At 31.8% G+C, this 129,347-nt stretch overlaps 11 protein-coding genes and 7 non-coding genes across 25 annotated transcripts; 10 read left to right on the top strand and 8 right to left on the bottom strand.

Moving 5' to 3' along the window:
• Window positions 1-13,994: 13,994 nt before the first annotated feature.
• TRNAE-CUC (transfer RNA glutamic acid (anticodon CUC)) lies at window positions 13,995-14,067 on the bottom strand. Its single transcript has one exon. It is a non-coding gene; the product is annotated as a tRNA-Glu (tRNA).
• A 12,941-nt stretch (window positions 14,068-27,008) lies between these two features.
• LOC105780196 (pentatricopeptide repeat-containing protein At5g08305) lies at window positions 27,009-28,672 on the top strand. The gene has a single exon (XM_012604387.2). The coding sequence runs from the start codon at window positions 27,073-27,075 to the stop codon at window positions 28,648-28,650; it is 1,578 nt and encodes a 525-aa protein (XP_012459841.1). The 5' UTR covers window positions 27,009-27,072; the 3' UTR covers window positions 28,651-28,672.
• Window positions 28,673-28,800: 128 nt separating this feature from the next.
• On the bottom strand, window positions 28,801-31,344 carry LOC105780198 (protein TRANSPARENT TESTA 16). Its single transcript, XM_012604389.2, has 8 exons — window positions 31,216-31,344; window positions 30,746-30,980; window positions 29,885-29,951; window positions 29,644-29,808; window positions 29,507-29,548; window positions 29,377-29,418; window positions 29,086-29,304; window positions 28,801-29,002 (listed from the first exon to the last, which is right to left on the bottom strand). Exons 2-7 carry the CDS (start codon window positions 30,931-30,933, stop codon window positions 29,107-29,109), a joined length of 702 nt encoding a protein of 233 aa, XP_012459843.1. The 5' UTR covers window positions 30,934-30,980; window positions 31,216-31,344; the 3' UTR covers window positions 28,801-29,002; window positions 29,086-29,106.
• Window positions 31,345-35,729: 4,385 nt separating this feature from the next.
• On the bottom strand, window positions 35,730-35,802 carry TRNAE-CUC (transfer RNA glutamic acid (anticodon CUC)). The gene has a single exon. It is a non-coding gene; the product is annotated as a tRNA-Glu (tRNA).
• A 2,863-nt stretch (window positions 35,803-38,665) lies between these two features.
• On the bottom strand, window positions 38,666-38,738 carry TRNAE-CUC (transfer RNA glutamic acid (anticodon CUC)). The gene has a single exon. It is a non-coding gene; the product is annotated as a tRNA-Glu (tRNA).
• Window positions 38,739-39,998: 1,260 nt separating this feature from the next.
• On the bottom strand, window positions 39,999-42,439 carry LOC105780197 (porphobilinogen deaminase, chloroplastic). Its single transcript, XM_012604388.2, has 5 exons — window positions 42,046-42,439; window positions 41,011-41,416; window positions 40,713-40,919; window positions 40,440-40,617; window positions 39,999-40,327 (listed from the first exon to the last, which is right to left on the bottom strand). Exons 1-5 carry the CDS (start codon window positions 42,255-42,257, stop codon window positions 40,215-40,217), a joined length of 1,116 nt encoding a protein of 371 aa, XP_012459842.1. The 5' UTR covers window positions 42,258-42,439; the 3' UTR covers window positions 39,999-40,214.
• Window positions 42,440-48,180: 5,741 nt separating this feature from the next.
• LOC105780213 (thioredoxin-like protein YLS8) lies at window positions 48,181-50,061 on the top strand. Its single transcript, XM_012604410.2, has 2 exons — window positions 48,181-48,415; window positions 49,580-50,061. The coding sequence occupies exons 1-2, from the start codon at window positions 48,296-48,298 to the stop codon at window positions 49,886-49,888; spliced, it is 429 nt and encodes a 142-aa protein (XP_012459864.1). The 5' UTR covers window positions 48,181-48,295; the 3' UTR covers window positions 49,889-50,061.
• A 116-nt stretch (window positions 50,062-50,177) lies between these two features.
• On the top strand, window positions 50,178-50,250 carry TRNAE-CUC (transfer RNA glutamic acid (anticodon CUC)). The gene has a single exon. It is a non-coding gene; the product is annotated as a tRNA-Glu (tRNA).
• A 2,426-nt stretch (window positions 50,251-52,676) lies between these two features.
• Window positions 52,677-58,396, bottom strand: LOC105780212 (receptor-like protein 47). Its single transcript, XM_012604409.2, has 3 exons — window positions 58,272-58,396; window positions 54,701-55,711; window positions 52,677-54,616 (listed from the first exon to the last, which is right to left on the bottom strand). The coding sequence occupies exons 2-3, from the start codon at window positions 55,059-55,061 to the stop codon at window positions 52,875-52,877; spliced, it is 2,103 nt and encodes a 700-aa protein (XP_012459863.1). The 5' UTR covers window positions 55,062-55,711; window positions 58,272-58,396; the 3' UTR covers window positions 52,677-52,874.
• On the top strand, window positions 57,278-60,449 carry LOC105780211 (receptor-like protein 56). 2 transcript variants are annotated; one of them, XM_052629299.1, is made up of 3 exons: window positions 57,278-58,183; window positions 58,262-58,588; window positions 58,663-60,449. In XM_052629299.1, exons 2-3 carry the CDS (start codon window positions 58,264-58,266, stop codon window positions 60,447-60,449), a joined length of 2,112 nt encoding a protein of 703 aa, XP_052485259.1. In that variant the 5' UTR covers window positions 57,278-58,183; window positions 58,262-58,263. The 2 variants fall into 2 exon arrangements, with proteins under 2 accessions (XP_052485259.1, XP_012459861.1); XM_012604407.2 differs by having other exon boundaries at window positions 57,278-58,588.
• TRNAE-CUC (transfer RNA glutamic acid (anticodon CUC)) lies at window positions 57,292-57,364 on the top strand. Its single transcript has one exon. It is a non-coding gene; the product is annotated as a tRNA-Glu (tRNA).
• Window positions 60,450-63,078: 2,629 nt separating the features above from the next.
• On the top strand, window positions 63,079-63,151 carry TRNAE-CUC (transfer RNA glutamic acid (anticodon CUC)). The gene has a single exon. It is a non-coding gene; the product is annotated as a tRNA-Glu (tRNA).
• A 1,948-nt stretch (window positions 63,152-65,099) lies between these two features.
• Window positions 65,100-65,172, top strand: TRNAE-CUC (transfer RNA glutamic acid (anticodon CUC)). The gene has a single exon. It is a non-coding gene; the product is annotated as a tRNA-Glu (tRNA).
• A 364-nt stretch (window positions 65,173-65,536) lies between these two features.
• Window positions 65,537-71,197, bottom strand: LOC105780346 (serine carboxypeptidase-like 34). Its single transcript, XM_012604622.2, has 10 exons — window positions 70,711-71,197; window positions 68,850-68,957; window positions 68,420-68,515; window positions 68,082-68,174; window positions 67,554-67,642; window positions 67,023-67,316; window positions 66,808-66,944; window positions 66,605-66,697; window positions 66,419-66,527; window positions 65,537-65,840 (listed from the first exon to the last, which is right to left on the bottom strand). Exons 1-10 carry the CDS (start codon window positions 70,991-70,993, stop codon window positions 65,691-65,693), a joined length of 1,452 nt encoding a protein of 483 aa, XP_012460076.1. The 5' UTR covers window positions 70,994-71,197; the 3' UTR covers window positions 65,537-65,690.
• An 8,666-nt stretch (window positions 71,198-79,863) lies between these two features.
• On the bottom strand, window positions 79,864-80,888 carry LOC105780347 (thioredoxin X, chloroplastic). The gene is made up of 2 exons (XM_012604624.2): window positions 80,473-80,888; window positions 79,864-80,329 (listed from the first exon to the last, which is right to left on the bottom strand). Exons 1-2 carry the CDS (start codon window positions 80,815-80,817, stop codon window positions 80,123-80,125), a joined length of 552 nt encoding a protein of 183 aa, XP_012460078.1. The 5' UTR covers window positions 80,818-80,888; the 3' UTR covers window positions 79,864-80,122.
• A 7,655-nt stretch (window positions 80,889-88,543) lies between these two features.
• LOC105779737 (E3 ubiquitin-protein ligase RING1) lies at window positions 88,544-92,111 on the top strand. 6 transcript variants are annotated; one of them, XR_008195045.1, is made up of 4 exons: window positions 88,545-89,635; window positions 90,980-91,106; window positions 91,266-91,319; window positions 91,858-92,111. XR_008195045.1 is itself a non-coding variant. In XM_052629298.1 (2 exons), exon 1 carries the CDS (start codon window positions 88,614-88,616, stop codon window positions 89,628-89,630), a length of 1,017 nt encoding a protein of 338 aa, XP_052485258.1. In that variant the 5' UTR covers window positions 88,545-88,613; the 3' UTR covers window positions 89,631-89,635; window positions 90,980-91,259. The 6 variants fall into 6 exon arrangements, 2 of the variants coding, with proteins under 2 accessions (XP_052485258.1, XP_012459093.1); XR_001129111.2 differs by having other exon boundaries at window positions 90,980-91,190; XR_008195046.1 differs by lacking the exon at window positions 90,980-91,106 and having other exon boundaries at window positions 88,544-89,635.
• A 3,626-nt stretch (window positions 92,112-95,737) lies between these two features.
• LOC105779740 (uncharacterized) lies at window positions 95,738-100,701 on the top strand. 2 transcript variants are annotated; one of them, XM_052629352.1, is made up of 5 exons: window positions 95,738-96,012; window positions 97,420-97,476; window positions 98,419-98,585; window positions 100,269-100,394; window positions 100,484-100,701. In XM_052629352.1, the coding sequence occupies exons 3-5, from the start codon at window positions 98,432-98,434 to the stop codon at window positions 100,567-100,569; spliced, it is 366 nt and encodes a 121-aa protein (XP_052485312.1). In that variant the 5' UTR covers window positions 95,738-96,012; window positions 97,420-97,476; window positions 98,419-98,431; the 3' UTR covers window positions 100,570-100,701. The 2 variants fall into 2 exon arrangements, with proteins under 2 accessions (XP_052485312.1, XP_012459098.1); XM_012603644.2 differs by having other exon boundaries at window positions 95,742-96,012; window positions 98,419-98,594.
• Window positions 100,702-118,857: 18,156 nt separating this feature from the next.
• On the top strand, window positions 118,858-120,788 carry LOC105779738 (uncharacterized). Its single transcript, XM_052629134.1, has 4 exons — window positions 118,858-119,394; window positions 120,381-120,495; window positions 120,593-120,643; window positions 120,761-120,788. The coding sequence occupies exons 1-4, from the start codon at window positions 119,334-119,336 to the stop codon at window positions 120,786-120,788; spliced, it is 255 nt and encodes an 84-aa protein (XP_052485094.1). The 5' UTR covers window positions 118,858-119,333.
• The last annotated feature ends 8,559 nt before the right edge of the window (window positions 120,789-129,347 follow it).

The raw sequence follows: 129,347 nt of genomic DNA, 5'->3' as shown, positions 1-129,347 counted from the left end.
TTCATTCGGACGTGATATACAAATAGATAAATGTTTGAACCTTAATGTATGATATAGTGAAAATGAGATATTTTAAAATGATTATATAGATAGAATGATAAATAATAAGTAAACGAAGAAATATTATAATAGTAATAACATAACTATAATAATAACATTGACATTAATAATCATATCATGGTGATAATAAATAAATGATGTAATTTAAGATAAATAAAAAAAGTGGAATATGCATGGTTTAAAAATAAAGAAACATGTCATGAAAATATCAAAATAAATAATAAAATAATAAAATAACGAGAAATAAAAATAAAAATAATATAATAATGATTAAAAATTTGTGCAAATAAAAGAATATAAACAATTTAATTTTTAAGTGTAAGAAAAAGTATTAAACAAATAAATGAATAAATAAATAAATAAATTTGTAGAAAGGTTGAAATTAAATAAATAGAGAGCTTAATTGAAATTTTAATGAAATTAAGGGTCTAAATTGTAAATAAATAAATAGACTAATAAGGACTAAAATGGAATTTAAACGAAATTACAAGCATAAATCATAATAAAACAAATAAATTAAATAAGAAAACATAAATAAGGACCCAAATAACATGCGCATAAAAGAGGAGGGACGAAAATGAACTAAAATCAAAATTACGTGGTAAAAATTAAAAAAGAGAAAACAGAAATAGGACTGCATTGAAATGTCATTAAAAAGCGGAAGGACCGAAAGCATAAATAGACCCCTCAGGTTAAAAAACGTGCGGATCCTACACAGTTCAGGTCCGATCGTCAGGCTCCGCTTCGAAATGACGTCTTTTTGGGGAGTTTGGAGCCACTTCAAAACGACATCGTTTTGCTTGGTCTATATAAGTTAAAAATCTAAAAAAAAAATCATTTCAGAAAGTTCTAAAAAAATTCTTTCTTTCTTTTTCCTCTCAAATGACTCCCTTATCTGGCCGTCGGACCACAATGGGCCACCGGTCATCTGTGACGGTGGTCGTTGCCTTTGGTGGCCAGAAAAGCCTCTTTTTATTTATTTTTATTTTTTTTTAAAAACTTTTGACCACTTTTGAGTCCCGATCTGAAGGCAAGGCCCAACTCGACGTCAAAGAAGGCCCTCAGCAACAAAGGAAGACGAAAAGACTCAGGTAAAAAAATTATTTCTATTTTTTAATATTATTTTTCCAAATAAAAAAATAAAAAGGGAGAAAACCACCTTTGAAATTTTCTTTAATATGTTTTTTATTGCTTTTCTTTTTGTATGTTTTTGTATTTTTTTCAAAATACATTGGGATTGTTATGGACTTTTATAGCCAATTTACAACATTATTTTTTCTATTTTTTCTCTATTGTTTGCTACTATTCTTGTGTGTTTTTTGCTGACTTTTGCAGGGGTGATTGACGGAGCAGTTGGTGGCAGGCATTAGGAGCAGCGGCGGCGTAAGCTAGGGTGCGGCGTCAGAAACCCTAGGGTTTCTGGCATTCTGAAATAGTTTGGACCACTAGGCCTCTAGGTTTTTTTGTTTGGGCTTGATGTAATTTAGGCTTTGTAATTGGCTTTGAAAAAATTTTTTATTTTTATTATTTCTGTTTGGGTTTGGGCCCGAGCTAAATTGGCTCATTACAACTACACCTCTTTGCTCGTTGACATGTAATGAGAATGGAGCAAAGACCTTAAAAAGGGTCAATTTTGCCTGGTCTTACCGAATCTCGACTTCTTTGGTGTTCCTCTTTTTCTTGTCACTTCATTCTAACCCACTACAACTTCAAAGGTATAGGATTTGTTGCTTCAATCTACTCCACTGTAACTTCAGGGAGATAAGATTTGTGACTTGATTTAATCCAACCCACTGCAACTTCAAAGGCATAGGATTTGTCGCTTTAATCTGCTCCACTGCAACTTCAGGGAGATTAGATTTGTAACTTCAATCTGCTCCATTATAACTTCAGGGAGATAAGATTTGTAACTTCAATCTGCTCTACTGCAACTTCAGAGAGATAAGATTTGTAGCTTTAATCTACTCTACTACAACTTCAGAGAGATATGATTTGCTATTTTCAATTTGCTCCACTGCAACTTTAGGGAGATAAGATTTGTGGCTTTAACCTGCTCTACTGCAACTTCAGAGAGATAAGATTCACTATCTTCAATCTACTCTACTGTAACTTCAAGGAGATAAGATTTGTGGCTTGAATCTGCTACACTTCAACTTCAGGGAGATAAGATTTGTCACGATAACTTCAAGTATGATCCCCTTTTAATGCTTAGGTTGACATTGCTCGTTGTTCATTAAGGTTCTATCACTGACGCACTACCCTGTCTTGTTGTTCAGCTAGTATCTTTGACAGAAAACCCGAGAAAATAATCTCAATTTAAATTGTTCGTTCCCAAACATTTCCAACTCTTAGATTTGGTTAGTTCTGACTAGTGATCATGTTTTAGGTCCTTGCACTATTTAGAAAACCTTTCAGAGCAATATGCAGAAATCCTTTTATTTGAATATTATTTGTCCATTAATCATTATTTCAATGAAAAATGCTTGAAAAAGATCGTAACAATAAACAAGATTGAAATTTATTGAGAGCAGAGCTCGAAATAAATAGATTAATCAAAGATAGCAAACGCTGCTAAAATACAAAATGAGTAAGATAAAAATAGGTGCCCCAAATATCGCAGCATAAGCTTCTCTGCACAAACTTCTTGAGGATCATTTTGAGCTTGATATGTGTCTATAAGATCTAGAGTACTTTGTTGGTGCCCCAAGATGTAACATTTTTCTTTTTGAGAAGACCCAAGCATTACACGTTCAATCTTTACTCCAAATTTGAGCTGCCATTTCTTGGGTTTTCAATTTAAAACCCCTTTGGTCTTAAGGTGCCCTTTGCGAGTTTTCGCCTTGGCCTCTCTTTTTTTGGGGTGAAATATTTCTTGACTGAATCGGAATTCACAAGATTAGGCAGTTTCTTGTCATCCATCATGGTTAAAATCAATGCTCCTCTAGAAAAGACCTTCTTTACCACATAAGGTCCTTTCCAATTTGGCATTCACTTTCCTCTGAAGTCCTTTTGTATAGGAAGGATCTTTTTCAATACCATGTCCCTCTTGTGGAATACTCTAGGGCAAACCTTCTTGTCATAAGCTCGCATCATTCGTTTTTGGTGCATCTGACCATGACGGATGGCTTTCAACATCTTCTTTTCAATCAAGTTCACCTGATCATATCAGGATTGGATCCATTCTGCTTCCTCTAACTTTAATTCTGACAAAAATCAGAGAGAAGGAATCTTAACTTTAATGGGTAAGATCGCCTCCATTCTATAAACCAATGAAAATGGTGTTGCCCTAGTAGAAGTCCTGACAAACGTTCGATAAGCATAGAGGGCAAATGGTAACTTCTCAAGCCAATATTTATAAGTTTCTGTCATTTTTCCCATAATCTTCTTAATGTTCTTATTGGTTGCCTCCACTGCACCATTCATTTTTGGGCAATATGGTGACGAGTTATGGTGTTTGATTTTTAATTGACTACAGACTTTCACTATCGTGCTGTTATTCAAATTTAATGCATTGTCAGATATAATTCTTTCTAGCATCCTATACTGACATATGATCTCTTTCTTCAAGAATTTACTGACTGTCAACTTCGTGATATTGGCGTAAGAAGTGGACTCTACCCACTTGGTGAAGTAATCAATGACTATGAAGATGAATCGATCCCCATTGGGAGCTTTTAACGAGACCAGCCCAATGACATCCATGCCTCACATAGAGGAAGATCATGAAGAAATCATAACATGAAGAGGTGAATCAGGCACATGAATTGTCTCCATAAATTTGGCACTTATGACATCTCTTGGCATAACTGATACAACCCCCTTCCATGGTGGACTAATAATACCCCAATCTCATGATTTTTCTGGCCATTGTAAAACCATTAGCATGTGTTTCGTAAACGCCCTCGTGGACTTCTTTCAAAATCTTCTTGGCCTCAACGGTGTCCACACATCTTAGTAGCACATGATCCTTTCTTCTTTTATACATGATCTCCCCATATAAGACATAGTCATTGGCAAGTCTCCTCAGCGTTCTTTTATCATTCTCGGTCGCTTGATCATGGTATTCACGATACTTTACGTATCGCAGTATATCATGGTACCAAGGGTGATCATCCTTTTTCTCTTCTTCGATGTTGTAACAATGAGTCAGAGCCTCATAAAATAGTTATCTGGATAAGTTTTACATCCTTTCGTTTGTTCATTTTGACCATGGAAGCTAATGTAGCTAGGGCATCAGCCATCTGATTTTTATCTCGTGAAAGGTAACAAAAGATGATGTCATCAAACACTTTAATTAACTCCAAGACTAGCCTTCTATACTCAATCAACTTTAGATTTCTTGTCTCTCATTCACCTTTGAGTTGATAGATCACTAGTACAGAATCTCTATATACCTCCAACACTTTAATCTTGCGTTCTATGGCTGCACGGATACCCATGATGCATGCTTCATATTCTGCTATATTGTTCGTGCAATCAAAATCCAATTGACTAGTGATGGGATAATAATCTCCATTTGGGGATACCAGGATTGCCCCGATTCTGTTACCCATAGCGTTTGAAGCTCCATCAAAATTTAGCTTCCAAGGATGTCTATCTTGAGCATCTTCTTTTGTGGTTGCAACATACATCAGATCTTCATTCAGAAAATCAAAGTTTAAAGGCTCGTAATCTTATAAGGCTCTACTGGCTAGAAAATCTGCTATTGCACTCTATTTTATTGTCTTCTGGTTCACATAAATTATATCAAATTCAGAAAGCAGAATTTTCCATCGAGCCATTCTTCCATTTAAAGCAGTTGACTCCATCATGTACTTTAGAGGGTACATTTTTTAGAGGAGTCAAGTTGTGTGGTACAACATGTACTGTCTCAGTCTTTGGATTGTTCAAATTAAGGCGCAGCACAACTTCTCAATTGATGAGTATCGTGTCTCACATTCAGTGAACTTCTTAGTAAGATAGTATATTGCTCTTTCTTTCCTTCCTGACTTATCATGTTAGTCAAACACGCATCCTATGAAATTCCCAAATACTGCCAAGTACAATATTAGTGCCTTATCCGGAATAGGTGCTGTCAGCACTGGGGCATTAGAAGGTACTGTTTGACTTTGTCGAAAGTCTTCTGGCACTCTTCATCCCACATGCCTGGATTGTGTTTCTTAAAGAGCCAAAATATGGGATCGCATTTCTCAATCAGTTGTGAAATAAACTGGGCGATGTAATTTAGTCTTTCTAGGAATTTCTAAACCATTTTTTGAGTGCGCGATGGAGGCAACTCTTGTATAGCCCCGACTTTATTCGAGTAGAAAAACTAATCCAATCCATAAAGATGTACCGGAAAATACAATATTTTTGTTACTCAACCAACCATCCGGAGAAGCAAATACAACAGGTACACTAATCAGTAAGATTGACGAAGTAGCAATTAATGCAAAAATAGCCAATTGGAAATCAATAGTCATGTTTCTAATCCTCCAAGCTACCAAAAAAATAACTATACCATTTGATCCTTCTATGATATTGACCAAAAAAATTAATAAAATGCAAGGTAGAGGGATTTTACCGATTTTGATCCCCTTTTTGCTGACTATAAATCTTAGCAACTTTCTCGACCTAGCCCCAAAGGTACATTTTGCTGGATTGAGCTTTAGTTGGAATTTTCTCAACCTCAAGAACAATTTCCTCATAACTTGTATATGCTCTTTTTCTGTTCGGGATTTTACAATCATATCACTGACATAAACCTCTATTTTTTTGTGCATCATATCATGAAACAGGGTTACCATGGCTCTTTGATACGCCGCTCCCGTATTTTTCAGTCCGAATGGCATCGCTTTATAGCAAAATGTTCCCCACACAGTTACGAATGTAGTCTTTTCCATATCTTCAGGATGCATATTAATCTGGTTGTATCCGGAGAAACCATCTATGAAGGAGAACAGTGAGTAATCTGTCGTGTTGTCTACCAAGGTATCGATGTAAGGCAACAGGAAATTATCCTTCGGGCCGGCTTTGTTTAAATCTCTATAGTCTACACACATTCATACTTTTCCATCTTTTTTAGGGACGAGAACTATATTAGCTACCCACTCCGAGTATTTAACCACTTGTAGGAAACCAGTGTCAAATTACTTATTGACCTCTTCTTTTATTTTTAACAAGATGTCGGGCCTCATCCTTCAAAGTTTCTGTTGAACCAGCTTGCATTCTTCTTTTATGAGAATCCGGTGTATCACGATATCAGTACTTAGACCAAGCATATTTTGATACGACCATGCGAAGACATATTTGAATTACTCAATGAGGTCTCGCTTTGTCTCTATGGTGATGCAAGCTTCGATCTTCACTTCTTTTTCTCTTGTTTGTCTCCTAAGCTCACAATTTCTACTGACTCTTTATGAGGTAGAATCTGTTTCTCCTCTTATTCTACCATCCTTAACAAATCAGCAGATATGTTACAATCTCGATCATCTTCAAAGTCCCAAAGTTCCTCTAGACACATGTCTTTCTTAAAAGGAGATTCTGAGTTAGTAGTAGCGTCACTCATATCATTGATATCTAGAGACCTGTTATAGGAACGAAGGAATACCCAAAGAAAAAATGAATTTAAGAATAATTATATTTATGGTATAAGTATGAATGAAATGAAAGAATAAAAGAATATTTGCCAAAATGAGACACAAAGATGTATTTTATCGAAATAAAAATCATGGACATGTGTTTTTTTCCCAAAAGGATTCTTATTGCTCCCAGGTTTAAAGCAATAAGCATGTTTTGAACATTACTCTAAATTAGTTCTAAAAATTACAGTGATCTCTTCCGCAGTCCAATTATTCAGAACACTTCCGGGGATATAAAGACAAATGTCTAACAAGTTTTCCCCAATTCCTTCTTTAGATATAGCATTGATGCTCAAATTTCCCAACATTCTTTCTGGGGTTTTGACCTCTTCAAAGAATTTCAACTCTTTGTTATCCATTAAAGTTTGCACCAAAGCTTTGAATTCAGCGCACTCTTGGATTTCATGACCTTCTTCAGCGTGGAACTCACAGTAGCTCATCACTTCTTTAGGTCTTTCCTTTAAATCTTGCATGATTGATCCCACATCCATCATGTTTTTTAAAACTTATTTTACTGGGGTTTTTACTTCCGGCACATCATTTTTGGTCATCTTTCCTCCACTCCCAAGTATCGCGTTTACCCTTGGGTCTGAATGACTGGGTAACAGATTTCCTGCCACATTAGGTCCCAGTGGATCGTCAAACCTTACGATCCCCATCTTGATAAACATTTCAATCAAATTTTTGAATGCGGTGCAGTTCTCAATTGAGTGTCTCGTTAATCTTGTGTGGTACTCATATTGAGCATTCGCATCATACCATTTTGGGAACGGAGGTTGCATGAAGTAGATAAAATTTACAAGATATGATCTATCTGTATCTCATGTATCAACTCCAAATATTACAAATAAAAAGCAAAAGTCTTTATTTCGAAATACTTTGATATATGAGATGAATCCAGTATTTAGATTTCTTGCTTATTTTGTTACTGAATTAAGTTGAGCGGTTTTACATTTACAGAAGCATAAAAAACAATTTTTGTGGAAAAAAATAATTTTTTATGTCATGACTCTTCCGTATACGTTCGTTTTGGTTTGAATGGGCATTCTGAAGAAACTTCAGTTTAGTTCTACTATAGAAAAAAGAGGATTTTTGGATTGAACTTTTTTCCTCCCGGCGAGAAAGCTTTTATTTTGCAATTCATTTCAAAAGACTTCAATCGGTACATGCAAAAAATAGGCCAATTCAGCAGCTTTTTGTTCAATTTCGTGCGGAGTCAAATTCTCATCAGTAAAAGTCAAGCTTTAAGTAAAATGGGGATACCACATGTGAATCAAACAAATTCTAATATAACTTCCTATATGTCATCGGGATGGGTGTAAACTGGAGTTTTTATGTGTTTGGTCTTGAGTTAAATTCTTGCCTCGAAAGGCCTTGATGGCTGGTTGTCACGGTCATTGGTTGGCCTATAGTGACTAGTTTGAATAACCCTTATACACACTCACGGTGTTCACTTCATTTTTCTTTTTTCTCGGGGCTGATCTTTTAGCGTTTTCCCCCGCATCTATTTTCCTACTCCTTACTGCATTTTTAATAATCTCTATGGATATTACTATATCTGAGAAGCTCTTGGTAACACTTTCTAACATATGGTTAATGAATGGGGATTTTAGAGTATTTGTAAAAAGCATTGCTGTCTCTTTCTCCAAAAGAGGCGGTAAGACTTACATTGCCACTTCTCTCCATCTCTGAGCATACTGCCTAAAACTTTCACTTTACTTCTTTCCTATGTTTTGCAGCGTAATTCTACCGGGTGTCATGTCGGCCACATGGCTGTATTGTTTCATGAAAGCCTGTGCCAAGTCTTTCAATGAGTTTATTTTCGACAGCTTAGCTGGTTATACTACTTGACGGCCGACCCGATCAAACTATCCTAAAAGTATTGAATTAACATTTGGTCATTATTGATGTATCCTGAAAGCACTAGATCAGGGACTAAGCTCAACTCATTAGCATCAACCTCGCAAAGGTAATCGACATTCTCCATAGCTCTGAATTTATCTGCCAACCACTTACACGGATCTTCTAGTTATTTTGACAGTTCTACCTTGGCTCTATCCATTTCGACCAAGTCATCCAAATCGGGAACAACTGGGTTGGTTAAATTATCTCCGGGGTTGGAGTATAAGCTTGTTGGGTAATTCATCGGTGCTAAAGTGTTGACTTGATATTGTTGAGGTCTTATGGTAACGGTTACCCTTTGTAAGTATGTATTTGGTTGGGCTTAGACATTCACTAGGGTTAAGCCTAGAGTATATATAGGGTTTTCATTATCATCCCTAAAGGTATTCGCAATACTTTTCCCTTTTTCAGTCCCTCCAGCTAGTAACTGGGTCAACTGGCTTATCATGCTTCGTTAGGATTCTTGTATTTGATTCCTCATGTCTTGTTGTACCTTAACTAATTGTTCCTGTAGCTGGGCTTGCAACTGATCTTGCATATCCTTCTGAATTTGTTTCAATCTTTCTAACCTTTGATTCATGGCTCTAGCTTTACCTCGGGTACTGTAAAGATATTCAGCTGGCAAATTCTTGTTATTTTCCAAGGTAATTGTCATAATTTTGATTAATTAGGGTCTTTTTATTAATCTTAATGAATGTGATGAAATGTAATACTGATGAATGAAAAATGAATGCAAAAAGAGGCATTGATTTTGATTCAATTCTATTAGAATAACTTTACTAGGAAACAAATCTCTTTACATAAAATGGATAAATTTTACATATACGACATTGCCCTAATACTCAAAGCCTTGACTTTTCTAAAAAGCTGAGCTAATTCCCGGTCCTGATCTGATTCTGATTCATTTTTTAAGCTTAACATGTTGGCTTGAACCGCTAAGGTTTGTAAATGGTCGACTACTTCCCGTACTTGAGTCACAGCTTCGCCCATGATGTGAGCTCTATCTTTAATCTGACCTTGAGAGCGTTGGAATTACTCTTTCTAATGTTCATTATTCGTTTCTAGAAGTTCAACTCGAAGTTCACAATTTTGCAGTGCAATCTCGAGCTCTACTATATTTCTGCTCAACCTTCAATCTTATTTAGGCTTGCTTTCAACTCAATTGCAGAGTTGCAACTACAATATTGACGCAGTGGCCTTTCTAATTCAGCTACCTGAGCTATTAATCCAACCTTTTCATTTTGACTTTCTAACAAATCCTTTTCTAGAGCATCTTCTCGAACTCGAGTATCTTGAAATTTCATTTCCCACTGATCAGCTTTAATCTTTTCTTCTTTGATCTCTTTCCACTATTGCTCCGATGTTTTATCCAACCCAACAGTCCTTATCGACAAGCGCAGCTTCTTATAATCTGTTTTTAGACTGTCCAAGTCTTTCTCAGCCTTGTTCTTTCCTTTTCTCATTTTCTCAGCTTCTAACTTCTAGATGTCGATGTCTGATCCTAGCTGTATCTTTTCCTCTTCCAACTGTTCTATTTCTTTTCTAGCTTTGAACTCCTATTTTCAAAGTCTTGCTTTATGATTTCTAACTCAGATGTGATCACTTGTAAGTGTTCTTCTATTGGCCGAGTGTTTTCTTCACTTGACATAGGGATATTGTCATTGACTCTTTTACCCCACCACCAATCATATTCGGGGGTCGCCATGGGATTTACGGTAAATCTTTTCATTTTATGAGTTTGATTCCAAGCGTTTGATATTTCACGAACCTTCTTCTAGTAATTATCACCCTTATACGCAAACTCGCACTGAGCCAACCCTTGCATTGCCAGTATGAACTGCCTCGATTTATACTCTCTCAATACAAGTAGAGGGGCGTACCCAATAGCTCCCCATATCCCGAGTAAAGGGACCTAGTTGAAATCTCCACATCAGTACAAAATCTCATCAGGGATCATCCAATGAGCCTTCCATTCAACGTCTTCGTCTTGGAGACTTTAGAAAATTGCCATCCATTTTTCCTCTGAAATGTCGTCTCACCTTGGCGTAGCCACGAATTCTTTCAACAGAGAATACTCGATAAGAGACATTTTCTACCTTTCAAAAGTGGCTATGAAACCAAGCTAACAAGAGTTGTGTACACCCGATCAATCTTCATTCACTCGCTCTCCGACATGCACTCAAAGATCCGAAAGTTTCGTCCAAAATTGTCAAGACGGACGTGACCTTTTTGTCAAGCTAGTCGAATAGATCTGAAACTGCATCATCTATGTGCCCTAGCGCTTTGGGGAAAATAATCAACCTGTAAATACTCAAAGCAACGAAATCGACCTTTTTTCTTCATATCTGGATGTGCCAAGATTAAATCCCGCAAACTTTTCCAATTAGTGCATTTACTATCTCTTTTTTGTTTAATCTGGGTCGCAACTCATTGCTCGCTCATCCCTGTGATGCTCATTAGCCTCTTTAAGAAAGTCGGGACATTAGCGGCTCTAGAATAAGCTTTGTCGACTTGAATCCTTAAGCAACAGAGTAGAGATGTATACTCTTCTACGGTGGGCACCAAGTCTACCTTCCCAAAAGTGAAGCAGGTATAGGAAGGGATTCCAATATTAGGCAAGTACTCAGAATAAGTGCTTATCCACTTTGATATCGAGTAAATGAGGTAAATCACCATAGTTAAAGTAGAATAACTACTTGGTTTTGTCATCCCATTGGTTCCATACCTCTTTTAACTATTGGAGATTATTTTGAGTCATACTGATGCGAGTGAAATCCCATAATTCTGACATATATCCCTCCATTAAGCTATCACCTTTCTCTTATTGTGTCTTCTCGGACCATATCCGGACAGCTGCATTGTCTTCCACTTTATCAAGAAATCTCTTTTCTAGGACAAGCTCTCTATTTAGCAACTAAACGTGAATCAACACATTTTCCATGATGAAAATGCAATAAAATCACAACCAAAACAAAACGAAACAAGTCAGTACATTTCATACAAATCTAGAATTCAAAGCAAGCAAGAAATAATAAATAGAGCACCTATTCGGGTGACCATTAAGGGTTTGGTGTGGTTCTATCTAGGGCAGGCTCTTAGGGCTCATTATATGCGGTTCGATTCTAAAGTAAGGGTACATGAACTGGTAGATCCCTCGATCCTTACCCAGTATAGGCTCAAACGGATTGAATTCAGTTTAGGGGAATACATTTCTTTATGGCTATACAGAGATGAAAATCTCACGTAGACATAGGTACAGATGTATCTCGAAAGCAATCCACTATCCTATACGGAGGTGAAGACATCACAAAGGAATAGTTTCTCACTCCCACTTAAGAAGGGCAAAATTGAACAGTTATGCAATGCAATATGCAGAAAACACGCAAAAAGAAATTTTCGAATCAATAAAACAAAATATATTAGATCGCTACACAACTCGAGATATCAAAACATAAATGATGAAATGCAACGAAGGGATTGTAAATTTAAACCAAATTATCAATTTTTGACAAAAAGACCAAAAGTAATCAACTCACGGCTTGACTCTCTTATTTGTCCCCAGTGGAGTCGCCAAGCTGTTGAAACCTCTTTTTTGAAATCAACTTTTTATTAAAAAACGAAAATGGGAGTCACCACCAATCTTTTTTATGAGGTGCGATCTGATCACCTTGTAATTTGAAACCCTAAGGTTTCTAGCATTTCGAAATAGTTTGTGCCACTGAGCCTCTAGGTTTTTTGGTTTGGGCTGGATGAAATTTGGGCTTTGTAATTGGGTTTGAAAATTTTTTATTTTTATTTTTATTATTTCTGTTTGGGTTTGGGCCCGAGCTAAATTGGCCCATTACATTTTGTACAAGTAAAAAGGTGAAAATATCATTATATTAATATTCAATCATTTGTTAAAAATGAGCTTTTAAGTAATTTCATTGATCAAGTTGATGCTACAAGTTAACTCGACATCAATTCATCAATCACATCATATAAGTACTAAACATTCTATTACATATGTAAGGTTTGAACTTAATAATAATAAGAGCACATATGTAATATATACAAAATTAAAATAAAAAAATTAGTATAATTTTTATTGCGTTGGTATCGAGTTAACTTTTGACATCAACTCAATCAATGACATTATCAATATAGAAATTGTATCACACACGTATTTAACATAACTTATTTAAAATATGTAAAGTTATTTTAGTAGTTTTTTTTTATTGAACTGGTGCCGGGTTGACTCGTAACACAAACCATTCACCCACTTAAATAATAGTATAGATTTATATCTAATTATTTTTATGTGATTTAATCTAAATTTAAAACATTACATGTAATAAATTTATTTCTTGTATTTGGTTTTGTTTTTTATAATTTAAATTGACTTTTTTTTTAAGTACAATAAACTAACTATTATAGAGAAACAAACAAGGTTGTATGGACCAGCTTTGAGTGTATCGGCGGTTTGCTGCTCGAGAGGCTAAACTGGGTGCTAAGGGGTAGAGTCGGTGATGTTTGCGCTCCAAGCAGATTGGCAATTGTTGTTGTAGGATGATGATGTTCTGTCGTATCGGTTCGAGCTTCCGGTGTACGTTGAATTGTCCTTGTCCACCATTTGGAAGCAGTTGCAGAGTTGACTATCCCAATTTGGATTTGCATTCCATGAAGTTTCCTCAATTTTTCATGAATGAAGATGAGTTCACTAAGTAGCTTGGAAGTGGAAGAATAGTGCATTGCTGCAAAGGAGTTGAGCCTTGAATGGTGTTTGATTGTTGCAAATGAAAGGATTGATTTATATTTAATTATATTTTTATTTATTTTTAAAATTGTATCACATGATAATGTTTAAATTTAATATTATCCTACCCATTTTCTTATTTCAATTCCAATTTGTAAGTTTTGAGAAATATTATTGATTCATTATGGTAATGGGCTTTTTTCTTTTTACAATTATCTAGATTTTTAATAATTAAGTGTTATTATTTTTCTTTTTATTTAATATTTAATCTATTAAAATTTATAATTATTTAGAATTGAAACTAATGAAAATAATTTAAACCATTATTAATGCATTAAATAATCTCTTTTTTTTTTTCAAATTAGATCTAATTGGGCATAATTACAAATGCTTATAATAAAATAAAAAAGCAATTACTACTATCATGGTTGGATCATAAAAGTTGTTTGAACCAAATTGAACTATGAAACCAAGTTCAAGTACCAGTTTAAATCAAAAAGCCAAACTCCAGTACCTGATTGGATCAAAAAAAACCTTAAACACCATTTTGAAATTTGAAACCAAGTTCAGGTACCAAAATGTATATTTACCCTTTCTTTTAAATGAAAAATGGTTCGTAAAACAGAGCAGATAAAGCCCAAAGGGCTCAAAAGTCAAAAACAGTCCAATAAGGGGACTTCCGTTGCCGGGACTTGAACCCGGGTCTCTCGGGTGAGAGCCGAGTATCCTAACCACCTAGACTACAACGGATTTTGAAATTTTTCTACATATTAAACATTGTGAAACTAGCCATTATATTTTCACCTCTTTTTCGAACAAATATTTTCGACATAGATCTTAAATGATGTATATTTAATTTATATTTTAAAACATTTCATTAAGCTTTTTCATAAGTTTCGCAAACTTCAAAATCAAGATTTTTGCAACATCCATTTTTACAATATTCATTTTTCTTTAAATTTTTCATTTTAAACTATACAACATAAGATTTGATATCTCATTTAGCAATGCGATTTGTGAATTGTTATTTGGCCTACTTGGATGCAAGAGTAACATTGCATTTTGACTTGATTTTTGCAAACTATTAAAAGAGGTTTGGTGTTTTTCCATAACTCACTAATTAAAAATGACTTTCGGAATATGATTTCTATGAAATAGATTATTTTTTAAAAAAACTTATATTTTTAGTGTTTGAATGATTTTATGTAAAATATTTTTGTTGTTTGACAAGTTCTCCTGAAATCATTTTCTAAAACTTGTTTTAGTTAAACAAACACAACATAAATATATATTTTTTACAAAATATTACAGCATCATTTTCTTTTGACAATCAAAATTTATTTTATAATAATATAATATTTTGTAATAATTAATATCATATATAAAATTAATAATAAATAATGCATAATTAAAACTTAATTTAAATTGCATATATTACATATATGAGAGTGGATAGTGACACATTAAAATTAGAAGAGATAAATGAAGCTAAGTATAATTTAAACAAATACTCATATCTATATAATTAAAATATTCTTATTTTATACTTTATTAAATATTTATAAATTGTAATATATGTTTATTATTTATATAAATATTTTGCAATCATATATTAAGAATATTATGTAAAACTATTACTGTTAAAATTATTTATTAAAATAAAATTGTAATGTTAAATAAATTATTAAAATATAAATTATATAAATTATTAATAAATTATCATTGTCGAAACCGTTTTTTTGAAAACAAAAATTTTAGTTATCGACTTTAAAAAAACAAAAATTGAGTCGCCATCGATCCTTTATTAAGGTGTGATCGCCCACCTTAAAAATAAATTTGGTCTCATGAAATTTGAGAAAGCGTGTTCGGAGTCGATTCGCATACGAGGAAGGATTAGCACCCTCATAACGCCCAAAATTGGTACCAAGTTGATTTTTGTTAATGTCTTGATGTCGAAAATTTGAAAAGATTTTAAAATAAGCTTGAATGATGAAATTTGCAAAAGGATAACCAATTGTTTAAGTCATGTAAAGAAATCGAGTCCCAATACGTTAGGTTACAATTCCTCATAATCCCCGAACGTGGAATATCATTTTTATTTTATGCGAAAATCTTCATTTCGAGAAAGTAACATGTCACACCCAATACGTTAGGGCACGACAAGTTAAGTTCCCAGAAATGATTTTTATGCTCATGCATCTTGAATAAAGAATAATCTCGGTCATTTAAGATTAACAAAGAAAATCGGAACCCAATACGTTAGGGCTCGATTTCCTCGAAAATCCCAAACTTCGAATATTGTTTTTATTCAAAAAAAAAATTGAATCAAGAGGAAAAAAATGATTTTGATGTTTCGACAAAACCAAAATATATTTCCCAAAAGGTTTGTTAAAAGTTAATGTATAATATGAAATAAAAACTTTAATTTAAAACATATATGAATATGTATTTACAAAATATACATACAAGAACAATATACAAGTAAATTTGAAAATATGTATACGCATATATTTAACGATATATACAAGGATACATATGGAAAGATGGAATGGAATATATCAATCAAAAACCAATAAAATGCATGTATATGTGTTTGAAAATCGTGAAAAAAATAAATAAATAATATAAAAGTATGCATATGTATATATATGTACAAAAATGGAAAATATATTTATAATAATTTTGAATGGTATATGTGTATATCTATATCTATATATATATATATATATATATATTATAAAATATGAAAATGTATAAATATTATAAAAATATAAATGTATATATATAAAAACTAAGAAAATGAAATAACAGCAAAATATATATAAAAATATGTATATGTATTAAAGAAACATTTAAAATATATATCTATTAGCATATATATGCATAAGTATAGTAATAATACTATATAATATAATAATAATACTACTACTACTACTACTACTACTACTACTAATAATAATAATAATAATAATACAAAAATAACAGAATGACTAATTTGAAACTCAAGCTAAATTTAAGGGCAAATTTGGAATAAATACAAATATAGGAACCCTACTGAACACGCACATAACAGAGGGGGATCAAATGGGATATTAACCCTTTTCCCAAAAACGTTGCGTTTCTATGGGGGATCGAAATGAAACGGAAATAAAACGCGTGGCCAAATTTAAAAGAAACAAAGAAATTGATTTAAACACACTTTTAAAAACTGAGGGACCAAACGCGCAAATGTACCATTCAGGCCCAAGACGCGCGGATTCTCCCCTGGGTCGGGTCACCGCACGGGTCAAGGGCCAGGGGGATCGAAACGTCGCCGTTTTAAGGCCACAGAGACCTCCCCAAGCGACGTCGTTTCGTTTACTTATAAAACACCAAAATTTCCTCCAAAATTCAATTTTTCTCCCTTTTTAAGGGATAGCAGAGAAACCCTCTGCTAGGGTTTTCAAAACCCCTCCCCTTTTGCGCCGTCGTTCGTCAGCCCTCGCACCGGAGCTCCGGCTACGACGGAGACCGATGATTCGGCACCTTCGGCGGAAAAAGGTAAGTTTCCTCTTTTTCTTTTTATTTTAAATGAAAAATAAATAGAAAAAAAAAAAAAACAGACAAAATAAAAAATAGATTCGATTCACCTTCAAAAAAACTTTGCAATCTCAGTATTTTCTCTCTATTTTCGTCTTTTTTTTACCTTCCCCTATTTACATATTTTCATGGCTTTAAATAGCAGAAATGGAAAAGATAAATGAAATGGAAAGATAACTCAACAAAATCAAAAAGGGATCTATTCTGCTTTTGTTGGCATGATTTTGCTATCTTGTTGATGCAGTATCGTTGGAGGAGAATACGCTGACGTGGGGCGCAACTCTCATGGAGGAGTGGCGCGTGGGCGGGTCGGCCCGAGACGTCTGTGTTGGAGGTTCTTGGTGGTCGCTATGCAATTAGGGCTTTGCTTAGGTTTTTTTTTTATTTAATGTATTGGGCTATCTGGGCTTGTATTTAATTTGGGTTTATTCTTTAATGGGCCAGGCACATTTGGGCTTGTACAGCTGCCCCTCTTTGCTCATTGTCGTGTAACGGGAATAGAGCAAAGACTAAATAGCCCAATTGTGCCCGGTCTTACTGAGCTTCAACTTCTTCAATGCTTTTCTTCTTTAAGTAGCTTCATTCCTTCCTACTGCATCTTCAGAGGTACAGGAATTAGCGTTTCAATCTACTCCACTGCAATGTCAGGGAGATAAGATTCGTATGCTGTAGCTTCTCAGTTTGTTATCTTTAATCCGCTCCATTGCAACTTCAGGGAGATAAGACTTGTAGTTTCAATTTGTTCTGCTACAACTTAAAGATAAATCTGATGCGATCTGCTCTACTGCAACTTCAGAGAGATGAGATCTACGATTTTAATCCACTCCATTGCAACTTCAAGGAGATAGGATTGGTATACTTCTGTTTGCTCCCTTGCAAATTCAGGGAGATAAGACTTGTATCTTCGATCTACTTCGCCACCAGTATGGGAAGACAAGATCTGCTTTCTTCGATCTACTTCACGCCAATACATGAAGACAAGATCTGCTTTTTCAATCGATTCCACTGCCGACCGGGGAGGTAGAATTACTGACTTCAATATACTCCACTGCAACTTCAGGGAGGTAAAATCCGCCATCTTTGATCTGCTCCACTACTGCTTAGGGAGGCAAAATCTGTAATCTTCAATCTATTTCACCGCCGGTATGGGAAAATAAAATATGTATATTCGATCCACTTCGCTACCAATATAGGAAGACAGGACCTACTATCTTTGATCTACTTCACGCCAGTACATGAAGACACGATCTGTTTTCTTTGACCTACTCCACCACCAGTATGGGGAGACAAGATCTGTTTCTTTGATCTACTTCACGCCAGTACATGAAGACACAATCTGTTTTCTTCGACCTACTCCACCACCAGTATGGGGAGACAAGATCTGTTTCTTTGATCTACTTCACGCCAATACATGAAGACAAGATCTGAAATCTACAATCTATTCCACTGCTGCCCAGGGAGATAGAAATACTGGCTTCAATGTACTCCACTGTAACCACGAGGAGGTAAAATCAGCCATCTTCGATCTACTTCGCTGTCTATATAGGAAGGCAAGATCTGCTATCTTTGATCTACTTCACGCCAGTACATGAAGACAAGATCTATTTTCTTCGATCTACTTCGCCACCAGTATGGGAAGACAAGATCTGGTATATTTGATCTACTTCACGCGAGTACATGAAGACAAGATCTGTTTCTTTTCAACCTGCTCCACTGCAACTCAAGGAGATAAGGCTTTATGATTCCACCGACCTGTTCTCTGTGTAACGTGACCTGTATGATTTATTTTATGAACCTAATTATGCCTAGGATGTCATGATCAAATGAATCAAATGCTCCTAGCTAGACATGTATGAATGACATTTGAATGAATGTAGAATGTCATGAAAATAATATTTTAACGCTTGAGTTATCATTACTCCAAGTTTATTAAGGTTCAATCGCAAATGCGCTATAGCGCCTCTTTGCTCGGCTGGCGTCTCCAAAGAAATATTTGACCAGATTGCCCCCCACTGTAAACCCCTAAGTTTGATCCCCTGGGACGCAAAATTTGAACCATCTTTTTCCCGTTGTAACTCAAGGGTAGAAAGATTTGACCTTTTTCAAACCTCTGCTATCACAATTCGAGGATATAGGATGTGAAACTTCTTGGTCTCTTACACCATTCCCAGGGTGCTGTACCAAATGCTCATGCACAAATGAAGAAATCTTCTCCAAGAACAACTTCCTCTTATTATTCGGTGATCATTGCTTGCTTGTTCATTGAAGCTTTGTCACCAACACGACATCTTGCCATTTGTTTGATAAGAAAATTCAAAGGGATAGTCTTAATTTAGACTCTTCTTTATCAGATTTCCAACCTAGTGCGTTCTAAACAATAGTCCTGTTTGAGGTTCCTATATTATTCAGAAACTTCTAGAGTAATATGCAAAACTTCCCTTGTGAAAGTTTTATTAGTCTATTAATTATTATTCTAATGCAACATGCTTGCAAGAGATCATATCAATGGGTATGAATAGAATTGATTTAGAGCATGGCTCTGAGATGAGTAGATTATCCAAGATAATAAAGATGGATAACAAAGAAAATGATTTAGGAATGCATATCTTGGCAATGAACGAAGTGTTCCAAGAATAACAAAAATGGTATAAGGATTAGGTGCCCCAGATATCGCAGCTTGAACTTCTCTGTACAGACTTTCTGAAGACCATTCTGAGTTTAACATGTGTTTAGGAGATCTGCAATACTTCGTCGATGCCCCAAGATGTCGCTTACCCTTTCTTATTGATTCAGGTATGCAAGACCACTGCATGCCCCCATTCTGATCAGTATTTGAGCTGCTCTGCCACTTTCAAAAGCCATTTTGGTCAACATTTGAGCTGCCCTTTTTTGGGTTTTCAACTCAAATCCCCTTTGGTCTAAGGCGCCCTTTGCGAGTTTTCACCTTAGCCTTTTTTTTTTTTTACTCAAGGCTCCCTTTGTAGGGTTTCACCCTGGTCTCTTTTTTTTTTGACTCAAAGCGCCCTTTGTAGGCTTTCACCTTGGTCCCACCTTTTTTAAGCAGAGTATTTCCTGACTGAATCTGAGTTTACAGGACTTTGTAAATTTTTATCATCCATCTCACTCAAGATCAAAGCTTCTCCAGAAAAGGCTTTCTTTTCAACATATGGACCCTTCTAATTTGGCCTCTATCTTCCTCTAAAATCCTTTTGTATAGGAAGGATCCTTTTCAACACTAGTTCCCTCTTGTGAAATTCTTTGGGACGAACCTTCGGGTCTTCCTCTTAGGATAAAATGTAGAGAAATGACAATTCGACTTCAATGAGTAAAGCTATGATAAGCCAAAGAGGAGGATATTGCCCCAGCAAAGAAAGTTTACTGTATCGTTCATAGCATCGATGTTGAACCTACTGCCCATTTGACATCATGCTGTTATTCAGATTACAAGCTAGTGCTTAACCCGAGCATATCTGAGTATGACCATGTGAAGACATCATTGAATTCTTGGGGTAGCTCTATAAGGTCCCGCATCGTCTTTGTGATCATGTCAATTCCAATCTTCACCAAGCTCACAATTTCTGATAATTCATTGTGATGTAGGATCTGTCTATCCCCTTATTCTATCACCCTCCTCAAGTCTGGAGATAAGCTACAATCTATGTCATTTTCAAAGTCATGAGATCCTTCTAAACACATGTCTCACTCAAAAGGAAATTTTGAGTCTGTAGCAGCGTCACTCATGACATTGATATCTGGGGACCCATAGTAGGTATCCAAGAATATACAAAAGAATGTATGAATAATATGAATGAATGAATGAATGGTTTGGTAGAAAAAATCCAAAAGAATGAAAAAAGATGATTGCGATAATGTATTTCATTAAAATAATAATGTTCAGACATGAGCCCATTTCACAAAGAAGTTCTTGTTGCTTCTAGGCTAAAAGCAACAAGTGTGTTCTGAACATTACTCTAACAGACTCTAAATAACATAGGGGTTTCCTCTACAGCCCCATTATTTTTAACACCTCCTAGGCGAATATCTGACCAGAAAGCCTTGCATTCCCTCCATTATCAATCATGATTGGGTAATGGATTTTCTGCACTTGATGAGTCACCGAACTTGACAACACCCATGTCGATGAGTCTTTCAACTTGCTTCTTGAAGGTAGTGCAATTCTCAATCGAGTGTCCCGTAATTCCCGCGTGGTATTCACATTGTGCGTTCGCATCATACCATTTAGGATATGGAGGTTGTAGAGGCTTCACTGGAAAAGGAGAAACAACACGTGCATCAAACAAATTCTGATACAGTTCCCTATATGACACCGGAATTGGCGTGAATTGGGGCCTCTCAGTGTTTTGCCCTGTACCAGCTTCCTGTCTCGATGAACCTTGTCGGTTAGCAGCCACCTTTCTTGGCTGACTCACAGTAACTGATTTAGAGTAACCCATGCTGTTCACCTCATCTTCTCTTCTCCTTGAGATTGATCTCTTGTTACTCTCTCCAGCATCGATCTTTCCATTTCTTATGGCATTTTCGATCATCTCGCCATTCATGATTATGTCGGAAAAGTTTTTTGTGGCACTCCCCAACATATGTAAAATGAATGGTGCCCTCAGTGTGTTAATGAACAGCATGGTTATTTCTTTTTCCAAGAGCGATGGCTGAACTTGGACTGCGACTTCCCTCCATCTCTGTGCGTACTGCCTAAAGCTTTCACTCGGCTTCTTCTCCATGTTTTGAAGGGTGATTCTATCATGAGCCATATCCGTCACATGACTATACTGTTTCATGAATGCTTGGGCCAAATCCCTCCATGAACCAATCGTGGTACGACTCAGTTGATTGTACCACTTAGATGCTGCCCCTGTGAGGCTATCCTGGAAACAATGAATCAGTAGCTGGTCATTGTTAACATATCCAGCCATTCTCCTGCAAAACATGGTGATATGTGCTTCTGGGCAACTTGCCCCATTGTACTTCTCGAATTCTGGCATCTTAAACTTATGGGGAGTACCAAATCCGGAACTAAACTCAGCTCTTTAGCGTCAATCCCACGATAGCCTTCAGTGACCTCAATCGCCTTAAATTTCTCCTCGAGCCACTTGCACATTTCCTCTAACTGTTTTGGTAACTCCTCCTTCATTCTTTCCTTCTCAACCACTTCATCAAAGTCAGGAATGGCAGAGTTAACAGGATTATTTTCAGGATTAAAACCCGGCCCAGTTTGGAGGTTCGAAATACCAGCTCGAAATTACTGAGGCATGATAGTGACAGTAGATTTGCGCGGGTATTCAGCTTGAGTTCGCTCATATGGAGGGGTGAAACCTGGAGGATAGAAAAGTTCATCATCATTTCCCTCATCGACATCCGCCATGGGGCCCTTTCCTTTGTCACTTCCCTTAGTTATCAGTCGGGTTAACTTTGCCACTATATCCTCTTGAGATTCCCGCATCTTCTCAGACATCTCTTGTTTCATTTTGTCTAACCGCTCCTGCATTTGTAGCTGAAGTCGGTATTGCATCTCTTTCTGGCACTGTTCGAGCTTCTCTAATCTCTATCCATATCTTGTCTTTGCTCGAGTGCCGTATCGGTGTCGGGTTGGTTGGTTGGTTTCCATGTTAACTGAGCAATAATTTTAATTAATTAGGCTCTTTCAATGGATTTTAATGCATATGATGCTATGTAATGCAAATGCATGAGATGAATGCAAAAAGAGACGTTGATTCTGATTCAATTCTATTTAGAAAACTTTTCTAGAAGACAAATTTCTTTACATAAAGCAGATATATATATACGGCTTTGCCCTCATACTCCAAGCGAGGATATCTTCTCCTTCTTCATCTGGATGCTAAGATAAATCTTGCGAATTCTTCAAAATGGATGTCTCTTCTATCTCCATTTTACTTGATCCGGGCCGTGCTTCGTTGCTCCTTTATCGTCGTGATGCTCGTTGGCTTCCCTTAAAAAAAATTCAGCGGCTCTCGAATAATCTTCATCAGCTTGAGTCTTCGGGCAACGGAGCAATGGTTATGTAGTCCTCCATTAAACTATCATCTTCCTCTTGTTGTGTTTTCTCGGAACATATTCGGGCAACCGTATTATTTTCCACTTTATCAAGAAACCCATTTCCTTATGACAAGCTCTCTATTAACAACCGAACGTGAATCAACACCTCTTTTATGATGAAAATGCAATGTAATCATGATGTCATGCAATCAAAACAAAATGCAACAAGTTAGTATCGGGTATAAACATTAAATCCAATATAAGCAAGAAATAATAAAAACTCCTAATCAGGTATCTCCTAAGGTTTAGAGTACTTCTACCTAAGTTAAGTTCCTAAAGCTCACTATATGAGGTTTAGTTTCTAGAGTAAGGGTACCCAAACCAGCAGATTCCTCGATCTTCACCCATTATAGGCTCATATAGATCGAGTTCTGTTCAGGGGGATACATTTCCCTATGGCTGCACGGAGATGAAAATCTCACGAAGACATAGGTACGGATGTATCCCGGAAGCGGTCCACTACCCTGCACGGAGGTGAAAACCTCACGAAAGACTAGTTTCTCGCTCCCACTTAAAGGGGTAAAACGGACCATGCAATATAAAAATGCAAATGTAAATGCAAAGTAGCCGACATTCCATGATAAAAGATCAATGAATGCGAAGGGAAATCATGATTTTTTTTTAAAACTTTTGATTTTCGACAAAAAGACAAAACATAATCAATTCATGGCTCGACTCTCTAGTGTCCCCAGTGGAATCGCCAAGCTGTCGAAACCGTTTTTTTGAAAACAAAAATTTTAGTTATCGACTTTAAAAAAACAAAAATTGGAGTCGCCACCGATCCTTTATTAAGGTGTGATCGGCCCACCTTAAAAATAAATTTGGTCTGCAAAATTTGAGAAAAGCAGTTCGGAGTCGATTCACATACGAGGAAGGATTAGCACCCTCATAACGCCCAAAATTGGTACCAAATTGATTTTTGTTAATGTCTTGATGTCGAAAATTTGAAAAGATTTTAAAATAAGCTTGAATGATGAAATTTGCAAAAGGATAACCAATTGTTCAAGTCATGTAAAGAAATCGAGTCCCAATACGTTGGGGTACAATTCCTCATAATCCCTGAACGTGGAATATCAATTTTATTTTATGCGAAAATCTTCATTTCGAGAAAGTAACATGCCACACCCAATACGTTAGGGCACGACAAGTTAAGTTCCCAGAAATGATTTTTATGCTCATGCATCTTGAATAATGAATATTCTCGGTCATTTAAGATTAACAAAGAAAATCAGAACCCAATACGTTAGGGCTCGATTTCCTCGAAAATCCCAAACTTCGAATATTGTTTTTATTCAAAAAAAATTTGAATCAAGAGGAAAAAAATGATTTTGATGTTTCGACAAAACCAAAATATATTTCCCAAAAGGTTTGTTAAAAGTTAATGTATAATATGAAATAAAAACTTTAATTTAAAACATATATGAATATGTATTTACAAAATATACATACAAGTACAATATACAAGTAAATTTGAAAATATGTATACGCATATATTTAACGTACATATACAAGGATACATATGGAAAGATGGAATGGAATATATCAATCAAAACCAATAAAAATGCATGTATATGTGTTTGAAAATCGTGAAAAAAATAAATAAATAATATAAAAGTATGCATATGTATATATATGTACAAAAACGGAAAATATATTTATAATAATTTTGAATGGTATATGTGTATATCTATATCTATATCTATATATATATATATATATATATATATATATATATATATATTATAAAATATGAAAATGTATAAATATTATAAAAATATAAATGTATATATATAAAAACTAAGAAAATGAAATAACAGCAAAATATATATAAAAATATGTATATGTATTAAAGAAACATTTAAAATATATATCTATTAGCATATATATGCATAAGTATAGTAATAATACTATAAAATATAATAATAATACTACTACTAATACTACTACTACTACTAATAATAATAATAATAATAATAATAATAATAATAATAATAATACAAAAATAATGAATGACTAATTTGAAACTCAAGCTAAATTTAAGAGCAAATTTGGAATAAATACAAATATAGGAACCCTACTGAACACGCACATAACAGAGGGGGATCAAATGGGATATTAACCCTTTTCCCAAAAACGTTGCGTTTCAATGGGGGATCGAAATGAAACGGAAATAAAACGCGTGGCCAAATTTAAAAGAAACAAAGAAATTGATTTAAACACACTTTTAAAAACTGAGGGACCAAACGCGCAAATGTACCATTCAGGCCCAAGGCGCGCGGATTCTCCCCTGGGTCGGGTCACCGCACGGGTCAAGGGCCAGGGGGATCGAAACGTCGCCGTTTTAAGGCCACAGAGACCTCCCCAAGCGACGTCGTTTCGTTTACTTATAAAACACCAAAATTTCCTCCAAAATTCAATTTTTCTCCCTTTTTAAGGGATAGCAGAGAAACCCTCTGCTAGGGTTTTCAAAACCCCTCCCCTTTTGCGCCGTCGTTCGTCAGCCCTCGCACCGGAGCTCCGGCTACGACGGAGACCGATGATTCGGCACCTTCGGCGGAAAAAGGTAAGTTTCCTCTTTTTCTTTTTATTTTAAATGAAAAATAAATAGAAAAAAACAAAAAAACAGACAAAATAAAAAATAGATTCGATTCACCTTCAAAAAAACTTTGCAATCTCAGTATTTTCTCTCTATTTTCGTCTTTTTTTTACCTTCCCCTATTTACATATTTTCATGGCTTTAAATAGCCGAAATGGAAAAGATAAATGAAATGGAAAAGATAACTCAACAAAATCAAAAAAGGATCTATTCTGTTTTGTTGGCATGATTTTTGCTATCTTGTTGATGCAGGTACAGTTGGAGGAGAATACGCGCGACGTGGAGGCGCAACTCTCGCGGAGGAGTGGCGCGCGTGGAGCGGGGTCGGCCCCGAGACGTGCGGCGCTGGAGGTTGCTGGTGGCTGCTATGCAGCTAGGGCTTTGCTTAGGTTTTTTTTTTATTTAATGTATTGGGCTATCTAGGCTTGTATTTAATTTGGGTTTATTCTTTAATGGGCCAGGCACATTTGGGCTTGTACAATCATATTATTAAATATAAATAATTATATAATTATTTTAATAATTTTAATTTTCATATTTTATATTACTTTTAAATATTTTAAAATTAAAATAAAAATTTATTAATAATATAATAATATAAAATTTATTTAGATAGCTTTTATATAATATAAAATTACTAATAAAAGAATATTTTTTGGAAAATGATTTAAGCTTTTAAAAGGGTAAGTCAATTTACGGAAAAGTACTTATTTTTCATTGCATTGTATGCCATTTCTATCGATCAAGTTGTTTTTCATGAATCAAACACATTTTTGTAAGTCATGTTCTATGATACAAATGTATTAAAAATGTGATTCTTTGGAACATGATTGCCAGAAAAGTTCTTTATAATTTTTGTCTATATTAAAAATGCTTAATATATCATTTGGTACTTGAGTTTAACATTTTTTCTAACATGGTACCTATGTTATTTTTTGGTACTTGTATTTGACAATAGTTATATATTTTGATACTCAAAGATGACCGTGTTGATCTTTTCTTGTATAATTCGAGTTTTAAGGTTGATTTGATGGAAATTAATTCATAATATTGTTAGGTCTGAATTTTTCATAATTTTGTTAATAGAATAAATTTAGTGTTTATTGTGAATTTGTTTAATTTTATGAATTTTCATCAAATCAACTCTAAAGCTCAAATTAAACACTAAAAGTTAACATCGATATCAAAATATATAACTTCATCAAATACAAGTATCACGCTCTAAAAAACACAAATACCATACTAAAAAAATCAAACTTAAATACCAAATTATATATTAAACATGATAAAAGGATTAATTGAAATTTAATTTATTAAATAAAATAATTTATGTACTTTTTATGAAATTGACTATTATCAAATATAAGTTTTAAAAGAATTGATAAGAATAATTTAATATTTTAAAAGAGTGAAAATATTTCTAATTAAATTTTTAATGGGAAGTATGAAAGAATTTGTAATGGTAGGAGGCTTTAGAGTTTCAAGTCCAACCTTCTTGTAAATGTGGAATGTTCCAAGCTCTTATCAATGTCCTTGTTAAATGCAAATCATTCTCCGAATTAAAGCAAATCCATGCACTTGTAATAACGTTTGGTCTCCGCCATGATTCCCCAATTTCATCAAAACTTCTCTCTCTCGCTGCTCTCTCCGGCGCCGGCAACATCGATTATGCCTACCGCCTATTCTCCACCCTACCCGCCCCTCGAGTCTTTGATTGGAACACCGTTATTCGAGGTTACTCCATCAGCAAAAATCCTAACAAATCATTTTCAGTTTTCATCAAAATGCTGAGAGCTGGGGTCTTCCCTGATTATTTAACATACCCTTTTCTCGCCAAGGCATCTGCTCGTCTTTTGAAGCCGGAACTTGGTGGTGCGATTCATGGCCACGCGTTGAAAAATGGGTTCCAGTTAGATAAGTTCATAAACAATTCTTTGATCCATATGTATTCTTCCTGCCATGACATAGTTTACGCCCGTCGGGTGTTTGATGAAATGCCGATGAAGAATATTGTTTCGTGGAACGCTATGTTGGATGGTTACGCCAAGTGTGGGGATATGGCTTCTGCGCGTCAAGTTTTCGATTTGATGCCTCAAAGGGACGTTGTTTCTTGGAGCTGTTTGATCGATGGGTATGTTAAGAACGGGGATCATAAGGAGGCCTTGGCAATCTTTGCAGAAATGCTAGTGTTGGGTCCCAAAGCTAATGAGGTAACTATGGTGAGTGTGTTGTGTGCTTGTGCACATTTGGGTGCGCTTGATCAAGGAAGGTCAATGCATTGTTATGTGATGGACAATGGGTTACAAATGACTTTGGTTTTGCGTACTTCTCTTGTTGATATGTATGCTAAATGTGGAGCAATAGAAGAAGCTTTATACGTCTTTCGTGGGGTTTCTAATGGTAAGGCCGATGTGTTGTTCTGGAATGCTATGATTGGAGGGCTTGCAATTCATGGTTTGGTTAATGAATCTCTTGAATTGTTTATTGAAATGCAAATAGCTGGGATTCTCCCTGATGAGATCACCTACCTGTGCTTGTTAAGTGCTTGTGCACATGGTGGATTAGTGAAGGAAGCTTGGTACTTCTTTGAGTGTCTTGGCAAACACGGTATGACTCCTAAGAGTGAACATTACGCTTGCATGGTGGACGTTCTAGCTCGAGCAGGGCAGGTAGCAGAAGCATACCAATTTCTATGTGAAATGCCCGTAGAGCCGAGCTCGTCATTGCTCGGTGCTCTGTTAAATGGGTGCTTAATATATGGAAAATCTGATCTTGCAGAAATAGTAGGAAGGAAACTAATCGAATTAGACCCAGATCACGATGGTAGATATATCGGCTTATCTAACATTTATGCGGCTGTCAAGCGATGGAAAGAAGCAAGAACAATGAGAGAGGCCATGGAAAGAAGGGGAGTGAAGAAGTCTGCTGGGTTCAGTTGTGTGGAAATCTCTGGAACTCTTTATAGTTTTATAGCTCACGATGAAACACATCCTAATTCAAAACAAATTTATGAAATACTAGAATTTATTGTAAGCCAAATGAAACTTGATGTTCATAAGGATATTCAAGAATATCCTTCTTTATGAAATGAATTGTGGTTGAGTGCAAGCTTTTAATGGTATTTTGTGTTAAGCTTCCGGTCCATTTGTCTCAGAAAGTTCAGTACAACTAATAAATATATATTTATCTTAGTAGCATATGTTCATTAAGAAAAACCCAAAAAGAAAAAAGAAAAATCAAGAAACACACAGAAAAAGGGTATTGATGTTGAGTTTGAATGTTTTAACTTCAGAAACATGAAAGCATATAGCACACTCCCCTAAACAAAAATAATATCAGAAATATGTTTTTAATAGATAATTTGAACACAAGATTTGATCCCAATAATGCTCACTCTCTGTCTATGTAATATACCATCTTCTTTTCTTCTCAGAAAATCTGTAGAAATGTAATCAAAAGACTGTCAAAAGTTTATATGTAAGGCGTGTATATGAAGATTAAATGATGATGAATGTAATTACCATAGCTGCAATGGCACAATACTAGACATTAGAATCTTGAAGGTTGGGCTGAGCAAGCTGGAGCTGATAGGATTGGAACTGTTGAGGAATGGTAGCAAGCTGAAGCACACTGCTTGGTTCTCCAAAGAAAGAGAATTGATCCACAACTTGCTGATGCTCCACTGGCTTAGCTTCCATTCCTCCCTGCTGATACTCGATCGCCGCTCGGTGTTCCTGCACCTGTGAGGAAAGGTAACGTTTTAGCACCCAAAACTCTCGTTCAATACAAGCTCAGTTGAACCATTTACTTACCCAGCGGTACATATTGCTGTTTTCTTCCTCTAGTATTCTCTCCTACACATTCAAAATCATAATTCAATTATCTTCTGGTTTTGATTTATATGTGTGGGAGGGAACTTAAAGAAATGTTTAAACTCATCACCTTTCTACGTAGGTTATCCAGTTGTTGTTGCAAGAGCTCATTCTGCAAAAACCCCACGGGGAAGACAATTGAAAAAAAACAAAGGAATTGACATATTTAGTTCAAAATGCATTAAGAAGATGATGATGAACATGTACCTTTCGCTCTCGGACCTTGATGACGGAGCGTTCGAGTTCGTGTTCAAGTTGATCGAGCTCTTCGAATGGTATAGAACTCATGTCTTCACCAGTGTAGCGTCGCATGCTTAGTTGAAGGCGACGAGTTTCTTTCCTCAACACTGCCAATTCATTGTACAAATGTTCCTATACATATATGAAAATATTCACTAAATACCTTCATGCTGAGGCAGATTGAAGAAGGAAATGCGAGTGATCTTACCCGATTGTCATGCTCAGGAATGCAAGTTCCAGTGACCTTCTGATACCTTTCTATGATTTGCTCCATTCTGTCACATAACATTTAGCCATTAAACAAAGAAAAAATGGAAAATTTTGTCATCTAAGACAGTCCTAGTAAGAAAATTTGCTTAGATGATTTTTAATTTTAATTAAAAAGGCTTTAGAAAGTGTTTGTTTCTCAGTAAAATTCCATTCTTATATTTTCCGAGAAAGATAAGCATGAAAAATTAAGTCGATTAAAAATCCGTAGTCCTATATCTATGATTGAAAGAGTGCAAAATTAAGATGCTTATAAACTCTCATATTTGGTCAAAGTTTATTTAATCTCTATTAAGGATATATATTGAAATTTTTTTTTTTAAAATGGACAAAAACACTAATAATGAAATGGAAGAAAATGAAACCCTTATGATTATAACAAAGAACACTTTTTTTTTTTACCCACCAATTTCCCTTAAATTTTACATTATTTAACATTCATTAATGTCTAAATCAAACAACACAACACCCTTGATCTGGCCAGCTCAAATCAATAGGGATATTCATGCACTTGAAAGCTTTTTGAATTCAAATTGATGATAACAAAGACTGTAACCAGTCAAATTAATGCAGAAGCTAAAGAGATCTGCAGATCATGAAATTAGAACTTAACAACCATAAAAAAACTTAACTCTAGCTTGAAAAAGTAGCCTTGAAATTGAAACCCTAGCTAGTTCATGTTCTTCATTTTTACAAAACATGATCTTGGTCAGTCAAAAAATCAAACTCCCATGCAGGCTTTCAACCAAGATAACCATGGATTCATGAAAATGAAAAGAGAAGAGTAAATAATGAAAAGGACCTGTAACCCTCAGTGCAATACTGGCACATCTTGCCGGTAGTGGAGAAGATGATGAGCCCAATCTGAGCGTCACAAAGCACGGACAACTCATGGGTCTTCTTCAATAACCCAGCTCGTCGCTTCGAAAACGTAACTTGCCTAGTCGTCTGGTTCTCAATCCTCTTGATCGGTATCTTTCCACGTCCCATAATTATCTCTTTTCTTTGCCTTTATAATCTCTACCTAGTTAAGGAAACTGGGAAACAAAAAAAAAAACATTAAGCCGCACACACAAAAAATGAAGCAGCTGAGCTTAATAAAGAAGTTTTCAAAAATGGGTTGCTATAATATAAGATAAAATGGAAAGTAAAAAGCTTCTGGAACTGAAAATAACAAGTTTTGTTTTTATGGTTTGTAGTTCATAAAAAGAGGAAGGGATTATTGGATAAAAAAAGAAGAAGATGATGATGATGAGTCTCTGAGTTTATTACCTATTTGCTTTGCTCTCGTAAATCTGCAGCTCTTTTGGTGAAGCTAGCGTGTATGAACAAGGAATTTATTCTCTATAAGCTTTGCTATAATTTTATTTTTATTTTTTCAGTTTTCTAAATGCCCCCAATCTTTTCTCATTAAACTACAAATTTGCACCTATATTTGATACAAATATATTAGACCTACTCTGATTTTATTTTTGCTTTTAGTATTTTTTTTGTATTTTTCAATAAAATTTGTGAACTCTAATCAATTTTGACGAAAATATTAACTGTATTAATGATTGGACTCAAATTTTAAATTGAAAAGTAAGGATTAACCTAAGGTTCAATATTAAATTATATAAAAATACAGGGACTAATACAACATTTTGATCAAAACATAGTAATTATAGTCATAAACTTTTTTTAAAATGTATGCAAAATATAATTACAAGGAAATGTTTATTGTAATAATATGAAATTTTAATTTTCTAAATAAGTTTAGTTTGTGAAGTGTGTAGCAAATTACCAAGGACCAAAAGACTCCCAATTAAAATTTTAGCGATGAAATATATTATTCTCCTATTTATAGGTTGGGGTTATGGGTAGTTTTAGAAATTATTTTAAAGATAAACTTTGTTTTAGAAAAATGTACGAGTTTAGTGATTAATATTCTCTTTGTATGTGAAAAACATTTCATGTAGATTAACATATAGATAACTTTCGTGACACGAAAGAGAGGCATATTTTATTCTGATAGGTTGAATGTGTATGTATTTTGAAATTATTTTAGCAATTAAAGGATGTTATTGCATTTTGTTGGAGTTTATTACTATTTATACTCGGCCTCCTTAATGTTTTATATTGAATCTAGCAAGTAATTGGGGTGTTCCAGTTACACTCAGTTCAATAGGACTCTCTAATTACAATAATTATTTAAACCCTAATTACAAAATAAAAATAATGGAGTAGGAGGAATGGCATTATGAGTAATTCAATACCAAAAAGCAACCCTTTATTGTGAAAATGTAAGAAAGAAAGACAAAAAGGGGGTGGTGTTGTGGTGTGAGTCTTAAACCACTCCTCTGATCTCATATCTGTCAAGCAACCTGAATTTTGGCATAAATAGAAATTCCTTTTACAATTGGTACAAAACTATGGCTTCCCAGAATTGGGAATTCAACAATGGAGGTGGAGGTCCCCCACCCAAAACCCTAAAACACACCCCCTATTGGGAAAAGACAAACTGTAACAATCCCATGATATATGCATAATTGACTAAAACAAACAGACTTGCTATGCAATACTTTCATATTAACTTTGAGTAAATTAGAGTTAAATTTGAAATGTAACTTTTTTTACCCTAAACCTTTATGCCAAAAGGGTAATTTCAATTGGACCAATATGTTACTTCATGCAATTGGATTTGTCTTTAGGTTAAGTTGGGTGAGCTATGGTCCAAAATCTTTGAATATCACCACCATCTTTGTTTTAAACACCTAATCTTCCTCTAATTTTGTTTATTAGTGTAAATGGATTGGATTCAAATCACTAATTAAACTTTTTTTTAAAAGAATTTAAATTCAATTTTTTATTTGGGGTTAAGATAAGATTAATATAAAATTTAGTGAGCCAAAGCTAAATATTTTGTATTAAAAAAGAAACTTAAGTTAAATTATTAACTTTTCGAAGGGCTGAAATTTGATAAAAATACCACGGATGTCCCTATATTAAGTGCCAGATTGCATTTTGCCTCCTCTACTTAAAAATGGGCAAATTAGTCCTTGTACATTAGATCAAAAAGTAAACTGGTCTTTTTTCTATTAAAATTTTCATTCATTTCTACTATTAAAAATTGGCATGCTTGATAGAATAACCAAACAATGAAACGTGATGGGCCATGTATACCTCATGCTAGCATACATGGACCATTTTTTATCAGTAGAAATGGATAAAAAATTTAATAGAATGACTAATTTACTCTTTAATCTAATGAATAGGGGCTAATTTGCCCATTTCTTTCAGTATAGGAGGTAAAATACAATCCAACTCCTAGTACAATAGCCTCCATAATACTTTTACCACTAAAATTTCGATTTTTATATTTAACCCAAGGTTAAACAAACTAATCCATTTTTTTTTTTAATTTTGGTAAGGGCTAAAGAGCAATTTATCCATTTAACCGAAGAGGTCAAAGTCTTGCCTGCCCCTAGCTACACCAATATTAGAATAGCTTGTAACTAAGTTCATACTCATCTCCCTCATCGTTTACATCTCTTACATACACAAAGTCATCATCTTTTGCTTTATCATTATATGCAAAAAATGAAAATATTTCATTAATTTGTTCCATTAATGTTTATGTTTATATGTAACCCTTCCTCACACACACACATATTACATAAAAGAGCTGTTCTTTTAACTGTGTTTCAGAATTCCGACAGTGTACTTCCAGTAGTGGATTAAATCAAATCCTGAGATTGCATATATATAGACATTTATATATATATGAAGTTAATTCCATTCATCAGTTGATGATAGAAGAGCAGTGATATTCATTTCTTATACTTAGAAAATTGAACAGAAAAAATGGGTTTTAATCATTTTAGAATTCTTATAGAGGAGGAGATAAGGGGTTTTGTAGTTTAATAGGAAATGGTCCAACCCTAATTATAGTAACAAGCCACAGACAGACAATGCATATTAGGTTTTCCAAAACAGGAAACCCAATGGCCTACATTGGTCCACCATTATTTTATTTTTTTCTCAATTGCTTGTCACTATCATCATATCCCACTTAGCTGATCATCCACCATTAAAACTGCCATAGAGCATCCAAATCGTATAATAAAACTCTTCTATTTTTTACTGTGGGAGACGGAGTTTTAGTGAAGAAATGAACGAAGATGAGAACATGGGGGGGACTTACCCAAAATGGAAACCGTCGAAGAAGCGGTTTAAGGTCCACTTTCCACCACTAATTTAGGGTTCTTATTCACATGGAGTTTGCCAGGCATCTATATTTTGCATCATCATTACCATTTAATAACCCCGTAAGGATAGCCTCCACAATGTTGATATATAGTATTATTTGGGGTAAAATTCCTATAAAGGCTCTTATATTAGGAGACAGATTGTATTTTGTTCTTTCTATTAAAAAATAGTTAAATTAGTCTTTGTACATTAAATCAAAGAGCAAACCGGTCCTTCTATTAAAAATTTTATCCATTTCCACTATTAAAAATTGGTCTCGGTATGTCAACATGAGGTACACATGGCACGCCATGTGTAGATGTCTATTTATTCTGTTAGTCAAGCTAATTTTTAACAATAGAAATTGATGAACTTTTTAACAGAAATGAACAATTTACTCTTAGATTTAACATACAAAAACTAAATTGTCCGTTTTTTAGTAAATGGGGCAAAATGCTATCTGACTTTTACTCCAAAGATCTCCATGGCACTTTTATCTATTATTGGGTGATAAGGGTTTGGTTCAGATTGATTTTGGATAAAATTTATAGTTACCCTATAATATTATAGTTTTTTCGAAATTCAACAGAATCAAATTCCATCAATTAAGTTAATTTTTTTTTTTAAGAGAACACATTTTGTTAATATAGAATTTTGAATTTTTCTTGACTAATTTATATATAAACATTTATTTTATATTACAAATTTTCAAAATTAATTATAAATTAAATAAAAATAAAAATAATTGTAATTCACAAACCAAGTAGAATATATTTAAACAATAACCAAACTAAAATTGAAACAAATTTAATAAAATCGAACCTGTTAAATCAATTTCCGATTTACTTGTTTAAACCATATATCATCATACTCACAAGTCCTTATTTTGGGATTTAATCATGTTAGATTAATTGCCATTCCAATCTTATTGAATCTGATATAGTATTTTAAAGCGTTTAATAATATCCAACGGACTCCCAAGCATTATCCAATACGACTGTACATCATGTTGAATTCAGTTAATTGAAAGATTTGATACAATCATCGTCGAGAGGAAAGATTGTATGAAACAGTGATATTATCACGTTCAAAATGAAAACGTTGATGTGACATACAGATGACGTGGCATCAGTGTTTACGATCCTTTCCCCATGACCGAATATACAATGTCGCAACAGGCAATATCATCATTATAAACCATGACATGCCAACAATGTTCATATCCATAAGGTTATCCCTAAAACATAAAATTTTATGAAGAAGATAATATAAGGTAGAAATTTCCAAAAGTCTGAAAGTCAAACTCTTTTGATTTATAATAGAAAAGAGATGGCATCCTTTTGTAACTTCTTAATCACTTTGGTCTTTCCTTATACACTCTTTTCCTTTATGGGGAAAGATAATATTTCCTTCTAATGGAAGGCATCAAAATATAGTAAATTTTAAATGAGAAGTGGCAGTAAACAAATGGGTACACACATCGACAAACAGAGCAGATAAAGCCCAAAGGGCTCAAAAAGTCAAAAACTGCCCAAAGTTTTAAATATATAGAAAACAATTTCCGTTGCCGGGACTTGAACCCGGGTCTCTCGGGTGAGAGCCGAGTATCCTAACCACCTAGACTACAACGGATTTTGCAAATGATTCTCGCATTTTACTTTTTAACTAATATTCAAAGATCTTACTATAATTTAATGTGTAATTTGATATATTAATTTTAATTTGATGCAACTATGCATATGGAACTTTGATTGTGGTTCATATACATACGTGAAATTTTAATTTTGATTCAATTGAATACAGTTAAAGGGATAAATACACCAAATTATTTTTATATTAAATATATATAACTATTCGTATTACACTATGTGTACTTAAAATGGTGCCATATCAATAACAATGTTAGTAAATTGTCAAAATTGAATTACATTAACATTTCCCGTATAAAATTACACAATCAAAATTTATATATAAAAATCCATGTGCGTTCAAATTTATCCCTAAATAAAATTGTACAAAACATTCCATTCAAACTAGGTTTTGTCACTAGTTACTAATAATATAAAAATTATTACAAAAATCAAATGTGATTCTGATTAAAATGACCAAATCGAGATAATAAAAATATAATGTCAAGAGTTCAAACATATATTTTAAAAATTTATTCCTACGTCTATACAATGTATAGAAAAGAATAAATAAAATTTAACTTATAACATATTATTGAAGGAAATAATAATATGGAAAAAAATCAAATTTATGTTAAGGAGCAAATAGTTAGAAAGCAATTTTCAAACTTCTATCCTCTATGAACAAAGAGCGTATCTTTTCATGTTTTCCTATGTTTTTCTTTCTTTCTTTCTTTCGTATTTTATTTTATTTAAATAAGCTTATATGTCTAAAAATATTAAAAATATTTTAAAATTTTAAATTAAGCCCTGTATTAAATTCATACTCAATTAAGTTTTATTGATAACTAAAATAATCAATTAAGCCCCTTGTTAACATTTTTGTCATTGACCATGTTGACAGTTGAAATAAATTGATTGACCAACCAAATAGTGGCACATGACAGCTTCTAGTTTAGTCTAATATTTTTTCTATAAAATATATTAAAAATCATAATAAAAACTTATATCAAATTATAAGAACTAGAAAATTTATCAAAAAATATTAAAATTATTAATATTAAAAATAGAATAAATCTAATAAATTCTAAAAATTTATAAAAATGTATTAAAATTCTATTAAAAAAAGTGTTAAAACTATTGACATTGATATAAACTTATAGAAATTATTAAAAAAATCATAAGAACTTAAACTGGACTGGATTAGTGTGTTGGACAAATTAGACCGAAATCGGTAAGGATATCAATGTGGGGAAAGACATTAGACTGGTTGACCTAGGAACTGGACTATTGAACCAATTTTTTTTTAATTTTTTATTTAATTAAACTGGACGAATCAAAAAAATTGGCAAATCGGTGGCTTGATTAGTTCAACGATCGATCCAATTCTAAAAAACCTTGGTTAGAATATTTCATTATGACATATGTTAATAGTTGAATAGTGAGATTCTGGTTTGATAAAATTATTAAAAAAATAAAAAATTAATTTAACTATCCGGTTCCCAAATCAACCGATCTAATGGCTTTCCTTGAATTGGTACCCTTGTGGCCTTGTCGATTTCGGGCTAACCAATCCAGTTCAAGTTTTTATGATTTATTTATAAATTTTATAAATTTATATTAATTTTAATTTTTTTTTACAATTTTTTATTATTTTTAAAAAATTCTAACACGTTTTTTAATTTAAATATTTTAAATAAGTTTTATTGTTTTTATAATTTATTATATTTTAAAATTTTATAGTATTATATTTTTTTATAATTTTGTTATAATGTTGTTATAGTTTTAATAAGTTTATATCATTGTTAATATTTTTAAGATTTAATACTTTTATTTTTAATAGACGGAAACCGTTAATGATGAGGCTTAATTGATTTTTTTAGTTAACAATGAGGGACTTAATTGGGTGTGAATTTAATATAGGGGCTTAGTTGTTTTTTTTTTTGCATTTTCTTAAGGGCTTTTTAACATATAAGTTATTTAAATAAGTTAAAAAAGTAAATTATTTATTATTTATTTTCAAAATTCAAAAAAATTTTAAAAAGGTAAACTACACTAGTAGTCACCCAATTATTAGTAAGTTTCTTTTTTGGTCACCCAATTACGAAAAGTTACAAAATGGTCACCAACCATTCAATTTATTTTTTTTAGTCACCAGCTGGTCTATGGTAACTTTTAAAGTTGGCATAGTAGCATCTTCTTCTTCTTCTTTTTACATTAAGGGTTAATTTTAAAAGAATGAGAAAAGATGGAAATCATTATCTTGGGCATTTCAGTATTTCCATTTTTATATAGTTTTAATCAAATTTAACTGATAAAATTGTTTTTTAGGTGAAAGGGTAACAAAGATAAGCAAAATTACAAAAAGGACCAAATTACACAATGTATAAATGTTGATGGTTAAAGTTGCTATTATGCCAATTTTAAATGCTCCCATTGTTAGCCACCCAGTGACCAAAAAAGACAAAATTGAATAGTTGGGTGACCATTTTATAACTTTTCATAATTAGATGAGCTAAATAAAATCTACTAAGAGTTGGGTGGTCATTTTGTAACATTTTATGTTAGGTGACAAAAAAAGAAAATCACTAATAATTGAGTGACTACTAATGTAGTTTACCCCCAAAAAAATGGCAACATCAACAAAGAGACCAAATAAAAGTAAAAAAAAAAAAGCGATCCAAAGTTAAAAATAAAAGAAATATACTAATAGTTGGGTACCATTTTGTAACATTTTATTTTAGGAGACCAAAAAAGAAATTCACTACTAATGCCATTTAACCGTAAAAATGGAAACATCAACAAATAGAGCAGATAAAATCCAAAGGGCTCCTAAAAGTCAAAAACGGTCCAAAAAAAAAAAGGACTTCCGTTGCCGGGACTTGAACCTGGGTCTCTCGGGTGAGAGCCGAGTATCCTAACCACCTAGACTACAACGGATTTCGTCAATTTTCGGGCAAATAATACTTTTGTACTAATATTTAAATAAAAAATGGTTTTCCACTAAAAATATCTCACTAGGTTCAGATTACTGATTCCGTTCCATGTAATATTAAATGAGACCAACCTAACGATACGTTAGGTTGTTGTATTATTTTTTATACATTATTTAGTATATAAGTTAACAATAAATTAATTTAATTTGTAGAATTTAGTCCAATAAAAGAAAAAGTCTTGCTTATTTCGAGGTATTATTTTTATAAAAGTTTTTACTCAATTTTTAGTTTTAAGCTTAAATTTATATTAATTATTCTTTATTTTATATTCAAATATTGTAAAACATATGTAATAAATATTTTTTTTCTTATGTTATTACACTGGTAACCAAATGAGATATCGGAGATGTCTATGGGCTGAGCGTAAGTATAATTTTATGCTAGCTCAAACCGCTTTAAAATATAAATCTAGAATTTTGTCTAAATTTTAGGTCTACTTATATTATTTTTATTTTTTGAAAATTATTTATATTATTTTAATAACTTTTTTCATTTGTCAAAATTGTATATATAACAACTTAATTTTTAATATTTATATTATAACATTATAGATTATTTAATATAATATGTATTACAAACTTGTTAAATTGACCAAACTGAGCTCAAGGATGTTTGAGTTCAAGCTCAAACTATGCTCTAAACTGACTTTTTTTTTTCATAAAGCCTTTCAAATCTAAGATGAGTTTTTGAATTTCAACAACAAGCCTAATCCTAGATCTAGTTGCATGTAATTAGAGCTGTCCAATTCTAAAATATTTTTCAAACCTGCTTAAAAAATTCATTTTACTATTTTTAGTTGCTATTTTATATATTTTATAATTAAATTGTAATTTTAAAAATATTTTTGAACAATTTCACTATAGGTTCTGATCACATTTATTCTTTTTGACACAATGCCTAGACTACCCATAGTCCCGCTCCACTCAACTTATAAACAAGAGGATAATGCGCTCCAGCGCACTCAAACTCACGTCTTCATGCATTGGCAACAATGTCCATACTAATCGAACCGACTTTTATATTTGTTGTTAAACTCAAGCAAAAGAAAATACAAAGGAAAGGAGGTAAATGCTCCTCTTGTTGAAACATATTATTGTATATAGCATTAATTTAAGTGTAATTGTTAATTAGAGCAAGTAATTATCAATAGAACATATGTTTTACATTGAAAATTATTTACTAATATTACTTAATTACTGAAACATTATTTTAATTATTAAATAATTTAATATAAGATTATAATAACTAACTTATAAATTATCCACCAGCAACACATGAACTAGTTTAATTAAAATTACAAGGCAATAAAAAAATCTAACATTCTAACACCACTCATCAAAAATACATATCTAGATCTGAATTTACCAACATTTCCTAGAATTACAACCAATAAAAAAAAGCTAGATTGTTGTTTAATTATTCAAGAATCAAAGAAGCCTGGACCTGCTCTAGATAGAAGTTCTTTGCCAGCATCCTTCCCCATCGAAACCATATCTTCGAAATGGTATGAGCCTTTTCTTGAAGTTTCAAGCACTGCAATATATACATATACATACATATATAGAAGAAATGACAAAGTTGTTCTTATAGAAGATATAAGATTAAAAGAGAAATCTGGGAAATGTTCCGAGTGAGATGGTCATACCGCGAGTTCCATCAGGAGAAGCTACCAATCCTTTAAATATGCAATTGCCATCCTCGTCTTTGGAAGCATATCCAGCTATAGGAGTTCGGCAAGACCCGTCAAGTGTCAACAGAAAGGCCCTCTCACATGAAACTGCCAATCGTGTTTCCTCGTGATTTAATGAAGCTAGGTAACTGGCCTGTGTACAAGATAACAATAGATGAGAAGAGATTCACAGAACCACCACTTGACTGATTTAAGGTTAGCCATGAAATAAGCAAAGACAATACATACCATTTTTTCATCATCGCTACGACAAGCAATTCCAATAGCACCCTGTGCAACAGCTGGTAGCATTTCATCAATTGAAAGAGTAGAAGTAACTTTTTCCGTCATGCTCAAGCGTCTAAGTCCCGCTAATGCCAACAAAGTTGCCTGGACGACCCCTTCATTAAGTTTTCTTAACCGTGTTTGTACATTGCCCCGGAAATTATCCTCCACCTAAAATAAAGAAGTAATTTTATATGTTTGAATCGGAAGAGAATCTTAAATAACTTAGCTGATTCCTCTAAGAATATGTGAAGTAACTTACCTTGAGTGATGGATATCTATGGAGTATTTGTGACTTTCTTCTAAGTGATGCAGTACCAACGACACTCCCCGCAGGAAGCTCAGCCAAAGAAGAAGCACTCAAGGAAATGAATGCATCACGAACATCCTCACGCTTTAGGTTGCAAGGAAGAATCGTCTTCTCTGGTAAATAAGTAGGAACGTCCTTCATTGAGTGGACGGCAATGTCGATATCACCATTTATCAAAGCCTCATCGATTTCTTTTGTGAACAAGCCCTTCCCACCAATGTCCGCAAGTGGTTGACTCAGGATTTTATCCCCGGTTGTCTTTATTACAACAATTTCTATAGCCCCTTCTTCAGCTAGCTCAGGATGGGAAGCCATGAGTTTGTTACGCGTCTCATGAGCTTGAGCAAGTGCTAACGGGCTGTCCTACACATCGAAAGTACATAAATAGCCAGAAGAAATTCAAGATATCCTTCAAAAACACAAGAAATGGAAGAACTATTCACCACACCACATCGAAAGACCCTTTCTTTGAATCTGATTTTTGTGCTATTCATCCAGTGACTCGATCCTAGACTCGGGACTATAACAGGATAAGTCGGTATCTGTTCGCACTCATTTGTGTTATGTCTAGGATTCGAATATGTGTAGCGCATCAAAGGATCACAAAGGGGATCTATAAGTACCCATAGAGGAACATAATTATGGATTATGCTTTCATTACACAGCCCAACAAGTTGAGTTTAGTCTATGAGAATTGCCAAATAAAAGAAAGCAAGTATTTTGAAAGAACAACTGAACCTAACAAATAATTCAATAACAAAAAAAGTCAATGACTGATGGAATTAACTGAACCGACTATTAAGGACTAAGTATGCAAAAAACCGAAATTCTATTAGAAATTCACAAAACTAGCTAATACCAGAGCTAGATTCTATAAAACAATTTAAACCCAGAGAAACCATCCAAGTGTTTTAACAAATCAGAGAGAAGATCACTTTCCAGCATTACAATTTAACAACTTACAGAGCAACAATTCAAAGAATGTACCTTCCTCTAGTGCCAATTCTGAGAAGTGCAACTTCAGTCTTGGCAAGAGAAGCTTTTATGGCACCAAAGCTCTGCTTTTTCTTTGAACCAGGAAGAGTGTGGGGCTTAAGATGTTGGAGGGGGAAGCCGAGAACAGAGACGGCGCCACCGCCGCCAGATTTGAGTACGCCGCCGCCGTGGGTTGTACATTGAGAATAAACTAGCGTCTCCATTGGAAGCTAGAGAACTCGATAGAGAAGAAGAGGAAGAAGAAAAGGGAGATTGAAATGGATTTGAAGAGATTGATGTTTGTTATTTGACTGTTAAGAAAGAAAGAGCTGGGTGAAAGCGGATACTGGATAGGATATTGGGATTACAATGGCTATGATCCCATACGGTTTGCTACCCTACAGTTCTTCCCCATTCTTTTGATTTTTCATTATTATCTGTCTCCCATCTTTATGCAAAGATTGGGTTAAATTCTGATATTAGTCCCTGTACTCTTGCGAAAATTGTTGATTTAGTTTCTGTACTTTAATTTCATCAAAGTTAATGTAGTTTTGAATTGGTCAATTTTAGTCTATGTATTTTCAAATTTTGAAAATTTAGTCCTAACCCAAATAGTAACAATTAAATCTATTTGGTTAATTTTAATTACTAGTCTTGTAATATGTGTATAATTGTAGATTTATTCCATATTCGCCAATTAAACCTATACTTTTTAATTTTGGAATTTTAATCTTAGACACAAATAACAATCACTAATCCATTAAATAGATTTTTAGTGAGTCATATGTAGAAATAACAAGCTAACATAATATTATACATATGATAATACGTTTGCCACATCAAATTTTGGACATAACTTAACTTAATGAATTTAATAGTTCTCATTTGGTGATGACTACAATTTTAAAATTTGAAATGTAACATCCCGTTTTTTTTAGTGGTGTCGGAAATAATGGTTTCGGGGCCACCAAATCTGACAAGTCAGTTCTTAAATATTATTATTTAATATTTACGAGTCAAATGTGATTTTTTTTAAAAAAAGTTTTTGTTTTGATAATTTATGTTATATAAGTGATTTATTAAGTTCAAATGGTTTTAGAAAATAAAGTATCGGGACCTTAATTTTATAAACTGAGCCGTAAATATTTTTATAAATATTTAAGGAGTGTCATTAATGTGGTATTAAAGTTTCATTAAGAAATTTTAACGATTCGATGGTTAATTAATTAAAAGAATCAAATTAAAAAATGCATTCACAGGACTCCGTTCCGTAAATTGGACTCGTAAATATTTTTGATAAATATTTACGAAGCTAGTTGTGTAGTTAATTAGGTTTCGATTAAGTGAATTTACTTGAATTAAAAGTAATTAGGTATAAGGACTAAATTGCATATAGGGTGAAAATTGAATTATAGATTAAAGAAAATTAAAGGGATTAATTATGCCATTGTTCTTTAATGAGTGCATAAGGTAAGATATTTATAAATTTAATATATATTATAATAAAATATGTTTTACTTAATTATTAAGTATATATATTATTATATTATAAAAATAAATAAATAAAGAATAAATAAATAAAATGAAAGAAAGATAGAAATGAAACAGAAAGAAAAGAAAGAAAGAAAAGAAAAGAAAGGAAGGAGAAAGTCACGGCCTTAAGGCTTCAATTGTTCAAAGTTTAATTGGTTAGTTAATTTAGTCCCTTTTTCTTTTAATTTTTATGTTTTTGGAATTCGATATTAAATACTACCGACCCATGTCAAAATTTTAGAAATTATTGAGTTTTTAAATGTTGTTAATGTTGAATAATTTTAGTATTAGGGATTAAATTGATAGATTTTAAGTTAGGAGTGAAAAGGATTGAATTGTAGAATAAATTGTAAATTTTGAGTAATAGGGACTAAATTGTGAAAATTTGAAATTTAGGGATTTAAGTGAAATTAGAGAGTTAAATCTAGTTTAAAGTGGAAATTGAATGAAAATATATAATTGATTGTGAAGAAATGAAATTAGTCTCGGTTTAGGGATTAAATTGAAATTTAGACAAATGTTGAGTAAAAATTAAAATATGCAATATGAAATTTTATTGTATTGTACTGTATTGTATTGATGAATTTTAATTGTTTTAATTCCGTAGCTAACATCGTACCGGAATCCTCGACGAAAAAGGGGAAAGATAAAGTCGACGAGGAATAGTTCGGAATTTCTGGTTTGTATTTCTATAATCCGAATTTAGTTGTTAATTGTTATAATTCAATTTAATGTATATGGTAAGTATTGATGTGAGAATTGTTGCGTTTTGCAATTGAAATGGATTGATTTAATATGTGATGAATTTATTGAATTTATATTGATTGAATTGGTATATATATATTGAATATATTGATTATTTGAATTGAAATGAATATTGGTTATATTTGAAAAGTGAATTGAAACCCTATTAATTGTATCGGGCTGGGTCGAATATAAATGGCATGCCATAGGATTGGAAGAGTTCAGGGATTTCTTCGACTTCGAGTCGATGAGACATTGGGTGTCAATTTACTATTTCGGATTAATTCAATGAGGTATTCGGTGCCAATTTACTTCAGTTTAACAGATGAGACACTAAGTGTCAAATTATTACTTTGAATTATACGATGAGGCACTGGGTGCCAAACTGGTGTGTTTGGTTAGATCTGTGTATCCGTCCGAGTCCGAGTCGTGTTAATAGGGGTAAATGAATAATAAAGTTTTATAATTGATATTGAAATGGCATGGTATGAGAAATGGAAGTGAAATAGTGAATTGAAAATAGAATGTGAAATATGTTGCAAATATATGGAATATATGAGTTATATACTCATGAAATGACTATGGAATGGATATTGCAATTGTATAATGAAATGTGAAATAAATTGTGAAAAGCTATTTATATAGCAAGTATGAGGATTGAGATATTTGTGAAACAAATGAAATATGATATGGTTGTTGTAATAATTAAATATTAATATGTGTTTATATTTTAATTGTATATTTTTAATTTCTTATCTTTAAATATTCGGATTATAGAAATATCACTGAGTTTATACTTAGCGTACGGTTTTGTTTCCCGTGCGTAGGTCAATTACTTAACTTTTGATCGCCAATTTAGCATCCAACAACGATCTCGAACTCAAATGTGGTGATGTCTATCCTTTGTGTCGACATGTACCTAGAGTGTCTAAATAATAGTTATTTGGTGGTTTGATTGTAAATGAAGTTATAAGTTTAATTTTGGTTGGTTTTATACATATAAATATGTGTTTGTTTTTGAAGCCATATTATGGCATGATAAATTGAACTAAATATAGATAGGTGCATGTTAATTTAATTCTATGTTTAAGTGCTCATGAACTAGGAAAAATTGATTTGGATTTGATATGTTTATCATTTGGATTAAAATGATGCTTTGGCGATATGAAATGTTTGAAATTTCTATCTGTTTGATTTGTAAACTCCGGTAATGCTCCGTAACCCGGTTCCGGCGATGTATATGGGTTGGGGGTGTTACATGAAAAGTATAGAGAATACAAATGATCAAATTAAAGTACAATGGTTAAATCCACCACATTCGTAAAGTACAAAGCTTTTGGATATAGTTGTTCATGGCCAAGTTGGTCCAAGTTCAATCGAATTTAAGCATGATATTAACACATTTTATATTTGGTCCATTCTAAAATATAAGTCTAAAAATTTATCCAAACCCATCCATATTTGTAAATAGTTAACTCAGGTTCATTTTAATATCGCTCATATTATTTTTTAATATAATGTTTAACATTTTTTCATTTATTAAAATTTTATACACCAACAACTTAATAGTTTTAAAGTTTAGATTATAGTATTATATATAGGTATTGAGTTTCAATACCATAAATGTATAAAATCTTTGAATATCATTAGATACATTAAATAATATGATTTTCAATATGATAATAATTAATAATGTTAAACTCAATTTTTATAATTAATAAAATTAAATGTGAGAGATTAACTTTAACATCAATACAGTTAAAAATAATATTTAAAATATTATTTAATATTGTAATCTTCGGGTCTAATATTTGATACCAATATTTAATATTTTAAAGGTTAAAATTAGAAAATTATCAATAATACAATATTTTACTTGATTTAAATTAATTTTATATAAAAATAAAGTTACTTGTGACTAATTTTTCAAAAATGTCTTAAAGGAAGTTTTTTTTTTACTTTATTTATAATATAATCAATAATATTTATGTTTTATTATGTTTCCTAAAATGTGAAACATGTTTTTTCCCTAAAATTCTAAATTTTTTAATTATATTATTATTTTTATGAAAATATCTATTAATATATTTGTTTAATATTCATGAATAAATTAATTTCAAGAAAATGTTTATGAATGAATTTATTTCATTTAAATGAATGAGTATAAAATACACATTTTGAACAATCAAACTTATGTTTTAAGCATTACCAAATAATGTTCAAAAACCATAAAACAATGTTCATTTTATTAAAATAAAGTTCAAAATTCAAAATTCAAAATTAATATGAAAAATAAAAATCGAACTAAATTGAATTGAATTATCATGGACAGTTCAAAAATTGAGCGAATCAAACTCAACTCACTCCCACTAAAATATATCAATATTAATATAAGTTAATGCTAAAACAAAATAATACATCCAATGATACAACACAACATCTCTTCATTCAAAACTCAATTGATCATACTAAATTGTCTCTTGCAATTCTTAAAATTTCTTATCCTAAAACAGTAAATAAATAATAAAAAGCTATATACATATAGGATTAAATAAACTAATAACATTTAATAAATAAATTAGTACACAAAATTATAATATATATTTATAAAAGCACGAGTTGAAAAAATATTAGAACCGATCACAATAATTTTTATATTTTATCATATTACTAAATTATTATTAAAAATATTTATAATATTCAATTTATAATTATTAATTAAAATATTTTTATGATAATTATATATATTAATAATAATTATAATTTACATTTATTACAATTTCAATCATTTAAAAAGATGTTCTTTTTATTTTTCACTTGATATTTTATTGCCACGTATTGATTATATTGGGAGGATCCTCTTACATAGGTGTAAAACTAAAATAGTTTTGCATCATTTCGTATATTTTTGTACAATTAATATTTTAATGATCCAACCGTTATATTTCATATTCTATTCAGATAGATCATGTATGTCAAATTTGATGTAAATAAAATGTTTCCAACTATTTATTTTATATAATTTTTTTGAATCGTTCAATAAGTATTAATATATACATTTTTTAGATCGATATGATAGAGATGTCGAATTAATTTGAAAATTTACGTGCATGATAAGTACAATTATACCGATAAATTTAATGGTTGGATTATTAAAATATTAATCGTGCAAAAATATACGGAACATTATAAAACTACTTTTGTTTTACATCCGTATAAGTGGATCCTCCTTGTATATATTATTTACAGTTATTATAGTCAATTTATTGACTGTTAAGAAAATAAAAATAAAAATTGAATGGTAAATGGTTTATTTTATAATATATTATTTTTATTATTTGTACAAATTCTTTAATAATAATTTTTTATTAGTATTATATTTAAATTATCAAAATAATTAATATTTTTAACCCGGTTTATAACTTATCATTTTAAATGATGATTACATGAAGGAAAGTTATATTTTACATTGAAAATAGTAGAAATATTTTAATTATGATTTAAAATTTTTAATATTATTAAAAGATTATTGATCTACAAAATATTAATTTGTTTGAATCTTTTATTATTTTTAAAAATTTAAATAACAAAGGAAAAAATTAATTACAATAAATTAAAAATACTTTATTTATTTAAAAAATACTTAAAAATTAAAAGTGTAAAACAAGATGGAACGAATGTGCTTTTAGAAACTAGTTAATAATTACGAATTTCGAATATGATTATAAAATAGACATGAACAATATTGAAGATAAAATAAAATTTTAACCCATGATAAAACGCTGCGTTTATGATAAGGATTTGGCGCCGGAGTAGCGTGGCGTTGCATGTGGCCAACGCATCGTCTATAAATTATAAGCCACTAACATTTCAGAGCGTTTCTTGTTCCAAATTAGGGTTTGATATCACAAATTTTGCGAGAGGAAAAGCATTTCATCATCAGCGAAAAAAAGGGAATTTTAGTCTTCAGGGGAACGATCGGACGATGTCGTACCTACTACCGCACCTGCACTCAGGATGGGCCGTAGATCAGGCCATCTTGGCAGAGGAAGAGCGTCTCGTCGTCATCCGATTCGGCCACGACTGGGACGAAACTTGCATGCAGGTATTCCCTTCATCTCTCTAAATCGCTACAATAGGAAAAAGGGTCTTCAGTAAATCCTATGTTCGCTATAAATTTGTTGGCTTTTTAATCAAATATGAAAAAGGGTATGATTGAAATTCAAGGACAGCATCGTGTTGGAAAGAAAAAAAATTGATTGTTTTTATCTCATAACTAAGCAACTAGTAATTAGTGGGTTGTTTATCTTCAGATTGCTTTAAATTTTCTTCTAGACCTGCCCTTGACCTTGTTTTCAATCCCTTGAGCTGCTAGCAAGCGTGCTTTTGGTTCAGGAAGGCTGCTTGATCTTGGTTCTTAATGTCTGCTGTTTCTGTTATGTTCATTAAGTTGAAAGAACTTCTAAAAGGGGGCGAAACAAGAGCCCGAGTTTTATTGTACGAGCTAGATGAACTTGTGTCTAGGTACCTAGTTAACAAATTTGTTTTAAGAATTCTTTTTAGTAGATGCCAGATATCTATTAGGTCGCTTTCCTGATAGTCCTGCCTGATTTTGATCCCTTATGAAACTTCTCCCAATTTGTAAATTTCAATGCTACATGAACCATTTTGTGAATAATTGTTGCTTGTCAAATTTAAAATATTTTGGCATGAAACAATATTTGGTATTCCTGTATGAACTGCTAAAACTGCCAATGTGAGGAAATGCTTAAGCTGAGAATCTTCTCCGAGTGAGCGAAAGGAAATATCGATTGAGCTTTTAATAATGACTTTCTATTTTATGAGTATATTAGCTTTCTCCTTGTTTGGTCTATTAGCCCTCTGGTCAAGTCCTTGAATGCTGAACTTGGTACCTTACATTAATCAAAGTTATATTTGATAGCTGGCTGTGCTTATTGACATAATAGGGAAATGGTTTTTGTGTTGCTAATATTTGAGCATGTTGCCTTTGGGGTGCTTGTAAGATCATGGACTTCAATAGTTTTTCCATAACATTTTGCCTTTTCAATAGTTTTTCCATAACATTTTGCCTTTCCCTCTTCTTCTTTTGAGTGCTGCATATCTGGAAACATCATTTTCTGTCATCACTTATTCATGAATGCTTGAATATCGACTTGCTTTTGCTTCCTCTGGAATGAAAATGGTTTTATCATTATACTTTAACTTAACTTTGCAGTCGATTAATTAGTTATATTATTTTCATTTTCAGATGGATGAGGTGCTTGCTTCTGTCGCTGAAACAATAAAGAACTTTGCTGTGATTTATCTTGTAGACATAACAGAAGTACCTGATTTTAACACAATGTATGAGCTTTACGATCCATCGACAGTGATGTTCTTTTTCAGAAACAAGCACATTATGATTGATCTTGGCACTGGTAATAACAACAAGATTAACTGGGCTCTCAAGGACAAACAGGAGTTCATAGACATCATTGAGACTGTATACCGTGGGGCAAGGAAAGGTCGTGGTCTGGTAATTGCTCCGAAAGATTACTCGACAAAATACCGCTACTGATTATTCTTGCAACCTGTTGTTGATCAGAAAGATTTAATGGTCATATTTCGCGAATTCAATACAGACTATTTTCATTATGAATTGTGTATGTCGTTTGCAATGCTTGCATGTACGTGGAGGATAATCCAATTTGAGATGAAACTTTGAAATATATATTTTATGTGTTTTTCTTATTGCTTGTTTACAGTATGGCACCTTTGCTTGGAGTGACTTTCCTACGGTTGTTTGACAAGGAAACATGCGTTTTTATTTAACATATGAAAATATAAATGATGCTATAATATCAAGATCCGTTGTAGTCTAGGTGGTTAGGATACTCGGCTCTCACCCGAGAGACCCGGGTTCAAGTCCCGGCAACGGAAATCCCTTTTATGTTTTGACCTTTCTGGTTTGTTTTAAAAAAAATTATCCTTTTATGTCTAATATGATAAACAGAGCTGAAACATGATGAAAATATACAAGAAGTTGCAGAATTTTTGTTGTAAGAATAAGTGGGCATATACCAATATCAACATTATTTCTCTACTTATAAATGGCATGTTATTCTTTATAAAGATGATAATCTGTTACAGTCATTAGGGGTGTTCATTCGGTTAACCGACCCGAAATAACATTAACCGAATTAACCGACATTTCAAAATCTTTAACCGAACCGAAATTTTTTTCAAAAAAATTAACCGAACCGAAATTTTTTCGGTTAATTCGGTCGGTTAACCGAATTAACCGAAAATTATATGTTTTTTTTATTTTTGGTTAAAAATTAACCGAATTAACCGAATTACCCGAATTATCCGAATTATCCGAATTAACCGAATTACCCGAATTAACCAAATTAACCAAATTGAATCACTACATAATTAAATTATTTTTAGACTTTTAGACTTTAGTTTTAGTCTTAGTTTTAAATTTTTATTTTTATTTATTAAATTATTTGTAATTTAATTTTATGATTGGGTTGGGTTGGGTTGAATACTTGAGTTTAGATTGGGTTTAGGTGAATAGTGGGCCTATTTATATATTATAATTTTATTTATTAATTTTTTCGGTTAACCGAAAAAATTCGGTTAACCGACCGGTTTCGAACCGAATTAACCGTTAACCGAAAAATCAAAAAATAATTAACCGACCCCCGACCGAAAAAATTCAGTTAACCGACCGATTAACCGAATTCGGTCGGTTAACCGAATTTTTTCGGTTTTACCCGAATTTTGCACACCCCTAACAGTCATGGTTGTAGATGTGATTTTTATTATATAAAACATAAAATAAATTTATTAAAGGAAGAAAAAGAATAAAGGGCTAATGTAATATTTCGCCCTTGAACTTGGTAAGTAGGTTCACATTAGTCTCTGAACTTTTCTTTTATTCACTTTGACACCTGAACTTGAAAATCAATATTCTTTTAAGCCCATTATGTTAATGGCCGTGAAAAAAAAAAGGGATAATGAGACTTTTGACCATAAATTTGGCAAGAGGTTTATATTGACCATTAAACTTGACAACTAGTTTTACTTTTTAGTACTTGTAGTTTTTTTTTTGGTCAATTTTGAACTTGTTTTAAAAAATCTAAAAGTTTGATAATGTAACACTTTGAGATTGTGCCATATCATTACTTCATAAATAAAAATTTTTAGAAGATGATGTGATACAATCTCAGAATGTTATATTCAGTGTTTAATAACCAAATTGATGGATGAACAGGTAAGATCACCAGTTCTCGGTTCAACTAGTTTGGTTGATTTTACCGTTGGACCAAAAATAATTAAATAAGCAATTAAAAATTCATAAAAATTTAAAAAGCCAAGTAAACTCAGCTTTATATTTCTTTTTACTTTTTTTTTAGATTTTTAAGAATTTTTAAATATTTATTTAATTACTATTTGTCCGACGGCCGAATTGGTCAAACTGGTTGAATTGAGAATTAGTGGTCTAACTTGTTCAACTATGGGTTAAGTTATTAAAACACTGAATATGACACTCTAAGATTGTATCACATCATTTAAATATATATATATTTCAAACTTAGAGTGCCACATGAAACTTATAAAAATTTCAAATTTAGGGATTAAAATAGACTTAATTATTAAATTAAAAAAATTAAAAAATACAGAGTACAATATGTAAATGAAGTTAATTGTGAAGTTCAAGATTAACCTCTACCCACTCTTCTCTATATTTATATTTATAAAGATCCGCTCTAATGTGGGTTGTTAGGATACTTTCTCTCCTGGCAACCTAAATTTTTCCTTTGGATCCTTCTTCATTTAAATGGAAGATCAAATGTTGATGCACACCCATTTTGTGACTAAGAGTTGCTAGTTTTGTTTTTCCATTCTATGTGTAAAAACAAATTATAGATCACAATATATTAAACTATTTGGTCAAATTATGATATTAAACCATGTATTTTGAGTAAGTTGTGAATTTACTACCTATACTTTAATTTAATTATTTTCAATTCCTGTAATTTTGAATTTTAAAATTTTGTCCAGACTAAATGGCAACTATTAAATTCTCGTTAATAGATTAATGATTGTCATTCATACTAAGACTAAAATTTTGAAATACAAAAATATAGAGACTAAAATGATTCGACTGGAGAGCATGGATTAAATTAAATCTCTAACTTTACTCATAAGACAAGACTAATAATAAAATGCAGCCAAACAGATTTGATAGTTATTATGTGGTCAGGACTAAAGTTTCAAAATTTAGAAAACATAAAAACTAAAAATTTTCAAATTAAAATATAAATACTAAATCTACATTTCATTCTTATAATCTCGGAAAATATAAAGTCTCTGATTACCAAAAAAAAAAAAAGGAAACATTGATTTCACTTCAATTGTATATATATATATATATATAAAGCAGCATGGCACCACTGACAACACTCTGACAACGCTCTGAAACATAAACAGAAAAGCATGAAAACCGCCCTAATAACATGGCAACAATCAGACACTATCATAACCTACAAACAAACCTAAAAACTTGTACTAATCAAACCCCCTAGATAAACCAAATTTACAACAGGTAGAAAAAGAATGCAAGGAAAGAGCAAATGGTTGGTGGTGGCCATATTTGACAAGAGTACATTGCCATTCGATTTGGGTGGATTCTCTACAGCTACCCCACAGTTCCTTGAAAGTGGATTGCCACAAAGACCAGGATTGCCTATGTAACTGCTCGCATCAAATGTACTAAACTGATATCCTACTGGTATAGTGCCTGATAGGTTGTTGAATGAAACGTTGAATACTTCCAGAAATGTAAGATTTGTGAATTCTGGACATAGTTCACCAAAGAGCTTGTTATGGGAGACATCCAACGCTTCCAGACCTGTAAGTTTTGTTAATTCTGGAGACAGTTCACCAAAGAGCTTGTTATGGGAGAGATTCAACACGATCAGCGCTTTTAGTTGTGTAATTTGGACGGGAATTGAACCAGTCAATCTATTGGACGACAGATCTAAGCCTGGCAAGTACAAGAGACCATGGGAGAAGTGACCATGGGAGAAGTCACTCCAAGAAGTAATGTTGTCGAAGCAGTCGGGAATATGGCCGGACAGATTGTTTCGCGATAGATCTAACATTTCCAAATGTCTCATCTGGCACAACCAGTGTGGTATTTGCCCTTCCAAATGGTTACCGTGAAGACTGAGCACTCTTAACTGAGGGAATGCGGGCCACTGCAACAAACTCCACGGTAGGCTATCTAATAAGTTTCCCCTAAGATTGATAACCTCTAGCTTCGAAAAACTCAAGTTTCTGGGAAGTGCATCTCCTCTCAAGTTGTTGTCGTGCAAGTACAAATATTGAAGGCGACTCGTATTACTTGTCAGAAGGTGCTGAATTTCTCCATGTAATTTGTTGCCAGATAAGTCTAGAGATTGAAGTCGCTTTAATCTACCAAATGATGGAGGTATGCCGCCATTAAAACCATTATCAGAAGCACTTAGATAAAGCAACTCTGGAAAAATCAAGTGAATATCTTCAAGTAATGGCCCGTAGAAGCCATTATTGGAGATGTCTAGTGAAGTAAGGCGTGAGCTTATGTTTCCAAAGGTCTTAGGGAATGGACCACTCAAATTGTTGCCTCTAACCCATAATTGTAAAGTTGCATTATGCATCAGCCAAGAAGGAATGTTTCCCTCAAGCAAATTGTCTGAAAGATCTAGGGTCTTCAGGCTGTTCTGCGAGGAAAGGAAGCGGGGCAACTTTCGTAGGTTACAACCGGCTAAACTCAGCTCAATAAGCTTGATAGACGGGAAGCAAGTCCGGGACTCTGTTTCGAGTTCTAAGTAGGGATTATATGAAATGTCAAGGTGACTCAGCTTTGATAAATTGGCGAAAATGGAAAATGAAAACTTGCCTCTGAATTTATTCCCTGACAAAATCAGCGTGTCGATACTTGGTAGGTTGTGGAATGGAAAGGTAGGGAGGGAGTCGCTGAATTGATTGTTAGAGAGATCCAGATATTGAAGTGCAGTCATATTACTCAAGCATGGGGAGATTTTTCCATGGAGATCGTTATCAAACATGAATAGTTGCTTCAAGAGCAGGCCGTCACAGAGGCATTCCGGAATAAACCCTTGCAAGTTATTACCAGACAAATCTAAGTAATAAAGAGAAGGTAATGCCCCCTTTCCCCAGCAGAGATGAGAGGCATTTTCTATTGAGTTGTCTTGGAGATTCAGCTGCTGAAGGCGCTTGAGACTGTGAAGCTCTACAGAGGACAAAATTAGGAAATTATACATAAAAAGAAAGGCTGATCCAATTATAGTTTATATAGTGAAACAACAGTGGTTACCTTCAGGTGAAGTGAATCCCGCAATCTGATTCCCTCGCAGATGAAGGATTTCCAAGTCCTTAAACTGAGCAAATAAGGTAGCATTGGGATACCAATTTTTTAACAAGCTGGGATCCCTTTGGTAGTTAAAGAAGATGCTACTGACACGTGTGGTGGAAGCATTGCATTGAACACCCTCCCACTGGCAGCAATCTTCTCCATACCAGCTTGAGAAAGCAGTTCCCTCAGGACTGTTTATTGAAGCTTTAATTTGTAGGAGAGCATCCCTTTCTTCATCCATGCACCCATGGCAACCAGAGCAGATGCATAGAAGAAGCGAGAAGATCGGTAAGAAGGTGCTGTTCCCAAATGTGATCTCCATGATGATAATTGAATTGTTTCAACATATCCCAGGAAGGCACTTCTCCACTTGAAATTTAGTAACTAGAGTTGTTTTTCCTTCACCCTAACTACCAAGTCAACAATTTGCCATTCTTGTCTGATTTATCTGCCCTTTCATTGAACTTTCGCTTGTGCGTATGACGTAACATCCTTTTTTCTTTTATAAACCAAATAATTCGACTTTCAGACTTGGGAAATTTCTTGCCTGTTCTCCCATATTGTTGGTAAAAGATCTCTCCGGTCCTAATACTGTTGACTCCCAACTCTAAATTGATTTTTCTTTCAATATTTCCTTCAATAATAAATTATAATGTTTAAATTTGTTCAATTTAGTATATTACAGTTTTTAAGTTCCAATCCATAAAAAACGTGCTTTATTGTTTATTTTCTTACACCTCAATTGTTATGCAAAACTCAGTCATTTACCTGTCCTGCACCTGAAGTGAGGTCAAGTGCAGGGCATCAATCTGCATATAAATATTATGAGCCGAGCTTTGATAAAATAACAAAACAGTCACTAAACTTTAAACTCTAAAAATAGACCTTTGTTTCGCTTTTCTGTACCTCCATGTTCCATCACCAGAGAGCCCGAAATGCTTCAATTTTCAGCAACTAAACCACTATTGCGGCCTGATAATAGTGAAATTTCTCTGATTTAAAGACTTCATCTTTCAATTAAAAATTCAATCAAGTAATCAAGAAACCATGCTCACACTAAAAATTCATCAATTAAGTCATACGATAGGTCTCAAAGATATATTAAGTCTGAACTAAACATGCTAGAGCACATACCGAACTCATCAAATCATCATCAAAGGACCGAATTGAACAGGTTATAAACAGGTTTAGGGACCAAATTGCATGAATCTGAATCAACCTCAAAGATTAAATCATAAAGAACTCAATTGTCAAGGGACCTAGAATCAAATAACCCATTTATAAAGCACAAAACAACAAGAACAACTTTCGTGCGGCTGACATTTTGATTTTAATTTACTTAAACTCTTTTAATCTACACTTTAATAAATTATTAAATGCAAATAAAAATTTTCCTCAATCTCTTTGATAATTATTTTAACTTTTTACTTAATATACAATTTTCAGAAAAAAATATTAAATAAAATATATAGATAGATAACTATTAATATTAAAATATTAATTCAATTTAATTTTATTAAAATTAAAATAAATTATCAGTTGTTTTAAAAAAATCAAATTACTATATTTATAACAAGATTAAAATTAAAAATAAATAATCTTTTAAAAATTAATATTTACTTTTATCATATAACATAATTATATTAAGTACTTATACTTATTAATTTATCAATTAATATTTTAATTTAAATTCAATACTTACAAAATTTAACAATAAAAATTCAATATTTAATTCTTTTAATATTTAAAATTACAATCTATCAAATACTCACTAAACTAAATGCAGTGAAAATTAATCAAATCGAAATACCATTGATGTAAAAATTAAAATTTTAAAATATGTAACACCCAATTCAATATTTTGATTATCTTATGTCCAATATGTCTATTTTTTTTAAATATATATTTTAATAATTTATTATACTTCTATACAACGCTTGTCAACTTCTCGCCCTACTTATGGAGTTTAAAAACTCCACTGATAATGTACCAAGTATTTTCCATAAATTTTCTATAAACCAAACAAATGAAAAAATGAAGGGATGATCTGTATACCGACTATACCTCTACCAACTTAAGACACGTGGTAACGAGGTAGGCTACTTGAAGAGTGCCGCTTACCCATGAAGAATCGATAGGTCATTAGAAGCTCTGCCTTTTGATTTAGCTACCGACTAGATAGGAGGTAGTCGCTTAAGGAAGATAGCCACCTGTTTCCTTTGGGAGGATACCACCACTCGTTTCTTCAAGCATCCAAACTTTTATTAAAAACATGATTCTATTGGTTTTTAGACTCCATGTAGATCTAATCACTCCGTACCACGAATCAAAAAGAATGAAAAAATACGTCTTGTCACGGATATCCTTATCTTATTATAGACACCCGTCCCACACATTCCACAGTAATTCCAAAACGATGGAGAAGGGATCAAATCTTCAACATTCTACCTACACTCCGCCACTTTGGGGGTATCTAACATCATAGACTTCAATAGTTTTTCCATAGCATTTTGGAATGTGTTAAATATAATAATGACGCAAGGAAGTCAAGATCCGTTGTAGTCTAGGTGGTTAGGATACTCGGCTCTCACCCGAGAGACCCGGGTTCAAGTCCCGGCAACGGAAGTTTTTTTTTTTAACTTTGGACCGTTTTTGAGTTTTTGTAGTCCTTTGGGCTTTATCTGCTCTATTTGTTGACCATTTTTCATTTAAAAATTAAAAAAAAAAAAAAACTGAAATATGGCAAAAATTTTCAAATCCATTAGAAGAAAATAGTATCTTTCCTGTAAAGTATAGGACGGACCAAAGTGGAAAACAAGTTACAAGGATGCCATATTTTTTCTATGATGAACCAAAACAGTTTTGACTTTCAGACTGAAGTTCCTGGTGTTTACCAAGTCAACAATTTGCTACTCCTTCATTGAACTTTCAGTTGTATTTTCATCACCCAGTGTCCCAGTCAACAGTGGAAAATGCAAGTCTACTATGTATTATCCAAGAATCTCAAGGCTAAGGAAATTTCAGTGCTAAAGCAAATAACAGAGAAGGGACAACAGACAAGAATATCAGGACAAGGAAAATGTCATGTTGGTCAAACTTGTGTTCCCATTTTCAACAAAACAAGTTACAGGTTAATATTGTATACGTCTATCATATCCTGCTTGTATCTCATTCATGTGTTAATGCCATATCACACTGCAATAATTAGTGCTCAAGTATATATATCTAAAATATTAATCGAGAAGTGTAAAAGAAGTTAGAAAAAGGATGCATCTTATTTCTATTATAAACAAAAGAATTTGACTTCAGACTTTGGGAAATCTCTTGCCTTTTCTCTCATATTCTATTATTTTCTAACTTGCTATCAGGGTTCAAAGTTTTCTATCTTTTAGGTCTAATATAAGAGGTAACACAGAGTTGAAACTTCACAAAACAGACAGTAAGGTAATTTTGTTAGATTAATTGAGCACATCAATATGAACATTTTTTCAACTTACAATGGTATGCTGTTATTGTTTATAGTGATGATTACCTGTTGCAACATTGGATTCAACCATGGTTGTATGGATGAGGAGAGGACAGCTCTTCAAGAAATTACAGAATCTATGGGCTATGGACGTGATTCTTACGCGTATTCATATCGGTCCAGATTCTTTGATGATTGTTGCAGGTGGGAAGGTGTTCATTGTAGCCCCACAAACTCTCAAGTGATTGAAATTTATTTCTACTTCATCAATAAAGATAGTGAAGAACAGTGGTTTCTGGATATGAGTTTATTTTCTAAACTCAAGCAGTTGCAAGCATTGCATCTCGTAGGGAATAATATTGGTGGACTGGATAATCCTGAAGGTAAGTTTCTCACTATCCTTTAATCAGTGGCTATTTTTGATACTTTCTTAAAACTATCCCTGATTTTCATGCAGCAATATGTGAACTTGCTAACTTACAACGGTTGGTTCTTTCAACTAACTCAATTGAAGAAGAAGTACCACCTTGTTGGGGCAATATGCCATCGGTTCGAACTCTAGACTTGTCGAAGAACGAGTTCCGGGGAAACCTTACTTCCATCCTTGCAAATATATCAAAAAACATTGAAGTCATTGACTTTTCTCATAACCTTTTCGAAGGTTTTGTGCCCTTTTCCATCCTTGCAAACCTTTCCAACCTCAAACATCTAGGTCTTTCCTACAATTACCATTTAGAAGTTGAAACAGAAGATCCAATTTGGCACCCTTCTTTCCAAGTACAACATTTGCTTTTGGCTGATTGCAATCTGAACCATCAGAGTGGTCAAGGAATTCCTAGGTTCCTTTCAACACAATATAACCTGCAAACCTTAGATTTATCCAGTAACTCGCTGGTTGGAAACTTTCCTACTTGGCTGCTTCAGAATGTTTCTTCTGTATTAAGCCTGAGAAGCAATTGCTTTGTTGGTCAATTCCCTGAACATTTCCAATCTACACTTTCTACGTTAGATATCTCTGACAATCGCTTTGATGGCCATCTGCCATTACACTTTGATCTAATTCTCCCTCAGCTGTTTGAATTCAATGCCTCCTCCAATCAATTTTCTGGCAATATTCCCCTTTCTGTAGGTGACTCGAAACATTTAGAAAGGGTAGACTTGTCTAACAATCGCCTCTCTGGACCTGTCCCTGTTGGTCTAACCCAAAATTCACCATTATGGTACTTGAATCTCTCAAACAATAGCTTGGAAGGTGAGCCGCTTGCTGTAAATTGCAACATGCCAAAATTGCATTGGTTGCTGCTTCACAATAATCACTTTGTGGGGGAATTTCCAGCTTGCTTGTCCAACAGTTTGTCACTGAGACTGATTGATGTAAGACATAATGATCTCTTGGGAACCATCTCAAGTCTATCAGTTTTGATGCAATTAGGAGCATTTCTTGTGGGTGGGAATCAAATTTCAGGACACCTTCCCAAGGAACTATGCGAAATGCAAATGTTACAGTTCTTGGATTTCTCAAACAATAGATTCTCAGGGAACATTCCTCCTTGCCTCCATAAAAGTTTAGTATGGAAAAACAAGACCCAAGCAAACTTATGGGTCCCTATTGATTTCACCACCAAAGGTATTTCACGTTTGTACCAGGGGATTCCCCTTACTCTAATGACAGGGATTGATTTGTCAGTTAACACATTGGTTGGGGCAATTCCACAAGCAATTGGTGAACTCTCAGAGCTTCATTCTTTGAACCTCTCAAATAATCATTTAACGGGCCATATTCCAACATCTTTCAAAGAACTCAATAATTTGGAGAGCTTGGATCTTTCCCATAACAATCTGACGGGACATATACCTCCTGAAATCTCCCAGATGAGTACTCTCTCAAAGTTTTCTGTAGCCTTCAACAACCTCAGAGGATCGATCCCATCTAGTACACAATTTTCAACATTCTCTGAAAGCGACTTCGAAGGCAACCCAGAACTTTGCGGTGAACCACTACAAAGGAAATGCTCGGGAAATGAAGATGACGACGATGGAAGAAAAGAAAACCCCAGTGAGAAAGCAGTGGAGGGGGTGTTTGATAAGCCCTTGATTTTCTATTCATTTGTGTTTATATCATATAGTTTGGGATTCTGGGGTTTCATTGCACCACTTTACATCAGTACAAAATGGCGGAGAAAATACTTTGCCACCATTGATAGATGGATTGAACATCTTTTCTACATAAGTTTTTCAAATTAGGCACTTAGCAGCAACCTGTAATGTAATAAACTTTTGCATAAGTAATTGGAGTTTAACCATCTATTGTATTACAGCGTCAGAAATCCGTTGTAGTCTGGGTGGTTAGGATACTCGGCTCTCACCCGAGAGACCCGGGTTCAAGTTCCGGCAACGAATCCTTTTTGGCCTTTTTATTTTCTTTTGGTAAAATTTATTGTTAGTCCTTATAATTTGATAAAAATTGAGATTTAATCCTTATGCTTAAAAGGTTAAAATTAAGTCTCCTAATTTATTGATTTAAAAATCTCAGTCTAATCATTATGATTATAAGTATTTTCCATCAACATTTATCAATTTAACATGTTAGTTAGATTGTCCTCATGACGTAACTTACGATTGACAAAAGTAAAAATGCTATGTTGACAAATTTTAATTGGAATTTCTAAGAAAATAATGATTCAACTATATTTTTAAATAGAAAAACATAACTTGGCTTCAATTTCAAATACAGTGGCTTTGATTCATCGATTATATGGATTGGTGAAAAGGAAACAGAAATTGATTATGTATATAAATTAATTAAAATTATTTGTGTATGTAATATATCAATGTAAAATGATGCTAATTCGATAATATTGTTAATGATTTTGAAAATTTAATCAAATTAAAATTTCATGCATAAAATTACATAAAATCAAAGTTTATGTCTGGCATTGCACATTGCATAAAAAATTATGTATAATTTTAATATCTATCCCTAATTTATTATATCAATATTTTGAATTGTCACTTCATTCTTTGGTCAAACACTTAACGGCAATTAAGGAAATTTGACAAAAAAAAAAAAGCAAACCCGATTAGTTAAATTACCATTTTGAAAGTTTTAAAAGTTGGGTGAGCAGAAAAAAATACTTAAGCATAGTTGGTGTCTTGCAATATAGTTTACTCTACATTTTTCTTTTATAATTTATTTTTCTTTTATTATTTGTTACCCCTACCTTGATTGAGGTATGTGGCAACACGAGGATCAACTGGAGAGACCCACAAGCGACCCCAATCTTGTACTGTCCAAATTGCCACTTAGTGATCGACTACCGCCATGGCTCATATCCTTTCATAGGAGGGATAGTTCGTCCTTAACAGTCCGATCGAATCCTCTATTAAGTCATCTGTTACTAACAAGTACACTCTCCTCGAGAGAAAAATATCCAAAAATTTTCACAAGGGACTCTCCTCTACAAACAAATCCTAAGATGCTAATCCCTTATCCTTCTCCTCTTCTCTCCATTAATTTTTAATTGAGGTAAATTTTTGGTTTAAACAAATGTCTAAGGTCTAAATTCAAATATAATATAAATATAGAAGTATGAAAATCAAAATCATATTTTTAATAAAAATATTTATTTTAACTTCTTGCTATTAGTTAGTTCATATTTTTATTTGAAGCAAGTTGATGGCTTAAAATAAGTTTTTATTTAATTTTATTTTATGGTTTTGATACATATAAAAATGAATAGAAATAAATAGTTTAAGTATAGTAATGACCTCAACATTTTGTGAAAGTTTTGAAATTAAAGTTCCATTTCTTTATTTTATTTATCTTAGATTATGTAGACATTTATATAAATAAATTCATAATGTTTTCATAAAATATTGTTCGCGCAATGCACGAGTATATTTGTATATACAAGAAATGGTGCTACGTCTTTAGGATGGAAAATTATCACTTTCTTAAGAATATAATCAATCGAAATGTAGTTTCAATGTTTGGTATTTAAAATTTTATTTTACTTTTATTGGAATCTATTTTCATAAATCTAACAATGTAATCCTTACGAGATACTGGGAAAATTATTTGTGCAAGACAAAATTAACATTTTTAATTATTAATTTTTATGAATAATAAATAATGCATTATATTTTAACATATTTTATATATGTATGGATAATTTTAAATATATATATCTAAATGTATTTAGATATTACATGTAAGACAATTTGAAATAATTTTGTTGTCAATTAAAATTAAAAATTAAATTCATAATTTAAAAGGACTATAATTAAAATATTATTATGAATTATTTAATGCAAATATTTGTTACTAACAAATATTATTGTGAAACATTAAAGTTCATGAATATTAAATTTTTTAATAAGAGTAATTATGTAAATTATTAATTTTTTGAGATTTTAATCAAAACGTAGAAAGCTCCAAATGTCCTTTTAATAATTTATAAAATTGAGTCAAAATTAAAATGTCATATATACAAATACACCAAATAAAAATTCACATTACACATTTTGAAGTTTATGCATAATTTTAATATTTATCCTTATAAAGTAATTTAAAGTTATTAAATATAAATCCAAATAATTGGTTATAATTAAAATTAAACTTTTATGAAAAGTAAATAAATATGTTATTAAGTCAATTAGATGTATAAAATAGAAACCAAATTCAAGAAGTAAACAAAGTATATATATTATAGAAAATATTTTAAAATGTAATGAATCACATAAAAATAATTAAATATAAATATATGTAAATCTTTTAAGATTGATGTCAAAAATATTAGTTTAGAAAAGAGTTGAAAATATGCTGGTTCTTATATTTATGTCAAAAACCTAAATATAGGCACATCGAACATATTCCGTTGTAGTCTAGGTGGTTAGGATACTCGGCTCTCACCCGAGAGACCCGGGTTCAAGTCCCGGCAACGGAAGTTTTAATTTTGGACCCTTTTGAGCCCTTTGGGCTTTTCTGCTCGGTTAGTTTGTTGATGTTTCCATTTCTTTTAAGTTAAAATATGCCTATTGTCCTTGTACTTTTCAGAAATTAAAATTTTAGTCCTTGTACTTGTATTTTCAAGGAATTTAGTCCTCTACTTTTCATATTTCAAAATTCAGGTTCAGCTTTTAATACCATTAAATTTTTTTTTGTTAAATTCAAGTTAATAATATTTTTAATTATATAGTTACCAAGTGAGTAGCTTTTTTTTCAAAATGTCACGAAAAAAATTTAACAAAATAATTAACAATGTTAACAATTGAACTTGAATTTTGAAATCTGAAAAGCAAAAAACTAAATTCTAATTTTCCAAAAGTACAAGGACTATAGGCACATTTTAACATTTTTTATTGTTTAAAAGAAACTGAAAAATGGTAGAAATTTTCAAATTTACTATATTTTGATGCATCCATTTGGAAAAAAATATTATATTTGTTACATAAGTTTTCTACCCATAGTGGTGGACCATAAATTATGTAAATATTAAGTGCATGAAAAATTACAAATTATATTTATAATTTTATAATAATGTTTTTGTAGATATTTGAAGTCACTCATAAACTTTCACAAACAATACGTTCTTAAATTAAATAAATATTTATTCAAAATTAATATTTATAAAGTCATAAAATTATTCAAAAACACCTATTCATGTAATATATAAAGTTATATATATAATTTTACGTTTTTAGTTTTGTATTTGCTAACAAAGCTTTTACATTTAATCAAACAATGTATTTGTGCAATAAATTATAGGCAATTAATTTAAGCGAATAGTTGAAGGAAATTAAATATTTTTATTAGAAGAAATGACTTTAGTTTTGTCGATTGAGTCTTAGAACGATTGGCATTAATATTGTTGTCAATGTAGGAGGACATGGGTTCGAGTGCGTTGAAGTGCATTATCCTCCTTTTATATAGGTTGGAGAGGAGCTATGAGTAGTTTTAGGCATTATATCAAAAAGAGTGGATATGATTAGAACCTATAATGAGATTATTAAAAAAAAATGCAATGCACAATTAATTCCTATTTATTGATAAAATATTTATACTAATGCATATAGATATGCCTAAGACAAATCAATTAAAAATATTTTAAAAATATTTTTTATAATATGAAATACTTAAAAGGGATAATAAAATGTTTTATATCCGAGCTTGGTGATTAGATTCACTTTGGTACTTATATATATATATTTTTTGTTTACGTTGGTCTTTAAACTTGACAATTAGATTCATTTTAGTCCCTAGGTTTGGATTTTGTCAAGATTTAATTATGTGGCTAGTGTTACTGAAATTGGACCAAATCGGATGGGCAAAGAATTGATCGATACAACCGTTCGAACAAAATGATTGAACCGACTGACTTGGAAACTACTTGAAATTGATAAAAAATCGAAAATTGAGACAAAAATTGATAGTTGAACATATTAAACTTGTTTATTTTGTTTTATATTTTTATGAAATTTTAATTAATTATTTAATTATTATTGATTTGACGGTTGAACTGGTTGAATAAAAAGCTAGTGGTTTGACTTGTTTAATCACTAGTTTAATTATTAAAACACTGAATGTGACACCTTAAAATTGTGCTACTTCATCAAACTTTTATATTTTCTAGTGACCAAAATAAACTTAATTATCAAATTCAATACTAAAATAAACAAAAAAATATAGGTATCAAAATAAATATAATTATTAAATTCGAGAGTCAAAATCGTCTCTATTAATAATCAAATCAAGTCAAAATAATGAAATTCATGAAAAATTACGATTTTTAAGGTTGAAACCGTTCAAATATACAATGTTCTATTAATCTAGAAAAGAGGTGAAAGTATGTTGTCCTTTGGTTATATATATTAAAGCATCCACGCTTCTCAAGATCCGTTGTAGTCTAGGTGGTTAGGATACTCGGCTCTCACCCGAGAGACCCGGGTTCAAGTCCCGGCAACGGAATTAAATTTTCCTTTCTGCGATCTGTTTGTTTATTTTTTATTTTTACTTTGGCCTTTGTCTGGCTCTCTTTTTTTGCCTTTGAATACAATGCCATTTGAAATAGAGTTTGTTTGAAACATCCACATAAACTTTTATTTATTTTTTTCAGAAAAGGAAAATAAATTTATGTGATAAGAGTGGGTTAGTTTTGTTTTCTTATTATATGTGTAAAAGCAATTATTTATAAAGAAATAGATAGTCCAAATTTTATATTGTTATTGCCTAGTGGTGTTTGGAATTAAGCAAACAGGGTTTCCTTTTGAACATAATAAACCAAACTTTAATACATCTCACAATTCCAAATTCCCTGTCTGCAATGTTGATAGATAGAAACACTGATGTATATAATAAATTTAAACTCAAATGCATTGACATATGTTGAAAGCTAATGGTTTTGTTTACAAATGAAAACTAAAGTTTCTCAGATTTCATTTGCCTGTGATAATGAAAGCAAGAACAAGAAAAAATAAACACAATTTCTAAAATGGTGCAGGTGGCAATTTCTTACTGGCCAAGAAATGCCTCACTAGTTGAAGTGCCTGACTTGGTTTAAAAGTTGGCACTTGATGACCTGCTCCTCTAATGGTTACAAACATAAGCCCTTCATATTCAATCGTCCACCCACCAACCTGTGAAAATAAAATGCAATATTACGACAAAATCATAAATATATATATATATATATATATATATATGATTGTTGTGAGGATGAAGCAAGGTGGAGGTTATGACGGTGATTGGCGGTTTGCTTTGCTTAAGGCAGGGTTGAGAATCGCTATAAATGGAAGGTTAAAGAGGTTAGGTTTGAAAGACGATGTAGAAAGAGTGAGAGAGATCCCCCTACCATATGGAAATAAAGGATTTATACCCATAGCTCGAATCTCGAGATGCTATAGGTTAATTAACTACCTTGCTATAGTAGGCCCAAGTAAAGTAGTTTGGGTGACAAATGGACATACTGCCAATCATCTCAGATGAAATATGACTGTTGATATCATAAATGATAGTTATAAAGCGAGCCCTTGTATAATTTAGTGCTCGAGGAGTTTTCCAAGAGGTTTCTCAATGGATTTTCTCGATGAATTGTGCTGAAAGGTTGGCTATGAAAAGTGGATATTAGGAGTGATGACGAGTGAGAATTTCAAGGTATAGGGGTACAATATATATATATTCATGTGAAACAATGAAGTAGAGAAGCATGTATAACCTGTTTGTGGTTGGTGTACCAAGGTGTCCAATCTTCAATTATTTTTTGCCCTAACTTGTTCAGGGTTAATCTAGTTGCAGTCACTGGAATTCTTCCATCGGTATCTCCACTGCAAATACAAAACCGTGCATTTATATCATGTTCTTGTTGTTATTTCGTGTTTATGTTGTATAATCGTATCGTTACCTGAAAACCCAAATACGGATACCTCCGGCTATGAGCTTTTTAAGTGTAGGAAGCATAGAAGATGGTGCGTCACCCCAGGTATTTATAATGTCACTGCAGACAAAGAAAGACAGCCTCATACTTAATGTATTTTCACATGGTTATTGATGATGTCCCAAAACAGACATCAATGTTCAATGATTGTGGATTTCAATTAATGGTACCTGCAATGAGTCCATGGATAGGAGATGTTGGTTACGTTGGCATGAAGTGCTTGTTGAACATCAGGCCTATTTAAATAAACTTCAGTGTAGTCCGATAAACAAGGATCGTATCCCGCCGGTCTCATATGCCATCGGTCCTGGAGAAAATCGGATTCAAATTTAAATCGAGACATTTTACCTATGTTTTTTAAACTCGGGTGTGAGAAAGAGCTTACGAATTTGGAAAATATCTGTGGGGCAATGCCTTGAATCATCGGCCGTTGTCGGTTATTACTGGTGCTGGAGTTACTATTACAAGTGGGAGCATACAAGCTGTACATGTCTATGATGTTGTAGACATCAAAGTAAGCCTGCATGGCTTCATTACAACCATTAGTTGTGTTTGGAGTGCTGAAATTACATTTGATTTTGATGTTGCTGTAAACTCCATCGGATATCACTGCATGATCCCATGCATAATCCACCATTCCGGTTTGATCTGTTTCGTCGTCCATCAACGCGTTCCCAATCTACAAAAAATTCATTAGTGAATTCGGTAATTCAAAATGATTGGATGAATCAATTGAATTAAAGTTTCGAATTTATATAAACGGTAAAAGTATCATGGAGGTTTCTATACTAAGATTCAAATTATCTTTTGCCCCTCTAATAAAACAATAAACAAATTAGTATCAAAGAGCAAATTGATCTTTCCCTTAAAAATTTGTGTGACTGATAGAATAATCGAAAACAACTAAATTCCATACCATAAATCCCTTAAAATTAATGTAATCCGACTTGGGAACAATCTTGTTACTGTCAAAGATAAGTTCAGCTAGTTGTGGAACATAGTGCCCTGAAAAAATTCATTATCCAAGTTATGAGTTCGGAATATAGATATGTGTTTGAATATTAATAGGGATATTTATTGAATATAAATATTTTGGTAAAATAATTTATTAAGTCTTTCTCAAATTTGAAATTGAGGAAATTAGTTTTAAGTAACTCAATGTTTACATATTTTTTAATTTGGTCTTGATTCTAAAAATGAACAAATTTAGCCTCAACATTTACAAAAATATTATGGGCTAAATTTGTTAAATCGTGACTAAATTGATAGAATATGTCAATTATGACTAATCAAATTTATGTAAAATTGACGAAAAATATTAACAGTGTTATTAATTGTTCACTTTCAAAAGAATTAAATTATTTCGTTTAAAAAAACTAATTTACTCAATATGAAATAAATTAAGAAAAAAATGAAGGGAGAAGTTTGTAATATATATATATACCAGCATAGCTTTCACCAGCAATGTAGAAATCACGCGACTTGAACTGTGGGAATCTTTTGAACCAATTGACCAGAAATATGTAGGAATCCTCAGCTAAGCATCCAAAGAAAATAACATGGAATTAATGATGACGAATTTATATTTTTTAAAAGAGTTTTAGGATCTCAACGTTTATTTTTAGTGCGATGCGTTTATTTTTTTTTTACTTACATTATAATATTTAAACTCATTATCACCACTACTTTCACATTAATCGCACGTAAATATATTGCCCATCCAAAGTGCCTTAAATTTTTTTTCTTTTACAATAAAAAATTTTAATGATAATTTATATTTACCTGTGATTTTATCACCCAGTTGATGGATATCACTGCTTGTGTTGGTATAAGAAAACCCAACACCAACCGGAGATTCAAGAAACAATAAGTTGGCAGCTGGTTCACAAACAAACTATCAATTATTCACTCAATTCAATTTAATCATAAAAAAAAATTAAATAATCTAAATTTGTTGGAGTCAAATTCGAATGGACCGGTTGGCCCTGACCTGAATAAATAATTTAAAAGTTACCCTAAATTTAAATTGATCTTAACTCATAATTATCTGATCTAAAATACTCGAATCTTGAATTCAAATGATCTTAACTCGAAACTATTATAATATGAAATGATCTGAAATTGAAATTAGCTTATACTTGAAATCTGACCTTTGTCAAATTAACCGTTCTATAATAAATGAAAATAAGTGTCGAGCTTGGTTTTTATATACCTTTATTCCACCTATGTGGATTAAGCTTTAGGGTTTGTTCATCTTTCTGAGTGAAGAAAGGTCCCAACTCCTCTGCTTCTCCATATCCAATGGATGAACATCCAGGACCTACAATTTTAATTATTTTAATAAGATTTCGACAAGAAGTAACCGATATTCACCATTTAAAAAATACAAATTAAATTAATAATAATAAAAAGGAAACAACCCATAAATGGAAATAAAAAAGGGAAAAGAAAATAAAGAGTGAGGGGGCTAAAAGACGAAAAAAAGAGCATGAATGGTAGTTAAAAAGATGGTAGAAGTCAACATAGTTATAATAAGGTAGTTGAATCAGACTAATCATATTCAAGAAATCCATGATGATTTGGTTTGACAGCTTGTGAAAATAGATTAAAGGGTGTTATACCTACATATTCTTATTATTATTATTATTATTATTATATTGGATTTTTTTTAACTTGGCCAACTATGCATGCATCTTTATATATATATTGGTTAAAAATTGAAAGTAAAAGAAATAAATTAGAATGTCGATTGAGTTTTAGTTCGACTAGTATAGGCATTGTTGTCAACATAAGAGGAACTATGTGCAAGCGCACTGAAACGCATTATACTCCTATTTTATGGATTGAGAAAGAGTTATGGGTAGTTCTAAGCATTGTATAAAAAAAAAACAGATACGATCCGAAGGTCTGCTCGAAACTTGAGAGGTTTTGGGTAAAACTATTTGGTCCAAAAAATGAGCTTGGACATAAAAATTAAACCCGCTTTTAAGTTTGCAATACTTTATATTATGTTATTTTTAGATATCATGTAATTTATAACACATAAAAAACTTATACTAAATATATAATACTACTTTAATTTAAACGTTAAAATGGTGTTAATATGACTATATAAAAAGTTTCAGTAAATAAAAATATATAAAATTATTAATATTAAATAAAAATAGTATAATTTTTTTAAAATAATAAGGATGAGCTTAAAATAAACTTGGGTTAGTCTCTTTACAAATATGAACGAATTTAGATAAAATAGACCTCTATTTCGGCTATAGATTAGACTTGGACAAATATAAAATTTTAAGTTTAACTCGATCTATCGATTTATGAGGTAAGATTTTTTTTCTCATTGCAAATTATATATGTCGTGCCTCTTCATGATGATGTTGAATTACCCAAAAAAATTGAATTATTAAATATTAGGAGGATTAAAATTGAAAATTTTGTATTTAATTTAGAGACTAAAATCCTTAAATTAAATTATTATTTTTGGGAAGAATGTCTACTCTTCTTGTCGCTCTTGTGTCCAAGGGTGACCTAGACTAAAATTTGAATAAAAATTTTAATTAAAATTGAATATAAAATATAAATCTTTTTGAATTTTTGGGTCAATTGAATTTTAATTTAATTGGCACCGTACTATTATAACGACATAGAAAATACGATAGTAATGATTATTACAAATTAATAAGTAAATAAGCATGTTAATTAGACAATGTTGAATTTATGTATCCATATATGGGGTTAAAAATTCTAAAATTTTAACATTTTGGGTACCAATTTGAAAGGAATATATATGGAGAATGTGTAAAGGGAAAAACCAACTTTCATCCAAACAAAACAAGTGACAAAAGAGTAGGAAAAAAAGGTTGAAGATGACAATTCAACCCAATATGAATATATATGGCAATGGTGCAAAAGGCATGAAAATGACTTGGTGAATAAATACAAAGATAAAATAAAAAATTTCCACACGGAATCTTTTTGAGTTACTCTTTAAATCTATTAACCCATAATTTCATATTAGTTAAAATTGAATTAATCGAATTGAAAAAAAGAAAAGAAAATTTGTTTACCTCCATTGAGCCATAGTAAGAGGGGCTTTTTCTCAGGTTTGCTGGTGGCTTCAAAGAACCAATAAAACAGGGCTCGACCATGACTCTCGTTCACCGTCACGTACCCTGCATATTGCTTGAACTCCACCGCCGGTTGTCCTGGAAGCTCCACCACCCTGTCCGCTTCTTGCTGCCGTAAAACATCACTATGGCTCAGTTCACCGCCGTGCCTCGACCCTTCACTGTTCACACTAAGCAAAACCAAAACAAAAAAACCCAACCAAACTGCTGCATTGGAAGCCATTAGAGATCCCACTCCCCTTCTTCTTCTTCTTCTCTGTATATAAATTTATCTCAACTGTGTGGTGTTAAGATATGTGTATATAATATATATGGAGAAAAAGATATTCATCAGATAATCAACGACAGATAAGAATCATCTGTAATTAGTTGAGGGCTTTTTTTTTTAAAATGAAAAAAGAAGTCATACTTAATTATTATTTTTAATTCAGGGACTGAATTATATAATTGCTTGGACGGGAATTTTGGGAGTATATGGAATGAGATATTGGGAAAGAGAGGGCCGGTTTTGGGTCAATTGCTTTGAATGGAAATATTTGACAGCTTTTTTGCAATTTTATAAAATTTAACCTTTGATTAGAAGCTAAACTAATTTGGTAATAAAATATACACATGTTGAATCTTATATATATTTTTTTATATTCTTCATATCCGTTTTACGATCCATGTTCGGGGTTCAAGGTGATTTCTCTCAACAATATCATCTCCAAAATTCAAATCCAAATCCTCCCCTTCAAAGTGCAATATGCAAATGTTCTCCCACTATATAATTTTGCCATACTTATGTTAGTATGGAATTGGGAAGTTCTTTTTATTTTCCCACTACTATTATGTTAGTTTAGTTTTTCATTTTTTTTAATTTTTTTTATTACTATATACATTTTAACATAAGTATTCAAAGAGTAAAGTGAGGAAATTTTTGTTTGGGTCGATATAAAATTTAAAAAAAATTAAAGACTAAAATTAAAATGTTTGTATTCAAATGGCTTAAATTTTAAAAAGGACTAGAAACGAAATTATACCATTTAACCAATGAAGAACATTGACTACACCTATAAGTACTAGAGACATGTAAAAATTATTTTAAGAAACTAAATATATCAAAATCGACATAAATTACACAAATCTGATCGTATACAAACATATCAAAATTTTAATTTTACATTAATCCTAAAATGTAAATGGTGTTTACAGTTTTGGTATTTCAATAATTTTAAATTAAAGAAGATGTTAATTAAGAAAACTTATGGTAAAACTGTGGAGGCTCTTGTATTAAAAGTCGGATTGCATGTTATATCTCTCTTATCAAAAAATAAGTAAATTAGTCCTTATACATTAGATAAAAAAGCAAATTAGCCTTTTTTTTTGTTAAAATTTGATTCATTTGTCCTATTAAAAACTGACATGGCTGACAAAATAAGCATACAATGACATGTGACATGTCATGTATACCTTACGGTGATGTACATGGACTAGTTTTTAACCGTAGAAATGGATTAAATTTTTAATAGACTAATAGCAAGATAAATTCGTATTTTTAATTTATTTATTTTGGCTAATTATGGGATAAATGCTATTAAATTTGAGTTTTTCTTATCTGGAATAAAGTTGGTGTTGAATTCAAACTCTTATAAATAGGGGCTAAATTGGAACAAAAAGCAAAGAGGAGGGCTTGATTGAAAGATTGAAGATTCAAAAAGTGGCTGGATAAAGATTGAAGGATTTTTTATATTGTTACAACTCTGTAATTAGTTTAAATTTAATTTTTAAATTTAGGATTATTTAGTGATAATATTTAAAAAAATATATAGCTAAATTTTAACACTAAAAATGTGTATAAATACCTATTTCTTTACCCTTCGCATTTAATAAATTCTCTATTTCTTTTACTTTCAACTCTATTATGCCATTTCAACTCTTTTCCTTTTACTTTCAACTTTTTGATTAATTGCCTTCCAAGGCCCTTCCCTTTCTACTTTTAACATATAGGGCTAATTTGCCCATTTTTTGAGTAAAAGGATAAAATGCAATCCAACCCCTAATTTTGAGCATGGTTTGTTATCATGTTTCAATTATAGCAAAAAGTGTTAAGTTCAATGGCAAGACACATTACATTTTTGATAAGAGAATGCACGTTCAAATTTTGAAGACGACATTATTGAGAGAGACAATCACAAACTCCAAATATAGACCATAAAACTAATATGTAGAATAAAAAATTTATATTTGGATTATTTGTATTCATAATTTCTAATGATACGCTTTTAAATTTAAGTTTAGAAAAATATATTATGCCTTAATTATTTTATTTGTGTTGTAATTTAATGCTATCATATATTATTTTATCAATCTCAAATTACCTCATGTTATATAGTTATCATAATTATTAAGTGAAAGATTTAAATTATTTGCATAAATTAATAATATGTAAAAATATTTAAATAATATATCTTGACTTATATAAAGTGGTGATTAAAATTTTGATGATGCTCATTTGATACAGTTCAAATCGTGTGACGTCCATCCCTACCTTAATATTATATAAAGGACAAAAGAAATAACATTATTTAATATAATTCAATTTTTTTGTAATTATTATATTCCTAAAATAATTATTATATATAATTGGAGTATTTTGTAGATTTTATTTTTAAACTATATTTTAATTATATTTTCATGTTGGGTTACTTGGGTAGATTTTATCTTAGATTGTATTTTAATTAGATTTTTGGGTCTGTATCACTTTAGATTTTATTCCCATTAACATTATTTATTTTAGGAATTGATTAGAAATATTTAGAGGGTTGGAAAATTATATAAATTTTTTATTTTTAAAAGTCTCCTTTTTTATTAAAATATACTTATGGATTTATTAGCATAGATATTAAAATATAATAACTTTAATATAATTATAAGGTAAATTTATTTATAATTAATGGTTGAAATCCTGAGCGAAATCGGGTGTAAAATTACCAGTAATAATACAAAACAAAAAAGTTTTATGCAATTTCATCCTTAAAAGCTGCTAGAATTTGAGCCTATGCTTTTCTACAAACTCTTACACATTAATTTATTGCCTCAAAATTATAATTACTCAATAATTTATATTTAATAAGGGAAAATATTTGATAGATTGCCAATGAAATGTTTAGACTCTACAAGTAAAGGCGGGGTGACATGTGTCCTATAAGGTCATAGTAAAATATTAAAAAAATAACTACTAAAAAAGAGAGACATGTATTTTTTTTATTCCATAAGCAAATTTAAAATTTTGATGCGTCTCTTTTCTGGGTCAATAGTTGATAATTTGGTAGTGTACTTTTTTTTATCATTTCACTAATAGTTTTAAAAAATTGACTATACTCCTATAGGATACTTGACAACCCCTTAACTTCACTTGTGAAGTTTAAAAACTACACTAGCAGTGTACCGAGTATTTTCTCCTCTTTTTTCAATATTTTACTGTACCTCTATAAGACACTTGTCAACCCCTTGACTTTATTTGTGTAATCTACAAACTCCATTGATAGTATACTAAACAAATTTCCTTCAATAAAATATTAAAATATATATTTAAAAAAAAAGGCACGTGAATTTTTAAAATTATTTGTGGAATAGAAAAAATGGTCAAAAATAATTAAAATCATGTAGGCAATGAGTAGTTTGTATTGAGAATTTACAATAATTAAAATAAACTAAAGTTAAACATTGACGAGTTCCATTGTTAATATAAATAAATAAATGTAACATCAAAATCTAATTAATTAATGACAATACAACCATAAATTCGTACAATAAGAACATATATATTCGAATAGAAAATTGGAATAATTTATATTTAAAATAACATTAAATTTATATAAAGAACAAAGGAACCAGACAATATAATAGACAAAAAGGAAGATGATTGGTTTCTTAATCCAAATAAGCCAAATTTAATATTATTTTTAGAAAAAAATGCATGTGACCAAATTAAAAACCTTAAAAATCTCATATTTATTTCTTCAATTTGCCATTTTGTTGTTTGGGCTAGGCTTGGTAGTACTCATTGGGTTCTTGTTTTTATTTTATATGCAATTTTATAATAATGTTTCATGTATTTTATTTAGTGCAATAAAATGTTAGGATGTATTTTGACATTATATAAATAATTGAGAAAAATAAAATATGATTAAGGGTTTTAATTTTTAGACCCATAATTACAATAATTATTCAAACATGCTATATATATATATATATGTATAATTACAAATAATTACATTCAGATTCAATTATTGAATGATTTTTTAACACATTATAAAAAGAAAAAAAGAGAGAGAGAGATGCCATTGTTTGTATTTAGGTTGATTCAATCAATTTATTTTCATTTTGCATTTGATGAAAGAGATTATAAGCATTACTAATACTAGAAATTATATCACACGTGCATATGTATGGAAACCTCTATTTAGACTATAAGTAAGCGTTTAAAATGACATATAATAAATAATGAAATATAAGATTTGAAAATAATAATAATAACAATACATATGTAATATGTTCAAAATTAACATAAGAAAATTGCTTAAATTGTGAATAAATGGAAATTTAGGTAGGTAAATACATCAAATTAAGAATATTAAATCCACTCCAATTGCTTATAATAGTATTGTAATTTTTCTTAAGTTAGTATTGACTTGACTTATGACATCAACTTAATCGATTTACATTGTCAATGCATACAAATAATGTGGGTGAAACAGTTTGTGTAATAATCTTGAAATGTTTAAAATTTTCAAAATAAAAATTTGGTTGAAGTGGTAAAAAAAAGATTTTATAAATATTGGAAGCATGGGTTCAAATCCTAACATTTCTAACTTTTTTATTGATTTTTCTAAAAATAAAAAAAGGCAAAAGTATCTTCATAATAATATAACTTATTTAAAATATATAAGATTATTTTAGTAAATTTATTGACTAAGTTAATATTGAGTTAACTCGTGACATCAACCCAAATCACACACTTAAATAATAGCATAGATGCTATGCCAATATTTGCATAAAAGTCTCAAAGACATCTTAAATATTATGCAATGATTTTTTTTCGAAAGAGAAATTTTCATTGATATAAAAATTATTACAAGGAAAGGGAATCATAAGGATCCTAATGTATATGAAATTAAACACACGAAATGCATATGCTTAACCAAAGTTAGGTTGTACTGAAAACATATCTGGCATTTAAAATGATTTTCAAAAAGAACCCAAGCATCATTTCTATTAGAAGATATGAATAAGTTCAAATTTGAAAATTTTATCATTTGACTCCAAGTTTCTTGAAAAATTTTTAAAGTATAATAAAAATTTACGCAATAGCTTTTGTAAAGATGACTAGTGTTTATTAATTTTGAACGTTTAAGCTTCCTTGATAGTTTTGCCTTTTTCAACATCAGTGAAAGAACAAAGAGGAAAAAGGGTACAAGGTGACATTGTCTCAAGTCTTCTCCTTGGCCTAAACGCCTTATGTAGTTCTCCATTGATGATAATGGGAAAAATTAGAGTAACGATGCACTCCATGATTCATCATCATGAAGACTTTGTTTCACCACCTTTTTTTTAAAGTAGGATTAAAGTCTTCATGAGCTAAACCACAAGAGTTAGGTGAGATGATAAATGTCTTTTCTACCTTAATTAGTAGTCAAGAGTTCAATCCTCATACTGGGTATGGAGCAGCTTTAAAACTCGTGGCCAGCATCTACCCCTTTAATGAGCCTATAGAATGCAGAGGATTAGTTAGTAGGCTCGCTCCAGTAGATACCTTGAGAAATAAATAAAAAAAAAGTCTTCATGATAAGGTACCCGCTCAGTCCAAAAAACAAAAGGTTATTGGAACTTCATCTTCCTCCTCTTAGACCGCAACCACTCGACACCGATATCTCACATTCGATCATCCACCCCATGAAGAGAAGTACCAACACTTGAAGGACAAATCATTGAGTTTGAGTTGGTGTATCAACTGGGAAGCCCTTCAGATTGTGGGTCTATCCACACGGGTTATACTTTATTGGACGTGACACCATGGGAATAGTTCTTTGTGATCGTGAAGCTAACATATGCTTAACTTACTTTGGAGTTTTGCTCCTCATTCTTCTTACAAAATATGCTATCGTTAGGGGATGAACCTCGAGCGATTTCATTCCGTCTTGGGGGCATCATGTTATCTTGAATTCGTCTCCTTGGAATGCATGCAACTTAAGTTGGTGAAACAGATTCCTTTAGTAGTCTCATTTTAGATGTCATTATTTTGCCATGATCTTGTACGCAAAGTTATAACAACTAATGGGTCTGAATTTTGAGATATATTTGGGGGCATTTCTACCTTATAATGAGAATGAGATGAGTTGAATCCATCTCGTTATGTAGCCTGCCACTCGCAAGGAATAACTTTTGGTAATCTTTCTTACTACATGTCCTTCATCTGATATCCATTTCCCTTCATAGTTCTTTATTTTGTGGATTTTGTTCCATCTTTAATGGTTGATAATAGTGTTATCAAAAACTATGTTTGTCTCACCTTGTTGAATCCACTTGATTCTTGATCTCTGTTTAAGGAGATTTTCACCTTAATTTTCATCCTCGGATGTCCAAACTTATTACTTTATTCTTTAAAACATGGCTTAGCATTCTTTAATTTCCATTGGAATTTGTCCATTCTCATTCCAAATGTATGTTGGTTCCATGCTCTCAAAGCTATAAGCTCACTTTCCTCTTCTAATAGCCACTTAGCTTTGAAACTGAATAATTTCTTCCTTCTTCGGGTTCGTTTGTGAAGTGCTACAACTATTGGACTATGATCTGGCCATAGTCAACTTCATTGTACATTAATAAAGGCTCTGTCTGATTTTTCTTGTATCTTTTCGATTTCTACCCTTAGATTTGGCCACGTAAAACCACCCCTATAATATCCATAAAGGATTGGCACCGATCAATCTACTTGTTGAACTGGTCTTGCATTAATTTCCCTCCCTTTGGACATTTTTTTTTCTGAGGATCTAGCAATGTTGAAATCCCATTATACAGATCCAGGGTTGGTCAGAGTCCACCTGAGCTTTTGAGATCTTACTCCATACTTTTTTTCCCTTGTCATCTTGTTATAATAAGCTACCATGAATGACTAAGAATCTCCATCTTTTACTACCCCAGTTGATCTTTGAATCAGTATAGCTCTTCGAAGAACTGATGACCTTGAAATTCACATCCTGTTTTCACCATAGAACCCATTGATGAACCTTAAATCTGTTCTTAAGCACTTCTAGTCTTTTCCTCTTCTGTTCTACGAAAATAACAGTTGGTCCATAGCCAATTGAGCTCCTTTAAGGCTCGAACAACTGTTGGTTGTCCAAGACCACAAAATTTCCATGATAACAAAACTCATCTCATGAAAAATCCAAGAAGAAACAAGGCAAACTATGGATTACCTTAAGATCCCAGCTCATTTCTCATTATAACTCCGATCTTCAAATTAAAGAATTCACTGCTGCCGGAGCCATGTGATACTCGTGACTAAGCCAAGCTGATGAAGCTTGCACAAGTGTGAGAATCCCCAAGTCGATTGAGAGAGAAACTACTAGCAAATGCTAGATTAGCTAGGGAAGCCCTACACATGCAAACGACAGAGCAGATGAAAATCACCTGTAATTACCTTCGACCACCAACTTTGCAATCATTGGCCTTTTTCTTGGTATTGGTTTTGCTAATCAGGCAAGACTTTCTTGCTCTTCCGCTATACACTTGCAATGATTAAAGGAGCTTTGAACATTGGTTCCCAAATAGCCATTAGCAATGCCAGTGAAGCTGCCCAAGACAATAGATAACTAGGGATTGCAATTGGAGTGGAGTGATGACGGGGTTTGTCTCATTTACTTCTGCCCCAAGTTTGCATAGATGTCATAAACATCCACATCCGGATATGTTGGTAATATCCAGAACCACTGCATCTCACTTCTTGTATTAATAATTTTTCAATTTCATATTATAAAAAATCATATATTATTAACTAACTAATGAACATAATTTCAATATATATAGTTTTCTAGTATACGTATAATATATAGTGTATAAATACTCATATATGTACCTATGATTTATATATTTAATGTATATATAAAAGAATATAACAAATTACATAGAATGTCATGAAGGGTAAAGTAGTAATTTAGAAGTCAGACGAAGCAAAGTGAAGCAAACATTTATCACAATTCACAACTGCCTCACTCCATTAAGCGCATCCACTTTTTTTTAAATCAAATCTCCATTCAGAGAATTCGATGCATAATCCGTGTAGCGGTTTGGGTTTTCTATGGACCACCCATGGAAGAACAACTTCCAACCAAAAGATACAGGTCTTACAGCACTTCAATAGCATTAATGTCATCATATTTTATAGGCCTACTAAAGCACCACATGAACACAACACTTAAAAGGCAAATAAAACACGACACAGACAGAAGATAAGCAAATACACAATACAAATATATGAGCAAGCTCAAAAGCTATATAACCTAAATTATTAACACGTCAAATGAAAAAAAAATTCTTACCAAACCCTTATTGCTGGCCATTAATCAAAATTACATATAGATTATATACTTTCCTTCTATAGTTCCATATAGAATAAATTATCACCCATCATTATTTTTTCTAAGATGTATTAGTAAAATAGAAGTAACTTTGAATCAATTATGATTCAGTGATAATGTATGGTAAACAGTACCATGAGCAAAAACATTATTAACTGAAAAATAAATCTATTCAAGTGGACAAGACCATCCTATGTTACTGATACCTGAAGATCAATGTATCAATGATTGAATAAGCATCAAATACAGGTGCACGGCACAAATATTATAAGAAAAATAAGAAGTCCCCATAACATAGAATTTAGTCAAATTATGAATAGAGGTAAATAACTTCTTTTTGATTTTCACGGAAATTTCTATGATCATATCTACACTAATAGAACATGTTTCAAACATGAGGGGTTTTTTTTTTTTTTTTTCAATACATTACATTTAAACAGAAGAGGGAAAGGGTTCATAAGGATCGTACTGTGAATACCATGTTAACCTTGGAAGCTATATATATAAGTTGCCAACTACATGAGAGTTTTATTAAGAACAGAAAAACAAAGAATACAAGCGCGGAATCTAATATCAGTATTTCTATTTTCGGAAAAGATTAAAAAAAAATGGAGCAACATAGCATTCAATTTACTCATTTATACTCCAAGAAATTAATTTCAGGTACTTTATAGCTCAAAGATTATACAAGAAAAATTAAATACGCAATCCCAAGTAGGGCAGAAAAGAGAATGCTAGGCAACAGAAATTGTCTCCAAGAGAGAATCAACATACTCTTTAAGCTTGGCCTTTGTAATCGCACCTTCTCTCCTACTTTCTGCCACTTCTTGCCCATCTTTGAACAAGATCAAGGTCGGCAATCCGTAAACTTTGTATTCCTCAATCAGTTGTGGATTCGCATCATGATCTATTTTCACAACTTCTAATTTATCTCCGTATTCCTAAATTTGAACCAAAAAAGAAGAAGCTATAAGCTACTAGAAATGGATAATCAATTCGTTGATAATCACTCATTAAACAAGTTCGAGCTCTTAATTAAAGGAACAAATAAGTAATTAGATGAAAAAAGAAAAAAGAAAACTACCTGAGCGATGGATTCCATGGCGGGAGAGATTAATCGGCAAGGTCCACACCAAGTGGCGACGAACTCGACGAGAACCGGACGGTTGGATTCCAACACCGTACTTTGAAACTCGCTCTCTTTAATTTCCCTAACGCCAGCACCGCACCGTACCGAGAATTTAGGAACCGATGAGGAAGTGAATGGCCGTGGGAGCTGGAGATGGTTCCGTCGGAAACCGTTGACCGAAGGAGTGGAAGAGAATCTTGCGGCGGCGGAATAGACCTTGGATGGGGAAGCGATTGTGCGAACCGGAGGGAGGGGTGACCGGACCACCATAGACGATGAACTTGAGAGAAGTGTGTCCATTTTTTACGGCTGGTGATTAAGAGTGTGGATTGAGGAAGGATAAAATTGAGAGATCACAATATTTTCTTTTATTTTAAAAAAAGAATTTTATTTTTTTTATAAATAGTTTTTTATGTGATGGAGAAATTAGAGGTTGTATGATCTATTTCCAGCTTGACTGGAACCACAACGGCACAACCTTGTAGTTTGACATAATCAACAATTTAGCCCTCAAACTTTACAGAAAAAATCCTTTTAGCCCTTTATTTAATTTTTCTATTTTTCAGCCTTTGAGCTGGTGTTTTTCGTCAAATCACTCCATAATGGATAGGAAAATTAATTTTTTTTAAAATTTACTGAAAAAATCCTTTTAGCCCTTCCTTTAAAATTTGTTGTTTATATATAAGTTATAATAACAAAGTTAACTCTCAACCTTTACACATTTATCCAATTTGACTTCTACTCTTTTATTGAAAGTAAATTAGATTTTTTAAACTAATAAGGCTAAAGGATATATCAAAATACCTTAGTAACAAATTTAAAAAGAAATCAAGTAAGCCTTTTAAATTTTAAAATTATTTAAAAATCATAAAATTATAAACAAAATTTATAAAAATTTTAAATTTATAAAGTTTCATTAAAAAATAAAAATATTGGCCCATTGTTATAAGATTTTTTTTAAAAAATTATGCTCTATTTTTTTTATTGGGTTGATATTGTTATCTTTTAATAAAAGTTTTATAATTTTTATAACTTTTTAAAAAGGGTTTAATTAATTTTTTAATTGTTACTATGGTCTTTCTGACCCTTTAGCCTTATTAGTTTTAAAAAATTTAATTTACTTCCAATAAAAGAGTAGGGTCAAATTGAATAAATGTATAAAGGTTGAGAGCTAAACTTGGTATTATACCTTATATATAAACACCAAATTTTAATGGAGAGGTTATTTTGCTCACTCATTTAATGTACAATGATTAATTTATCCATTTTTTAATAAAAAGACTAAATACAATTTTTTTTTCAGTTAAAGACACATAAACTTAAATGCAAATTAAAAACGTTTAGGGAAGACATGAATATCATTTCAAGAATGACCATGTTGAGCAAGAAAAGAAGCCTCCAAGGCAGCTAAAACCTTTCTCACATAACACAAATTAAACCCACACTAGAAGCATCTTAAGTCACTCACTTTTTACTACTCATCCATTTTGAGATTTCTTTTAAAGTTGTTTAAATTATTTTATCTTTTTTTTTAATTATAAAATTTTTTAAAGGCATAAATATTCTTATAAAAAATTATTTTTAAAGATTTCGATTTTTAATTTTTTTGCAATTGAGTTGGTATTTGATTAACTCGTGACACCAACTTAAAGATCTTATAAATAGCATAAGTAAAGCCTACATATGTATAACATATCATAACATTGTAAGAATTTGACTTAATTGTATCCAACATTCTAAAATTATCATTCATATTCTAAAATAATTTTCAAAACTTAAAATATTCTAATTGAGTCCTCAATATATTAATATCACATCAATCAAGTTCTTTCTTTAATCTATCTCATCAATTTAAGCGCTCAATGCAGATTAAGATCAAACGTGAAATATATTTAAAATATATTGATCAAATTGTGAATATGTATACTTACCAAATCAGCAACTAAAATTTAATGTATTAAAAAAAATACAGCGTAGGAAAATACAAAAACTCTGCAACAAAACCTTTTTGCCACATTCTGGTGGATGTCTTCCTATTTTTTAGAAAGAATTTTCTTACACTTAAAGAAGATCAAGAGTTTGTCCTATTTTTTTCATGGCCTGTGACAACAACATTTTCAATGAAGATCAAAGGGATCAAAGTAAGAAATACAAAGGAAGATTTGGTAGACTCAGACTTGGGCGGGTAAATGAATCAATGAAATAACTTTAGTTGGTAAAGTTGTTTCAGATAAAGAAGTGGAGTTGGGATCGATTTTGTAACACTCCCACTCGTTTCGAGTAAAAAATGTTACATTTAAACATTAAACTCACCACTTAAACATATTCTTGTTTCATTATAACCGAGGTAACTATAGCACAAAATATTCTTTGAGGAGTGATGTGATTCGAATTGAAGTAGTAATCCTCGATTCTTCTCAAAACTTATCTATCACCTATGCGTTTAAAACAAACGTGTTAAGCTACATAAATAGCTTAGTAAGTACTCAATTGAATTCAATATTACCTTATATATAATTTAATTTAATTAATTTTAATAATATTTATTCATACAATTTCTTTCATTGATATACGTAAACTTTTAGTTAATTTCGAAAATATAAAATCATTTAAATTAACATTATAACTTATAGTTTTTTACTTTAACACATATAGCCACTAATCAACTTTCACATACACATATCAAAATCTTTTTCTCATATCACAAACATAACATAAACACTTAATTCATATGTATTACTGAAACACATTTATCACTATAACATTTCTACTTTCACAATCACTTCTGCAGTTCTTAATGAATCTCAGAGGAGTTCAATAATTTCTATACATTGCAAATATTTAGGCCAAACATGAACTCCCGGCCTATAACGAGAACTCCAGTAAATAAATCACATAACCTAATACTTCTCTCCTAATCCCCTCCGAACCCCTATATCACCAACCCGGTTCCCATCCAAACCCTCAACCCATCTCAGCTCCAAAATCATTTCATCATCATCTATCATATTTTCTCTGAATTCACTAAGACATTTATTCACATATCACTTCCATATAACATGTTTGATATATGACACATATATCACTTTATATCATACTACTTATTCACTTTGAATCACATAAAAACAATCAATATAATTTTATTTCACATATTCATAATTCATTAAAATACAAACATAACGTATATTCACAACGCTTAGAATTTTAGATTTCAATTCACTATCATTAATCATTTTATTTTCTTATAATACTTCACTTAAATATTTTATTTCACTATTTTAGCCCACTTAGTAGTTTTTGAATATTTTACAATTTAGTCCCTAAATTCATGAAGATTCAATATTTACTTTTATAACACTTTAATATCGCTATTCACTTCATTTAAATCTTTAATCACAATATTTATTTCACATATAAAATTTTAAAATCTTTACAATTTAATCCTTTCTATAGTAATTTCATTATTCTACATCTATTCACTTATCAATCAATGACAAATAAATAACTTTTCGCTCCTTATAATTTAATCCTTAGTTTCATAAAATTCACTAATTACTAAATTATCACTTTATCATTTCTTACATTACTAACGTACCTTTAATTACATATTTACTACAGAATTTAATATACATATTCAATAATCTTAATCATATCTTATTTAATTATTTCATATTAAAATTTAAATACTTAAATATTCAAATTAAAATAAACTAACTTGAATTCAATTAAGTACTTGCCTATTTCTTCACTTGAAATTAACATTTTTCCTCACTCTCCCAAGCTTTCATCGTCTTCTAAGTTGTTTCCATGATTGAAATATTTCCATAGCACACCAGGAGGTGAAATTAAGCTATTATTTTAAGGAAGAACTCAAGAAAAATGCATGAGAGCTTTTCCTTTCGTTTTCCTTTTCTTTCTTTTACTCCCTCTATTTCTTTCTTTTCTTTCCCTTTTATTTTTTGCTGCCCTAAGCTGCTACTGTTCAGCCTTCCAATTGTGTAGAAAATTCTACACTTTATTTTTTAAAAATTTAGTCCATTTATTCCATCACCTAATCAGGGGCGAAGTTAGAAAATTTTTTTAGGAGGGCCAAAATGAAATTTTAATTTTTAATAGTCTATATCTTTATAATTTTTAAAGGATTAAATTAAAATTTCATAATTTTAAGGGGGACAATTTTCCATTTTAGGGGGCCCGGGGCCCCTGCCAACCCCCCTGCATTCGCCTTTGTATCCAATTAAATTTCAACACTTTTCAACCTTAATTTTCATAAATTCTCTCTCCTTTACACCTCATTGCATAGAAATTTTAACCCCACCAAATATCGATTAAAAATGAAAACAATTACATTTAGGTCCTCTATAAATATAAGAAAATTGCACTTTAACCCCTATATTTTTTCACTTTATTCAATTTAATCCCTATCTCAATTTTCCATTTCCACATCTCAATACATATCTCTATCACGTTCATAAAAAATGTTTATTCAATTTCACCTCCTTTCCAAAATGGTCAATTTACATTTTAATCCTTCAACTTAAAAAAATTAAAATTTAATCGTTACTAAATTTCATCTTCCATGCTTCCTCTCCAAATACTTAATTTACTTTTAAAATACTTACCCTTTCTTAATGACTAAAATTTTGGGTATTACAAATCCTCTATATTTTGAATAACGCATGGTTGGTGGAGGATTGTTTTGAAGTGCATGAAATGGAAAGGAATGTTTTGAATTTTGTGTTTAAGACAAAAAGAAATGATAAGTTAAAAGTCCTCTCAAAGTCTTGGATGACCACCTTATGCTGAAGGAATGGTCTAGGAATGGGGGGTTTGGAGGATGTGGATCTTGCTACAACTGAATTCTAGGTACAAATTCATAACATCCCACTTTAACAACACACAAGAGAAAACTTGGAGAAAATTAATCAAGTGATTTACAGAGTTTCTATGGTTTACTTTAAAGTAAACCAAAATGGATGCTGATAGAAACAGTTCATTCAATTACAAGCTATTGTGAAGGTGAAAAAGCCTTTAACTCAAGGCTTCAACTCAAACGACTTGGTAAAGATGATCTTGTTGCTTCGTTTTTCTATTAAAGATCACCTGATATATGTTTTTCATGTAGTCGGTTTGACCACTCATTTAAATTTTGCTAGCCATTTTTGAATCTAGTCGTAAAAAAGTTTATGGTGAGAGCATTGTCTTTATCATGGTGAGGCCATAAAGTTTCAGAGACTTCTAAGATTACATTGAATGTATTGAAAAGAAGTGGTCTAATTGTATGGGAATATGTGCACCTGGAAGCATTAAATAACAATGATGGGACGAAAGAGAGCCAGGTGGGATTCTGCGGGTTGGAGTAGAGGGTGATAGACGTAGACCACTGCAAAGGCCCCTAAAAAATGTAGAAAATAACTTAGGAAAAGGCCTACTTTGACCTAGTTCTGATAGAAGAGGGCTTTATCAGCACCGAAGTCATGATCCACTTTGAACAAAATATAGGTGAAGTTAGAAGTAGGAGTAAGGTAGACCTGAAAACAGAAGTTACCCATTGGCTGGAGGTGCACCAAGAATAAGATGCAGAGATTAGACTTATCATGGATGGAGTTAAGTTTCAATTGGGTTGATCTAAAATTTTAAATTTGATTTTTAGGCTGCCTAAAAAATATACTTAAAATTCTATTTTAAGTTTGACTTGGATTAAAAATAGGGTAAATTATTAAAATAGTCACTTTTATTTCTCTTAAGTTACATTTTAGTCACTTATATTTGAAATGTTACGTTTAAGTCACTTACGTTAACATGTTATAACATTTTAGTCACTGAGCCGTTAATTATCGCTAACAGTGTAACAGTAAGCTGACGTGATACGTTAAATCATCATTTCAAACAAAAATTTTAGGTTAAATTATATAATTGGTCTCTAAAATTTTTTCGTTTTAAGCACTTTTTTCTTTTATATTCTTTTAACTTTCCCTTCTTTTTTTCATTCTCTTCCGCTTCTCCCTCTATTTTTCTCCCTTCTCCATCTCTTTTAACGTAAAAGAAAAAAAATAAATTTCTCAAAACGAAAAAAATATAGGGACCAATTGTATAATTTAACCTAAAATTTTCGTTTGAAATAATGATTTAACGTGCCACATCAGCTTACTGTTACACTATTAATGACAATTAACACTCAGTGACTAAAATGTTACAAGACAATAACATAAGTGACCAAAACGTAACATTTCAAATATAAGTGACTAAAATGTAACCTGAAAGAAACAAAAGTGACTATTTTGATAGTTTACCCTTAAAAATATTAAACTCGGACTTGAATCCAACTTGCACGGATTAAATTTTTTAGATTATTCTTTTATATAAAACAAATTTTAAAAATATAATACATCCAATACACTAAAAATATTAAAATAAATATTTTTCAATAAACTGAAAATACATTAAAAAATCTTTATACTTAAAAAAATATTAATATAGTTACAACTCAACAAACAAATGCCTCTTAAATAGTAGCAAAATTAACAATAAAACATGAGTTATATAATATCCAAACAATAATAAGAAACTATAGCAATATAACAACAAAATAGTAGGAAAATAACAACAAAACAATAGATTCGGGTCAGGTCAAGCCTAAACAAAAAAAAATTACTTGAAACTCGGCTCGTTTAAAAAATATGCATTATTTTTTGTCTAAAACGATTTTTTAAATCTACATTTTTGGCCAACCATTTCACCATTCGAGTGGTTTGGACTTCGGTAAGTGACCCGATCTTTAATCGGGTCTAGTGGAGATCTTAGAGTTGGGTAGGAGGAAATGAGTCAAGATATTGCTACAAAGAGAACCTTAGAAAAGGTAGAGAAGGAAAACATTTGATGGGCTATGCCGAAGGAAATTGAACTTATGAAATATTAGTTAAGTTGTTTGAGAGGAGGTGACGGAATGAAGCTAATCGAGGCACCACTACAAGAATAAGAAAGAAGGACCGAGGGGATTGAGGAAGGTGGGACTTCCTCAAAGGAAAGATTTATGCTGAAATTTGATTGATTCATTCAGGGGTAGGAGCAAGACCTTGAATGAAGCAATAATCATGTAGCCTGTTTGTTTGATGGGTTGATGCTGATTAGAGTTAGTGGTCAGTCGATCCAAGATTTAAAGTTCAACAACGATAGCTACTTATATTGCTTAAAGGTTGTCTTCGGTTAAGGTTCTTGTAACTTCCCCTATGCGGTGTTCATGCTTAATTTCTTTGTCGTTTTTAAGGTCAACTTATTTGTTTTTTTCGGAGCATGTATTTGCAATGGTTAAATGGGTGGTTTCATTAGTCTAGCAAGCAAGACCTAACATTGTCGACCCACCTAACGATTTTAGGTGGTTGAGCCTGGCATGGGCATGACCTTAAGCTAGTTTCTCTAGTTATTAACTACCTTTAGAAGATTAATTGATTACATTTATTCTTTGGGGCTAGTTACGCTTATGTGGTTGTTTTTTTTTACAACTCAGGCGTAGGAGTAAATCACTTCCACTACTTGCACCACTAGCAAACGATTTTTAACATATTAGATTTAAGTTATATTTTCATATTTTCTTGGTGCAATTTTTATATCGTTGATAAGAGTAAAATATTTCTAGCACACACACCACTAACAAGTAATTCCTAGATTCCATCTCAGGCAATGATTATGGAGCCTACAACTTTAACCAATTAGTTGAACGTCGAGTCTTGATTATTTGAGACAATACTTGAATAAATTATAATCTGTTCATGAGCTTTAAATTAAAAGATAATAGATATTTATAAATTTATATATTTTTATGTTACTATAAGTAATAATGTGAATTAAGGTAAAATTGAATTAAAATAACTTGGGGGTGGGCACAATTTAAAATTTGTTGGCTAAGAATTTAGATTGTGGTAGTGAATAGTGACCATCAAATACCCTCTAATTATTTAAAAAGTAATTAATTAAACTTGATATAGCTTCTAGAAGCCTCTAAAAAGAGAAAATTGATCTCCCTAAAAGACCCCCTTCAATACACATTTCATTTCCTCTCTGGCTCTTCCGTCCAAAACAATTCTAAAAGGTGAAACATGTCGTCCGACGGGAACGTCACCGGCGGCGGCGGCGCTAACACCGTCGGCGTAACCAATAAGCCTTTCTTTTGCTACCAATGCAACCGTACCGTTAACGTAACAATATCCCCTCCCTCTTCTGATCCGACTTGTCCCATTTGCAACGAGGGTTTCCTCGAAGAATACGACAACCCAAACCCTAATCAAGGTTCCGGTTTCCTAAACCCGAATCCGAACTCAATCCCGTTCCATGACCCTTTCTTGACGTTATCGGATCCGTTCGCTTCCCTCCTTCCGCTCCTTTTTCCGTCCTCTTCATCCACAACTACCTCACCCTCTGCTTCTATTGACCCTAATAACCCTAGCCTATCTGGGCCGACCCGCTCAGGTCGAGGCGACCCGTTCGCTTTCGATCCGTTTACCTTCATCCAGAATCATCTCAACGATCTGCGTTCAAGCGGGGCGCAGATCGAGTTCGTGATCCAGAACAATCCGTCCGACCAGGGCTTTCGGCTTCCGGCGAACATCGGGGATTATTTCATCGGACCGGGCCTTGAGCAATTGATCCAGCAGCTGGCCGAAAACGACCCTAACCGGTATGGGACCCCACCCGCATCTAAATCAGCCATTGAAGCGCTACCTTCGGTGAATATAACGAAGAATAACTTGAATTCGGAGTTCAACCAGTGTGCAGTTTGCATGGACGATTTCGAGGAAGGAACTGAAGCCAAGCAGATGCCCTGTAAGCATCTTTATCATAAGGATTGCTTATTGCCGTGGCTGGAATTGCATAATTCGTGCCCCGTGTGTCGTCACGAGCTGCCTACTGATGATCCTGATTATGAGAGGAGGGTTCGCGGGGCACAAGGGACCAGTGCAGGTAATGACGGTGATAATAGTGGGCAGAGGTCTGATGGGGATAATCGGACTGTCGAGAGGAGTTTTAGGATATCGCTGCCTTGGCCGTTTCAGGCTCGGGGACCTGGTCCTGCACCAGGTGATAATGCAGAGACCAGGCAAGAAGATTTGGATTGAGAATTGTGAGTATCTTTATTCTGTTTTAACAATTGTATGCATTATGATACCCTTTTTTCTAGTGCTATCTTGATAATTTTGGTGTTTCTGAAAGTTGGGATTTTAGTTCAATTTATTGTGAATCAAATTTAGTGTTGAATGATGATCAAATGAATTTACCAGCTAATATAGTGAAGCTTTTCATCCGAGTTTTGGGTATTCCAAGGTCATGAGGAATCTGGAGAAGAAAATGAGAATGCCTGCTAAGCATGACAAATTATCGAATTTTCATGCATGTTATGAAGCTCTTTTATTGCCTTAGGATCCTGCAGCATTTGATCAACAAATGAAACATGCAATTGTGTGAATTTTATAGGAAGTAATTAGTCAAAGACGAATAGATGCATTCTTTTCTTGGAAGTCACTGACTGTCAAATGTAATGTCTGAAAGGCTGTTTTAGACTATTTCATTGAATTCATTGACACCATGATGCCTTGAAATTTCAAAACCATCTTTCATCTTTCTTTATAAAAATATTTGTAAAATGTCACTAGTAGAGTCACTGAGCAAGAACTACAATTTGAGTTTATTAGCACTTCATTTTGTGTGCTCACTGTCCATTCAACTTGGTAATTATCTATAAAGAGTGTAGTTGATAAATATGAAGGTGGAGATAAATAATACATTTTTGAGGTTATACATGTTTAATCCTATCTTAACCTTTCGAGGGAAAGGAGAAGTCTGAACTTGATTAAGTATCAAAAACTTTCTTGTCTTGTGCTTTCAAAACCCATAGTGTAGCTTAGCTTTTGATATGAGAAGTTAAAAAGTACAATGATAATGTAGGGAATTTTACTGTTTTATTCTGGAATATTGGCATCTGATTGACGTGTTGTTCCACAAAAGAGTGGCAGTTGGGTTGTCTTTTTATTTAGGTAATAAGGTGAAGGAGAACATAAGTTGTGGAGAAAAGTAGTAGTTGTGAGGGTGTCAGGGTGAGGAATTAAAATATAGAAGCATAATTTCATTATATACTTGCTGTTTATGAACTTGTGGCACTGACATTGTAACCCATGGAATTTACTCCTGCCAAGTTCTCAAACTTGTGTATAGATTGTCTTGCATGTTATTTTATTGTTAAGCTTTCTGAAGACACTTGTGGTCTTAGCACTGGGGCGTTAAACCTTTTCTATTTTCTTTAGACTGCTTTATTTTTTTTTTTTGAGAGAACATCTTGCTGAAATCTAGTGAACATCTTAATACTGAGAGTGGCTAGTAGCTTTTGATTCTTCTCTTTTAATGCTGCATGTGCCTTCTCTTGCATTCATACTGACCAATGTCAAATGTCAATCTGATTTTTTTTAATAAGGGGTAGGGCTGTCCCCGGATTGAACCTGGGATGGGTGTCAATTGAAGACTTGAGCGCAAGTTCTTCCCCACTCCAACTGTGGTTCAATCAACCAATCTGAATAAATTTTGATGCTGTTGAAATAGTGGTATTATATTATCTGGGAACTTAAATTCAATATGCTCAGTTGAGTTGATGATATGCTGATAATCCATGTTTGCTTAATAACCTTGTAAGGAGTTTGAACTTATTGTTAATCCCCTCTTTACCTTTCTAAAAGAGCATTAATTGTTAGCTAAAATGTTAGGGTGCAGCGGAACTGGGATAAGGTTTAGGTTCAATTTATGCCTACTTGAAGAAGGTGCATATCTTTCTCTCCAAAATAGGTTAAAATTTTATTTAGCGGGTTTTCTATAAAGACTGATCTCTGTTATCATACCATATTGCTGCCGTCTCCAGCTATTCTGGTTTTCGTTTGTATCCAGTAAAGTGAGTCGGGTATTTAGCAAATTTGGTTTATAAAATCAATTATATTCTGCCCAAAAGGCATTTTGTTAATCATCAAGGTCTCCATACTTGTGCATACTTTGGTTGCTCATGAATTAAGACTGCTTGATGGAAAAGTGTGAAAAAAAATATAGTTCTGTTATTTAACCATTGGAGTTGTATATTTGTAGTTATATAAATTGCCATATATTGATCATCAACTGTATTGTGATACTCATATCAGAGCTAACTTCTTATGGTGGTACATGTTTTTGCATAGTGCAGTTTCACTTTCACTCATATTCAAAATGCAGGTTTATTATCTTGCCTGCATTTACATGGTCTGTTTGAATGCAATTTTCTCGAGTCATAATTGTATAACGGCATTCTAACTTAGATTTGATTTTTGGCAGCTCAAAATGTAACAACAAAGTGCCCACATTTGTTTCATTTGACATGGTGCTAAAACATCTACTCACAGAATTTGGGTATGAGAGTTGTGTGTAAACATGGAGAATTGAGATTAGTGTTTTGCTATTGGGTATCATATGTACATCTGAAAATTTTACAGCTTTGTTTGTCAACGACAACCGCATTTACTCTTTCATACATTGTTGTATAGATTCTTTGATCCCTGCTTAATTTTCTCCCCCCTTATATCTTCAAACTATTGCTATATGAAACTAGTCACAGCTCCGAAGAGTTCTTCATCTGTTGCAAGGCATAACTGAACCACCATCAGAGAAGTAAATCTAGAAAGGTAAATATTTTAAAGCACATTTCCATGTTTTCAATTACCCGAGGAAGGTGAGGTTTATTATCACTTTCTCTATTCTAACGAGTCCTGACCCTGCACGCTCTCAGTTGCTGAGAGCTAAATAGTTCGTTTCTAGTTCTAGGCAAGGATATAGTACCGGATAGTTTGTCCATGGTGTTTGGTTTGGTTTCGGTTTATATTGAATTCTGGGTAAATACAGTTCACCCTTATGAATATGTCGATCATGTCACTTGTCTAGTGACCAAACTTAGGTGGATTCGAGTTGGTTGGTTTTAATTAGTGTTCGATCCTTGTATTTGTAGCTCATATTCCCTTCACTTTTGTAGTATAGTTGCATGTATAGAAAATATAATATGAGATCTATAAGGGCAAACATGAAATGGAAAAAGTAAAGGCGTGTAGTTAGGTAAAAGGATTTAGGGCTAGTGTTGAAGTAAACAGGTGATGTGGCAAGTGCCAACACTTCATTGGTCCATAATAATTATAATAGTACCTAATTGAATCTCATTATCTTGAAGAAGAGAAAAAAAGGAAAAGGAGGTCCTTTTCATTAATACCTCCAAAAAAACAAGTGGACACGGGATCTGTTTGTTTCACATGTTCATGATTTTGTGGCTTCAATTGTGTTTCCCATTCTCATCAACTAATATATATACACCTGCATATAAGTACTAGAAGAATTAGGGCCCATTTGATTAGTTGAATTAGTTGAAAATATTCAGTTAAATACGTTTACAATTGAGAATAAAATTATCTGATAGAATTATTTGATACAAAATAGTGTTAAAAAATAATGAGATTAGAGTTATTTATCACTTCATAAAATATAGTTTCAATTTACTTTATTTATTTATCTATTTTAAATATTATTCTTGAAATGATTTATGTTCATTAATTTATCTTCTTCTCATTCACTTTTTTGTTAATTTGTTTTATGAAAAGATCAGCAAATATTTCATATGTATTCAATGTTACTTATAATTTAACCCTTGAAGTGTTTACAGGATAGAAATATAAAATGAAAAAGAAGAAGATATTTATATGCAGTATATAATTATCATATCAAACAAGGGAATTTAAATGTGTTTAAATAGATAAAGATCAAAGTTCTATGCATATATATGAGCTATTGTATAAATTACAAATTTTGTATTAAATTATATATTGAATCCAAATTTATGTATAACATTAATATTTATTTAAAATAAAATTTATTTTTACACTAATTTAATTTCGTGTAATTTAAATGCTAGACAAAAACTTCAACCATTATTCTAAATAAATTATGGCAATCACTATTACCATTTGTTATTAATTAATCAAACCAAAACGGCATTTTGACCTTGGCATAACTACTATATTTTAGTACCATTAGCTTCATTATGACATTGTTTAAAAAATAATTATTTTTAAATATAGCATTTTAATAATTTTATATGAATAATTATTTTTTAATTTTTTGGTAGATAAAGAAGCTAAATACAGTTAGCCATAACATGAATTATATTTAATTCCAACACTATCTTGTAAAGTCTCCATCTCGATCATCTTGAGGGGAACATTGTAAATTTTTAAATCTTAAACCAAGAGGAACATTTTTTCTTAATGTCGACGAGTGTAAAAGTTGGAGTGGCATTTTTGTTGTTTTTCCTTTAGGTGTGTTTTTTATTCGGATTTTTTGTGGTTTCTAAATGTTGTAACCTTATTTGGGGGTTGATATTTTATCAACAAAAATTTAGCCTTGGCAAAAGATTATATATTTTACCATTTGGCATTACTCAATGGCAATGTGTATCATTATACATTCTCTCTCATCTCACTAAAACAAATTTATTCTTCTCATACCCAAATTTATTTATTCTTTTCTCTTATTTTTTCTTCTTCCTCTCTTTGTTAATTGATGTAAGATGATGAAAGAAAAGAAAAATTGAGTAATGAGGTTGTTGCCAAACCTTTAGCCGTCTCTATTACTCAATCTCCAACACCGCCAAGCCTACCACCAAGAAATAGTTTTAACTTTACGATTAAAATCATCCAAAATTTCTTCTTAATTCATTTTTATAGCAAAGACAATTCTTAATTATATGTTTCTAATTTGTCTTTAGGTTTGACATCGTTTCTAGATAATTTCATGCTAACAAATCACAATGGAGCAAGTAAATATCTCTTATTTTAACATGGAATGGAAAAAAAAATTGGATTAACTTTCTTATTTCCGAAATTTTCATTGAATAATGAAAATTATTCTTAAAATTTTATTTGCATGCAACTAAGTGATGAGGAGAAAATGTTTTGATGATGACAAAATGAAGTGAAAAAACGCATACTAATTGTCTTCCTTTTACAATTTTCTAGTATTTTCTCTAAGCACTATAATATAATTTTTTAAAAAATTCTATCTAATTTCGAAAAATGATGATCCCGAAAATAATTTATATAACTTATCATGTGTTGGTTTATTATTTACAGTACATTAAAGTAGTATTTATCTTTCATACCGAACTTTCGGTTCAATTACAATATGATCGAAATTGTAGATTCAAATCTTTTTCCCCAATCAATGCATATTTATGTATGCATATATATAAACTTTTTAAATTAGGGAAGAATTTATTAAGATGGGAGAAAATAGCGAATAATTTGTGATGGTTTAAGGCTAGTGGTATGAACAATTTAATTGGCTGCAAATATTAATTAAGGATTTTTGAAGACATCTTCAGGTGATGAATTGAAGAATACGTGCAATGTTGAAGAGACAACGATATTGTGTTTTTTGTTTTTGAAGAAATACATACCTCTTTTGTTGAATAAGGAAACTTGATTATTATGTCTTTCAAATTCGATGGTGCTTGAGCCTTGAGAGGTATGCATATCAACGAAGAGCAAAACATTGTTTCTATTTTACAATTTTGGTGTTTAATGTAAAATGCAATATATGCATGTAATGATGAAATAACTTCTTAATTTTTAAAATGAAAATATTTTTAAGCAAAACAAGTTTGAGCCAATGCCTCACACTTGTAAACAAACATACAAGTTATAACCATTGAACCAAATCAATATACATGTCACAAATAACAAATATTTTTAAGCGTGACAAGCTAGGTTTTGGAATAAAATTAATAAAAAGAAATCAAACAACAAGGCATTAAGCACACAACCCAACACTTAACCACTGAACCAAATCAATATATATGTCACAAATAACACTCAAATAAGTTATAGCATTTGGGACGTTATGGTTTTCATGGTTTTTTAGTGTTAAAACCATGTTTTGGGGTGTTGATTAGAGTTGCTCATGGGCCGGGCGGCCCGGCCTGGCCCGACGGCTCGCCCGAAATTTGGGAGGATTTGGGTAAAAATATAGGCCCGAAATATGGGCTTGGGCATAAAAAGAAGCCCGTTAAGAAAACGGGCCGGGCCTCGGGCAAAATTTTTTTGGCCCGGGCCCGGCCCGGCCCGGATATAATTATTATATATATTTTAAATTTAATATTACATTTACATAATTACATTTTACATTTCTCCCATTTCCCCTCCCCATTTCCCCAACCCCGTTAGACTCACTTCACTTCAGATACAATACAAATCCCTAACCCCTTCCCTCATCCCTTTTTTTCCTCAAATCGAAAACCCACCTCCAGTCCTCCACCGGTCCACCATCCCACCTCCGGTGTCCGGTCCTCCACCACTCCACCTCCACTCCAAGACAGTAGGTGGCATTGTTGTTCTCTTCACTTCGACTCTTCTGCAACTTCCGACCCACACCCTTCAAATCAACAAGTTCAAGGTAACATGCTTCGATTCTTCTTCAATCTTCATTTTAGTTTTCATTTCAATTGAAATTTTCGAGCTTTACATTTTAATCATGTACTTAAGAGAAGGCTGCTCTTTATTGCTGAGTTTAGTAACTGACGGTGACATGCTTCGATTTTCTGCTTTTCTATTCTTTTCTTGTTTATGCCATTATTAACTTACTACCATTGAATATTGATGCCTTGTTTTCACTTTAGTAGTAGACGTGGAGTTCAAATCTGTGATTCTGTACATGTTCTTTTTATTGAGATCTCAACACATGTCTCAGTTCCTTTGAGCTGTCAAAAAATTACAAAATATGTGGCTCAAACCAACACTTCCAAAAAAGAAAGAGACATTGTTTTAAATTCTCTTCTTGTATGAAAACAGACCAAACAAGTTTTAATGAACATAAGAGAAATAGGACTTTGATAATGAAATGATTTTGATAGGTCTAAGAACATGTTCAGTAGTGGTCCAAAAAAACAAGCAACCAACCCTCTTTGCTCATTCCATTATTACTTCACTTATATTCCATAAACCGATTTTCAATTTCTCCATTTTTCTTACTTAGCAGTTAGCTCTACAAATGACCTAATTTAGATCGATTTTCAATTTCTCAATTTAGAATTCATTAGATATAAGTTATACATATGCTGTAGAAGTGGATGTTCATACACTCTCAACTCTTATTTTGGTTTTTTTTTTCTTCTCCTCTTTCCCTTGTCATTCATCAATTTGTTTCTAGTAAATGATTGTTAAATTTAAATATTAGTAGACTCATATTTTTGTCTTTTTAAGTCATCGATTCTGAAAATAAAATCAGACTCTTAATTATTAAATTTAAATATTAGTTGACTTAAATTTTGATCTTTGAAAGCTATGTTATTTTTGTCTTTTTGTTGGTTTAATTTTAGATTTATGTTATTTCAAATTTGAATAAATTTTAGGATTAGATTTGAGTTTAGATCAATTTGGGTTCTAAGTAATTTTATATTCAAGGGATAAAGAGATAAAAAATTAAATAGAGACTTAAAATGACTTTTTTTTTATAAAGTTAAAAGGGCTAAATAAGTGATTATCCTTAAAAATAAATAAATGCATCTAACAAAGGGGAAATCATTTCCCAGGTTAGCATGTTTCTCAGTTTTGGTTGATCAATAACTGGAAGAAAGCAGTGTGTTTTTTTATGTGCCATGCTTAGTCGAGTATTGTATTCACCTATTACTTATCTAGAAATCAAACTCCAGTTTATATCTTCTAGGGGCGTAGATGCTGACAACTCTTTGCTCATTCCATTATTACTTCACTTCTTGCAGTAGTAACATTTCCCATTGTATTTTGTACATGTTATTCATAATTTTAATCTCATCTTTTTTGTTTTTGCTTTGTTTTATTGCAGAAACAAGCTATTGAGGCAGAAAAACAGCAGGCCCAGTCAGGTTGCTATCACTTAGAGGTTGCTATCACATCTTTTCCTTCGAAACAATCAAACTCAGATCTTTTCGTAAATGATGTGTGTTTTTTTAGTATTACTTAAAGACGTGTGACAAGTTTGATCTTGTATCACAAGGCTAGCGTAGTTAAATAACTAGTTTATTATCTCGTGCAATATATGAGTTTGGTATTATACTATTATGTAATATGTATTTATTTTTATATGAAAATGGTCGAATATCATTTTATCCCTCTATTATGCTTACAAGTTACAACTAAACTTTAATCTTTATATCCTTTTACCAAAATGATTAAATTTTAGTTTCTATACTTTATTTTTAACATAAATTGGAGCTTATATTTTATAATGTTATTAACTAAATAATTAATATTGTTAATTTTTGATTAAAACAATAATTTTGAATGTAATATACTGTTTTAATATACTGATTACTGTTATAAAATTTGTAATATACTGTTTTAACTTTTAACTTTTAATATACTATTATAAATATACTTTTTAATATATTATTTTAATATATTGTTATAAATATACTATTTTAATATACTATTATAAATATACTTTTTAATATATTGTTTTAATATATTGTTATAAATATATTGTTTTAATATAATGTTTTAACTTTTAATATACTGTTATAAATATACATTTAATTTGTAGCACATTAAATGTTGATGTCCTAATGTATTTAAATCTAAAATAATTACTTACCGTTTTAATAAAATACTAGAAAACTATGTCTTTAATTGCCCAAAATGAAATTTAAAATCCAATATTTTTATGATTAGATGTTGTAAATCGTAATTTACCCACAAATGTAGTGCCATTTTGAAGGTGCATGGCATTGATTAAATTTAAGATTATTTAATTTTAATACATGTAGATATATATAACTATATATTCAATAACCGAGTTATAAATAAGATTATTTTTGGATTGCAGGACTTGAATTTTTATGACTATGGCTAGTTCAAACACTCCTATACCTGTGGATGATGGGTTTAATGAGTATGAAAGTTCTCTCAAACGTCAAAAGTCTACCACTTCAAAGGTGTGGGATGAAATGACAAAGCTTGAATGCGAGAACAAAAATGAATTGAAGGCACAATGTAATCACTGTAAGACTATCTTCTCTGCTAAATCTTCTAGTGGAACCTCTCATTTAAGACATCATCTAAATAGCTGTTTGAAAAAAGTTAATAAGGGCATCACTCAATACACCATAGCCACTCAGCCATCACCCGAAGGTGTTCCATCTATAAAAAACTACAAGTTTGATGCTGATGAATGTCGTAGAGCTATTTCTACTTTTCTTGTGTGTGGCAAGCATTCGTTTAGGACAGTTGAAGAACCGGGCTTTAGATACATGATGAGAATTGCTAGTCCTAATTTTAAGAATATAAGTAGACATACAGCTGTTAGGGATGTCTTAATGTACTATGCAAAAGTGAGAGATCGTGTTAAAGAAGAGTTGGCTAAAGCACCTGGTTTAATTTGTCTAACTTCCGATAATTGGAACTCGGAGCATACTAATGATGAATATATTTGCATTACTGCTCATTGGGTTGACAAAGATTGGAAGCTACAAAAGAGGTTTAGAGCTTTATTTCCTCCGTATGATGGTTTGAACATAGCGGATGAACTTGTTTTATGTTTATCTCAATGGGGTATAGATAAGAAAATTTTTAGCATCACTTTGGATAATGCTTCTTATAATGATGTTATGGTTTCTTGTCTTAAAAATCGTTTTCGTGCAAACCGAGCTATTTTGTGTGATGGTGCTTTTTTTCAAGTTAGATGTTGTGCACATATATTGAATCTTATAGTTAAAGCTGGCTTGGAACTTGCTGATGATGTTGTTGGTAAGATTCAAAATGGAATTAGGTACATAAAAAAGTCGGGAATTCGTAGGAAAAGATTTTATGATGTGGCCGACAAAAGTTTTCATTTGAATGTGACCAAAAAGTTGGGTCAAGATGTGTGTGTGAGATGGAATTCTACTTATTTGATGCTTGAATCATCTCTTTACTATAAAGATGTGCTAGATTATTGGGGCCAGCGGGATAAAGATTATCAAATGTTTGCACTTTCTAACGAGGAGTGGAGAAATGTTGCTATTCTTTGCAAATTTTTGAAAGTCTTTTATGATGCGACTTGTATTTTTTCTGGTTCTAATTATCCAACGGCCAATCTTTATTTTAGAGGGGTTTGGAAGGTTCACAAGGTCTTGCTTGATACAGTTAAAGGTCCGTTTTCGTTTTTAACTCCAATGGTTAACCAAATGCAAGAGAAATTTAATAAGTATTGGGCTGAGTATTCGTTGATATTGTCATGTGCTGCAATTTTAGATCCTCGTTACAAGTTGAATTATGTGCAGTATTGCTTTAATACAATCTATGGTATTCATGCTTTAGATTTTGTTGAGACCATTCTTTGCAATCTTAGACTCTTGTTTGATGAGTATGTTAAAAAATCCAGATCCACGTCTTCCTTTTTGGCTGGGAGTTCTAATGTTTCGGATAAAAATCTTGTTGATTCTGGTTTGGATGAACACAATGATAATAGTGCTGATTTTGTGGGATATTTTGATGAGAGTGATGATTATAAATGATATTTAAATGAATCTAGCACTAGGAGTGAGAAGTCACAGTTAGACATTTATTTGGAAGAACCGGAGCTTGAGTTGAATAGTCAAATAGATGTTTTAGATTATTGGAGCAAAAGTTCAGTTCGATACAATGAGCTTTCATTATTGGCTCGTGATCTTTTGGCAATTCCAATATCGATTGTAGCTTCTGAATCGGCTTTTAGCATGGGTAAGAAAGTTATCACACCTTTGAGGAGTTCACTTAAGCCAAAAACGGTTCAGGCCGTTGTTTGCTTGGATGGTTGGATGCGAGCTAAGGGATTTTCAGCAGGTAATTATTATTCTCGTATTATTGCTCGAATTTTTTCTTATTTTTTCATCAATTTTATTATCTAATTATTTATTCTTATTTCATGTTAGAAATTGGTTGCAAAAAGAACGATGACGACGATGATGACGACGATGACGACGATGACGATGAATATGTTTCTTCGGTAGCTTTTTAAGATACTTTCTTTCTAAATGTTTAAAATTTAATTTAGCTTACAATTTATATTTTGTTATGAAATTAAATATGTTGATGGATTAATGTATGAATATTATGGTTTGTTGCTTAATTTTCCAAAGTCATTTTGGTATATGTACTTGTGGGGTTTAACTTATGTTTTCTTATCTCAAAGATAGTTTGAAGCAAAATTAGAGATTGGGATTTTCAATGAAGCAAAATTACAGATTGGGATTTTCAGTGAAGCAAAATTACAGATTGGGATTTTCAATGCTTGATTTTGTTGTGATTATTATGGTTAACAACAAACATATGGCTAAATCATTATATTATAATATACATCTCAGCAATGGTAGACTTTATTTTCTATTCTCTCCTTTGATGAAAAGCAATGACAGACCTTACTACATATCACTGTATTAAACTAGCTTTAATTAAAAAACAATGAAATAATTACGACAAAATATAGCCAAGAACAAACAAATTTAGTATAAAATTGTGAGGCAATAAATTACCTTTGGGAAATGCAAATTTAGGGGCGAATCAGCTTTTTGCAATAGTAATGGAGTCTTCTTCATCTTCAAAATTAGGTTTAGAAAACCAATCAAGTTTGCAACAAGTGTTTATGGCTGTTTGCTTCCTTTTATATTTATAAATATAGTCACTAGCTACCATTTATGGTTATTATGGTAATCCACAGCGAAACATTACGAAATTAGCTGGAAAAAAATATATTTTCTAAATAATTGGATTTTAATTAGTTAAAATTTTATTACTGGATTTTGTATTTGGTAATTAATTTTATTTGATACTCAAAATAAGTAATTTTTGACTACTTTTGTCTTACTTATTAAATTGAGTATGATTATGAAATATAATTTGAAATTTGATATAATTTTAATAACATTAATTAGTAAGTAAAAAAAATGGGCCGGGCCGGGCCCGGGCCTCATATTTTCTCCACGGGCTGGGCCTGGGCAAAATCTCAGGCCCATATTTTGGGCCGGGTCGGGCTCGGGCCTAGCAATCAGGCTAAAATTTTTTTCGGGCCCGGCCCGAACTTGGCCCGGCCCGGCCCATGAGCACCTCTAGTGTTGATATTTTAATTAAAATTTTTAACCTTAACAAAAAATATTTATGTTTTTTGACAGCCGACATTATTTAGAGCTAGTATGCACCTTTATTCTCTTTCTTTTCGTTCAAAGAAACTTATTTCTTCTCCCATTCAAACTTATTTCTTCACTTCTCTCATTTCTTCTTCTTCTTCTTCTTCCTCTTTTTGTTAGTCGATGTTAAGATGGTGAAAGAAAAAGAAAAAAATGAGTAATTAGGCTGTTGCCAAACCTTCAGTTGTCTCCATCACTCAACCTCCAACACTGGTAAGCCTACCATATGAAGAACCAGATTTAAATTTATGAGTAAAATCATCCAAAGTTCTTTCTTAATTCCTTCTTTTAATAAAGGTTGTTTGTAACTGGATGTTTCTAATCCGCGTCTTTAGGTCGAACACTATTTCTAGACGATTTGGTGCTAATGAATCACATCGGAGTAAGTAAATCTCCATTTTTTCCATAGATTTAAAAAAATGGATTAACATGACAACCCCTTTAATTTTCTTTGAATAATGAAAATTTCTTCTTAAAATTTTGTTTGCATACAACGAAGTGATGAAGAGGAAGATGTTTATGATGATGATAATAATTAAGAGGTGAAAAAAAGAACTCATACTAATTTTCTTCCCTTTACATTTTCCTAGTATTTTCTCTATGTACTATAATATTATTTACAAAATTATATCCTATTTAATTCGACAACAAATGATGATCTCAAGAAGAATTTTTGTAACTTATCACCATCGGTTTGTTATTTGAAGTACATTAAATTATTATCTATTTTAACTCCAAAATTGATTTAATAACTGTATGATTGAAAGGGTAGATTCAAATCTTTTCCCCAACCAATGTCTATTTATATATGTATATATAAACCCTTTATAAATTAGGAAATAATTTATTAATAAGAGAGAAAGTTGTGAATAATTTTCCATGGTTTAATACTAGTGGAGTGAATAGCTTAATTGGCTGCAGATATTAATTTAGGATTTCTAGAGACATCTTCAGGCAATGCACCGAAGAATACAGGCAATGTTGAAGAGACAACGGTATTCATATAGCTATAATTTTTTACTTTTTCAATCTCACCAAACAGGTGTGTTGCATGCATAAGTAAGCTCTCCCCAAAATCTGCAAGTTGCTTACAAGTAAACAGCAACAAAACAAGAGCTTTCAACTGATGGGAGTTATCAAAAGGAGAGAATTTGGTAGAATATATACAAGAAACTATTGGCATTATTTATGTTGGTGTTTAGAACTCGAACTTTGATGGTTGATCGAGAGATTTGAAGCAGAAAGAAGAGACAAGAAGTTTTAAGTAGAAAAATAATTGAAGACTGGAATATATTAATTGATTTGCACCTCAACGGTTTAAATACAGAAAATTCAAGACTAAAAATAGAAAAAAGAGGTTCTAAAAATCTGCTAAAAATATGGTAACTATATACCAAACAAATCAAAAATCTAATCTCCTAAAGTCAAAGGAGAATTATTCAAACTTAGTAACAGAAAAAATTAAATGGCAGCAATCTTAAACACATGATCTTAACACTCCTCCTTGTTTAGATGCTGCAAACTCCAATTATCTTTCTGTCTAGAGGTCGATCAACTAACTCCCAAGTTTTGTTTTACTCGATCATTGCAAGCTCATCCTTCATTGTAGCCATCCAATGTTGACTGTTTTTTCGCATTATGATACCCTGCAGGCTCACAAATAGCCATGTTACATCTTTGGTAAATGTCGGAGAGCAGCCTTGTACCTCTGACAGGTGCGTCATCAGCCAAAACATCTTGCCCTTTATCTTCAAGCTCTTCTAACGTGCTGCCAATGGTAAAACGATTTGGTGCACTATAAGTTTGGTTCGTCTTGGTCGAGTCTTCCCAATTCCATTGCTCATTTTCAACAAAATAAACATCTCTGCTCACAATAACACGTCCAGTGTGTGGTTGAAAGACTTTGTAAGCTTTAGATACAGTGCTATACCCAACAAAAATGGCAGCTTCTGCCTTTTTTTCAAGCTTATCACGCTTGACCTGTGGAATGTAAGTGAAACACATGCAGCCAAACACTCTAAGAAACTTTAAAGAAGGTTTGTAACTATACCAAGCTTCAAATGGCGTCTGATCCTTTACAGCTTTTGTTGAAATCCGATTTTGCAAGAACACAGCAGTGTTTGCAGCTTCTCCCCAAAAGCCTTTTGGAAGATTCTTCTCATGAAGCATACATTGAGTCATCTCCATTATGAATCTGTTCCTCCTTTCACTGACTCCATTTTGTTGTGGAGTGTATGGCGCCGTCAACTGATGTTCAATTCCAGCCTCTTCACAAAACCTATTAAAAGTTTCTGAAGTGTACTCCTTGCCATTATCAGATCTTAAAATCTGAATCATGCATCCACTTTCATTCTCAACTCTAGCTTTGAATTTCCATAACACACTAGCAACTTCTGATTTTTGCTTCAACAAAAGAATCCAACACATTCTTGTTAGATCATCGATAAAGGCTATGTAACAGAGGTTACCATTTAACGAAGGCGTTCTCTGAGGACCACAAAGATCAGTATGAACAAGCTGTAACTTCTTCGAGGCTCTCCAGGCTTGTTTAGGAAAGGGTTGTCTATGTTGTTTCCCAAATTTGCAAGCTCGACAATGAGGTAAATCATCATCAATGTCTGTAAGTCCTTCCACTAGCTTCTTCGACTGCATTTGAAGCAATCCTCGATGGTGAAAGTGCCCAAGTCTCTTATGCCAAGTCTTAGTAGCACTAACTCTAGATTTAAAAGCCATTTGCTCCTTTTCCATTGGATTAAAAGCAAAACTTTTTCCCTTCATTTTGACATTGAACAAGTCTTTGCCATTAGCATCTCTGATCAAGCACTGCTTATTCTCAAATAGCACTTTATAGCCTTTATCTAGCAACTGACCAACACTTAAGAGATTTTGATCAATTTTAGGTACAAACAAAACATCTGAAACAAATTTTGTACTTTCATAGCTTGTAATAGCTACTGTGCCTTTTCCCTTGACTTCCAAGTACTCACCATTTCCAATCCTCACTCTTTTGACTTCAGTGTTTCTCAATTCCTTGTCATACGTCATGTGATTTGTGCACCCACTATTAATCAACCAGCTCTCACTTGATTCTCTGCCTGAGAAACAGGTAAGCACGAACAATTGATCTTCTTCTTCTTGATCAGCTACCTGTGCATCTACTTCTTGTACCTGACCTTTGACCTTGCAAATCACTGCTTCATGTCCAAGTTGATTGCATTTGGAGCATTTGGCGTCAGGTCTTTTCTAACATTTGAATGGTGGATGACCTTTCTTCTCACAATGGTGACAAGGTGGGTAGGATTTCTTGACACCTCCTCTTTTGCTCTTCTGATAATTGCCTGATGAATTTTCTCCACTCGTTGACTGGTTCTTAAATTATACCTATTGTTGTCTTGATGCTTGACAGGTAAGGCCCCTTCTATCACTCCCTCTTGCCTCATGGATCTTCTTTGCTCTTGTGCTTGTAAAGCATTCAAGAGCTCTGCAAGAGAGATCTTTGACAGGTCGTTGGTGTTCTCCAGAGTAGTAATGGTGGCTTCAAACTTCTCTGGAACAGTGACTAGCAGCTTTTCTACGATTCTAGAGTCGTTCAACTCAGAACCAAGCAATCTCACCTTGTTGGCAATGCTGAGAAGTCTGTCAGAATATTCTTTCACTGACTCAGACTCCTTCATCTTCTGCAACTCGAAATCCCTGATTAGATTTAGGACTTTCATTCCACGAATCCTCTCATCTCCTTCATATTCAGCCTTGAGGTAATCCAGATTTCCTTTGCTGATTTCGGAGACATTATTCGTGTGAAAATCATTTGAGACACAGCTGCAAATAAGCAAGCTTTTGCCTTTGATTTCCTTGTCTTCTTTTCCTTTTGTGCTTTAATCTGTGCCACAGTAGGATTTGCTGGAAGAGGTGGGACCTCGTAATCCTCTTCTACAGGTTCCCAAAGATCCAAAGCCTCTAGGTAAGTCTCCATGCGAACTGCCCACATCTGGTAATTGTCTCCATCGAAGACTGGTGGTGCAACAACTGAAAAACTGGACCCTCCTTCCATCTTAACACGCAAATAACCTCACAGATCCCTCAAGAAAACAGCTCCGGTACCAATTTGTTGGTGTTTAGAACTCGGACTTTGATGGTTGATCGAGAGATTTGAAGCAGAAAGAAGAGACGAGAAGTTTTAAGTAGAAAAATAATTGAAGACTGGAATATATTAATTGATTTGCACCTCAACGGTTTAAATACAGAAAATTCAAGACTAAAAATAGAAAAAAGAGGTTCTAAAAATCTGCTAAAAATATGGTAACAATATACCAAACAAATAAAAAATCTAATCTCCTAAAGTTAAGGAGAATTATTCAAACTTAGTAACAGAAAAAATTAAATGGCAGCAATCTTAAACACATGATCTTAACAATTTACATCAGGCATCTTTCTTTTTGTTATTTCAACCATCACAAAATATTTGTTTTCTATGGAGTTACACTGGTGCTAAGTTGCCTGCATTTCGAACGCCAATTTTCTGGTTTCATGGCAGTGACAGGAACGGCTCCTGCTTTGAATTAAAGCTGAAAATTTCACATTTAACAATTTCTGCAGCTCTTGCCTGGATTTTCTTTTTCAGAGATGAAACTTTAATCTAGTTAATTTTTTGTTCAGACAGGAAAATTCTGATACTTCTAGTAGGCAATTATAGATCTAATTCTAGGAAGATTCTAATACTTTACTGAAAGACCACCAATTATATCGACAAAGGAAAATGTTAGTGGAAGTAACTGAAAGAAGGATCATCCAATTACAAGGCAGGCCACAAAATTAACATCTCCTTCGAACTCGTCAAGTAAAAAGGAATTCTGGGTTGACCAAGAAAAACTGAAAATCGACCAAAATGGAAGTGCTTGAATAGTTTATAGAATGCGGTTACTTAAGACTGAATCAAATTCTATTTGTTTTATTTAATTTATAATTAATTTTACATTTATGATATCAAAGAAAAAGTGTTCTTTTGGAGTACTATTCTAACACCTTTTCTTCCATTGGTAATGGAAATGGATGTCTCAAAAAGCAATATCCTGGCTCCCTTATTGATATCATTCATTGTTAGTATGTATAAATTTGATACAAGGGCAAATGACAATGCTTAAAACATAAGATCCTTTATATATAGCCTCTTATTCAAGCAGAACTTATCTCTCCTTGATCCTTATTCAAGCAAAACTTATCTCTCTTTGATCCTTCCTCTATGTGTCAAATAAATAGTCTTTTTTTAATAACCAAATATATTTTTTTGTCTCGATTATTATGAATTTCAAAATGGTACACAGATCAACAAAGAGTAGAACATTAATTTTCTCTTGACAACTTTGGTATTTTATATAAAATGCAATATATGCAATATATTCATTCTTACTTCATGTTTATAACAAACACAAATTTTAATTGTATGTTTCTAATCTGTCTTTAGGTTTGACATCATTTCTAGACGATTTGGTGCTAACGAATCACAATGGAACAAGTGAATCTCTCTCATTTTTCCATAGATTAGAAAAAAGAAATTGGATTAACTTTCCTATTTTTGTAAATTTCTTTGAATAATGAAAATTATTCTTTAAATTTTATTTGCATGCAACAAAATTTCTTCCCTTTACAACTAAATTTTATTTGCATGAGGAGAAAGATGTTTTCGATGACGACGACAATGAGGAGGTGAAAAAAATCATACTAAATTTCTCCCCTTTACAATTTTCTAGTGTTTTCTCTCAGTACAATAATATAATTTTACAAAAATTAATCCTATCCAATTTTAAAAAATGATGATCCCTAAAAGAATTTATGTAACTTATCATGTGTTGGTTTATTATTTAAAGTACATTAAAGTAGTATTTATTTTTCATACCGAACATTCAGTTCAATAATAGTATGATCAAAAGGGAATATTTTGATCTTTTCCCCCGATCAATGTATATTTATGTGTGTATATATAAAAAATTTTCAAATTAGCAAAGAATTTTTTAATAAGGAAAAAGTAATGAATAATTTGTCAGGGTTTAATACCAGTGGTAGGAACAACTTAATTGGTTGCAACCATGGATTCAAGATTTGCGGAGACATCTTTAAGCAACGCACTGAAGAATAAAAGAAATACTGAATAGACAATGATATACATATATCTATATTGTTTTTCTTTTGGAAGAAATACATACATCTATTGTTGATGAAGGAAACTTGATTATTATGTTTTTTAGATGGAAGCCATTCGCTGGTCCTTGAGCCTTGATAAGTATGCAGAACTTTGTTTCTCTTTTACAACTTCGGTGAAATGCAATATATACATGTAATAATGAAATAACTTCTTAATTTTCAAAAAAAAAAAAGTATTTTAATATGTTTTGTTCTCATCAATGATAGATGTGCTCTTTTACTAAGTTTTTGATGTTCAATGTGTCTAGAAAATATTTAAATAAAAGTTTGAGAGAAATTTTCTTTTATTTGAGATTTAATATGATTACAAAATAATTGGGGACTTAATGTACTTATTGAATATTAACAAGTCATAAAAATGAAAATGCTTCTTTGCTTGGTGCTTTGGGCTTTATGGCATATTGTTTTCATTCTTTTCTTTTTTTTGGTGTTCTTCCTTTAGTTTGCCTTTAAGTTGTAGAATTGAGGTAATGAGTATAAGAGGTAGTGTAGTTGCCTTTATGTTGTTTTTCCTTTAGGTGTGTTTTTTATTTGGTAGTGTTGATCTTTTAAATAAAAATTTTAGTCTTAGCAAAAAATGTAATACCCCACATCTAGCTTAGACGTTATGGCCAGATCTTCAGGTATTATGCTTCGCGTTTGAAAACCCAAATAAAAATTTAGCTTTGGAAATCATGTGATCTGAAAATATTAATTTTAGCTAACATTTTATGTGTTTTTAGAAAATCTCATACTTGAAAACACTTATTTACAGTAAAATCACTTAATCACTTAGTATAGCAGTGGAAATTTTTAGAGTTTTAGTTTTGAAAATTGATTTCTAATTTGATAATTCGTAAGATTTTACAGTTTTACGTTAAAAATACCAAAATCTGGCAAAATGAACCAAACCGTAAAGCGAAGTTTGAAAATAGATTTACAGTCCAAAAAGTCCAGAACTAAGTTAAAACATAAATCGTCTTGTTTTATTAACCAGAAAATCCATCCGAGCTCCCGTGCACTGCCCGGTCCTAAGTTTCCTGCTTACCTGAAAGTTAGAAAAATTGGGTGAGCTTACAAGGCTCAGTGTATAACTAAGCCCATACAAACCGAACAGATAACAAAATCACAAAGAAATCAGAAATCAAATAGAATACACAACATGACATACTATGAAATGCAACATAATAATCAAATCAGATACGGATGACATTATATATCATGTGATGCGACACTTAATACAAAACAGATACAAATCCTACCCCCATTCGCTATTCATCATCTCCATCCATCCCAACAGACAAAACATGATAATTAATACCCATCAAATGTTTAGAATCGTAAAACAAAATATGATATAAACTTAAAATTATAAATCAAGATCTATCATGTCAAATCATCAAGAACAAAACAAGAATAAAACTAGATGAGAAGCATACCTGAATTCATCGATTTCTTGAAATCTACGGATCTTGGGGTTTTGATCTTCCAAATTTGCACACAAGTAATATAGAGAAGGCAGCTCTCTCTTTTCTAAAGATGGGATATTAGAAAAGTTACCTTGTTTATAATCTGGGGACCATAACCTTAATATATAATTTTGGCACATTAGCCCTAATTTCTAATCAACCCATCATCAATTAGAAATTAGTTACTAGAGTATCTACACATATTTGGCCCATACTTTATTTAATAATTAAAGCCCAATAAAACTTAATTAAATTAGATCACTTTTAATTTGGGCTAACCTAGTATGATCGTAAATAATAACATGTAGTTACCCTTATTATATATGTGGTGTCCATATTTTTCAACATCGAACCCCACATACCAATAAGTGAGCGTATGTCACTGTATAGAAAAGTGCAGTCAAAGCTGCTAGAAATAATGTGATAATCCACTAGAATTAGATAAGTGAGGTCAAACCACCAGAATTGCAGTCAAACTGCCAAAATAGATATGTGGTTAAACCACCAAATAAGATAGATCATAAAACTTCCAACACTTCCTCCGTCACATACTTATCCCACCCCAATGCACATGCAATAATAGCATAACCAAATATTCAAATGCACACAGATTAGACATGCTTACATATTGGAATCATGCTAATGACATACTCAGAATTTTTAGATAAGATACAAAATAACTTCAATTATCATGCTTTCAAAAAGTACTTATACAAAGGCAAAACCATAGATTCATATACCAGAAACATAAATATCACCTAGCAAATCCTATAATATTGCTGACCTTGAAACGTACTTCGAAACCCGACCTTAACTAAATTTTACAGAAATTGGACTCACAAGCCCGTGTGGCCTACACGACTTACTTGAATCAGTCGTGTGGCTTACACAGTTTGGCACATAATTTGTCACATGGCTGTGTGGCGTCAACAGAATGTTTTTTGACTTTGCGTCGTTTGCTATTTTTCAAGACAAAAGGTACATACTTGACTACTTTTCGATGCCAACACAACAGTAGAAAATGCAACACCTAAAAACGACACCCACTTATTGGATTAGTGACTAAAAATGAGAATTGACCCTTGCTTTCTAAAGCATTCAACCCAAAAATAATAGGATATCCGATCCTTGTAAATTGAATTATCACAAACCAACCCCTAATATGGGCGTTCGATAACTTACCCTTTAAACCAGCCCAAAAATGCATTTTATTGTGTTTTGTTCTCAATAATGATAGATGTGTATGTGTAGAAAATTATAGATTGAAAATATACGATTGATCTTGAAAATTGAACATATTTAAATAAAACTTTGAGAGAAAATTTCTTTTATTTGAGATTTAATATGATTTTATCACAAAATAATCGAGACTCAATGTAATTATTGAATATTAACAAGTCTTAAAATTAAAAATTAAAAATTACAAAATTAATTAGCCAAAGTTTTTAAGTTAAGAATTAATTGCATCAGACATCCCCAAACTATGATTCTCATTTTATATTGATTTTAACGTCAAAGTATTCTAATTACATCCCCAAACTATGAAGTTATATCAAACATGTCATTTCATTATTAAAACCATTAAATGACAAATCAAATCTTATATAGCTAAATTTAAAATGATCTTTTTAGGAAAAATATGACGTTGCAACTTAACTTTTAAAAGCAAAAACTAAAATAAAAGTAAAATTGGAAAGAGAGAAAGAGACAATGAACGATAAAACATTAGTAAAAGTTTTGAAATCTCAAAACCATGATTTTGATAACATCTATTTTAACAATATTTTTTTCTTAAAATTTTCATTTTAGATTATGCCATATAAGATCTAATGTACCATTTCACAGTTAAATTAATGGTTTTAATAATGGAAAGACCTAATTGATATATAATCGGTAGTTTGAAGATGTAATTAGAATGATTTGGAGTTTGAAGACCAATTTAAAATAAGAGTCATAATTTAGAGATGTATGATGGAATTAACTCAAAAGTTATTATAAAACATAGGGAGGTCGACAGTCTAGTTTGATCTTATACAACTAATTAATTAGTGATTATCCTTAAATTACAATGCTTCATAGCTTGGTTTTTTGAGCTTTTTAGCGTATCCTTTTTATCTTTTTTGTTGTTATTCCTCTAGTCCGCCTTTAAGTTGTAGAATTGAAACGACAAATGTAAACGTTGATGTAGTTGTCTTTTTGTTGTTTTTCTTTTAGGTGTGTTTTTCAGTTGGGGTTTAAGGTTTTTTAATGTTTGTAACCTTGTTTTAGGGGTGTTGATATTTTAAATAAAAATTATAACCTAATCAAGATATATTGACACATGGCATTACTCAATACTAGTATGAACCTCTATATATTCTATCTTCTCACTCAAATAAACTTAATTCTTTTCTCATTTCTTCATCTTTTTTTCTTTGTTAGTTGATGTTAAGATGATGAAAGGAAAAGAAAAAGTGAGTAAAGAGGCTTCTACCAAACCTTCAGTTGTCTCCATTACTCAATCTCCAACATTGCCAAGCCTACCACCAAGAAATAGGTTTAAATTTATGAGTAAAATAATCTAAAATTCTTTCTTAATTCTTGTTTATAACAAAGATAGTTTGTAATTATATGTTTCTAATCCGCGTCTTTAGGTCCAACACAATTTCTAGACGATTTGGTGCTAATGAATCACAATGGGACAGGTAAATCTCTCATCTTTCTCTAAATATTAGAAAAAAATGGATTTACATTTCTATTCCCTTAATTTTCTTTCATTAATGAAAAATTCTTCTCAAAATTCGATTTGCATGCAATAAAGTGATGAGGAGGAAGATGTTTATGGTGATGGCAATTATGAAGAGGTGAAGAAAAAACTCATTCTATTTTTTTCCCTTTATATTTTCAAGTATTTTTCTTTTGGTACTATAATAAAATTTTACAAAAATATTATCCTATTCAATTCGACAAAAAATGATGATCTTGAAAAGAATTTATGTAACTTATCACGTGTCGGTTTATTATTTAAAATACATTAAATTATTATCTATTTTTCACTCCAAACATTAGGTTTGATAATGGTATGATCGAAAGGGCAGATTCGAATCTTTTCCCCAATCAATCTATATTTATATATGATATATAAACCGTTTATAAATTGGGGAGTAATTTATTAATAAGAGAGAAAGTAGTGAATAATTTGCCATGATTTAATACTAGTCGTATGAACAACTTAATTGGTTGCATATATTAATTCAGAATTTCTGGACATGTCTTCAGGAAATACACCAAAGAACATTGGCAATGCTGAAGAGATACCGGTATAAATGTATCTATATATATAATTCTTTTTGGAGTAATACATACCTCTATTGTTGATGAATGTTACTTGGTTATTATGTATTTCAGGTGGAAGCCATTTGCTGGTGCTTAAAGCTTTGATGGGTATGAAGATCAACAAAGAGCATAACGTTGTTTCTCTTTTACAACTTTGATGTTTAATATAAAATGCAATATATGATGTGATAATGAAATAATTTCTTAGTTTTCCAAAAAAAAAAAAAGTACTTTAATGTGTTTTGTTTTCATCAACGATAAATGTACTCTCTTACTAAGTTTTTGATGTTCTAGAAAGTTATAGATCCAAAATATAAGAATGAAACATATCTATACTCTCTTACTAAGTTTTTGATGTTCTAGAAAGTTATAGATCCAAAATATAAGAATGAAACATATCTAAATTAATGATTATAGTAAGGAAAGACCTAAATAAAATAACATTGATAATTTAAAAATGTAATTATAATAATTTGAAATTTAAGGACCAATTTAAAGTAAGAATCATAATTTAGGGATGCCGATGGAATTAACTCAAAAATTAATATAAAACATGGGGAGGTGGACAGCCTAATTTGATCTTTTCCAACTAATTAATCAGTGATTTTCCTTAAATTGGTCCAAAAATAAGGCAAGTGGGATAATACTATTTATTAGTGGCTAAAAAAGGCACACAATTTGAGGTGGCACACCTTAAAACAAAACAGTTTTAATTTGATTTCCATTTGGTGTAGTGTAACTGACCAGAAAATAAATCTTGAGTGCTGTTTGGCTGTCCCAAGTTGAAAAACGTTGGCTCCAGCTTAGACGTTAAAATTTGCCGTTATTCTCTGTGCTTTGATAAAGTTTTAAAAAATTTTCCCTTTACATTTTTTAGTATTTTTCTCTATGTACTATAATATTATTTTACAAAATTATTATCCTATCCAATTCTGAAAAGAATTGATGATCTCGAAAATACTTTATGTAACTTATCACGTGTAAATTTATTGTTTAAAATACATTAAATTATTATCTAATTTTACTCTAAACATTCGGTTCAATAACAGTACGATCGAAAGATTAGATACTAATCTTTTCCCCAATCAATGTATATTTATGTATGTATATATAAACCCTTTATAAATTAGGGAAGAATGTATTAATAAGGGAGAAAGTAGTGAATAATTTTTCATAGTTGAATACATGAACAACTTAATTGGTTGCAAATATTAATTCACGATTTTAGAAGACATTTTCAGGTAATGCACCGAAGAATACAGGCAATGCTGAAGAGACATCGGTATACATATATTTATGTTGTTTTTTCAAGAAGAAATGCATACCTCTATTGTAGATGAAAAAAACTCGATTATTATGTATTTCAGATGGAAGCCATTCGCTACTGCTTAAGCACCGATAGGTATGCAGATCAACAAAAAGCATAATGTTGTTATCTTTTACAACTTTGGTGTTTATTATAAAATAATGCAATATATGGATGAAATAATAAAATGATTTCTTAATTTTTTTAAAAATGTACATTATTGTGTTTTGTTCTCAATAATGATAGATGTGTTCTCTTACTCAGTTTTTTATGTTCAATATGTGTAGAAAATTATAGATCGAAAATATCGATTGATCTTGAAAATCGAATATATTTAAATAAAACTTTGAGAGAATATTTCTTTTATATGAGATTTAATATGATTATATTACAAAATAATTGAGACTTAATGTAATTATTGAATACTAACAAGTTTTTAAAAATTATAAATTTTGTATTACAAATTTAATTAGCCAAATTTGAATTACAAGTTTTAAGTTTATGATTAAAATCATCCAAAATTCCTTCTTAATTCGTTTTTATAACAAAGATTATTTTTAATTGTATGTTTCTAATTTGTCTTTAAGTTTGACATCGTTTCTAGATGATTTGGTGCTAACGAATCACAATGGAGCAAGTAAATCTCTCTTATTTTTCCATGGATTAGAAAAAAGAAATCGAATTAACTTTCTTATTTCCGTAATTTTCATTGAATAATGAAAAATTTTTCTTAAAATTTTATTTGCATGCAACTAAGTGATGAGGAGAAAGATGTTTTTGAGGACGACAAAAATGAAGAGATGAAAAAAACTCATACTAATTTTCTTCCCTTTGCATTTTTCTAATATTTTCTCTAAGCACTATAATATAATTTTAAAAAAATTAATTCTATCTAATTTCAAAAAAATATGATCCCAAAAGAAATTATATAACTTATCACGTGTCGGTTTATTATTTAAAGTACATTAAAGTAGTATTTATCTTTCATACAGAACATTCGGTTCAATAACAATATGATTGAAATCCTAGATTCAAATCTTTTTCCCCAATCAATGTATATTTATGTATGCATATATATAAACTTTTTAAATTAGGGAAGAATTTATTAAGATGAGAGAAAGTAACGAATAATTTGCGTTGGTTTAAGGCTAGTGGTATGAACCACTTAATTGGTTGCAAATATTAATTGAGGATTTGCGAAGACATCTTCAGGCAATGCATTGAAGAATACATGCAATGTTGAAGAGACAACGATATACATATATCTATATTGTTTTTTGCTTTTGAAGACCTCTTTTGTTGAATAAGGAAACTTGATTATTATGTATTCCAAATAGAAGCCATTTGATTTTGGTGCATATCAACGAAAAGCAAAACATTGTTTCTCTTTTACAATTTTGGTGTTTAATATAAAATGCAATATATGCATGTAATAATAAAATAACTTCATAATTTTCAAAATGAAAATACTATTAAGCAAAACAACTTTGAGCACCACTAGGCCAATGCCTCACACTTGTTAACAAACATACAAAAACTAAAGAAAAGCTAAGTTGTGACAAGCTAGGTTTTGGGAAAAAAAATAATAAAAAGGAATAAAACACAAGGCCTTATGCACACAACTCAACACTTAACCACTGAACCAAATCAATATACATGTCACAAATAACACTCAAATAAGTTATAAAATTTGGGACGTTATAGTTTTCGTGGTTTTTTAGTGTTAAAACCATGTTTTGGGGTGTTAATATTTTAATTAAAATTTTTAACCTTAACAAAAAATATTTATGTTTTTTGACAGCCGGCATTACTCAGAGCTAGTATGCATCTTTATTCTCTTTCTTCTCATTCAAAGAAACTTATTTCTTCTCCAATTCAAACTTATTTATTCACTTCTCTCATTTCTTCTTCTTCTTCCTCTCCTCGTTAGTTGTATGTTAAGATGGTGAAAGAAAAAGAAAAAGTGAAAGTGAGTAATTAGGCTGCAACCAAACCTTCAGTCGCCTCCATCACTCAACCTCCAACACTGTCAAGCCTACCATGAAAAACTAGATTTAAATTTATGAGAAAAATCATCCAAAATTCTTTCTTAATTCCCGCTTTTAACAAAATATGTTTGTAATTGGATGTTTCTGATAAGCTATAAAAGTAACATATTTTAATCCCATTCTTAATGAATTTTTGGATGATTAATGATGTAAATTAGTGAATTTGATGCTCCTAATCCTTTAAATTCATGTTTCTATACTTAGGAGAGCATTTGGGAGCAAAATGAGTGAAAAATGAGCCAAAAATCGGACGAATAGAGCTATTTTCAGGATCCACACGGCTTGGGCATTTCCACACAGGCTGGCCACATGCCCGTGTGAGCCACACGGGCTGGCCACACGCCTCTGTGCCAGCCCGTAACGATATCGCTCCCTGTTTCCCAAACATGCGGAAAAACCCAATTCGTAGGCTTTCTGAGCATTCTAAAGTCTATAAATATCAATTAGAAAAAGATTTAAGGGAGGACTCAGAGAAGATTGAAGAAATTACTCGAAGAACACCATTGGAGGCAACTTAAAAGCAGATATCCTTCAAGATTGAAAGATCTCCTTTTAACTTTTTTCGAAGTTTTATTGAATTTCTTTATGTCTTGTAGTTTTTTTTGATTTTGAGATGTTTTCATTTCAGATTATGAACTAAATTCCCTAGATACCTAGGGAAGATGAAACCTATGATGAATCTTATTATTTGATTTCTGAATTACATGATAAATACTTGATTCTTGTTCTCAATTATGTATGCTTAATTCATGTTTAAATATTATCAAGATATTAATTCAGGTTTAATGTGATTATTTCAGTGGAGCAAAAGTCCTTGTTTAAGAGTAGATCTAGCATATTTGAGTGGAGTTGCATGCAATCCTAGAAGTAGGACGAAATAAATCTACCGGATTAGAGTCAAATCTAATAGGGGAATCCATAGATCGAGTTAATGCGACAATAGGGATTTTAATTAGAAAGAGATTTCAGTTAATCAACCTAGAGTCAGTTGTTCTTACTCTCAAAAGAGATATTAACATAATTTAGGGATTTCTACGTATCAAGACACAAGTGAATAAATCGTTTAATTCAGATTAGGAATAATAGGTGAAGTCTAGGTGGATTCTTTCATGGGTATTGTCTTTCTCATTGGTTGTCCTCGATTATTTTCCCATTTCATTTTCTGTTGCGTTCATAGTTAAATTAGATTAGTAAATTTAGATTTAAAGCTATCACTTCAATTTATCGGCTAAATAATAGAAAAACAGTAATTACTAGTACTTTTAGTCCTCGTGGATACGATATTTCCTACTCACCATAGCTATACTATTGTTTGATAGGTGCGCTTGCCTTTGTCGTAATTATAGTTAATTTAGTGACCATCAATTTCTAATCCTTGTCTGTAGATCGGATACAATTTCTAGATGATTTGGTGCTAATAAATCACATTGGAACAAGTAAATCTCCCATCTTTTTCCATAGATTAAAAAATGGATTAACATTACAACCCCTTTAATTTTCTTTGAATAATGAAAATTTCTTCTTAAAATTTTGTTTGCATACAACGAATTGATGAAAAGGAAGATGTTAATGATGATGACTATAATGAAGAGGTGAAAAAAACACTCATACTAATTTTCTTCCCTTTACATTTTCTTAGTAATTTTCTCTAGGTACTATAATATTATTTACAAAATTATATTCTATTCAATTCCGACAACAAATGATGATCTCGTGAAGGATTTTTGTAACTTATCACCTGTTGATTTGTTATTTGAAATAAATATATTAAATTATTATATATTTTTCACTCCAAACATTCGGTTCAATAACGGTATGATCGAAAGGGCAGATTCGAATCTTTTCCCTAACCAATGTATATTTAAATATGTATATATAAACCATTTATAAATTAGGAAAGAATTTATTAGTATGAGAGAAAGTAGTGAATAATTTGCCATGGTTTAATACTAGTGGAATGAACAGCTTAATTGGTTGCAGATATTAATTTAAGATTCTAGAGACATCTTCAAGCAATTCACCGAAGAATACAGGCAATGTTGAAGAGACAACGGTATTCATATAGCTATAATTTTTTACTCTTTCAATCTCACCAAACAGGTGTGTTGCATGCATAAGTAAGCTCTCCCCAAAATCTGCAAGCTTCAGCACGTTGCTTACAAGTAAACAGCAACAAAACAAGAGCTTTGAACTGATGGGAGTTATCAAAGGAGAGAATTTGGTAGAATATAGACAAGAAACTGTTGGCATTATTTACATCACCAGGCGTCTTTCTTTTTGTTATTTCAACCATCACAAAATATTTGTTTTCTATGGAGTTACACTGGTGCTAAGTTGCCTGCATTTCGAACGCCAATTCTCTGGTTTCATGGCAGTGACAGAAACGGCTCCTGCTTTGAATTAAAGCTGAAAATTTCACATTTAACAATTTCTGCAACTCATGCCTCAGAGATGAAACTTTAATCTAGTTAATTTTAAAAAAAATGTACTACCGTTAAAAAACAAAATATACTTTAATGTGTTTTTTCTCATCAACAATAGAAGTACTCTCTTACAAAGTTTTTAATGTTGAATGTGTTTGGAAAGTCATAAATAAAAAAATATTTAAATAAAGCCTGAGAGAAAATTTCTTTTACTTGAGATGTAATATGATTACAAAATGATTGGGGACTTAATATAATTATTTAATATTAACAAGTCTTAAATAGAACAATGCTTCTTTGCTTGGTTCTTTCGCCTTTATGGCATATCTTTTTCATTTTTTTTGGTGTTCTTCCTTTAGTCTGCTTTTAAGTTGTAGAATTGAGTTGATGAGTGTAAGAGCTGGTGTAGTTATCTTTTTATTGTTGTTTTTTAGATGTGTTTCTTAATATTATAACCTTCTTTTGGGGGTGTTGGAATTTTATCAATAAAAATTTCAGCCCTAGCAAAATAAATATATTTTTTTGACATAAGGCATTACTCATTGTGCATGCACCTTTATATATCCTCTCTCTTCTCACCCAAACAAACTTAGTTCTACTCTCTCATTTAAACTTATTTGTTCTCTTCTCGCATTTGATCTTCTTCCTCTCTTTGTTAGTTGATGATAAGATGATGAAAGAAGAAGAAAATTTGAGTAACGAGGTTGCTTCCAAACCTTTAGTTGAATCCATTACTCAATCTCCAACACCATCAAGCATACCACCAAGAAATAAGTTTAGGTTTATTAGTAAAATCATCTGAAATTCCCTCTTAATTCGTGTTTATATCAAAGACAATTTTTAATTGTATGTTTTTAAACCATGTCTTTAGATTCGACATCACTTCTAGATGATTTGGTGCTAATGAATCACAATGGAGAAGGTAAATCTCTCTTATGTTTTTAATGTTTAATATGTCTAAAAAAATATAGATTAAAAATATTTAAATAAAAGTACGAGAGAAATTTTCTTTTACTTTGAGAGTTAATATGGTTACAAAATAATTGGGGACTTTATGGCAAATATTTTCATTTTTTTTGTGATCTTCCTTTAATTCGCCTTTAAGTTGTAGAATTGAGCTAACGAGATTAAGAGCTGTTGTAGTTGCCTTTTTGTTGTTTTTCCTTTAGGTGTATTTTGTTTTAGGGGGGGTTTTTTGGTTTTTAAATGCTATAACTTTGTTTTGAGTGTTGATATTTTATCAATAAAAATTTTAGCATTAGCAATGTGGCATCTGACATTACTCAATGCTAGTGTGCACCTTCATGTATTCTCTCTCTTCTCACACAAACAAATTTGATTCTTCTCTCATTCAAACTTATTTATTTCTTCTCTTTTTAATGTTCAATCCATCCAAAAAATTATAGATAAAAAATTAAATTAAAGTTTGGGAGAAATTTTCTTTTTTTTTGAGATTTCATGTGATTACAAAATAATTGGGGACTTAATGTAATTATTGCATATCAACAAGTCTTAAAAATTACATTGCTTCTTTGCTTTTTTTTTTTAGCTTTATGACATATCTTTTTCATTTTTGTTGTTGTAGTTCTTCCTCTAATTTGCCTTTAAGTTGTAGAACTAAAATGATGAAAGTAAAAGCTAAGGTAGTTGCCTTTTTGTTGTTTTTCCTTTAGGTGTTTTTTTAGTCTGGGTTTCTGTGTTTTTTAATGTTGTAACCTTGTTTCAGGGGTGTTGATCTTTCAAATAAAAATTATAACCTTAGCAATATATATATTGACATTTGCCATTACTCAATGCCAATATGAACCTCTATATATTCTCCCCTCTCACTCAGATAAACTTAATTCTTCTCACATTCAAACTTATTTCTTCTCTTCTCTCATTTCTTCATCTTTTTCTCTCTGTTAGTTGATGTTAAGATGATGAAAGGAAAAGAAAAATTGAGTAATGAGTCTGCTACCAAACCTTCAGGTGTCTCCATTACACAATCTCCAACATTGCCAAGCCTACCACCAAGAAATAGGTTTAAATTTATTAGTAAAATCATCCAAAATTCCTTCTTAATTCCTGTTTATAATAAAGGTAGTTTGTAATTGTATGTTTCTAATCTGTGTGTTTAGGTCTGACACAATTTCTAGACGATTTGGTGCTAATGAATCAGAATGGAGCAGGTAAATCTCTCATCTTTTTCCATAGATTAGATAAAAAAATTGGATTTACATTTCTATTCCTTAAGTTTCTTTGAATAATGAAAATTCTTCTTAAAATTTCGTTTGCATGCAATAAAGTGATGAGGAGGAAGATGTTTATGCTTGATGACAATAATCAACAGTGAAGAAAAATTCATTCTATTTTTTCCTTTACATTTTTCTAGTATTTTTCTTTTGGTACTATAATAAAATTTTTCAAAATTATTATCCTATCCAATTCGACAAAAAATTGATGATCTTGAAAAAAATTATGTACCTTGTCATGTGTTGATTTATTATTTCAAATACATTAAATTATTATCTATTTTATGCTCCAAAAATTAGGTCTTATAACGGTATGATCGAAAGGGTAGATTCGAATCTTTTCCCCAATCAATGTATATTTATATATGTATATATAAACACTTTATAAATTAGGGAAGAAATTATTAATAAGAGAGAAAGTAGGGAATAGTTTGCCATGGTTTAATACTAGTGGTATGAACAACTTAATTGGTTGCAGATATTAATTCAGGATTTTCGAAGACATCTTCAGGAAACGCACCAAACAATACAGGAAATGATGAAGATTCAACGGTATACATATATCTATATATTTTTTTGAAGTAAAACATACCTCTATTGTTGATGAAGGAAACTTGGTTATTATGTATTTCAGATGGAAGCCATTTGCTGGTGCTTAAGCCTTGATGGGTATGAAGAGCATAATGTTGTTTCTCTTTTACAACTTTGGTGTTTAATATAAAATGCAATGTATGGATGTAATAATGAAATAATTTCTTATTTTTCCAAAAAAAAAAATTCACTTTAATGTGTTTTGTTCCCATCAATGATAGATGTACTCTCTTACTAAGTTTTTGATGTTCCATATGTATAGAAAATTATAGATCCAAAATATAATATTGATATTGATAAATGAAACATATTTAAATAAAAGTTTGAGAGAAAATTTCTTTTATTTGAGATTTAATATGATTTGATTACAAAGTAAACACTTAATGTAATTATTGATATCAAGGAGGCTTAAAATTATAATTTTGAATTTCAAATTGAATTATTCAGATTTAAAAAGAAAGTTAAGAATTAATTGTATCGACATCCCAAACTATGATTCTCATTTTAAATTGGTTCCCAATCATTAAAATATTCTAATTACATCCCTAAACCATGTAAGTTATGTCAATCAGGTCCTTTTGTTGTTAAACCCATTAAATGACATGTCACATATTATGTAGCTTAATTTAAAAGGTCTGCTTTTAGAAAAAAATAAGACGTGGCAACATAACTTTTAAAAGTAAGAACTAAAAATAAAGTAAAAGCGGAAAAAGAGTGAACGATAAAGATTAGTAAAGGCTTTGAAAACCTCAAAGCCAAGATTTTAACAACATCTATTTTAATAATATTTCATTTTTTCTTTAAATTTTTATTGTAGATTATGTCATATAAGATCTTATGTATCATTTCACAACTAAATTAATGATTTTAGCAACGAAAAGACCTAACTAAAATAACATTAGTAGTTTGAAGATGTAATTAGAATGATTTGAAATTTGAGGACCAATTTAGAATAAGGTCATAATTTAGGGATGTTGATGGAATTAACTCAAAAGTTAATATAAAACATCAAGAGGTCCACAGCCTAGTTTGATCTTATCCAACTAATTAATTAGTAATTATCCAAATAAGGCAAGTGAGCTAATACTATTTATTAGTCCCTAAAAAAGGCACACAATTTGAGGTGGCACACCCTAAAACAAAATAGGTTTAATTTGATTTCCATATAAAGCCAGGGAATCTTTGTTTCATAGTGTGAAACCTGACATTAGTTGGTGTAGTGTAACTGACCAGAAGATTAATTTTGAGTGCCGTTTCGTTGTTCCAAGTTGAAAAACGTTCTCCCTGGTAAAGCCTTAGTTTAGATGTTAAATTTTTAAGGCAAAATATACCGTTAGTCCCTGTATTTTGATAAAATTTGAAAAAAATATACCATTACTCAATCTCCAACACCGTCAAGCATACCACCAAGAAATAGGTTTAAGTTTATTAGTAAAATCATCTAAAATTCCCTCTTAATTCGAGTTTATATCAAAAACAATTTTTAATTGTATGTTTTTAAACCATGTCTTTAGATTCTACATCAATTCTAGATGATTTAGTGCTAATGAATCACAATGGAGAAGGTAAATCTCTCTCTCTTATGTTTTTAATGTTCAATATGTCTAAAAAATTATAAATAAAAAATATTTAAATAAAAGTACGGGAGAAATTTTCTTTTACTTTGAGATTTAATAGGGTTACAAAATAATTGGGGACTTTATGGCATATATTTTTCATTTTTTTTGTGATCTTCCTTTAATTTGCCTTTAAGTTGTAGAATTGAGCTAACGAGTTTAAGAGCTGTTGTAGTTGCCTTTTTTTGTTTTTCATTTAGGTGTATTTTGTTTTAGGGGGTTTTTGTGGATTCTAAATGCTATAACCTTGTTTTGAGTGTTGATATTTTATCAATAAAAATTATAGCATTAGCAATGTGGCTGTTAGAGATTACTTGGAAGTCAAGTTAAACAAAATATATATTCTTTCCAGAAGATTTAGTATTTATTAGTATAATATATTTAGAATTTATTAGCATAATATATTTGACTTTGATTGGAATTAGGTTTTTTCAACCTATAAATAGATGTAGTCGAAACTCCTCTTGTAATCATTCGAATTTGGCATAGTGAATTTTCTTCTCCTCTACCCGTGGTTTTTTCCAATAGGGTTTCCACATAAAAATCTCTGTGTTCTTTATTTTTATTTCTCTTTTCTTCGCGATATATTGTCATTACCGACGCTCTAATTTTACAAATTGGTATAAGAGCTTTCGAGTTGTTCATCTCGATCACGGTAATGGTGTCTTTGAAGTATGAAATTTCGCTGTCGGATCACAATAGCAGATTTGCGTTGTGGCAGATTAAGATGCAAGCTGTTCTTTGGCAGATGGATCTGGAGGATGCCCTGCTAGGGATAGATAAGATGCCTTCGACACTAACAGATGAAGAGAAGAAGCGTAAGGATCGAAAGGCATTAAACTAATTACATTTGCATTTGTGTAATGAAATTTTACAGGATGTGATGAAGGAGAAGACCGCTGCTGCATTATGGAAGAGGCTGGAACAAATATGTATGTCGAAAACTCTATCCAGCAAGTTGCATATGAAGCAACATCTTTATCCTTATCATTTGGAGGAAGGTGCGTCTTTGCACGAACACTTAACAGTGTTTAAAGAAATTCTCTCATACTTGGAGGCCATGGAGGTTTAGTATAATAAGGAAGATCTAGGGTTGATTCTACTTTGTTCGTTGCCCCTGTCTTATTCAACCTTTAGAGACATGATTTTATATAGCCGCGAGTCTCTCACAATTGATGAGGTTTATGATTCTTTGACCTCGTATGATAAGATGAAGAATCTTGTGGTTAAACCCAACTCTGAGGGAGAAAGTCTCATTGTTCGTGGGAGTTGAGAACGGAATGCTGATAATGATAGTGGAAGGACACAGGAATGAAATATTCACGGAAAATCTAAGGGTAGATTGAAGTCTTCAAACAGAGGTAAAACTTGTAACCTCTGCAAGAAAAAAGAGCACATTAAATCTGAGTGCTATAAGCTACATAACAATATCAAAAGGAAGGCTGTGAATCAAAAGGGAAAACAACCAGAAAATTTCGGTGAAGCTGATGCTGTAGAAGACTACAGTGGTGGTGAATTTGTAGTCGCTTTTGTCAACAATTCTAAAGTGAGCGAGGAGTGGATCCTTGTTTCGGGTTGTACCTTCCACATGAGTCCCAATCGGGATTAGTTTACAACTTACGAAATATTGTCTGAAGGGTTGTATTGATGAGAAATAATGCTTTGTGTAAAATTACATGTGTTGAAACGATTAAAGTTAAGATGTTTGACGGAGTTGTCAGAACATTTAGCGATGTGCGACATGTTCCATATTGAAGAGAAATTTAATTTCGTTGAGTGCTCTTGATTCAAAAAGGTACATATACTCAGCTGAAAGTGGGGTTTTAAAGATTTCCAAAGATTCCCTCACTGTGATGAAAGGGCAGAGAAAGACTACCAAGTTATATGTTTTGTAGGGTTCTACTGTTACTGGTGATACAACTGTCGTTTCATATTCCTTGTCAGATGATGATATTACTAAACTTTGGCATAAGCGCTTAGGGCATATGAGTGAGAATGACATGGCAGAATTGAGCAAAAGAGGATTTCTTGATGGGCAAGGAATTTGCAAACTAAAGTTTTGTGAGCACTGCTTTACTGGAAAAAAAGAGAGTTCGATTCATTAGAAGAATCCATAACATGAAGGGAACGTTAGAGTATATTCATTCTAATTTGTGGGGGCCATCCAGAGTGCCTTCGAGAGGTGGAACTAATTATATGCTAACTTTTATTGATGATTTTTCCAGAAAAGTTTGGGCATTCTTCCTAAAGCAGAAAAGCGATGTGTTTTCGGCATTTAAGTTTTGGAAAACTATGATTGAAAAATAGACTCAATTGGCCTGATAGAGTGAACTCAATGACTATGAGTATGATATAACCTCCCGAGGGCCTTCTCTCCCTCTGCTTCACCACCCGCAATGGTATGGGATTCTTTGAAATCAGCTTTTCAGCGGATTTCAAATTCCCACCCATTGTGTTTGCGGTATGGAGCCAGCGTCAGTCGAGTATGACATGTGCTTTTTAGGGCATGCCACTTTAGCACAGGTATTTCTACATACCCCCCACTATGCCCGATATTCTAAGAAAAGTCCCCTTTTACATAGAAAACAAATAAAATACCTCTACAAAGACAATGGCTTAGAGTTCTGTTCTGATGAGTTTAATAAACTGTGTAAGTTAGAAGGGATCGTGAGACACTTAACAGTTCGTCATACTCCATAGAAAAATGATGTTACAGAATGAATGAACAAAATGATGATGGAGAAGGTTCGATGTATGTTGTCAAATGCCAATTTACCAAAGTCCTTTTGGGCTGAAGCAGCCTCTACTGCATGTTTTCTGATCAACCGATCTCCATCCGTTGCCATTGAGAAAAAGGTTCCACAAGATGCATGGTCTGGTAATCCTGCTGACTATTCTGACTTAAAGATCTTTGGGTGTCCTGTGTATACTCATGTTGATAATGGAAAATCAGAATCGAGATCCATTAAATGTGTTTTTCTTGGTTATAAAGTTGGTGTAAAAGGGTATAAGTTATGTGCCCTAAAAATAGAAAAGTTTTGATTAGCAGAAATGTTGTTTTTGATGAAACTGCTATGCTACCTAACTTATCTCTTAAAGACTCTTCCAATAAAGAAAATCAAAAGCAGGTGGAGCATCAGATTAATCCAGAATCTACAACAGAGTCAACTCCTCAAGCCAGTACAAAAATTCAGAATAGATTTACTTCTGTACCACAATACTCTATCGCCAAAAAAAGAACTAGAAGAGAAATTAAACCTCGAAAGAAGTATGCCAATGCTGATCTAGTTGCTTATACTTTAAATGTAGCTGAAGATATAGATTCAAACCAAGAGCCATCTAATTATTCTGAGGCAGTTAGCTGTGAAGACTCAGAAAAGTGGATGTTTGCTATGCAAGAGGAGATGAAATTACTCTACAAAAACAAAACATGGGATATTGTGAAACTTCTTAAAGGTAAAACAACTGTTCGCTGTAAATGGGTGTTTAAAAAGAAAGAAGGGACTCTAGGAGTTGAAGAACCCAGATATAAAACAAGGCTTGTTGCAAAGGGTTACAGTCAAATTCTAGGAGTGGACTTCACAAATATGTTCTCCCCAGTTGTGAAGTGTAGTTCGATTCGAGCTTTGCTTGGTATTGTGGCCATGCATGATTTGGAGCTTGAGGAGTTAGATGTAAAAACTGCATTTTTGCATAGAGAACTTGAGGAGGATATTTACATGCAACAACCAGAGGGTTTTACCGTCTCAGAAAAAGAGGACTGTGTTTGCTTGCTTAAAAAATCCCTTTACAGTTTGAAACAGTCACCAAGATAGTGGTACAAGAGGTTTGATTCCTTTATGAGTTCTCATGATTTCAAAAGAAGTAGTTTTGACAGTTGTGTTTATTTTAAGAAAAATAGTGATGGTTCTTTTGTGTATCTACTCTTTTATGTTGATGACATGTTGATAGCAGCAAAAGATAATGGAGAGATAAGAAAGGTCAAAGCCCAACTAAGTGAAGAATTTCAGATGAAAGATTTGGGACCAGCAAAGAAGATACTTGGTATGAAAATTCTCAGAGATAGAAAATCAAGTAAATTGTACCTAAGTCAGAAGGGGTACATTGAGAAAGTTCTTTGCAGGTTCAATATGTAGAGTGCTAAGCCTGTTAGTATTCCTTTAGCAACCCATTTCAGACATTCATCGACTTTGTCTCCACAATTAGATGATGAGATTGAGTACATGTCACATGCTCCATACTCTAGTCCAGTGGGATCTTTCATGTATGCTATGGTTTGTTCACGTCTAGATTTATCATATGCAGTCAGTGTAGTTAGCAGATACATGGCGAATCCTGGTAAAGAACATTGGAAAGTAGTTTAGTGGATTTTAAGATACTTACTAGGTACTACTGATGTTTGCTTACAGTTTGGTAGAACTAGAGATGGAGTCATTGGGTATGTTGATGCTGATTTTGTTGGAGACCTTGATAGAAGAAGATCTTTCACAAGTTATGTCTTTACAATCAGAGGTTGTGCAATCGGTTGGAAAACCACTTTGCAAACTACAATCGCTTTTTGTACCACTGAAGCTGAGTACATGTCAATTATTGAGGCTTGTAACGAAGCTATTTGGTTGAAAAGACTCTTTATTGAATTCAATCAAGACCTTCAAATAAGTACAATATTTTGTGACAGTCAGAGTGCCATCTTCCTTACAAAAGATCAAATATTTCATGAGAAAACAAAACACATTGATGTTCGATATCATTTTTTTGTGATGTTCTTGCTCGTGGTGATATTATTGTGAGCAAAATTAGTACTCATGAAAATCCTGCAGATATGATGATTAAGTCAATTCCTATAACCAAGTTTGAGCATATTTTAGATTTGGTTGGTGTTCATTGTTGAAGTTAAACCCTTCAGGGGTTTTATAAAAGAAGTGAAAAACTTGTTCGTTAAGAATTCGTGTCAAGGTGGAGATTGTTAGAGTTGTGTGACCCAAATTCTAAGGGATTTCTTGCAAGTCAAGTTAAACAAAATATATCTTCTTTCTAGAAGATTTAGTATTTATGAGTATAATATAATTAACATTTATTAGCATATTATATTTTACTTTGATTAGAATTAGGTTTTTTTAACCTATAAATAGATGTAGTCGAAACTCCTCTTGTAATCATTCGAATTTGACATAGTGAATTTTCTTCTCCTCTACTAGTGGTTTTATTTCCCGAAAGAGTTTCTATGTAAAAATTTGGGTGTTCTTTATTTTTATTTCTCTTTTCTTTGCGATATATTTTTATTACAGACATTCTCATTTTACAGTGGCATCTGACATTACACAATGCCAGTGTGCACCTTCATGTATTCTCTCTCTTCTTACAAAAACAAATTTGATTCTTCTCTCATTCAAACTTATATATTTCTTCTCGTTTTAATGTTCAATCTGTCCAAAAAATTATAGATAAAAAAATTAAATTAATGTTTGGGAGAAATTTTATTTTATTTGAGATTTCATGTGATTGCAAATAATTGGGGACTTAATGCAATTACTGCATATCAATAAGTCTTAAAAACTACATTGCTTCCTTGCTTTTTTTTTTAGCTTTATGACATATCTTCTTCATTTTTTTTGTTGTTCTTCCTCTAGTTTGCATTTAAGTTGTAGAATTGAAATGATGAATGTAAAAGTTGATGTAGTTGCCTTTTTGTTGTTTTTCCTTTAGGTGTGTTTTTTAGTCCGGGTTTCTGTGTTTTTTAATGTTGTAACCTTTTTTTAGGGGTGTTGATCTTTTAAATAAAAATTATAACCTTAGCAATGTATATATTGACATCTACCATTACTCAATGTCAATATGAACCTCTATATATTCTCTCCTCTCACTCAGATAAACTTAATTCTTCTGACATTCAAACTTATTTCTTCTCTTCTCTCATTTCTTCATCTTTTTCTCTTTGTTAGTTGATGTTAAGATGATGAAAGGAAAAGAAAAATTGAGTAATGAGTCTGCTACAAAACCTTCAGGTGTCTCCATTACTCAATCTCCAACATTACCAAGCCTACCACCAAGAAATAGGTTTAAATTTATGAGTAAAATCATCCAAAATTCCTTCTTAATTCCTGTTTATAAAAAAGCTAGTTTGTAATTGTATGTTTCTAATCTGTGTGTTTAGGTTTGACACAATTTCTAGACAATTTGGTGCCAATGAATCAGGATGGAGCAGGTAAATCTCTCATCTTTTTCTGTAGATTAGATAAAAAAATTGATTTACATTTCTATTCCCTTAAGTTTCTTTGAATAATGAAAAATTCTTCTTAAAATTTCATTTGCATGCAATAAATTGATAAGGAGGAAGATGTTTATGCTGATGACAATAATCAACAGGTGAAGAAAAATTCATTCTATTTTTTCCTTTACATTTTCTAGTATTTTTCTTTTGGTAGTATAATAAA

This window comes from Gossypium raimondii, chromosome 4 (assembly GCF_025698545.1).
Source record: "Gossypium raimondii isolate GPD5lz chromosome 4, ASM2569854v1, whole genome shotgun sequence".
Classification (NCBI taxonomy): domain Eukaryota; kingdom Viridiplantae; phylum Streptophyta; class Magnoliopsida; order Malvales; family Malvaceae; genus Gossypium; species Gossypium raimondii.
This window is presented reverse-complemented; position numbering and strand designations above follow the sequence as displayed.

What these genes read in the sequence shown, in the direction of transcription:
- LOC105779738 (XM_052629134.1), top strand. Translation starts at nt 119,334, where the DNA reads ATGTCTTTAGATTCGACATCACTTCTAGATGATTTGGTGCTAATGAAT. An exon ending in AATGAATCACAATGGAGAAG is followed by an intron (nt 119,395 to 120,380) that starts GTAAATCTCTCT and finishes TCTCTCTGTTAG; the next exon opens with TTGATGTTAAGATGATGAAA. An exon ending in AGCCTACCACCAAGAAATAG is followed by an intron (nt 120,496 to 120,592) that starts GTTTAAATTTAT and finishes CTGTGTGTTTAG; the next exon opens with GTCTGACACAATTTCTAGAC.
- LOC105780346 (XM_012604622.2), bottom strand. Translation starts at nt 70,993, where the DNA reads ATGGCTTCCAATGCAGCAGTTTGGTTGGGTTTTTTTGTTTTGGTTTTG. An exon ending in TTAATTTTAAGGGATTTATG is followed by an intron (nt 67,317 to 67,553) that starts GTATGGAATTTA and finishes AATTTTTTGTAG; the next exon opens with ATTGGGAACGCGTTGATGGA. An exon ending in ATCCGTATTTGGGTTTTCAG is followed by an intron (nt 66,528 to 66,604) that starts GTAACGATACGA and finishes TTGTATTTGCAG; the next exon opens with TGGAGATACCGATGGAAGAA.
- LOC105780197 (XM_012604388.2), bottom strand. Translation starts at nt 42,257, where the DNA reads ATGGAGACGCTAGTTTATTCTCAATGTACAACCCACGGCGGCGGCGTA. An exon ending in GTAGCGATGATGAAAAAATG is followed by an intron (nt 40,618 to 40,712) that starts GTATGTATTGTC and finishes TCTTGTACACAG; the next exon opens with GCCAGTTACCTAGCTTCATT. An exon ending in TTCTCCTGATGGAACTCGCG is followed by an intron (nt 40,328 to 40,439) that starts GTATGACCATCT and finishes TATATATTGCAG; the next exon opens with TGCTTGAAACTTCAAGAAAA.
- LOC105780347 (XM_012604624.2), bottom strand. Translation starts at nt 80,817, where the DNA reads ATGGACACACTTCTCTCAAGTTCATCGTCTATGGTGGTCCGGTCACCC. An exon ending in CCATGGAATCCATCGCTCAG is followed by an intron (nt 80,330 to 80,472) that starts GTAGTTTTCTTT and finishes GTTCAAATTTAG; the next exon opens with GAATACGGAGATAAATTAGA.
- LOC105780213 (XM_012604410.2), top strand. Translation starts at nt 48,296, where the DNA reads ATGTCGTACCTACTACCGCACCTGCACTCAGGATGGGCCGTAGATCAG. An exon ending in GGGACGAAACTTGCATGCAG is followed by an intron (nt 48,416 to 49,579) that starts GTATTCCCTTCA and finishes TTTCATTTTCAG; the next exon opens with ATGGATGAGGTGCTTGCTTC.
- LOC105780212 (XM_012604409.2), bottom strand. Translation starts at nt 55,061, where the DNA reads ATGGAGATCACATTTGGGAACAGCACCTTCTTACCGATCTTCTCGCTT. An exon ending in GGGATTCACTTCACCTGAAG is followed by an intron (nt 54,617 to 54,700) that starts GTAACCACTGTT and finishes TGTCCTCTGTAG; the next exon opens with AGCTTCACAGTCTCAAGCGC.
- LOC105779737 (XM_012603639.2), top strand. Translation starts at nt 88,614, where the DNA reads ATGTCGTCCGACGGGAACGTCACCGGCGGCGGCGGCGCTAACACCGTC.
- LOC105780198 (XM_012604389.2), bottom strand. Translation starts at nt 30,933, where the DNA reads ATGGGACGTGGAAAGATACCGATCAAGAGGATTGAGAACCAGACGACT. An exon ending in TTCCTGAGCATGACAATCGG is followed by an intron (nt 29,809 to 29,884) that starts GTAAGATCACTC and finishes ATATATGTATAG; the next exon opens with GAACATTTGTACAATGAATT. An exon ending in TGGATAACCTACGTAGAAAG is followed by an intron (nt 29,419 to 29,506) that starts GTGATGAGTTTA and finishes TTGAATGTGTAG; the next exon opens with GAGAGAATACTAGAGGAAGA.
- LOC105779740 (XM_012603644.2), top strand. Translation starts at nt 98,432, where the DNA reads ATGACTATGGCTAGTTCAAACACTCCTATACCTGTGGATGATGGGTTT. An exon ending in GAAGGCACAATGTAATCACT is followed by an intron (nt 98,595 to 100,268) that starts GTAAGACTATCT and finishes TATCGATTGTAG; the next exon opens with CTTCTGAATCGGCTTTTAGC. An exon ending in AGCTAAGGGATTTTCAGCAG is followed by an intron (nt 100,395 to 100,483) that starts GTAATTATTATT and finishes ATTTCATGTTAG; the next exon opens with AAATTGGTTGCAAAAAGAAC.
- LOC105780211 (XM_012604407.2), top strand. Translation starts at nt 58,216, where the DNA reads ATGAACATTTTTTCAACTTACAATGGTATGCTGTTATTGTTTATAGTG. An exon ending in TGGACTGGATAATCCTGAAG is followed by an intron (nt 58,589 to 58,662) that starts GTAAGTTTCTCA and finishes ATTTTCATGCAG; the next exon opens with CAATATGTGAACTTGCTAAC.
- LOC105780196 (XM_012604387.2), top strand. Translation starts at nt 27,073, where the DNA reads ATGTTCCAAGCTCTTATCAATGTCCTTGTTAAATGCAAATCATTCTCC.